Consider the following 121896-nt stretch of genomic DNA (forward strand, 5'->3'; position numbering starts at 1 on the left):
GTTGTAGGTCTTTGGAGGTGGTCTGTGGGCTGTTTTTGACCGTTCTCACCATCCTTCGCCTTTGCCTCTCCGATATTTTACTTGGCCTGCCACTTCTGGCCTTAACAAGAACTGTGCCGGTGGTCCTCCATTTCCTCACTATGTTCCTCACAGTGGACACTGACAGCTTAAATCTCCGATAGCTTTTTGTAGCCTTCCTCTAAACCATAATGTTGAACAATCTTTGTTTTCAGGGCATTTGAGAGTTGTTTTGATGCCCCCATGTTGCCACTCTTCAGAGGAGAGTCAAAGAGAACATCAACTTGCAATTGGCCATACCTTTTCTCATGATTGGATGCACTTGTCTATGAAGTTCAAGGCTTAATGAGCTCACCAAACCAATTGTGTGTTCTAATTAATCAGAGCTAAGTAGTTACAGGTATTCAAATCAACAGAATGACAAGGGTGCCCACATTTTTGCATAGCCTTTTTTTCACATCTGATTTAATTTCATACAACTTAATATTGCTACACTAAAAATCTTTGTCTGGACAATACCCCAGTACTCAGCTTTTATTAGAAAATGAATGGCATGCCACTGTGATCATTTTCTCTGACGACAGAGTAAATTATTATGCAGCCTCAGAGGGGTGCCCAAACTTTTTCATACGACTGTAATTCATAAGAATCAAAATAACTTCACGGATCTTCATTGTAAAGGGTTTAAACACTGTTTCCCGTGCTTGTTCAATGAACCATAAACAATTAATGAACATGCACCTGTGGAACGGCCGTTAAGACACTAACAGTTTACACACGGTAGGCAATTAAGGTCACAGTTATGAAAACTTAGGACACGAAAGAGGCCTTTCTACAGACTCTGAAACACACCAAAAGAAAGATGCACAGGGTCCCTGCTCATCTGCGTGAACGTGCCTTAGGCATGCTATAAGGAGGCATGAGGACTGCAGATGTGGCCAGGGCAATAACTTGCAATGTCCGTACTGTGAGACGCCTAAGACTGCGCTACAGGGAGACAGGACGGACAGCTGATTGTCCTCAGTGGCCACGGGTAACACCTGCACAGGATCGGTACATCCGAACATCACACCTGTAGGACAGGTACAGGATGGCAACAACAACTACCCGAGTTACACCAGGAATGCACAATCCCTCCATCAGTGCTCAGACTGTCTGCAATAGGCTGAGAGAGGCTGGACTGAGGGCTTGTAGGCCTGTTGTAAAGGCAGGTCTTCACCAGACATCACCGGCAACAATGTCGCTTATGGGCACAAACCTACTTTCGCTGGACCAGACAGGACTGGAAAAAAGTGCTCTTCACTGACGAGTCGAAGAGCCCAGAGCTGGTGACCACACCAGATACTGACTGTTACTTTTGACCCCCCCCCCCCTCTCCCCTTTGATCAGGGCCACGTTATTCCATTTCTGTTAGTCACATGTCTGTGGAACATGTTCAGTTTATGTCTCAGTTGTTGAATCTTGTTAAGTTCATACAAATATTTAAACAACCATTTACACATGTTAAGTTTGCTGAAAATAAACACAGTTGACAGTTTTAGTATCTGGGATCTACATCTGTTTATATTAGTTACTATGCTGTTACTAAGCAGTGATTATTACGACAGTGTTACGTTACTACACCTAATAGGAAATGCACATGCGCACGAGTGTGCCCCGGGAAACTGTAGAGCAGGAGAGGTTTTGACTAAACGAAAACTAACTGTACTCCGTCTCCTGCCTTGTTATTTCTCCACAACACAAATATTACAGTGGCGACGAGGTGGTTCAACTTCTTTAACGGACATTGCTTGAAGGGAAGAATGTTGCGTGAGTAATGAAACTCAAAATAATTATGTAATTCGTCAGTTATTTTTTATTTTCTTTCGCCAGTAAAAAATGGCTAAGCACTGCTAGCAGATACAGTGTTCAGGAGCTGCCAAGTAGCAAGACTATTGGAGTCCAGAATAGCGACACTGCCCTCTGGTGGTTAAATAAAATAAAATAAACTGTCATTGAACCCATTGAAAGTAGGCGATCTCGGTGGAGAAATATTGTCAAGAAAGAAAAAAAAAGGAAGAAGGAACGTAACACGGTGTGTACATTATTACAAATGAGTGCAGTGAACGGAGTAATTGCAGAAACTTCTGAAGTGAAGAATTAGATGAAAATTAAGGAATACAAGGAATAAGGAAACTGAACAATTAACTGTGAAAATGGCAACCATTGGTCGAGTACCAGAGTTTGAGGCTACAAAAGAGGATTTTGATTCCTATTTGGAGCGTTTTGAGCGTTGGCTGGCTGCAAATGAAATCAAAGAGGAAAAGAAAGCAGACGTATTTCTCAGTGTTTTGGGTCCAACTGAGTATGGATTGCTGAAAGGTCTCATTGAACCAATAATAGCAGTGGAGTTGACCTATGCAGAACTGACTGATACTCTTTCAAGGCATTTCAAGCCTAAGCCAATTCTCATTGCAGAACGTTTCAGATTTTACCAATGTCACCAGAGTCAAGGGGAAACCGTGGCAGACTACATCCTTGCTTTGAAAAGGCTGGCAAGTACATGTGAGTTTGCACAATTTCTTGATGATGCTCTTAGAGACAAGTTTGTATGTGGTCTCACAGGTGAAGCATATCACAGAAGGCTTCTGTCAGAGAAGGACCTGACCTTTCGGAAAGCCTGTGATATTGCACTTGGACTCGAGCTTGCCCACAGGGATACTATTGAGCTATCGGGATATGCAGAACGTCAGAAAGGTGTTCACAAGGTCAGTGATGCACGTGGTGAAAAAGGCTCACAAAAGTCACACTTTTCTCAGTCCCGTCCTCAAGGTTACACAAGAACAAAGCAGCCCACATCTCAAAGGTCTAAGCCAAGTTGCTACAGATGTGGGGGAGATAATCATCAGCACAGTGAATGTCGATTCCAAAATGTAAAGTGCCACAATTGTGGAAAGGTTGGACATTTACAGAAAGTGTGTAAAGCCTCAAAACGCACAGCAAGAGCGCACAAAGTGTCAGATGCAGCACAAGAAGAGGAAGGTACAACTGAATCAGTATTGGAACTGTCCACAGTGTACACAGCTCAAAACAAAAAGATGGAATCTATCTCAACATGGAGTTAGCGGGAAAACCGGTAAAAATGCAGCTGGACACCGGAGCGTCTGTATCTCTGGTTCCAGAGAGACTCTACAAAGAAAAACTGAAAGAGTGCCCTCTTCAGCCAGCGTCCATCCGCCTTTCTTCATACACTGGTGACACTATTCCTGTGTTAGGGCAGATCCAGGTACCAGTCCGGTATGAGGGGAAGGAGTGGACGCTACCGCTTGTCATTGTTAAAGGAGAAAAATCAGCCTTGCTAGGCAGAAACTGGCTACAAAAGATCAAGTTGAACTGGGGAGAAATCTTCCGTCTGAGAAAGGACAAACCAGTGAGTCAGGCTACACTCACTAACATGCTGGAGAAGCACAAAGAACTTTTCAAAGATGACTACGGCGAAATACAAGACTTCACAGCAAAAGTCAGAGTGCAAGAAGGAACCAAGCCTATCTTTCACAAACCACGTCCAGTTCCCTATGCTCTTAAGGAAGCAGTAGAGAAGGAACTGGACCGCCTACAGAAGAATAACATAATCACGAAAGTAGCGAGGAGCGACTGGGCCGCTCCGATTGTTGTAGTCCCAAACAAAGACAAGACCGTCAGAATGTGCGGTGACTACAAGGTCACAGTAAATCGCTGCATACTACCAGAGGAATATCCACTACCAAACGCTGAAGATCTGTTTGCCACTCTAGCTGGTGGGAAGGTTTTCAGTAAGCTGGACCTGGCATTCGCTTATCAGCAACTGAAGCTGGATCTGGAGTCAGAACAGTATCTGACCATCAATACACAAGGGGCTATTGAGATTCAATCTATTGGCCTATGGAATCTCGACAGCTCCAGCGATATTCCAACACACAATGGATCAGATCTTGGACGGTATAGACAACATTGTGTGCTTCATGGACGACATCCTCGTGTCAGCACCAACCATTGGAGAGCACCTTTATCTTAGAGCTGAGGTCATTTTTGGGGCTCCTGAACTATTACGGAAAGTGTGGCAAACTTGTCCACATTGTTGCATCCGCTTCACCAACTGCTGCAGGCCGATACAAAGTGGAATTGGTCCCCGCAATGCGAAGAAGCATTCAAGACTTGCAAACAGCGTCTGCTAAAGAGCAAGTGGCTTGCCCACTACAACACAGAGAAGAAGCTGAGACTCGCGTGTGATGCATCTCCATACGGAGTAGGAGCCGTCATCTCACATGTTCTATCGTCAGGTGAAGAACACCCTATTGCATTTGCATCACGGACTCTGTCACCAAGTGAGAAAAATTATGCTCAAATTGAGAAGGAAGCCCTGAGCATAATATTCGGAGTGAAGAAGTTTCACAAATACCTGTACGGAAGGAAGTTCCAACTGCTGACAGATCACAAGCCTCTGATGGCCATCCTTGGACCAAAATCAGCTATACCAACCCTTGCTGCACTTCGAATGCAACGTTGGGCTCTGATATTGTTAGCCTACGACTACGAGATTGAGTACAGACGATCCAGTGATCACGCAAATGCAGATGCACTATCAAGACTACCATGCAATAGTGACTCCGACAGTGAAGATGATAGAGCAGTCTTCCAGATCTCTCTCATTGACGAACTGCCCATATCTACTTCAGACATAGCAGAGGAAACAAGGAAAGATCCAGTGCTTTCCAAAGTCTTGGACTTAACATTAGGAGGTTGGCCAAACTTCGTAAATGACAATAACCTTCGTCCATTCATCGACAAGAAAGACCAGTTGTCCACTGATCAAGGATGTGTTCTGTGGGGATCAAGGGTGGTGGTACCTCACAAATTCCAGAGGAGACTGCTATCTGACCTGCATGAGGGACATCCAGGGATCACTCGAATGAAAGCACTCGCTCGCAGTTATCTGTGGTGGCCTGGACTGGATCAGGACATTCAACAGCATGTAGGCCACTGCTCACCTTGTGAAGCTGTTCGCAACAAGCCTGCTGCTGCACCTCTTCATCCATGGTCCTTGGCTGCTACACCTTGGGAACGCATCCATGTGGATTACGCCGAGATTGACAAGCAACATTTCCTTGTTGTCGTCGATGTCCATTCCAAGTGGATGGAAGTGTTCCCTACTCAACTGACCACAGCTGAGAAGACCATCAATCTTCTCAGACACCTGTTCGCATCCTTTGGACTAGTCAAGGAGCTCTTATCGGACAATGGCCCTCCTTTCACGTCAAACGATTTTGAAATGTTTCTCAAGAACAATGGAGTAAGGCACATCCGGTCACCACCTTACCATCCGGCATCAAACGGAGCAGCGGAGAGAGCCGTGCAAACCTTTAAGAAGGCCTGGACTAGACTCGAGGTTCAGTCTGTGCCCACCCACCAAAGGCTTCCCCGGTTCCTGTTTACTTACTGTAACACACCACACACAGTAATGGAATGTACACCAGCTGAACTGTTTCTGAGACGCCAACCACGTACCCGCCTGACATTGTTGAAACCAGACTTGTCAAGCACTGTGGCAAAGCACCAGCTACAGCAGAAGAAAGCTCATGACAGACACTCAAAGACTGTCAGAGAATTCAAAGAGGGAGAGATGGTGATGGTACGTGATTTCAGACACCCCAAGAGCCTGTGGAACTCAGGTGTGATCTTGCAACGCAAAGGACCTTTGACTTACCAAGTCCAAATTGGTCATCGCCAGGTCAACGTTCATGTGGATCATCTGCTACGGTCCAACGCCCCAGCAGAGACACGCCGAGAGAACAATAACGACCCCCAGGACTATTCTCCTGACTGTGGACGTACGGGAGAGACAGAGCCTGACCTTCCACCCGAACCTGGCCCACTACTGGAAGCCCAGGAGGAGCCGAGATATCCTTTTCGACAGCGAAGGGCACCTCAAAAGCTTTACCTGTGAGTTGAACTGTTTAAGGTAACAGACAATAAAACAAACACTTTATATATGTCCTAGATAAAAGGAAAGAAAAAGGACATTACCTGGGTTAGTTATTAGGACACAAACTCCATCTTCGGGGCAGAATAATCCCCTGGATTTGTGCTGGGCTCTGAAAAGTCTGCTTCAACCCAGTAGTTGAAAAATGTTAAGAATGCATTGTTCAAATATTGCATTAGTAGTTCCCTAACATATTTACCTTGTTCTCTGGGAGTTAAAAACTATGGGGGGAGGAGTTTGGTATCTGGGATCTACATCTGTTTATATTAGTTACTATGCTGTTACTAAGCAGTGATTATTACGACAGTGTTACGTTACTACACCTAATAGGAAATGCACATGCGCACGAGTGTGCCCCGGGAAACTGTAGAGCACGAGAGGTTTTGACTAAACGAAAACTAACTGTACTCCGTCTCCTGCCTTTTTATTTCTCCACAACACAAATATTACAACAGTGTGAGGACGTTTATTTTTTGCTGAGTTTACTATTGTGATGGTAGCATCTTGTTATGGCTAGCAAGGACTGGAGTTCAGGACTATCCACACACCTTCGGTCAATATTCTCAGTGTTATGTGCAGAACAATAACAATGGAAGACTATTTTGCGAGCAATACATGTGCAATTATTATATAATTTCAACCAGATATTGTATCCAGTCTGAATGACAATGGTTTGACGTGTATCTAAAATATTATCTACATCTATAAATAAACATAAGGAAAAATGTGTGCCATGAATGTTTAGTTATCAATAAACTGTCTGGGTACCAGATTGCTCACTTATCTTCAATTATGCATCTTCTTCAGTTCCCATGGTGGACTTCCCTGTAAAGATTCAGGAGTGTAAGGCCACGAAGAGAGAGGATGCTGTATTTGATTGGGTCCTGTCACAACCCTTCAGCAAGATCATGTGGGTGGGCAGAACTTATCACTGGAGGCAGCGAAAAAAATATGATATTTAAAGTAGGTTGAGGACAAGCTCATCCACAGACTAATCATTAAAGGCGTCACTATGGTGGACAAAGCCATCTATGTCTGTGGCAGGAATCAAATCTTGCAATGCCTTTCTTGTTGTTGAAGGTAACACAACAGTACTGCACCAGTACCATTTCAGTGTCATCCCACTCCATATTTGAACACCATGTTAACTCACTCAATCTCTCGGGCATGTCTTTGGTCCAGCCTACAAGGAAAAAGAAACATAAAACCATAAGGACAGGAGAAGATGGAGTTGACCTTGCGGAGAATGCCTAAGAGCATGCAGTTAAAAATGTCAGACAGAGAGGTGCTGATGGAGAAGGTGTAAGCAATCAAGGAAGAGTGACTGGCTAATCCCCCTGCAGCGCCAGAGCCTGCAGCTAATGCTATGGTGGTAGAGGCACCAAAGTACGAAGTATACAAGCAGTGGACACTATTTCTGTGCTTTTAGGACCCATAATGCAATTCTTCAGAAAATGGGCGTGGCTTCACAATGTTTACAGATTTGAAGTAAACGGGTGGCAGGTATCCTAGTGATTAGAGCGTTGGACTTGTAACCAAAAGGTTGCAAGATCGAATCCCTGAGCTGACAGCGTAAACTGCCCCTGAACAAGGCAGTTAACCCACTGTTCCTAAACCATCATTGAAAATAAGTGTTAACTGACTTGCCTGATTAAATAGTTTAGTTTTTTTTGAAAATATGCAGCCGAAGCAAATTTATTGCTTTAACTAATTTTGACAAATGCTAAGAAAATGTTGATCAATGTAATAAATGACTTTTCAAATTAGTTATGCTAAACGTTATGTTGGCTGACAATTTATCTACGCAATCCTTACGAACCACATCATTACAGCAGTATATTTGGCCAGAGCGTCCAGTGATGAATGCGCCGAGAGTGAAACACTGAATTTACAACTGGATAATCTGACAATTCTCTGAATTACAAATGCCCAGAGCGCACTCTGGCACTCCAGATAAAATGTACAAACACACTCGAAATCGTATGATCTCTAGCTAGTCATTGTTATGCTAGCAAGCCAGCAAGAGGTTGTGTAACGATGTGCACTGAGAGTCGTGTTGCAAATTCAGGGAGTGAATACATTTAATAAATAAGAGAACAAAACAAGAAGCACAAACAGCGCACCGACATGAAACAGGAACAATGATGACTGGGGAAGACACCAAAAGGGAGTGACATTTATAGGGTAGATAATCAAGGATGGGATGGAGTCCAGGTGAGTGTCATTATGCGCGTAACGCTGGTGACAGGTGTGCGCCATAATGAGCAGTCTGGTGACCTAGACACCGGAGAAGGAGCACACGTGACAGTACCCCCGCTGACCAAGATGATCCCGGGGATCAGGAGCGGACCTGTCACCTCTACTAAGGCGCCAGAACCTGTCGATACGGCAGAGGCCCGGGAGCATGACGACCTAGAGCGCGGGAGAGAGCATACGTAACAGTACCCCCTCCCCGGTGCGTTCGGTTCCAGACGCAAGATGCCAACCAAAGGGACGATGGAGCGGACCGCCTCCGCTGAGGTGCAGAAACCTAACGACCCAGCTGAGGCGTGAGAGCCTGATGAACCTGCTGGCTGAGACCTCCCCGGTTTCCTCGGTCGAGGCACGGGAGCCCGTCGAGCCAGATGAGGCATGGGAGCCAGACAAACCGGCTGAGGCCTCCCAGGTAGCTCCGGTTCGGACACCCGGACCCCACATCACACAAAAAAAACACTCCCTGAAGCTTCCCTTTGTTGAGTCGTCATTCTATAACGATGTTCGCTGAGAGCTGGGAAGCAAGTTAAAGGAGTGAATACATTGAATTAATAAATGAACGAAACAAGAACAGCGCACCAACATGAAACAATGACGACTGGGGAAGAAACCAAAGGGAGTGACATATATAGGGCAGGTAATCAAGGAGGTGATGGAGTCCAGGTGAGTGTCATTATGCGCGTACCGCTGGTGACAGGTGTGCGCCATAACGAGCAGCCTGGTGACCTAGAGAACGGAGAGGGAGCACACGTGACAAGTTGCATAGCAACAGCATCAACTTCCAGGAGACAGGCGAAGCGCTAGTGCTCTCAACTGAAAGGATACCATTCATTTAAAATGTATTTAAATGAACTAATAGTATATACTAATTAATTATAAAGTATACATTATATTAGTATAGGTAATCGAAACACAGCTCAAGTGTTTTGTACACTCAGTGTATATCCTTGTTTATTTTTTCAGTCAAACTGCATTACAACATTAATTTTCTCACCATGAATGAGGACCATAATTGTCACAGAGTATGTCTTTTTTTTCTCTCATTCATTGTCTTTGCATGTTTAAAAAGTTACCTACCTATCTTTCCGAGTTGGTCCTGCCGTACATACCTACACGTACGCTACGGTCACAAGACGCAGGCCTCCTAATTGTCCCTAAAATTTCTAAGCAAACAGCTGGAGGCAGGGCTTTCTCCTATAGATCTCCATTTTTATGGAACAGTCTGCCTACCCATGTGAGAGACGCAGACTCGGTCTCAACCTTTAAGTCTTTACTGAAGACTTATCTCTTCAGTAGGTCATATGATTGAGTGTAGTCTGGCCCAGGAGTGTGAAGGTGAACGGAAAGGCTCTGGAGCAACGAACCGCCCTTGCTGTCTCTCCAGGGCCGGTTCCCCTCTCTCCACTGGGATTCTCTGCCTCTAACCCTGTTACTGGGGCTGAGTCACTGGCTTGCTGGTGCTCTTTCATGCCGTCCCTAGGAGGGGTGCGTCACTTGAGTGGGTTGAGTTACTGACGTGAACTTCCTGTCTGGGTTGGCGCCCCCCCTTGGTTGTGCTGTGGTGGAGACCTTTGTGGGCTATACTCGGCCTTGTCTCAGGATTGTAAGTTGGTGGTTGAGGATATCCCTCTAGTGGTGTGGGGGCTGTGCTTTGGCAGAGTGGGTGGGGTTATATCCTTCCTGTTTGGCCCTGTCCGGGGGTTTCTTCGGATGGGGCCACAGTGTCTCCTGACCGCTCCTGTCTCAGCCTCCAGTATTTATGCTGCAGTAGTTTATGTGTCGGGGGGCTAGGGTCAGTTGGTTATACCTGGAGTACTTCTCCTGTCTTATCCAGTGTCCTGTGTGAATTTAAGTATGCTCTCTCTAATTCTCTCGTTCTCTCTTTCTCTCTGAGAACCTGAGCCCTAGGACCATACGTCAGGACTACCGGGCATGCTGACACCTTGCTGTCCCCAGTCCGCCCGGCCTTGCTGCTATTCCAGTTTCAACTGTTTCTGCCTGCGGTTACGAAACCCCTACCTGTCTCAGACCTGCTGTTTTCAACTCTTAATGATCGGCTATGAAAAGCCAACTGAGATTTATTTCTGATTATTATTTGACCATGCTTGTCATTTATGAACATTTTGAAAATCTTGGCTCTCTCTAATTTTCTCCTTCTCTCTTTCTCTCGGAGGACCTGAGCCCTAGGACCATACGTCGGGACTACCGGCCGTGGTGACTCCTTGCTGCCCCCAGTCCGCCTGGCCTTGCTGCTATTCCAGTTTCAACTCTTCTGCCTGCGGTTATGGAACCCCTACCTGTCCCAGACCTGCTGTTTTCAACTCTTAATGATCGGCTATGAAAAGCCAACTGAGATTTATTCCTGATTATTATTTGACCATGCTTGTCATTTATGAACATTTTGAAAATCTTGGCTCTCTCTAATTTTCTCCTTCTCTCTTTCTTTCTCTCGGAGGACCTGGGCCCTAGGACCATGCGTCGGGACTGCCGCCCGTGGTGACTCCTTGCTGTCCCCAGTCCGCCTGGCCTTGCTGCTATTCCAGTTTCAGCTGTTCTGCCTGCGGTTATGGAACCGCCACCTGTCCCAGACCTGTTGTTTTTCAACTCTTAATGATCAGCTATGAAAAGCCAACTGAAAATTATTCATGATTATTATTTGACCATGCTTGTCACTTATGAACATTTTTGAACATCTTGGCATAGTTCTGTTATAATCTCCACCCGGCACAGCCAGAAGAGGACTGGCCACCCCTCATAGCCTGGTTCCTCTCTAGGTTTCTTCCTAGGTTTTGGCCTTTCTAGGGAGTTTTTCCTAGCCACCGTGCTTCTACACCTGCATTCTAGCTGTTTGGGGTTTTAGGCTGGGTTTCTGTACAGCACTTCGAGATATTATCTGATGTACGAAGGGCTATATAAAATAAAATTGATTGATTGATTGATTGATTGACCTTGTCTCTAGAACAACATCTTACATAATGTTTTCAAGCAATAAGGCACAAGAGACAGTGCTGAATCATGAATACAGTCACAGATAAATGGCATTGTTCGGCTAGTCAACCCATTTACCAGTGACTGTATTCATCATACAGCACTGCCTCACGCGCCTTATTGCTTTTATACAACTGTTACCAACATTTTAAAATAACAATGAATTACTTATTTTCATTAAAACATTATTTTGGTAAGTCAATTCATACAATTTCATTGTTCCACCAAAAGATATATTCTTTTGCTATAAACGTGACCAAGTCATTCATTTTTTTGTTGCTACGCAAAAGGACTGGTCGTCCGTTCTGAACAAAATGCTTGCTATGCAGGCTGGATAACATTTGTGTTGCTAGTTAGCCAACTTCAGCTAACTCAGTCACGTCAAACGTTAAACCTGGACTGACAGTACACTGGCCGCATTTTCATTTTGAACTTTTTTTAAATATTGGCATTAACTTGGATATGACAATGACGTTGATGCATAAATTCGACTGGCACACATGCTGACCAAACTGCCCGCGTTGCGTGCATGAACGTAATAAAATAAATGTACACATACATGTTATTCAATCATTTCATCCAAGCTGCTTTCGCCCGTCAACAGGCATCTGCTTAGCCAGGAACTAAAATAGAGCTTGGTTCTATTTGAGACACTTTATGCGGTTCAAGTCCTGCCTCTACCGCCTCTCCCATCTACTCTATGGGTTCTAGGAGCATACTAACCCACGGGAGTAATTGAAAGATGAATGAGGTCCACGCTCCAGTTCAGTTGCTGGCGGTAATGCATCTTAAAGTTGGTTGCCAATCCCCATATAAAATCCACAGAAGAATAGAAGGAGTAGAGATTAATCAAAGAAAACGAACTAGGTTTTCTTTTATCTGTTGGAGTACAGAACACACGTGTGACTCATAATAGGTCAAAATTCTACAAAGATCCAGAAAAAAAAAAGGACCATATGCATTTCAGTTCAAATAACAACCCAATGTTTCTCTCCCAGGACAAATGAACTAGCAACAGCAAATGTGTGTTTCGACCTGTCCCCAAATCAATAAGGTTCGAACAGTTGTTTTTGGTATTTTAACCTGCATGACATGAACGCGTCTGGTTGGGATAGACACACAAAACATGTGCACGATGGCGCACTCGGACACATGTGCAGAGACGGTTTGGTCAGCATGTCAGAGAAAGTTGTCTCATCTGGGCACCGTTCACTCTTATGCATGGTACTACATAGATCGAAATTCAAAAGTGAAACATTGTTTCTGAGGTTGGACAGACAGACGTCGAGGCTTACATTTAACCCCACTGCACCAAACTAAATGCTAGGCTGGAAGCGAATGGAAATAATGTGAGAGTTGAGATAAATACAAGAGCGGTTTTGGACAGCAACATGACATTTTTATGGAGGCGGCATTGATCATTTTCAGATGCAACTGTTAGCATTCGTAGGTGTGCCTGTGTAACAGTTTAACTTTAGTCCGTCCCCTCGCCCCGACCTCGGGCGCGAACCAGGGACCCTCTGCACACATCGACAACAGCCACTCACAAAGCATCGTTACCCATCGCTCCACAAAAGCCGCGGCCCTTGCAGAGCAAGGGGAACCACTACTTCAAGGTCTCAGAGCGAGTGACGTCACCGACTGAAAGGCTGCTAGCGCGCACCACCGCCAACTAGCGAGCCATTTCACATCGGTTACACCTGTGACTACCAATACAAGAGGTTGCTGAAGAAATTCAGCCTGTCACCCCCAGCCACTAGAGCCATGGCCTGTTCTCCACTTTTCCATCACTCAGACGCGGGACGTATAGGTGCATCATGGCAAAAACTATAAGACTGGCCAATACCTTCTACCCCCAGAACATCAGGCTGCTGAATAGCCACCACTAGTCAACTACCTGCTTTCCCTGTCCCCTCCCCTTCTGGAGTGCAGGTAATTGTTTTACAAGCGATTGGAGATGACACCATCTCCAGTGACGAGAACCATGTAGCTATGATAAGTTCCTAACAAAAGCTAAAACAGGTTTTTAGAAATGTTTGCAAATTTATATTAAAAAATACATATTTCTAGCGGTGTCTAGCTCTCTACTCTTACAATTCTGTTTTATTTATTCGGAGGAAACGTTCACATCACAGGAGGTTGGGGAGGACGGGCTCGTGGTAATGGTTGGAATAGAATAAGTTGAATGGTATCAAAAACATCAACTACGTGGTTTGATGCCATTCCATTTGCTGTTATTGTACCGCCAAACTTTTTCTAAGCCTTTTGGAAATGTTTTATGCCACCAGGTGGTGCCAGTATCCACAGATCCACATCTCATTGTCAATGTGTGTCAAAATGTGAAAGAGAATTGTCCATACAGTACTGATGTGTGATCTTGTGAGTGTTCTGAGGATAATGTGATCTTGTGAGTGTTCTGAGGATAATGTGATCTTGTGAGCATTGGGTTAGCAGGTCTGGTAGTATAAAAGCCACACAAAGTAGTGAACATACTGTAGTGATCTCTGCCCTGAAAGATACATACAGTACAATTCCCATGTAGTTTGTTTTGTCTTACCAGGAAATGGTTCCAACATGGTCATTGATTTTCATATACTATTTAGAAAATATAAGTCAACCAATCAAACTAGAACCATCACACTCTCCCAGAAGCTTGGCTGGTGCGTAAAACCTGCAAATTCAATACAAACAAAAAGCTGTTGCATAAAGCTTTCTACATTAGTCTCTTATTTAAATGATTTTCACTGCAACAGGGATCGCGTACACAGACGATTCGGCTTGGCACCCTTCTTCGGCGTGTAGGTACAATTTGTAAAGCATTAAAGCATTTGTAAAGAACAACCGATGAGCAGCAGGTGCTACTAATCAGGGTTGCCACTCATCTACCAATCAGGGATGTGGCTTTTCTGGTATGCCTGTATACAAATGAGTCACAAAGAAATAGAGAATTATATGGTATGGGAGCTGGCACGAAGGGCAACTCACAAATCAACCGCACCCAGGTGTCCGCTCACCTCATATCAATTCATGAGACTCCCCAACACAAAGGACAGCAGGCTCAGCCGTTCATAAATATGTGGGGACAACTCATAAACAATGTGCAAAATCTAATATGGACAGTGTTCTTGTATAACAGTGCAAATTTGGCTTATAGGAAGGAGGTGAAATCCAATTCTTTGTATAAACTGTGTGGAAATACAGAATTTAATGTATATATCCACATGGTGCATATAAATAAACCAACCTGATTGGTGTGATTAGGCTGCGATGAACACAGTTTTTCTGATTAACCATGTGGAGTGGCATTGCTGCTACCGATATATCACTTTTCAATTGGTCTGAGCAAAGAAATTAGGTAGAGAGATATGACTTGCTATATATTTTCAGGGCAGGAATATAATTGATGCTATTGTCACATTTAATGTTATGCTCATATCCCATCTCTGTAAAGTGAAGATAGTGATTATTTGTCCATAAGGTATGTGTATAGTATGTGTACTGTATTTGTATATGCTGAAGGCAGAAGTTGTTCTTAGTCAGGCACTGGCCACTGACCCATTAGGGGAGCAGTAATCAAAGGAAGTAGGGATCATGAGCCCCAGCCAAAATACTTCCTGTTGTTGTCATCATTCCCTCCTGCCCCCTTCTCTCCAGCAGCCAAATAATCCCTGTGAGGCTAAAGGATCCTCCTCATTTGCAGTTTGTAGTCTACTGTACGGTACTGAGAGGACCTCTGCTGGCCACTGTGTGATATCATGTTTTATAAATATACACATTAAATATGTGGTTGTACTTTTACACTAAGGGAAAACTAGTATCAAATTTGTGAGGCTGTCATAAAAAAAAATGTTTTTATAATTTTCATAACAAATTCTAAAGTCAAACAAATCCATATTAGTCCACAGCTCAGACAAAATGGTGATTAGAGAAGGAAAGAGGGAGAGACAGAAAGAGAAAATGTGTGGCAGAAAGAAAGAGAGAGAGAGAGAGAGAGTGTCGGGCAGAATGAGAGCAGAGTTCTTTGCTTTGATGTTTTCATTTCTGTTGAATGACCACAGTCCAGTGAGAGAGTGCTCTCATGAGCTGCACTGCTGTCAAGTTCCAGGCAGTGTCCCTCCACATATATTCTACAGCAGGGTTTCCCAACCCTCTCCTCGGGCCCCGCCAGACGTTTCACATTTTTGTTTTAACCCTAAACTGGCAGACCTGAATCAATTAGTCAACTAATCATCAAGCAGGTGTGCCAGTTTAGGGTTAAAACAAAAATGTGAAATGTCTGGGGGAGCCCAAGGAAACCCACTCTAGAGCACCGCCCACCTTCTACTTCCTCCACAGCGCCCTCATCTGTGGATCACACTTCTGCTACTCACTCACCCTCAACTCATCGCACCATAACACAACATCACTTGAAGATAGATCACACTGCTGTTTTTCTATCATTAGAACTCTTCAATTTGGATCACAACTCTGGTTCTGTCCCTTCACCACCATTCACATCACAGGGATTTTAACTGTGTCTCACTGGATTGTTTATGCAGTAGTCCTTTGGAATCACATTGGTTGGACTGCTGGACTGGACCGCTGGACCGGACTGCTGGACCAGACTTGAACCCCATGCAGTGTATAGTAGCCTGCAGCGATGTCATCTGTTCTCTCCCCCCGCAACGCAAAGGATCAGCCACGCACGACAAAGTCCCTCTCTGACTCGTCTCCCACTACACCCTCGCTGACTTCCAGAGGCCTCAAAGTAAGAGCAGATCACTTTATCTTGTCTATGGGCAATAACAAGGAAATGCCTAGGATGCTTTTTGTAAACATTGCTATGTGCAGAAGCTCAGATAAAATGCAGTGCTTGACTTTTGACTATCATCATTGGTTTGGAGCACAGTGCACTGTGTGTAGGTCTAATACTATAGGTTAGTGGTTCCCAACCAGAGGTACTACAACCTTGGCCTATCCACAGGGTGTACTTGTGAAGACTCACGAGACCATAGGCCTACTGGTAAAATGCAGGAGGGGATACTTCATGGGTACTCCAGGAACAGCAAACTCAGTTGGTACAGTAACCAAAAAAGGCTGGAAACCACTGCTATAGGTGTTATGCTTTAAGGATATCCAGGAAAAACGGGTTATTTTGAATATCTTTCTTTGTTTAACCATAAACTTTTCACTCCACATTGAAACCAATCTAAATGTTCCATGAGCAGACATCATCAGATTGTAATGGCAGATGGTGATGAGCCCTCTTGAGCCAGGTGGCTTATGTGGGAGTACATTTGACTAAAGGAAAATACATTTTCAGCATTGGCTGCATGCATGTAACTATTCAAAGAACATCTCTCCCACAAAGAGGCTCGCTCTCTCTTTGTGAGAGAGATGTCCAATACAGCCTCAACATTTACTTCCCACGATGGGTCATATAATTCCTGGATAAGTTTGGAGTTTCCATGACATCATCAGCTCCATGCTATTTTTTTCATCAGGCAGAAAGTTGCCTTGGAATTTTACGGAGAGGGGTCCTGTGTAACTTGAAATAACAAGAGGCAAATGACATATAAAACTCAGATTGGCATTGAAGATAGATCGCTGACAGGATCAACAATATCAAACCCTGCTTTCAAGTGGGTCTTCCTGTTATCACTCTGGACAAGACTCTGGCAGCACCTTTTTGCACAATGAGCCAGGCAGCGAAAAATAAACGGGAAAATACAAAATAAATTGTAATAAGAAGTTAATCTCAAATGGTTACTCAAGCAGTGACACTGGTACTTTGAGGGAGTGAGAGAGTGAGCAAGAGAGCAAAATAGACCAAGACAGCGAGAGCAAAAGAGCGAGAGAGCAAGCAAAAGAAAGAGCGAGCAAAAGAGGGAGCGAGAGAGAGAGAGAGGGAAGGAAAGATGGTGAGAGTACTTAGAGCTGGCTTGTATTGGAACGCAGACACAGTGTCTATCCCTCCGCTGGTCCAGTGGGAGAAGCTCACATTTTCCACTCGGGAAGAGCTGGTCAACAGACAGTCCCCCATGGCATCTAACAGAGCAGGAAGGGGAGCACAGAAGAAGACTGGCCTGGTCCACAAACAAGCAGTAGCCCTTACACTCTGGGCGCAGGTGTGCAGAGGGAAGGATTTGATTGGTGTAATCAATATGGCAGTACTTTCACCTAGCCTACTAGAGAACCAGGTGGAGCTACAAGCATATTGTTTATACCCATATCTGAAGTGCCTATGAGTTAGATATTATAGGGGTTATTCTTGACTGGGTTGGTCAGTGTTGGAAGGCTTGATAGACTCCGAGCAGGCCCTCTCCATCACACCAGCATCTCCCAGTGCTGGATCTATGATCCAAAGCAGAGCGTCAGGGGGTCAACAGCAAGCCTTCTTTTAATGAGAGCTTACCATGGCTCCAAACACACAGACAGACTCTTTAATAAAAGAGAGCTGACAGTGTTGACACAGACTGAGAGCTTGTTGATGTCTGACGGGAACCATTCCTATGTGTTTTTACATGAGGCCCGAGACTAAAGCAATGGACTCCTAGACCACCTTGAACAATTCAGTTTAATCTATATTTGTGAAGAAACTGGCCAACACTATATAGAGCCTAAAGTCGCCCGTATACTAGGTTTGGTTTGCTCCTAGCAGAACTCGGCTAGGTGAAGTGAACGTCTGTGACTCGCATTGACCCTTAAAAGACTTTTAGCTGAAAAATGAGTAAAGTGGCAATATTACTGTTTTGGCCTCTAGCTAAAACATAGCCAGAATACAGTTCCTCAAAATAGTCAGAATGAAATCAAAAAATCTGTAAATTCCTTTTGATGTTTTTGCCAACGAGGTCTTAGTCACAGAATTTTGAATCTAACTAAGATGTTAGTTGCAGTATTTTTCAAGTGGGGGGAAAAAATGCATGAAAACTAGTCGTCTCTCGTTGAATGGCAACAAACACTTCAATGAAGAATCCCGTCCATAGTTCTCACTCCTACTAGGATTAGTAGGCTGTTTGACCGATCACCTAAGAAGGCGTCACCTACGAAGGGCCGTAAGATTTTGGCTACCGAACTTTAACGTGCATCAAGATTTTTTTTTTACTCAAACAGCAGAAAAACTAACCTGCCGAAGTACAAAACGAACAAAAATGTAATCATAATATATGTGCAAACTGTTTTGACTGGGAGTGCACAAGAGAAAATGCATACGATCTTACATTGTTAACTTTATCCATTGACGTGATTTCTAGATAGCGCAACCGTAATCAATGTTAAAGGCCTTCACTCTTGCATGCCGTGGCGTAAAAGCCTAAATATTTGGCTTTGTCGGTTGAACTCTTGTAATTGCCTGACAAAGTGCTGGTCCGTCATGGTTCCCTAGTCACATGGAAAAGCAGCATGGGCAGAAAATGGAAGTAGGCTGTCCACTGCAGCCTGAGAACACAGAGGTCAGGGCCTGCCCCAGATACTGTAGGAGAGTGACTGAGGATACATCACAGCATGAATGATTCGGTCTGCAGTGGAACACATCTCCTATTCTATCAGTAGTACACTTCTCAGCTCTACTGAAATAAATCCGCAAGGCAAGTGACAAGTGACCTGAAAATCATCGGACACTATTAAAAAGCTCAAACAATGCCATTTTTGCAGGAGTGTCTCTTTAAAAAAGCACACTCATACACCCTGCCTCCAACCCTTCAGCAGGCAATATCCGTCAAGATTCCCAAGCTAAGCCACTGCCAAAGTTATGACCTTTTTTGGATATGTTTAGTTTTTATCTCTGCCTCTCAGTTAATGCATGTGGCTGTTTCGTAAGTCCATTCTCTAACTTGGTGTGCGCTTCAAGTTTCATCCCAAGATGCTCTCTGCTGATAAGCGCATGCTTGGCTGCGGGACAGTGCGAAGGTCTAAGTCTTCCGTGAGAGGTCATAGCTAGGGCCAGGGGTTTTTCCTGACCACTTGAACTGAAAATTAGAAACACAGAATCTTTATGCAAACAGGACACAAAGTCCTTTACAAAGTGTTCATCTTGACCGCTCTGCTCTGTCATTTTAGAGGCTGGTAATGCAGTGGTCTTATTGAGGTCACTCAAGTAAAGTCCGGAGCAGGGCTGAGGGAGATTCCATTGGCAACATTCAAACAAATAGGGGACCAGACATATGGTGGAGTTAAATGCAAACAGTAATAGAGAAATGCCTGTTATGGGTCTCATTCCCAGGTCTCCAAGCCCATAGGCAGGACTGCTAACCAAAGCTCCAATATGGGTTCACTTTTTTAAGAGGAATTGTAACAGGCATACCTTGGCAAGGTTCGTTACAATAATTATGACCCAGGCAGTTCTGTGAGTGTTCAGAATGTTATCTTTGGTCATGACTTGGACTGCAATAAATGGAAACTCAAACACATTCACTTTGAAGTAAAAAAAAAAAAAAAATGCAATCACTTTGGTACCATATGCACAAGTATGTGGTACATCACAACTCTAAACCCCCAAAAAACTAAATACATCATCAAAAGGCCTCCTGTTTTAAAACCTTAAGCAATTAAAAAAAAAAAAAAAAAAAATAATTCACTTGTTCACTGCACCAAATTATTCAATTTGCATACATATTCATTAAATATAAAATTCTATTTTTTACATCATAAATGTATCAATTGACATCATTTCAAGTTGGATGGTGAAACTAAATCATAATTATGTCATGGCTTCAGAAGCTTCTGATAGGTGAATTGACATCATTTCCGTCAATTGGAGGTGTACCTGTGGATGTATTCCAAGGCCTACCTTCAAACTCAGTGCCTCTGCTAGTTGAGAACAAGTTCTCATTTACAACTGCAACCTGGCCAAGATAAAGCAAAGCAGTGCAACACAAACAACACAGTTACACATGGAATAAATGAATATACGGTCAATAATACATTAGAAAAAGTCTATATTCAGTGTGTGCAAATGAGGTAGGATAACGGAGGTAAGGCAATAAATAGGCCATAGTGGTGAAATGATTACAATATAGCAATTAAACACTGGAGGGATAGATGTGCAGAAGATGAGTGTACAAGTAGAGATACTGGGGTGCAAAGGAGCAAAATAGATAACAGTATGGGGATGAGGTAGTTGGATGGGCCAAGATGGCACGTGATATGTCGTCCTCCCGTGTATTTTTCGTCTTTTTTTGTATATATTTCAATTTATTTTCAATCTGTTTTCCATTTTAAAATTAAATATACCTTCCGGTAACCCGCCTCACCCAATGTGACACGGATCTGCTATTTTTTTTAGACCTTATAGCCAGAACCTCCATCAGAAGCTAAACAGCTAATTAGCTACTAGATATTTAGCCATTGTTAGCCACTGCTAGTGGCCTTTCCTTCTGCACAGACACCAGACCTTTTTTTGTTTGTTGCCTGGATAATACTTGCCAGCATCGGACTGTTTTCTCCACTACAACCCTGGACCACTACTCCTGATCATCACAGCTAGCTAGCTGCCACCGAGTGACCTGAAGCTAGCTCTGAGCCAGGCCCACCTCCTGGGCTACTCTGTGATCACCCGGCTACTCAGCCGATACCTCCCGGACTCCACCCCAACGCGGCTAGAATCCACCACTCCACCGGATCCTTGCCGTAAGCTCTGGACCTTTGCATCAGATCATCGCTGCTACCTAGTGGCTACAGGGGCTAATGCCCCTGCCCCTAAGCTAGCACCAGTTAGCCGCAAGCCAGGCGCATCTCCCGGCTAGCAAACAAAATTAAAACAATTACCTCTTTCGCCATCTGGTCTGGACACTTTGTCGACACGGCGCCCCACCGTACCACCACGACTGGTCTGCCGACTTAACTCCATCCGCTGTGCCCTCAACCGGCCTTTGCCGGACGTCGGAGCAGACGCTTCTACTTACCCCGGCCTGCTAACTTTAAACGCCATGTGTCCCGCGTGCTAGCGTAGTAACGACTACCCCTCGGCTTCCCTGTTCCATCTATTGCTGTTCGCTGGACCTTATGATCACTTGGCTACATAGCTGATGCCTACTGGACTGTTCATTAATCACGGTACTCCATTTTGTTTATTTCTGTTTATCTGTCGGGCCCCAACTCAGGTCCTGTGTGTACTTAACCGACCCTCTCTGCCCATTCATCGCCATTTTACCTGTTGTTGTCTTACATGTTGTTGCCTTAGCTAGCTCTCCCAATCAACACCTGTGATTGCTTTATGCCTCGCTTTGTCTCTCTCAAATGTCAATATGCCTTGGACACTGTTGTTTAGGATAGTTGTCTTAGTTTACTGCGGAGCCTCTAGTCCCACTCAACGTGCCTCAGATACCTCCTTTGTCCCACTTCTCACATGTGGTGACCTCACCCAGCATAACTAGCCCGTCCAGAGATCCAACCTCTCATCATCACTCAATGCTTGGGTTTACCTCCACTGTACCCGCACCCCACCATACCCCTGTCTGTACATTAAACTCTGAATCTATTCTACCACGCCCAGAAATCTGCTGCTTTTATTCTCTGTCCTCAACGCACAAGACAACCAGTTTTGATAGCCTTTAGCCATACCCTCATCCTACTCCTCCTCTGTTCCTCTGGTGATGTAGAGGTGAATCCAGGCCCTGCAGTACCTAGCTCCACTCCTATTCCCCAGGCGCTCTCTTTTGATGACTTCTGTAACCGTAATAGCCTTGGTTTCATGCATGTTAACATTAGAAGCCTCCTCCCTAAGTTTGTTTTGTTCACTGCTTTAGCTCACTCTGCCAACTCGGATGTTTTAGCCGTGTCTGAATCCTGGCTTAGAAAGACCACCAAAAATTCAGACATTTTCATCCCCAACTACAAGATTTTCAGACAAGATAGAACGGCCGAAGGGGGCGGTGTTGCAATCTACTGCAAAGATTGCCTGCAGAGTTCTGTTTTACTATCCAGGTCTGTTCCCAAACAATTTGAACTTCTACTTTTAAAAATCCACCTCTCTAAAAACAAGTCTCTCACCGTTGCCGCCTGCTATAGACCACCCTCTGCCCCCAGCTGTGCTCTGGACACCATATGTGAACTGATTGCCCCCCATCTATCTTCAGAGCTCGTGCTGCTAGGCGACCTAAATTGGAACATGCTTAACACCCCAGCCATCCTACAATCTAAGCTTGATGCCCTCAATCTCACACAAATTATCAATGAACCTACCAGGTACCACCCCAATTCCGTAAACACGGGCACCCTCATAGATATCATCCTAACCAACTTGCCCTCCAAATACACCTCTGCTGTTTTCAACCAAGATCTCAGCGATCACTGCCTCATTGCCTGCATCCGTAATGGGTCAGCGGTCAAACGACCTCCACTCATCACTATGAAACGCTCCCTGAAACACTTCAGCGAGCAGGCCTTTCTGATCGACCTGGCCGATGTATCCTGGAAGGATATTGATCTCATCCCGTCAGTAGAGGATGCCTGGATATTTTTTTTAAATGCCTTCCTCACCATCTTGAATAAGCATGCCCCATTCAAGAAATTTAGAACCAGGAACAGATATAGCCCTTGGTTCTCTCCTGACCTGACTGCCCTTAACCAACAGAAAAACATCCTATGGCGTTCTGCATTAGCATCGAACAGCCCCCGTGATATGCAACTTTTCAGGGAAGCTAGAAACCAATATACACAGGCAGTTAGAAAAGCCAAGGCTAGCTTTTTCAAGCAGAAATTTGCTTCCTGCAACACAAATTAAAAAAGTTCTGGGACACTGTAAAGTCCATGGAGAATAAGAACACCTCCTCCCAGCTTCCAACTGCACTGAAGATAGGAAACACTGTCACCACCGACAAATCCACTATAATTGAGAATTTCAATAAGCATTTTTCTACGGCTGGCCATGCTTTCCACCTGGCTGCCCCTACCCCGGTCAACAGCACTGCCCTCCCCTCTGCTACTCGCCCAAGCCTTCCCCATTTATCTTTCTCCCAAATACAGTCAGCTGATGTTCTGAAAGAGCTGCAAAATCTGGACCCTTACAAATCAGCGTGTCAAATCGGAGGGTCTGTTGTCCGGGCCTCTGGCAGTCTCTATGGGGGTGCCACAGGGTTCAATTCTTGGACCGACTCTCTTCTCTGTATACATCAATGATGTCGCTCTTGCAGCTGGTGATTCTCTGATCCATCTCTACGCAGACGACACTATTCGGTATACTTCTGGCCCTTCTTTTGACACTGTGTTAACAACCCTCCAGACGAGCTTCAATGCCATACAACTCTCCTTCCGTGGCCTCCATTTGCTCTTAAATACAAGTAAAACTAAATGCATGCTTTTCAACCGATCGCTGCCTGCACCTGCCCGCCTGTCCAACATCACTACTCTGGACGGCTCTGACTTAGAATATGTGGACAACTACAAATACCTAGGTGTCTGGTTAGACTGTAAACTCTCCTTCCAGACTCACATCAAACATCTCCAATCCAAAGTTAAATCTAGAATTGGCTTCCTATTCCGCAACAAAGCATCCTTCACTCATGCTGCCAAACATACCCTTGTAAAACTGACCATCCTACCATTCCTCGACTTTGGTGATGTCATTTACAAAATAGCCTCCAAAACCCTACTCAATAAATTGGATGCAGTCTATCACAGTGCCATCCGTTTTGTCACCAAAGCCCCATATACTACCCACCACTGCGACCTGTACACTCTCGTTGGCTGGCCCTCGCTTCATACTCGTCTTCGAACCCACTGGCTCCAGGTCATCTACAAGACCCTGCTAGGTAAAGTCCCCCCTTATCTCAGCTCGCTGGTCACCATAGCAGCACCTACCTGTAGCACGCGCTCCAGCCGGTATATCTCTCTGGTCACCCCCAAAACCAATTCTTCCTTGGGCCGCCTCTCCTTCCAGTTCTCTGCTGCCAATGACTGGAACGAACTACAAAAATCTCTGAAACTGGAAACACTTATCTCCCTCACTAGCTTTAAGCACCAGCTGTCAGAGCAGCTCATAGATTACTGCACCTGTACATAGCCCATCTATACTTTAGCCCAAACAACTACCTCTTTACCTACTGTATTTATTTATTTATTTATTTTGCTCCTTTGCACCCCATTATTTCTATCTCTACTTTTTTCTATCTCTACTATCTCTACTTTTTTTACTTGCTATATTGTATTTACTTCGCCACCATGGCCTTTTTATATTTTTATTTATTTATATATATATTTTGTTTGCCTTCACCTCCCTTATCTCACCTCACTTGCTCATATTGTATATAGACTTATTTTTCACTGTATTATTGACTGTATGTTTGTTTTACTCCATGTGTAACTATGTGTTGTTGTATGTGTCGAACTGCTTTGCTTTATCTTGGCCAGGTCGCAATTGTAAATGAGAACGTGTTCTCAATTTGTCTACCTGGTTAAATAAAGGTGAAAAAAAATAAAAAATAAACAGATCACTGACCATTTTGAATCGCGCCGAACCTGCTACGCTGTGCAATCCGGTTTCCGAGCTGGTCACGGGTGCACCTCAGCCACACTCGAGGCACAAAACGATATCATAACCCCATCGATTAAAGACAGTAATGTGCAGCTGTCTTCATTGACCTGGCCAAGGCTAACAACTCTGTCAATCACCGTATTCTTATTTGCAGACTCAACAGCTTTGGTTCCTCAAATGACTGCCTCGCCTGGTTCACCAACTACTTCTCCGACAGAGTTCAGTGTGTCAAATTGGAGGGCCTGTTGTCCGGACCTCTGGCAGTCTCTTGCCTAACATCATTTTTTGGAAACGGTATATTGATGATATTTTTGTTCTATGGAGGGGTGATGCAAAACATCTCCAGGCATTCCATGCTTTTCTTAACTCCTGTTCTGAATATTTGAGATTTACTATGCAATCTGATACACGTCAAATCAGTTTTCTTGATCTTGTGTGAAAATAATGTTCTATACACTGATCTTTACAGGAAACCTACTGATCGTAACAGTTTTAGGGCTGACAGTATTCACCCACTTCCCTTGAAAAATAGTTTGCCCTACAGCCAATTCTGTCGTATCAAAAGAATTTGCAAAAACAATCAGATTTCGACAGAAATATGACTGAGAGGCAAAGAAAGTTCAAGGAGAGGGGGTACAAAAATGATCAGATTAATATTGCCATTGAGAAAATTCAAAACAAAACGAGACATGACATTTTTGAAGGGCAGTCTCGCAAAAAGACGCATTCTTGCATTCTAACTACCTGCTATTCAAAACGCTCTGAACAAATTAAGGGAATCGTTCACAAACATTGGCACATCCTAAAATCCGATGGTAGTCTCGGTAATGTGTTTTCGGACCTTCCCTTGGTTGTATTTTCGCGGGGCAGAAATCTCAGAGACCATTTGGTACACTCTGATTTACCACCCCAAGATATTCCTGAACAACGTCTATTTGCGCCCCTACTGGATGGAAATTACAAGTGTAATGGCTGTGCTCAATGCAATGGCACTTATACATGTAGATCCTTCAAACACACACACACAGGGAAATCGATCCCAATCAAAGGTGTTATTACGTGCTCCACTAAGGCAGTAATTTATAACCCCTCTTATAACTTGTCCTTGTGGTAAAAATGATGTGGGTAAAACAAAGCGCAAATTAAAAGTACGTATCTCTGAGCATCGTAGCACCATTGGGTGCAAAAACTCGACTCCACTTTTTGGAGGCAGGCCACTCGATTTCGTCTCTGAGTTATATTGGCATCGAACATGTCACCCTCCCCAGGAGAGGGGGTGACCTTAATAATTTATTGTTAAAACGAGAGGCTGCCTGGATCTTTAACTTAAAGACCCTTGCTCCCTTCAGTCTCAACGTAGACTTGATCTGAAGCCATTCTTGTGATTATTGTGACTTTTTCATTGTAATTGTTTGTAAGCTTGTGTAGTCTAAAAGGAATCTATGATCGTATGCTATCCATTTGTTTTTTGTATGCTGTTTGTATGCCATTTTAATATTTGAGAATTAACCAATGATATTAGGCCACTCTTGGTCATGATTACAGACACCTGTGTGTCTTTTGACACTATATAAACGAGTCATCCCTCAGTGTTTGTGTTCATACCCTGATGAAGACCGCTTGGCTGTCGAAACGTTGGATATTACATTTTTGCATCTGAGCTCCTAGAGTGTGCGGCTCTTCTTTATTTTCAAGTTTTCTACTCCGCTAGCCAGCACCTCACCTAAATAGGTGTGCTTTTCTTTTTCTTCTAGATCAGTCTCTATGAGGGTGCCACAGGGTTCAATTCTCTGGCCGACTCTTTTCTCTGTATATATCAACGAGGTCGCTCTTGCTGCGGGTGATTCCCTGATCCACCTCTACGCAGATGACACCATTCTGTATACATCTGGCCCCTCTTTGGACACTGTGATAACTAAAGTCCAAACGAGCTTCAATGCCATACAACACTCCTTCTGTGGCCTCCAACCGCTCTTAAACGCTAGTAAAACCAAATGCATGCTTTTCAACCGTTCGCTGCCTGCATCCGCACGCCCGACTAGCATCACCACCCTGGATGGTTCCGACCTAGAATATGTGGACATCTATAAGTACCTAGCTGTCTGGCTAGACTGTAAACTCTCCTTCCAGACTCATATCAAACATCTCCAATCCAAAATCAAATCTAGAGTCGGCTTTCTATTTCGCAAACAAAGCCTCCTTCACTCACGCCGCCAAACTTACCCTAGTAAAACTGACTATCCTACCGATCCTCGACTTCGGCGATGTCATCTACAAAATAGCTTCCAATACTCTACTCAGCAAACTGGATGCAGTTTATCACAGTGCCATCCGTTTTGTTACTAAAGCACCTTATACCACCCACCACTGCGACCTGTATGCTCTAGTCGGCTGGCCCTCGCTACATGTTCGTCGTCAGACCCACTGGCTCCAGGTCATCTACAAGGCTATGCTAGGTAAAGCGCCACCTTATCTCAGTTCACTGGTCACGATGGCAACACCCACCCGTAGCACGCGCTCCAGCAGGTGTATCTCACTGATCATCCCTAAAGCCAAAACCTCATTTGGCCGCCTTTCCTTCCAGTTCTCTGCTGCCTGCGACTGGAACGAATTGCAAAAATCTCTGAAGTTGGAGACTTATCTCCCTCAACAACTTTAAACATCTGCTATCTGAGCAGCTAACCGATCGCTGCAGCTGTACATAGTCCATCGGTATATAGCCCACCCAATTTACCTACCTCATCCAAAAACTGTTCATTTATTTACTTTTCTGCTCTTTTGCACACCAGTATCTCTACTTGCACATGATCATCTGATGATTTATCACTCCAGTGTTAATCTGCTAAATTGTAATTATTCGCTCCTATGGCCTATTTATTGCCTACCTCCTCATGCCTTTTGCACACATTGTGTATAGATTCTTTTGTTTTTTTCTTTTCTACTATGTTATTGACTTGTTTATTGATTACTCCATGTGTAACTCTGTGTTGTCTGTTCACACTGCTATGCTTTATCTTGGCCAGGTCGCAGTTGCAAATGAGAACTTGTTCTCAACTAGCCTACCTGGTTAAATAAAGGTGAAATAAAAATTTAAAAAAATAAAATACTCTGTCTTAGTCGTCCTAATGTTAGGGACTGATCTGGCTATGCCAAATGGCATTGGGCTACACTAGTTAATTTAGCAGACAAGATTTACAAGTGAAGACAGACACATCGGGGACGCAACTGCGTGTATCCTTATCCAATTCCGAGAGGCATATTGAAGATATTAGAAGAAATGTCCACATTTACTTTTCGTCAGCCAACAAGATGAGTAGGCCTAATGAACAGCGAAAGCACTAGTCTGTCAATCTACTATCCCCCACAGTACAAAAGTTGACCTATTCTGTGTGAGAAATAAATATTCCAAACATAGTCTGGGACAGTTGTGGGATGCAATAGATCCCAAATGAATACAACCACCAGCATAAAAGAAAAATATTAATTACGCAACAAAGCACACATGGCAGTAGGCTATAAGCGCAAATGTTCCATTAGCGGGTAAACACCATTATCAAAAGTGACTGCAAATGAGATTCTTCATGTAATGTTTTTATGACAAAGGTGCATTTTTATGGTGAAATATCTTCCCCAAACTTGAAACTCATGCGCTGCTTATGTATGACAGTTAGGCTCTCCACCCCTTGTAAAGCGGGTTAATGTGCTTAATTTTAAGAAGTTATTTGGCCACTTTAGTTGTGATATAAACCTAACCCATAGGCCTATGCCTATGCTACATGAGGTGTGCGACCTATGATTTGAAAAAGTAGCAAAAAAGGCATTGCTTCTTATGCTGGGCATCATTCACAAGTAATAATATATATAATTCACAAGTGATACAGTAGGCAAAAATTGTCACCCATCAGACTTTTCTTGATTTAATCTTGTCTTATACTAAATATGTTTGAAATTTGATTTAAAATCAACCATTATCATGCACCTGCTCGAAACGGGGGCAGCTGGGGAAAAAAAATGTCATCCATACACGTAAATAGTGAATGGAGGACGCTTTTCCCCGTGGTTCATTTTCATGCCAGCTAGATAGGCTATACTCCTGTTGTAAATATAAGCATTGTGCTTAATATTAGGAAAGTTGAGAAATAAATATAGTAGGCATAACCTATAGAATGCTGATCGGATTCTCCTCTTTTTAGTAGAGGCCATCACTCTGTTTTCTCGCGCACTTGCGTAGCCTTTAGAAATGTTGTGCAACATGAGCTCATGGGCTCTCATGACGTGTTTGTTTCGATTTTCGATTACATTTGCATTGATGTCAGAGTGATTAGAGGGACAATAGAGTGCTGAGTACCAGGCAGTTAGCACGTTTGGTAGGCTACTAATGACCATCAGCAGCATCAGATCTTGGAGAAGCTTAATTACAGTGACTAAACTGTCACATGGAATTTGACTGCCTTCATGACTCGTGACCACCGGTGTGGAGGTAATACTGTCACCGCAACGGCCCTAGTTGTGACAGCCTGAATTTAAATCGATTAAATTTAGATTTTTTTTTGTCACTGGCCTACACACAATACCCCATAATATCAAAGTGGAATTATGTTTTCCAAAGTGTTTACAATGTAATTATTAAAACTGTCTTGAGTCAATAAGTATTGCCCTTTGTTATGGCAAGCCTAAACATGTTCAGGAGTAAAAATTGGCTTAAGTCACATAAGTTGCATGGACACTGTGTGCTGAAATAGTGTTTAACAGGATTGTTGAATGACTACCTAATCTTTGTACCCAAACACATGCAATTATCTGTAAGGTACTGAAGTTGAGCAGTATATTTAAAACAGATTCAACCACATGGACCAGGCAGGTTTTCCAAAGGATTACATTGAAAACCTATTGGTAAAAAAACTAAAAAAGAAGACATTGATTATCCCTTTCAGCATGGTGAAGTTAAGTACACTTTGGAGGGTGTATCAATACACACAGTCACTACAAAGATGCAGGCATCCTTCCTAACTCAGTTGCTGGAGAGGAAGGAAAATGCGCCGGGATTTCACCATGTGGCCAATTGTGACTTTAAAACAGAGTTTAAAATTGAAATATGCAATTTTTTGGGCGACCTGACCAAATTCACATAGAAAGTTAGTTATAGATTTTTCATTGAAAGCATGTCTAAGAAGTGGTAGATCTGTTCTATGTGCGCTATTTCTATGTTTTCCATTCATAAGTTTTGTTTTTGCGTCTCACACTTTCGGTTTTGGACACCAGCTTCAAACAGCTGAAAATACAATATTTTTGATTATGGAAAATATATTTAGATAGTACAATGATACTCTATACTATACTTGCTTGTTTTGTCACATAATCTTAAATTAGGCGAACTATAACAATTTTAGCGACCAGGAAATGGCAGAGCGATTTCTGCGTAGTGCACCTTTAATGGCTGTGATATGAGAGAACTGAGAATGAATCAACAACATTGTAGTTACACAATACTAATCTAAAACGATAGAGGGAAAAGAAAGAATCATGTACAGAATTTAAATATGACAAAACATGCATCCTTTTTGCAACAATGAGCTAAAGTAATACTGCTAAAAATGTGGCTTACGAGCAGACTCTCTCCCAGACAATGGAAAATCTAACCCTTTTCGTACCTCCGCCATAAACTTCTCCAGATTGAGGCAAACGGTGGACTGTTGCTCCCACACCGCCGTAGCCCAGACGAGTGCCCTCCTTTGTCCTGTTGGAAAAAAACTAAGAGCAAACCAGATGGGATGGCGTATTGCTGCAGAATGCTGTGGTAGCCATGCTGGTTAAGTGTTCCTTGAATTCGGAATAAATCACCAGAAAAGCACCCCCACACCATAACACCTCCTCCTCCATGCTTCATGGTGGGAACCACACATGCAGAGATCATGCAGAGATCATCATCCGTTCACTACTCCAAAAGGACAGATTTCCACCGGTCTAATGTCCATTGGTCGTGTTTCTTGGCCCAAGCAAGTCATTTCTTCTTATTGGTGTCCTTTAGTAGTGGTTTCTTTGCAGCAATTCAACCATGAAGGCCTGATTCACGCAGTCTCCTCTGAATAGATCATGTTGAGATGTGTCTGTTACTTGAATTATGAGAAGCATTTATTTGGGATGCAATTTGAGGTGCAGTTAACTCTAAAGAAATTATCCTCTGCGGCAGAGACTCTGGATCTTCCTTTCCTGTGGCGGTCCTCATGAGAGCCAGTTTCATTATAGCTCTTGATGGTTTTTACGACAGCACTTGAAGAAACTTTCAAAGTATTTTAAATTTTCCAGATTGACTGACCATGTCTTAAAGTAACCATGGACTGTCATTTCTCTTTGCTTATTTGAGCATTTCTTGCCATAATATGGACTTGGTATTTTACCAAATAGGGCCGTCTTCTGTGTATCATCCCTACCTTGTCACAACACAACACAACACATTGGCAGATACACATTAAGAAGGAAAGAAATGCCACAAATGAACGTTTAACAAGGCACACCTGTTAATTGAAATAAATTCCAGGTAACTACCTCACGAAGCTGGTAGAGAGAATGCCAAGAGTGTGCAAAGGTGTCATCAAGGCAAAGGGTGGCTACTTTGAAGAATCTGAAATGTAAAATATATTTTGTTTTGTTTGACACTGTTTTTGGTACTACATGATTCCATATGTGTTATTTCATAGTTTTGATGTCTTCACAATTATTCTACAATGTAGAAAATAGGAAAAAGCCTGGAATGGGTAGGTGTGTCCAAAAAAAATAGGGGTATTGTAAAGTAGTTGGCTACTGTGAAAACGTACTGTGGTGTTATGGCATTTCTGCACCACGCAACATTGTGCAAGATAACCTTTTCTATGCGACTTGTCAACTGGTACAGTATAGCTTGTGTCTCTGCTTGAAATTCATCAGCTTACAGTGAGTGTATCAATGAAATTCAGATAATGAGTGGAATATATTGTTATATACAACCCAGGTATTTCATCAGTGCCTTGTACAATACATTGTAATTCCAATTGGTAGCACAGTGACTCTTTCCACTTTGTCCTATTACTGGCTGATGGAGAATGATTATGTAGTATTTACAGCCACATTCATATATAATTTGGTTTTACCTGCCAATAGAAATTGATGTAAAATTGATACATGTATGAGGAAAAATGTAGAAATTTATTTTTGAGCACTTTATAAAACTATATAGCCAAAAGTATGTGGACACCTGCTCATCAAACATCTCATTCCAAAGTCACGGCCATTAATATGGAGTTGGTCCCTTCTTTGCGGTTGTAACAGCCTCAACTCTTTTGGGAAGGCTTTCCGCTAGATTTTGGAACACTTGTGGGGAATTGCTTCCATTCAGTCACTGATGTTGTGCTATTAGTTCTGGCTCACAGTCGGCATTCTAATTCATCCCAAAGGTGTTCGATGGGGTTGAGGTCAGGTCTCTGTGCGGGCCAGTCAATTTCTTCCACACTGATCTCGACAAACCGTTTCTGTATGGACCTTGCTTGCCATGCTGAAACAGGAAAGGGCTTCCCCAAACTGTTGCCACAAAGTTGGAAGCTCAGAATCATTATATGCTGTTGAGTTAAGATGTCCCTTCAGGGGCCGAGCCCGAACCGTGAAAAACAGCCCCAGACCATTATTCCTCCTCCACCAAACTGGTGGCCAAAGATAGTGATGGCGTGCTGCATCAGATGACCTGGCCTCCACAATCACCCGACCTGAACCCTATTGAGATGGTTTGGGAAGAGTTGTACCACAGAGTGAAGGAAAAGAAGCCAACAAGTGGGAACTCCTTCAAGACTGTTTGAAAAGCATTCCAGGTGAAGCTGGTTGAGAGAATGCCAAGAGTGTGCAAAACTGTCATCAAGGCAAATGGTGGCTGCTATGAAGAATCTAAAATATATTTTGATTTGTTTAACACTTTTTTTTGGTTACTACATGATTTCATTAGTGTTTTTTCTTAGTTGTGATGTCTTCACTCTTATTCTACAATGTTGAAAATAGTACAAAATATATTTAAAAAATAAAGAACCCTTGAATGAGTAGGTGTGTCCAAACTTTTGACTGGTACTGTAGAAGGAAAATGAATCTCTAAGCCTGACATATTTCTCAACATGCTCACAACCTGCTTTTGGATACAAATATATATTTTTTTAATAAATTGCATGTCAAATACTGTATGGAATTTACTTAGACTGACCATTTTATCATTATTTGATATATTGCTGACAAAACTAAATGTTCTCATGGCATTTCACTGAAAACGTTGATTTTAAATGAAAGGCGCTGGGGGGTGAAATGTGTGAAACCCCAAAGAATGCACAATCAAAGGTTCTGAACATAGGGGTCATTACAAGTGTCATCTGTCATAACACGTGCCTATTTTATTCCTGTTCATTAAAGCCCAATAAGCATAGGTTGATTAAAATACAGTCCCAGGCAAAAGTGACGGTCTGAGTGTGCAATATTAACCAGGAAGAAGTCATTACACCTCAGTGTTAAAGACCATTCAAACTACTCATGTTTTATGCATTTTGTAAGTGACTTATCTTTTTTGTTTGTTTTCAGCATGAAAGACTGTCCAGGTAAGCTGCTTTCATCTCAGCTCACTTTATCAAAGATTTTCACTACCAGGCATTCATACATATCCTAACGGCCATTGGTCAACTTTATTACTCAGGCCTCCTTTGCAACTGACATTTTTATTGTAAATGAGAACTTGTTCTCAACTAGCCTACCTGGTTAAATGCAGGTGAAATAAAAAGTATATTGATGACCAAGCTCTGACACAGTGAAGTAGGTGCAGTCATTTTGTTACCTTTCCCTCAGACTGGACTCGTCTGGTGCTTACGACCGAGAAGCCTATGACGCTCGCAGGGAAAACAGAATGGCAGCGAGGAAAAAGGCTGAGGAAGAGGCAGGATGCACTGACTATAAGAAGGTAACCTGTAATGTAAAATTCTCTAACGGTTTCTTAACGCTAGCAAACTGGCGTAGGTAGCTAACGATCTGTTGTGACATCTGTTATGTCATGATAAGGAAAGTACTATGTAGCCTTTATGTCAGAGGGTTCAAGTAAAGTGTAGTAGTCAAATACTGTGGCATGTTATGATATTCTGTGTCTGTTTGCTGTTGCATCTTTTATGTTGCAGATGTACGAGGAGGCCATGTCTACAAATGAGAGACTCAAGTCCCGGCTGCAGGGCAGCAAACAGGAGCTGGTGTTGGTGCAGACTCAGCTGGAGAAAGTCACACAGGTGATTATCCTTAACTGGTATTCATCCGCCACACAAAATAGTTCAGACCCTCATCCGAAAATCAAATAAAACTGATGAAAATTACCAGATTGCAGAAGAGTCCAATGAATATGTACACTACATGGTATGTGGACACCTGCTCGTCGAACATCTCATTCCGAAATCATGGGCATTAATATGGCGTTGGTCCCCCTTTGCTGCTATAACAGCCTCCACTCTTCTGGGAAAGCTTTCCACTAGACGTTGGAACATTGCTACGGTGACTTGCTTCCATTCAGTAATGAGCATTAGTGACGTCTGGCACTAATTTTGGGTGATTAGGCCTGGCTCGCAGTCAGCGTTCCAATTCATCCCAAAGGTGTTCGATGGGGTTGAGGTCAGGGCTCTGTGCGGGCCAGTCAATTTCTTCCACACCGATCTCAACAAACCATTTCTGTATGGACCTCGCTTTGTGCACAGGGTTATTATCATGCTGAAACAGGAAAGGGCCTTCCCCAAACGGTTGCCACAAAGTTGGAAGCGCAGAATTGTCTAGAATGTCATTGTATGCTGTTGCGTTAAGATTCCCCTCTCTGGAACTGTAGCACGAACCATGAAAAACAGCCCCGGACCATTATTCTTCTTCCACCAAACTTTACATTTGGCACTATGCACTGGGCAGGTAGCGTTCTCCTGGCATCCGCCAAACCCAGATTCCTCCGTCATACTGCCAGATGGTGAAGCGTGATTCATCACTCCAGAGAACCCGTTTCCGCCAATGGCGGCGAGCTTTACACCACTTCAGCCAACGCTTTGCATTGCACATGGTGATCTTACGCTTATACGCGGCTGCTCTGCCATGGAAACTAATTTCACGAAGCTCCCGACAAACAGTTTTTGTGCTGACATTTGGTACTCTGTGGTGAGTGTCGCAAACGAGGACAGACGATTATTACGAGTTACACGCTTCAGCAGTCGGCGATCCCGTTCTGTGAGCTTGTGTGGCCTACCTCTTCAAGGCTGAGCCGTTGTTGCTCCTAGACGTTTCCACACTAACAGTACTTACAGTTGACCGGGGCAGCTCTAGCAGGGCAGGAATTTGACCAACTGACTTGTTGGAAAGGTGGTATCCTATGACGGTGCCACGTTGAAAGTCATAGAGTTCTTCAGTACGGGCCATTCTACTGTCAATGTTTGGCTTTCGAGACTGCATGCTCGATTTTATATCTGTCAGCAACAGGTGTGGCTGTAATTTACTAATTTGAAGGGGTGCCCACATACTTGTAGTGTATATGGATGGTTGTGCCATTTCATGACTTATCATTGTTAATCCAGCCAACGTGTCCGATTTTTAAAATGTTTTACAGCAAAAACACCACGTATATTTATGTTAGTTCACCACCAAATACAAAAGAGGACAGACATTTTTCACAGCACAGGTAGCATGCACAAAGCCAACCTAACTAACCAAGATCCAACCAAACAAACCTAGAAACAACTTCCTCAGATGACAGTCCTATAACATGTTACACAATAAATCTATATTTTGTTCGAAAAATGTGCATATTTGAGCTATAAATCAGTTTTACATTGATGCTACCATCATAGCTACAGTCAGAAATAGCACGGGAGTAGCCAGAGTAAATACAGACACCAACGTCAACTACCTAATTACTCATCATAAAACGTTTCAGAAAAATATATGGTGTATAGCAAAATGAAAGACAAAGATCTTGTGAATACAGACAATATTTCCGATTTTTTTAAGTGTTTTACAGCGAAAACACAATATATTGTTATATTAGCTTACTGCAATGGCTAACACACAACAGCATTGATTCCAAGTAATCGGTAGCGATAGCACAGCTCGACAGATATATGAAATAGCATCCCAAATTGGGTCCTTATCTTTGTTGATCTTCCATCAGAATGTTGTAAAGGGGTCCATTGTCCAGTACCGTCTTTTTTTGGATCCAGAACGAACTATTTCCCTCTTGAATTAGCAAGCACACTGGCCGTGCGGCGCTAACCTCTCCTTCTTGAAAAAATTCTTCCAACGCATCACGTCTAAAGTCCCGAATAAATTTCAATAATATAATTAAACTATATTGAAAAAACATACTTTAGGATGATATTGTGACATGTATCAAGTAAAATCGAAGCCGGAGACCATATTCACCTATAACGACGGTTTTCCAGGAGGCAATTCCAGGTTCAACTTCGCGCCTGCGAAACAAAAAATAATGGCGTACCTCTCACTCCAAGATGATGTATTCAATCCCTGAACGAGATATTCAAGTCATTTCTGCTCTCACTTCTGCATGACGCCCAAGGGAAGGCGTATGACGTGTTTCTATGGTCCCAAGTGACATGCCCTTTTATAGACAAGCTCTTGAAAAAAGACCTCGCATTTGGAAATCTCACTTCCGGATAGGAAGAATTGAGTAGGAGGCCGTTTGAAATGGCCACCTCTTTCCAGGTTACTCAGTGCTGCCCCTTGCAGCCATAAGAAGTTTTAAAATGGCTTTTTTTGCAAAATGCTAATTATCCATTGTTTAGCTGGAATGGAATGTTCGTATCCTGTATATTCGACTGTGATATGTGGTTGTCTCACCTAGCAATCTGAAGATGAATGAATCACTCTGGATAAGAGCGTCTGCTAAAAATGTCAAATGTAAATATTTTATATACATACCTCATATTACTTTATTGACACATTTAAAAATATAAACGTTTTATATTAATATTAGAAATGTATCATTTGTACATTTCTTCTTAAAAATGTAATTACTTGTCACATTTGACTGTGTAAAACCTACAAGTAATACTTATTTGTCTGAGTGAGGCTCAGGCGGATATTTTGCGTTTTGCAACAAAACATGATTATTTGTCTCCCTGAAATTAAACTTTCAAGTGATACTGTAGATTTCAAGCAAATACATTTCAGTTATTGAACAACCCCATGCCTTGATTAGGTGGTGAAAAAACACAAATCACTTTCATAAGTTCTTTAACCCTTTTCTCAAGCGGTTGGTTGATCATGTTTTTGACAATGGATTTAGAAGTAGATATGAAAAAAATCTTCACTTGAATGTTCATCTCCCCAGCCCTCCTGCACCAATTTACATCATTTATAACCTTTTGAGTTGCAGCAGTTCAGTGTTGTGGCACTCTAACTTTGCCCAATAAGAGGACTGTAAGAACTCAGTCAGTCACCAAAGACATGGGATAAAAGGTAGGAATTCAGTTGTTGATGGATGAATATTGCACCATTCCTGTTAGGAATAAGAATATGGTAAATAGTAATGCAAAAAATGCTATAATAGAAAACTAATCTTTGTCATGTATGTGGGAAACATGATGGAAAAATGTACAGTAGCTAATTGGAAATTCAAGAAACACTTTGGGTGATATTGCACTACACACCACCTGAAAACGCATTAATTTAAAAGTAATTAAATGTATATTTTTGGTCACCCAATTACCATAATGTGTCCAAATTTGACATCATTAGTTTTCTAGGCCAAGCCATTCGGACACTACAGACATTTCATTTTTTTGTGAGAAGACTGATTTTCAGGTTCTCATGATCTGACAAACACCACTGTAGCTCGGCCACCTTCCACTTCAGATTCGGAAGGCCGCCACAGGCGGATGCGGTGGAAGGTGGCCAAGCTACAGCGGTGTTTGATATCTCTAGCTTAACTTCTTATGGCTGCTGGTGATATGACAACAGCCAGTGAAAGTGCATCGCGCCAAATTCAAACAGAAAACTCATAATTAAAATTCCTCAAACATACAAGTATCTTATACCATTTTAAAGGTAATCTTGTTGTTAATCCCACCACAGTGTCCGATTTCAAAAAGGCTTTACAGCGAAAGCACCACAAACGATTATGTTTGGTCACCGCCAAATCACAGAAAAACACAGCCATTTTTCCAGCCAAAGACAGGAGTCACAAAAAGCAGAAATAGAGATTAAATTAATCACTAACCTTTGATGATCTTCATCAGATGACACTCATAGGACTTCATGTTACACAATACATGTATGTTTTGTTCGGTAAAGTTCATATTTATATAAAAAAATCTCAGTATACATTGGCGCATTATGTTCAGTGGCTCCAAAAACATCCGGTGATTTTGCAGAGAGCCACATCAATTTCCAGAAATACTCATAATAAACGTTGATCAAAGATCAAGTGTTATACATGGAATTTTAGATCCACTTCTCCTTAATGCAACCGCTGTGTCAGATTTCATTCCCCCCTCTGATAACCAGGTGGTGAATCACATCTCTGCATGTCTGGCAGACATATCAGTGTGGATGACGGATCACCACCTCAAGCTGAACCTCGGCAAGACGGAGCTGCTCTTCCTCCCGGGGAAGGACTGCCCGTTCCATGATCTCGCCATCACGGTTGACAACTCCATTGTGTCCTCCTCCCAGAGTGCTAAGAACCTTTGCGTGATCCTGGACAACACCCTGTCGTTCTCAACTAACATCAAGGCGGTGACCCGTTCCTGTAGGTTCATGCTCTACAACATTTGCAGAGTACGACCCTGCCTCACGCAGGAAGCGGCGCAGGTCCTAATCCAGGCACTTGTCATCTCCCGTCTGGATTACTGCAACTCGCTGTTGGCTGGGCTCCCTGCCTGTGCCATTAAACCCCTACAACTCATCCAGAACGCCGCAGCCCGTCTGGTGTTCAACTTTCCCAAGTTCTCTCACGTCACCCCGCTCCTCCGCTCTCTCCACTGGCTTCCAGTTGAAGCTCGCATCCGCTACAAGACCATGGTGCTTGCCTACGGAGCTGTGAGGGGAACGGCACCTCCGTACCTTCAGGCTCTGATCAGGCCCTACACCCAAACAAGGGCACTGCGTTCATCCACCTCTGGCCTGCTCGCCTCCCTACCTCTGAGGAAGTACAGTTCCCGCTCAGCCCAGTCAAAACTGTTCGCTGCTCTGGCACCCCAATGGTGGAACAAACTCCCTCACGACGCCAGGTCAGCAGAGTCAATCACCACCTTCCGGAGACACCTGAAACCCCACCTCTTTAAGGAATACCTAGGATAGGATAAAGTAATCCTTCTAATCCCCCCCCCTTAAAAGAGTTAGATGCACTATTGTAAAGTGGTTGTTCCACTGGATATCATAAGGTGAATGCACCAATTTGTAAGTCGTTCTGGATAAGAGCGTCTGCTAAATGACTTAACCTGTTGGGGATGGGGGCGCTGTTTAGACTATTTATGCTAATTTGGCTAATTTTTTAAACGGCTTCCCACAAAATCCTTGATCGTACAATATGCATATTATTATTATTATTGGATAGAAAACAGTCTATAGTTTCTATAGGAGTTGAAATTTTGTCTCTAAGTGGAACAGAGCCCATTCTACAGCAATTTCCCTGACATGGAGTCAGATTTGAGAAATGTTGGCCACTCTTCTGAAGTCAGTTAAAAGGGCACTGTCGTTGCTATGACTATACGGACACTTCTTACGTCTTCCCCTGGATGCCTTTACGTGATGACGATTCCAACGGGGTCGATTGCGCGTTCACAGGCCCTACAAATGAAAAAACCCTGAAGCTAGTCATTCTTTGGGAGCTGCGTCATGAGCCTAGAGGACACCGGCGCGCACCTGTTCCAAGCGTTGGTTTAGCCTGTTATATTTCTCCGGTCATCTTTTCACTCGTTATAGGAGTTAAAAACATCATAAGGTAGTTAATTTAAAGCGTTTTATAGCAATTTATATCCGTTTAGTGCGATTTTGGGACATTTATTTTTGCAACGATGTGAAAAGTTGGGCACGCTTTTCAGTTCATCCCGAACGCAGTTGACATTTCCACATGGCAAGAGGACAGCTTTCCACCAAAAGACGATTTCTCCCAAGAAAGGATCCTTTGCCCAAGATACTGATGGAAGAACAGCTCAAGGTAGGACATTTTTATTATGATAAATCGTGTTTCTGTCGAAACATTTTAGTGGCTTAGGACGCCATGTTTTTTGACGTAGCTTCGCTTGGCGCAAACTGTATTGAAAAGTAAGGATAAATTAAAAAATGTAATAACGCAATTGTATTAAGAATTAAATTGTCTATCAATCCCTGTCCACCCTATATTTTTTAGTCACGTTTATGAGTATTTATGTATAAGAGTAGATCACTGTCTAAGTGGCGCAAGGACTTTTTCTTTACCAGCTTGTCTACATTTCACATTGTCTAACCATGATTTTGGTGGCTAAATATAAACATTTTCGATCAAACTGTATATGCATGTTGTAATGTGATGTTACAGGAGTGTCATCGGAAGAATTCTGAGAAGGTTAGTGAAAAAATTTATATCTTTTGGCGATGTTGACTTTTATCGCTCACTTTGGCTAGAATCAATGCTGGGCTGCTAATTGCTATGTGCTAAGCTAATATAACGATTTATTGTGTTTTCGCTGTAAGACACTTAGAAAATCTGAAATATTGTCTGTATTCACAGGATCTGTGTCTTTCGATTCGTGTATGCTGTGTATTTTTACGAAATGTTTGATGATTAGTAGTTAGGTAAACACGTTGCTCATTGTAATTATTCTAGTCCATTTGTGATGGTGGGTGCAATTGTAAACTATGCCATCTACCTGAAATATGCACTTTTTTCTAACAAAACCTATCCCATACCATAAATATGTTATCAGACTGTCATCTAATGAGTTTTTTTGTTGGTTAGGGGCTATAAATATCTTAGTTTAGCCGAATTGGTGATGGCTACTGGTGTTGGTGGACAAATAAAAGATGGTGGATTATGCTAATGTGTTTTTAGGTAATAGATGTACATCTTTACATATTGTGTCTTCCCTGTAAAACATTTTAAAAATCGGAAATGTTGACTGGATTCACAAGATCTGTGTCTTTCATTAGCTGTATTGGACTTTAATGTGTGAAAGTTAAATATTTTAAAAAAATATTTTTTTTGAATTTCGCGGCACTGGTTTTTCAGTGGGGGGGGGGGGGTGTGCCGCTAGCGCCACGCTGATCCTAGACAGGTTAAATGTAAATGTAAAATTTCAAAAAAGCTTTACGGAAAAAGCAAACCATGCAATAATCTGAGGTCGGCGTCAGAGCCCAATCAAGACAAAAATATATCCGCCATATTGTGCAGTCAACAGAAGTCAGAAATAACATTATAAATATTCACTTACCTTTGATGATCTTCATTAGAATGCACTCCCAGGAATCCCAGTTCCACAATAAATGTTTGATTTGTTCGATAATGTCAATTTATGTCCAAATAGCTACTTTTGTTAGCGCGTTTGGTAAATAAATCAAAACTCACGAAGCGCGTTCACTAGTTGCAGACAATCTCAAAAAGTTCAGTTACGTCCGTCGAAACATGTCAAACGATGTATAGAATCAATCTTTAGGATGTTTTTAACATAAATCTTCAATAATGTTCCAACCGGAGAATTCCTTTGTCTTCAGAAAAAGCCAATGGAACGGGAGCTACCTCTCATGTGAAAGCGCGTGACCTGCTCCTGGCACTCTGCCAGACCTCTGACTCAATCCCCTCTCATTCAGCCCCCCTTTACAGTAGAAGCCTCAAACAAGTTTCTAAAGACGGTTGACATCTAGTGGAAGCCTTAGGAAGTGCCCAATATCCCACTGTATCTTCAATAGGGGCTGAGTTGAAAATCAACCAACCTCAGATTTCCCACTTCCTGGTTGGATTTTTTTCTCAGGTTTGTGCCTGCCATATGAGTTATGTTATACTCACAGACATCATTCAAACAGTTTTAGAAACTTCAGAGTGTTTTCTATCCAAATGTACTAATAATATGCATATATCAGCAACTGGGACTGAGGAGCAGGCAGTTTATTCTGGGCACCTCTGGGCACCATATTCATCCAAGCTACTCAATACTGCCCCCAGCCATAAGAAGTTAAACTGACAGATTTTGATGGGGGGTTTCTTATTATGTTACTTAGGTTGACTCACAGGTGAGTCAATAGACTGCATCTGAAAATGGATACATAGCGTTTTGGAATTAAACTCTTCATATGAGAAATGTTTGCAGTTTCAGGGATTGTTCTATTTTTCACTATTTTAACCATGGACTTTTGAATTGCAGAGAAAGATCACAATGACTGAAAGGTCCAATGAGAGGTCCATGCTTGAGAAAGAAAAACGGGTGAGATCCTCATTTCACAAGATGTTTGCCTATGCACTTTCTGTTTACTTCTCTTGTTCTGGTACAACATGTCTATTTGATTATATTTTGTTTTATTAGTTCAAGTCATGGTCAGGCTGATAGCCCTGTCATGTTTAGTCTCATTGTGGCTTGTGTCATCTCTTCGCTGTAGGAAACACGTGTCCTTCAGAAGAAGATATCAGACATGGAAGATGAAGTGAAGGTATCTGTCCAGAATTGATCAATTTCCTCTAGATGGACCAGCTGCAAAATCAAAATGTGCTATATATTGTACAAATTCATGAAAACAAAAATTTGCTTTTTGGTCTTAATTGAAGGTAAGGGTTAGGCATACGGTTGAGGGGGTTAGGTTTAAAATCAGATCGCATGACTTTGTGGCTGTGCCAGCTAGTGACTACCCTACAGAGCTGCCTCCAGTACAAGATGGCGCAAGATGGCGCCGACAGAGATGGTCGCCTCGCTTCTAGTCCTTAGGAAACTATGCAGTATTTTTTTTTATGTATTATTTCTTACGTTGTTAGACCAGAAAATCTTAAGTGTTATTACATACAGCCGGGAAGAACTATTGGATATCAGAGCGACGTCAACATTAAGACCAGGAATATAACTTTCCCGAAGTGTATCCTTTGTTTGCACCACCACACAGGACATTGGATCTGATTCCAGAGTCCGACCCAAAACAACAATGCCGCAGAAGATGTAGACGGAGTGGCCTCCTGGTCAGACTTTGAAGGCGTGCACAGCACTCACCGCCTACAAGTATATTTCTCGCCAATGTCCAGTCTCTAGATAACAAGATAGACGAGATTAGGGCAAGGGTTGCTTTCCAGAGAGACATCTGGGATTGTAACATTCTCTGTTTCACGGGAAAATGGCTCTCTCGGAATATGTTGTCGGAGTCGGTACAGCCACCGGGATTCTTTATGCATCGCGTCGACAGAAATTAACATCTTTCTGTGAAGAAGGGCGGGGGTGTATGCTTCATGATTTGGTGTAACCGACTCATGGTGTAATCGTAACAACATACATTAACTCAAGTCCTTTTGTTCACCTGACCTAGAATTCCTTAATCAAATGCCGACCATAGTATCTCCCAAGAGAATTCTTGTTGGTTATTGTCACAGCCGTGTATATCCCCCCTCATGCCGATACCATAACGGCCCTCAAGGAACTTCACTGGACTTTATCCAAACTGGAAACCATATGTCCTGAGGTTGCATTTATTGTAGCTGGGGATTTTAACAAAGCAAATTTGAGAACAAGGCTACCTAAATTCAATCAGCATATTAATTGTAGCACTCGTGTGGGCAATACACTGGATCACTGCTATTCTAACTTCCGCGATGCATACAAGGCCCTCCGCCACCCTTCTGCAAATATGACTCTGACTCCATTTTTCTCCTACCATCCTATAGGCAGAAACTCAAATAGGATGTACCCGTGACTATTCAATGGTGGTCTGACCAATCGAAATCCACGCTTCAAGATTGTTTTGATCACACAGACTGGGAATTGTTCCGGGCAGCCTCAGAGAATGACATTGATTTATACGCTGATTCAGTGAGTGAGTTTATAAGGAAGTGCATTGGAGATGTTGTACCCACTGTGACTATTAAAACCTACCCTAACCAGAAACCGTGCATAAATGGCGGCATTCGCGCAAAACTGAAAACGCGAACCACCGCATTTTAACCATGGAAAGATGACTGGGAATATGGCAGAATATAAACCGTGTAGTTATGCCCTCCAAGGCAATCAAACAGGCGAAATATCGGTATAGGGACAAAGTGGAGTCGCAATTCAAAGGCTCACACACGAGACATATGTGGCAGGGTCTACAGGCAATTACGGACTACAAAAAGAGAACCAGCCACGTCACAGACACCGACGTCTTGCTTCCAGACAAAGTAAACACCTTCTTTGCTCGATTTGAGGATAATACAGTGTCACCGACGCGGCCCGCTATCAAGGACTGTGGGCCCCCCCTCTCCTTCTCCGTGGCCGATGTGAGTAAGACATTTAAACGTGTTGACCCTCACAAGGCTGCCGGCCCAGACAGCATCCCTAGCCGCGTCCTCAGAGCATGCACAGACCAGCTGGCTGGTGTGTTTAAAGACATATTCAATCTCTCCCTATCCCAGTCTGCTGTCCCCACATGCTTCAAGATGGCTACCATTGTTCCTGTACCCAAGAAGGCAAACATAACTGAGCTAAATGACTATCACACAGTAGCACTCACTTCTGTCATCATGAAGTGCTTTGAGAGACTAGTGAAGGATCGTATCACTTCCACCTTACCTGCCACCCTAGACCCACTTCAATTTGCACACCGCCCCAATAGGTCCACAGACGATGCAATCGACTTCACACTGCCCTATCCCATCTGGACAAGAGGAATACCTATGTAATGCTGTTCATTGACGGCAGCTTAGCATTCAACACCATAGTACCCTCCAAGCTCGTCATTAAGCTTGAGTCCCTGGGTCAACCCCGCCCTGTGCAATTGGATCCTGGACATTGATGGGCCGCCCCCAGGTGGTGAAGGTAGGAAACAACATCTCCACTTCGGTGATCCTCAACACGTGCTCAGCCCCCTCCTGTACTCCCTGTTCACCCATGACTCCGTGGCCATGCACGTCTCCAACTCAGTCATTAAGTTTGCAGATGACACAACATTAGTGACCTTGATTACCAACAATGACGAAACAGCCTACAGGGAGGAGGTGAGGGCACTCGGAGTGTGGTGTAAGGAAAACAACCTCACTCAACGTCAACAAAACAAAGGAGATGATTGTGGTCTTCAGGAAACAGCAGAGGGAGCACATACCCCTATCCACATTAACGGGACAGCAGTGGCGAAAGTGGACATTTTAAGTTCCTTATCGTACAACTCACGGACAAACTGAAATGGTCCACCCACACAAACATTTGGGTGAAGGAGGCTGAAGAAATGTAGCTTGTCACCTAAAACCCTCACAAACTTCTACAGATGCACAATTGAGAGCATCTTGTGGCTGTATCACCTCCTGGTATGGCAACTGCACCACCCTCAACCGCAAGGCTCTTCAGAGGTTGGTGTGGTCTGCACAACGTATCACCAGGGGCAAACTACCTGCTCTCCAGGACACCTACAGCACCTGATGTCACAGGAAGGCCTAAAAGATCATCAAGGACAGCCATCACCCGAGCCACTGCCTATTTACCCTGCTACCATCCAGAAGGCGAGGTCAGTACAGGTGCATCAAAGCTGTGACAGAGAGACAGAATCTGTTTTTCAATCTCAAGGCCATCAAACTGTTCAACAGCTGACACGGAGACACTGCTGTCTACATACAGCCTCAAAATAATTTTAGGTACTTTAATAACTGGATCACTAGTCACTTTAATAATGCCACTTTAATAATGTTTACATATCTTACATTACTCATATCTATATAATGTATTTTATACCATCTATTGTATCTTGTCAATGCTGCTCTGTCATCGCTCATCCATATATTTATATGTACATATTCATATTCCACCCCTTTACTTAGATTTGTGTGTATTAGGTAGTTGTGGAATTGTTAGATTACTTGTTTGATATTACTGCACTGTCGGATCTTGAAGCACAAGCATTTCGCTACACTCGCATTAACGTCTGCTAACCACGTGTATGTGACCAATAAAATTTGATTTAAGTTGGTCAATACCAACCTGCTTGAATTTACTGAATTGATACCGAGAGTTGTTCATTGTTTGACCAATTCAGGACCCTTTTCCTGTGGCTTATTGCCTGTTCTTGTCTCTCTTGAGAATATTTCCAATAGACTAAACTGAGCCACAGCAGAGACAGAACATATTCCCAAAACACACTCTCCACAAGAGGCCCAGCTATCACAAAGCTGCCCTGCAGACAAATGGAGAACAAGAACTATCAGGAGAGGCTCTGGGATGTGACTTGGTACTATAGTGTTACTGTCTATCAAATGGCACCCGATTCCCTATAATGCACTGCTTTGTGATATTCTAAGATGGCATCGTTTGTCACCATTATGCCCTGTTGGCTGTGGCTTGTAAGAGTGCTTTGATTGATATTCATCGTGTGAGCAAGCCATTAGTATTTGTCTGCATTCACTACTGCCACAAGCATCTGCAGTGTTCCATACACAAGGGTACAGACAACAACCTCTTATTATCTCTGCATGAGAGCTCTCAATAAAAATGGAACACTGAACTGAATATACAATATCTCTGTGGGCAAACACTGTGGGGCCATACTTGCGAACATAAGCAACCATTTACATTTAAATGGGTTCTCCAGCTCAAAATGCGTATCAGCCAATGAAAGGCATCGATTTACTTGCATGTGATAGAACGCCTAATTGTAGCTGGTCCCATCAGATAACATGGCACACGTTAGCTCTATGCTAACTTTTTCATTAGCCTATGAAAGATCTCAAACTTTATATCCACCAACCAATGGCATTTCTTAAAATAGGTCAACCCTGGCCACTAGAGAGACTTTAAACCTACAAATTCAAGGTTTACTTGTTACATTGGTCTGTAACAAAATGTCAGGGGCCAATATTGAACTGATGCATCCTTGACTAGGCTACAAGTGGTAGACAACATTTTTACGGTTTCACACCTGACAAATTCCCACGATTTGATCAATTTCACACACAAATGAGGTCCTTACAATGTGTAAGTGTATTGTACATCATTAAATCCATAAGGCTCTTCAAGTTTTTTTTTATCAAATAGTAGCCATATCATTGTAATCATCGCTTCTCTGTGGTACACACTGCTAAAGCGGTTGACTTGCAACCGATAGTGCACTTTAACCGTGGGTTTGAACCCCCCTCGCTTTTTGGTTGAGGAAAACGCTGTTCACTGCCAGTCCTTATGCTCGATTCAAAACGCATGTGACGAAGTGGATGATTATAACAATGCATAGCGTTTAGCCTGCATGTAAGTGTGCCCTACAAAATCATATAATGACAGCCAAATGTCTTCCAACATTAAGACTGTTGATTTTGAGTCCTGCAGACTTCTTTAAAATAGCTACAATACTGCCATCTGTAGGGTGATAACGAGAGTGCACATTACCTGATGTACACATTGTAATGTTCATGTTTTTTGTGTCAAATAACGCATATGTAGATGATTAAAAATGCCTTAATTTAGGTGTACACATCCATGTAATATAGCCTATTCAATGTGATTATTAGGCAACAACAGTGTGTTTGTGTGCAAGGCTGAAGAAATAGGTAGCTCCTTTATTAAGTTCATTCATAATCTTAATTTTCAAGCTGTTGGCATCCCTTTTCAACACACTAACAGTGCTTGGCTTGGGCAGGAGCTTACCGGAACTGAGTACCGGCACCACAAATGTGCAGTTCCTGCACCTAAATATAAAGCGTCCCGGCACACGAAATAAATACTGGCACTTATTTTAGTCCGAGTCAAGAACTGCACACTAACATAATACATGGAAATAAACATTTCAGAGGGGCGGGTGGACTCATCTGAGATTCGAACCCTTCCATCATCTGCGACAATTACATGGACTAGGCACTTTACACAGAGTAATTTGACCAGTCAGTCAAATTGTCACGATCGTTAGAATGATTGGACCAAGGCACAGCATGCGTAGAGTTCCACATGTTTTAATCAAAGAAACTCACCAAAATACAGAAAACAAACAAACCGTGACAAAATTGCAGTGTTAACAGGCACTACACAAAACCAAGATCCCACAAATCAAAAAGGGGAAATGGCTGCTTAAATATGATCCCTAATCAGAGACAACGATAAACAGCTGCCTCTGATTGGGAACCATACCAGGCCAACATAGAAATACAATCACCTAGATGACCCACCCTAGTCACACCCCGACCTAACCAACATGGAGAATAAAAAGCTCTCTATGGTCAGGGCGTGACACAAATACATGTGATAGTTGCTTTGATTATCAGAACATTATTATGGACTTAGGTATGTTAAGGAACATGTCCAACTACTTCAATTATTTTAATTGGCTGATGCACTTGTGCCAGGATATAATCAGTGGCACCTGTTGAAGTTAGCATAGGGCTAATGTGTTCCACGTTATTTGATGGGACAAGCTACAATTGAGAATTTGTCACAATAAATCAAATCAAACTTTATTTGTCACATGCGCCGAATACAAGTGTAGACGTTACTGTGAAATGCTTACTCACAAGCCCTTAAACAACAGTGCAGTTCAAAAAGAGTTAAGAAATGATTTACCAAATAAACTAAAGTAAAAAAGAATTAAAAGGAACATAATAACGAGGCTATATACAGGGAGTAGCAGTACCGAGTCAGTGTGTAGGGGTAGAGGTTAGTTGAGGAAATGTGTACATGTAGGTAGTGGTCAAAATCAACGATTTTAATTGGCTAATACACATTTTGAGTTGGAGAACCCAATGAACTAAATGGTTGCTTATGTTTTCAAGTATGGCCCCAGTTGACTCGGAAGAGAGAGGGGTGATGAATGTGTCAGTCATTGTCATTTGTTCTGTATATCACACTTGGACTAGAGTTTTTTTTTGTAAATCAGCATGAATTGGTGCACTTTCAACTTTTAGCTTTCCCTTTAACAAACAGTACAGCATGTAGATGTTATGTTTCACTAACCCCAACCCTAACCCTAACCCTTCTCGGTTTGCTCTGTTTGCTTGTCTGCTGTCCTCCACAGATCCAGACAGAGCTGAAGAATGAGAACCAGAGACTGAAGGACGAGAACGGAGCCTTAATCCGGGTCATCAGTAAACTGTCTAAGTGAGAGGAGGAAGAGAATGATCCAACTTATTTCCAATTTTTACCCCAACTTCACCACCACCGCTACATTCAAATCACGACAGGAATGACAGATAGGCGCCAACGTTAAATCCTTCTTTGATGCTCCTTTCACTTTTCTCATCTGTCCTCAGTTGATGGTTATATTGCACACAGATAGTGTTCACACACAGTTAGCATATTAGCATTTTTTTAATGTATTTATGGATTGTTATAATGCATACTTATATCGTCACAGCACATTGTACTGTACGAATGTCTACGAAGGTTTTAATCTGTGAACTGGTGTAAGAGTTGGTATATTATGATGTTCTAGCTAACGAAGTTGCATTTAATGTTTCTTTTAAAACTGCATCACCTGAAAAGTCTCCTGAGCCTTGTATAAATAATTTATAATGATTTTCTACGCTGCAATCCAATGCAATCTCTTGTATGCACTGTCATCAAATGGTCATGTGTGGTAATGCATCTTACTGCAGAGGCCTACAGTATGTATGACATGATCGACAACCAGGGTTGGTACACATTTGTAAGCAATAATAAAGCAGGTAAAGATTATATGAAGAGTTGAATTTGAAAATATAATACAACAATTATATCGTTTTACAAACCACGCAAGACAAGCATACGTAAAAGACCTTTATTTCCTATGATTACTATGATAACATATAGATACGTCTGTGGAGACATTCCATGTTTTGGTTCCCTTGAGGTTCTTAATAATATCACATTGACTGATCTATTGATACAAGAGCTGGAGGATTTGGAGTCTTTTTGCTGGACAACAACATGTTTGTTGGTAGGGAAATAAATCATGCAATCCACAAAAGGCACAACTACTGACACACGCGCGCACACATACGCACACCTCTACAACGAGACAAAAAACAATCAAGTTCAAGCATTTCCCTTGTCCATGTTGTTGAATAGTATAGAAGGAGAGGAGGGAGTGAGGAGGAGAGGCAGAGGGGAACAGTTCTTTGGAAGTCTTGGAAGTATGGTGGCCATGGAGGATCAAAACGCTATGCATAAAGAGGAACCCTATTTTTTTTTTTTTTTTAAAGCAGCGAGGTTGGCAGTATTGCATTGCGAATGTAGCTCTGCACTGTTTGGGTCCGCCCCATACTCAAAAGAGTTCCATAGACCCAGGAAGACAGGGATTTTGTTGCCTGCATTGCAGTAATTTGAAGAAAAAAAACTCATTTTCTGTTGTTCACTGAGAAACCGCTAGAAGAACACAGGCGCTATTGGTCCTATTGCAAAATACAACTTTTAAAATAGACAGAATAATGGTCTATAAAACAATCATTATCAACCCAAGCATACTCAATAGGAGGGATATGGGAAACATGTGAGGAAGTAACAGTATTCATTCATCACCACAATTAAACTCGTATTTTGAGTAATAACTGCATAACTGGAATGGAGGTTGTACTATATGTGTTATATAAATCAGATGTATACTTGCAATCGGTGTATTAAGAGCATGGAAAAATGAACGTAATTTTGCAATCGAGTAACATTTCACTCTTTTTCTGCTATTGGCTCTTTATGCTAGCATAAAACATTGTTTTGCATTCCATGTGCAAATTATACGAACGACTGAAGGTTCATTTAAACTTTTTCCAAACATAGGTATGTATATGATCATCCCAAAAAGCCAAGCAGTCATTTGATTTAATAAATGCAGAGGCATGTATATCTCACAATATTAACTCAAAGTCATGCCAAATAATGTTGGCAAACATAACCGCTATTATCATGTTAAGTACCTATATATAAGCAAAACACATATTATATAATGTGAGGTGAAAATCCAACAGAGCTGGCACAGGTGATTATATAGAGGAACAAATATAATATAATTCACATATAAATATACATATTCAGTAGATCATTTTTAAGCTATTCTGTCATAGGAAAGTGATAAAGTCTGAACCAGCCACTCTGTTAATATCTCTATAAGGTTTTTATATGAGTAGTAATATACCTTTGCTCAGAGTATGGATACCTAAGAGGTGTTTTAGGCTTGGTTACTAACCTCACAGATGAGCTCTAATGTTTCAGTGCTCAAGTTGTATGGCTTTTCTTCTTATTTCGATCAACATACTAAAAAAGACACATTGAACTGTTATATGAAGCATCGAATGACAGCAAGCAGAGGTCTACTCAGGGTAAATATATAAGAGGTATTGAAAGAGGGCTACAAGTCCATGCTTTGACTTCTATACAGTGAGTTATGAACCTGTCACTAAACAGTCTAAGGAAGGTCTAGTACTTGGACTTACATTTGTGTAGTACCATCATCTGACTTAGTAATGGGCCAATACTGGTCAACCCAACACAACAGATACAAATTATTTTTTGATAAGGCAGTTACTACAACCTCTGGCAGGATAAACGAAGGAAACACTTATGGCACATATAATTACAAAGCAAGAGAGCTCGTGAATGTTGTCCTTTTGCAATAAATACACAATAAATCATGGCCATTAAAGACCATGCACACATACAAGTGAATGCAGGACATGTTGGTAATATTGCATTTTTACTTGTAGTATATAGTAAAATATTTAGGGTTGACCACAGTAGACGGATTGAAAGGATTATACAATTAACACATACTAAAAACAAGCATGCAACGTTTTGGTCTGCTAAATGAATACCCACACAGTAAAAATCAACACTTGAATTCCAGGCAAGAAAATAGCCTTTAAAATCCATATACTATGCAGACATACATTGAGTCCCATAGCCTTTAGGGAAAATACATAAAATGTGCAGTCAATGCATATTTTCTCTCCATTTTATTATCAAAAAGACATTGGACACAAACACACACACACACACTATATAATTATGATTTCTCTTTAAAACATGCCGATATTTACAACATTGTATAGTTACATGCTGCGTTAACAAATTTGCTCGATGCATAATGTTTACAGAAGGAAGAGAGCGAGGGAGGCAAAACTACAATGGACTTATTTGCATTCTAACGTTCACCCCCCTTTCAGTTTGATTAGCTTCTATACAATGGCCTCTTGGACATCAAAATCATAGGATGTCTGAATGAACAACGCCCTTGGGAAAAACAGGTTTGAATAAACAGCGGACAATGCACAATGTTTCAGTACTTTGGCATCTTACAGTAAGGGTTACATACTAAGCAGGTTGCTGATGAGCGTGTGGTGCAAAAGCCAAAGCCATTGACATGAAGGTTTGCACAAAGCATAAATCATGCCTACTTTACTCTCGTTTGTTTCATGCAAAAGCTGCATTTGTATGTACCAGTTGCTTGATGATTACCTTTTCATCATTAAAATGTGAGCATCCAAAAATGGAATGAATAACCACACTACAGTCATCCTCAGCTGAGAGAAATAGACTTTGGGCCTCATGCAAGCACACATTTTAACTGAGGAAACATCCCCTCCAGTATGTTTGTATCAGTCATTTCAGAGATGCACAGTGATTTACAATTCACAGGCAGTGGCTGTAACAAGCAGATGGTCCCATTTTATAACATATGCCCCTTTCATCTTGATAGCACTAATGCCAAAAATGAATTCACAATCGTGTACAGGGTGTAATGTTGTTTAGTAGAATGTGATTACTCGTTTTTCTTTATTTTCTTGAACATAAATCCTCAACATTTTGTATCTTTGACTTAAAATAGTAAAGGGTCAAATGTGTTTTCAACGACAGAGATAAATTATTTCTTCATTTTTACTTTGGCCATGGATAAGTAAACACACTTACATCCAAGGGGTCAAAAAAGGTCTGCAACACATTGGCAGTTTCCTTGGACTGTGTCATTATGACTTTTGCCAGGTATACAGTTTACCTCAGTGCATAATTAAGTTGGGAGCCTAATGTACTTCACCAAACTGTTTCATCAAAAAGGCACCCATGAACTCCTCCCAGACTGTGTATCACTCGGAAAGCCGTAACTGCATAGAAATTATGTTTGATTAATAATCATTAACTGCAAAGTCAAATGACATTTTTGCCACAATATGGCTCTCTCACATATGTATGGGAATACATATAATAATAATAATATAATTGGAATAACAAAAAAACATTGCATTGTGAAGTTCTGTTAGAAAGACATTCTGGAATGGATTGCTGCATTGTATTAACTTTATACCTAATACCATCTCACCTAAACCCTTTACATAAGGAGATTTCAAACGGTTCGGTATGAGACATCTCTCAATATTCAGTCTACTGCAAGATATGGCACACTTATGGTTTGAGAACAAGATATATGCTATTAGGAATCGGTTTGGCATGGCTTATGTAGAGCAGTGAGAGCATAAGTAAAGCATGCATAATGTTCTATAAACTAAATGAAGACGCTATAACCATCATCACTCTCATTGAGCCTTTCCCTAAGCATTCATTATCAGCATCTAAGCATCTGGTGCTAAAACGCATGCTGACATGAAACACAGATCCATTTATCAATCAATCAATCGTTCAATCTCCCTCTTCTCACAATACACTAAATATGTGAAATGCTATGATGTTGAAAAAGGGTTGTTCGTGTTCTTCAATTTAACTATGAATACGCTGATATTTTAGATGTTTCTTGTTTTGTTCAGTGTTTCAAGTAGACATGACAGAATCATGTGCAAGTCATGAGTTTCATGCAGTGTAGGAGGGTTGGGGAGGGAGGGTTTCTGAGTTGGTTAGTTGGTAATCAAATCGGCCAAGTTAAGTTACTTTTTTGCATTTAAACCTGCCAGCGCCGCATCTATATCCTCCTCCTGTTGTAGTGGATGCCACTGGGCAATGGGACGCCTGGGGTTAGAGAGCATGTCAGACCAATGCTTCAGACCAGGGCCCGTCGCCTTGCTTCCCACAAATATCTTCCCAATGGCGTCATTCTTGCCAATCTTGTCATAATCAAACACTGTCACCACCACCAAGATTTTCTAATGAGGAAAGAGAGAGAAAAAAATGTTTAAAGTAGATTGTGCATGTGTGCACTCACATAATCACGTAACCATTCATATGCAAGCCTCATACAGTAGGTATTAAACCACTAGGGCTTAAAATAGGGCTTAAGATTTTCTTTCCAAATGTAATTGCTGTAAGCATCAAAGCATAACACAAATCTAAATGTGGTTGTAGGCCTACAGAAAAAAAATAACACCACTTCAACAAACTGTATGAAAAAAATATCAATCCTTTGCTCGTCAAATTTGTAAAGTGTTCTATACCTGCATCATGTCCATTGGGATCTCAAAGCTGAAGGACTCGTTGTAGTACGGATTCAGAGTGTTCTTCTTCACCGTGGTCTTCTTCTTCTTCAGTTTCTTGCCGCCCTGCAGCAACGCGATCTTCACATAGGGATCTGCAAAGAAAGACCAGCAGATATGTAATCACTCATTTCATGTTTCATTGCATTGCTTCGGTAGAGCAAAATTGTGATGTGACATGAGTTGCTTGCTAATTAGACAAAGAATTCAGAGAGCTCATTAATGTAACGTACAGTAATGCAATGTCTGCAAATAAATCAGAGGCCCTGCATCACTGAGATGTTTCATTAATGGCAGATTGGCATGCCTGCTTGGTTGGAAATAATCTATTGTTATGTCCAGTGGTTTGCCCTACCAGACAGTCCACCACAAGCTTATTTTTAACAGCAGACACACTAGACATTTTTTCCCCCCAAATTGTACCAAAATAGGGTTATTTGACTTGTGACCCTTTTAGGGGCTCAGTAGAGTACTTTCTTGAAGGTGCTATGTAGAACCGCCTATTAAAGGTTCTATAAAGAATCAGTTCTATCATGAGATGTTTCAAATAGCATAATAAACATTTCACCTCTGAAACAGTTATCTACAGGCAATTGGTATATGATATGTATGATGATGAAGGTAATCCGTTTTTAACATTGTTATGCTACTGTGTTGTAGTATGGCGTTGATCATGCTGATTTACTCTCACCTGGGAGTTGTATCAACCTGACTCAACCATGTCAAATGATGAAGTTAGTCCAAAAATATAAACTCGAATATACTTGCAGACCCTTCTCATTGATGGTATCGGACTAGCCACCTCAACAGAACCCATGAATATAAACACACAGACACAAGACAGGTAGAATAAAACAACAAAATAATAGGCACCACACAGTAAGTGAAATAATGCAACATTAAGAACAGGAATTCATAATTACCCAGAAGCATCTAGCGAAGGACTGCTTCAATATTGTAAAGATCAATTTGGAAGGGAAGGGTTCTACATCGAGAAAGGTTCTTTGAGAAGACATGGTTCTACATAGAACCATCACTCACTGCAAAGAACCTCTCAAGAACCCTTTAAGAATCTCAAGAGTAAACTGTACGTCCAGTGGAAGTCTTAACGTACCAGACAGTCCACCCACGTCCATCTTCTTGAGGTTCTTTGCCTCCAGGATACAGACAGTGAGTTTGCCAGCGGTGGGCACGTAACGAAGAGAGATACAGATGTCTCCCAGCTTCTCAGGCTGCATGGAGATTAAGGACAGAGAGAGGGCAAGCACAGAGAGAACAACGACACAGAGAGGGGAAAAATATAAAACAATTGTCAGAGTTTGGCTGTTGTTACTTCTGATGGGGCAACACTCCCGTCCAACGACTAGCTTAGTTGAATAAATCAACTTGTTTCTTTTCAGCTCATACCTCCTCTTTGTCTGCACTCGCCAAATCCTTCCATTCTTCAATAGGCTGTCCCAGGTCAATGGTGTTCATCGGGATCTTCACCTCTCCAATGATGTCATGCTTGGAGAATCGGTCGTAGTCAAAGACCGACATCACCAGGGTTTTCCCGCCGAGCTCATCATACGGTAACTGATGAAGGAACACATCAACAACAACAACAACAACAACAACAACACAACACAACAACAACACAACTTAATTATTAAGTCTGAATGTAAAACCACATGTCCCTCTTTGTAAATGTCCATACTTTATGTCTCACTATGTCCACACTCACAATAAGTGCATTTCAATAAAACATTATTATTATTATTTATTTTTTAAGTAAACATAAACATATATTATTTGGTGCCATGGGCGGCTGGCAAGACATTGATTGCCGATACATTAGTAATGCAGCACAATGGCAGCCAACATACACAGAATAGGACAAGCAGAAAATGGGTTAGGTTGGATTATAATGTATAGCTTTGTTTTTACTTGGAAAACATCTAAGGAGATATCATTTATTCAGCTCTAAAGCATTAAAGCATAATTATGGTATACAATATGGGTTCTGTTGATTCTATCCGGCCCTTGCAGACCTGGAGTATAATACATTATAGCATGTTTAGACATTCCCTTTCCTGTGGTAAATTGTCTCACTGACAAATATAAATAAAAATACATTCTAAAGAGGTTTGGGGTCAGTTCCTATTTGAGTTGCGAATTGCTCTTTAATTCCAATTAAATTATTCAATTTGAATTCAATTACAATTGGCCACACCACACAGAGAGGAGCAATTTAATTGAAATCGAATTAAAGGAAGTAGAACTTTATTCAATGAAACTCATGTGGCATACTTATTCTACACATATTCATAAAAATGCTTATTTTGACATCATGTATGGTTACCAATACCATATAGTGTAAGGTTCAAAACTCAATCTCCTAAAACAATATAAAATAAACAGTGGTCTGGAAATATTCTAAGATCATGTTGTGGGTTGTCTATAATGATTCATAATTCCCTTAATGTCTTTATATAGCACATAAAATAAATGCGTTTCCCAGAATACTAATGCATCAAACACTGCAGTATAGAAGGGAACAATCTAACATCTGGGTCATTCCGCCAATTTGGTGCCTTTTGAGAAGTGTAATTTGGTCCCCAAAAACGTTTTATTTCACCTCAATTTAACATTCTGTTATAAAGAGCATAAAGAGCACAGATTCAACATAATACAAAAACACTACAGTAAGAGAATATTAAGTGACAAATGAAGTAACAGGGTTGACTGTAACAGTGTTGACGATTTCATATGAAATAGGCCATAAATCCCCTTGTGACGGGGAATGGAAGCTTGTTGTGTGCAACGAGGAGAGGCAATTGGATGCAAGCTTACATGTGTATTTTTTAAATATTTTTTTTATTCTATTAATTTTATCCCATTTTCTCCCCAATTTTCGTGGTATCCAATCGCTAGTGATTACTATCTTGTCTCATTGCTACAACTCCCGTACGGGCTCGGGAGAGACGAAGGTCGAAAGCCATACGTCCTCCGAAGCACAACCCAACCAAGCCGCACTGCTTCTTAACACAGCGCGCCTCCAACCCGGAAGCCAGCTGCACCAATGTGTCGGAGGAAACACCGTGTACCTGGCCCCCTTGGTTAGCACGCACTGCGCCCGGCCGCCACAGGAGTCGCTGGAGCGCGATGAGACAAGGATATCCCTACCGGCCAAACCCTCCCTAACCCGGACGACGCTATGCCAATTGTGCGTCGCCCCACGGACCTCCCGGTTCGCGTCGCAGAGCCTGGGCGCGATCCCAGAGACTCTGGTGGCGCAGCTAGCACTGCGATGCAGTGCCCTAGACCACTGCGCCACCCGGGAGGCCCTACATGTGTATTTATTTATTGTTAAAACATTTCTAGCCTGTCTATCTACGGGTAACAGGTTTGACGTGTTATGCTCGACCCGCTCATTTTTCCAGCACAAAACACTAGGAAAGGACTAAAAAGAGTAGAACCAGCTCACCTGCTTTTACACTCTGATTTGACTATTAGATGTTCAATGTTTCTGTAGAAAAAAACTACCACCGTGTTAAACGACAATTCAGTTCACGTAACAGCGTTGACCGTAAAGCGCAACTGAAGGCAATAAACAACTTCTCTGATAGAAAACGGCCTATGTGTCATCAATATAAGTCAGAAACATTTATTCTAGTGTCCAAATTTACTACAAAATGTAAATAGGATCGTTTTGTTCATAAAGTCAGTCTCGTCCAAAACTGTGTTTAATGAACAACAGACAAAACACATGCGGAATCAGTCGCTCTTTGAAGCTGGAATCCGTAGCGGTGAAACTGCCACGTCCGTTTGCGATATTACAACAACAAAGACGTTACTTCCAACAACATCATTGCACATGCGGAGTATCTACTACGATTTTTTTCTACCACGATGCTGGATGCTCATTTCCTCAAAACAAAAGAATAACAGTTGCGCCTGGGACGGTCAGTGGCACTTTTTCACCTATCGTGGATCTAAAATGAGAGACAGACATAAATGAAATACTGTCAGTAAAATCCTGAGAATGAGACTTTCATGTTTCACGTCTCAGTTGAATTGGTTTGAACTGCTTTGAATTAAATTATACACTGGGCGTACCAAAACATTACGAACACCTTCCTAATATTGAGTTGCACCCCATTTTGCCCTTAAAACAGCCTCAATTCCTCTGGGCATGGACTACAAGGTGTCGAAAGCATTCCACAGGGATGCTGGCCTGTGTTGACGCCAATGCTTCCCACAGCTGTATCAAGTTGGCTGGCTGGCCTCTGGGTGTTGGACTATTCTTAATACGCTATGGAAACTGATGAGCGTGAAAAACCCAGCAGCATTGCAGTTCTTGACACACTGAAACTGGTGTGCCTTGCACCTACTACCATACCCTGTTCAAAGACACTTCAATATTTTGCTTTGCCCATTCACCCTTTGAATGGCACACACAATCTGTCTCCATTGTCTCAAGGCTTAAAAATATTGTTTAAACTGACTGCTCATCTTCATCTACACTGATTGAAGTGGATTTAACAGGTGAAATGAATAAGGGATCATAGCTTTCACCGGGATTCACCTGGTCAGTCTGTCATGTCTATCATTAATGGAGCCAGAGGAGATGGCTGCCGTGTAATGGGCTCCTAACCAATTGTGCTATTGTGCGTGTTTTTTCGCATTATTTGTAACTTATTTTGTACATAATGTTTCTGCCACCGTCTCTTATGACCTAAAAGAGCTTCTGGATATCAGAACAGTGATTACTCACCCTGTAGTGGACAAATATTTTTTTCCGGACACAAAGGATTTACTTCAGACACCGGATAAGGCCCAAATCCCCGTCATTCGCAGGAAAAAGAGACGGAGATATCGGGGACGTAGGTTGGGGTGCCTTGTAAGGATCCGACAGCTAATGGGTAATCCGCCTCTACCATCAGTCCTATTAGCCAATGTAAAATCATTGGATAATAAAATTGATGAGCTCCGATCAAGACTAACATTCCAACGAGACCGTAGTATCTTATATTTCAACGGGTTGTGGCTATAAGATGACATAGATAACATACAGCTGGCTGGGTTTTCCATGCATCGGCATGATAGAACAGCTGCCTCCGGTAAGACAAGGGGTGGCGGTCCGTGTCTATTTGTAAATAACAACTGGTGCATGAAATCTAATATTAAGGAAGTCTCGAGGTTTTGCTCGTCTGAGGTAGAATATCTCACGATAAGCTGTAGACCACACTATTTACCAAGAGATCTTTCATCAATTTTTTCGTAGCTGTCTATTTACCACCACAAACCGATGCTGACACTAAGACCGCACTCAAACAGCAGTATAAGGCCATAAGCAAACAAGAGAATTCTCATCCAGATGCGGCGCTCCAAGTGGCCCAGGGACTTTAATGCAGGGAAACTTAAATCCGTGCAACTAGAGAAAAAAAAAACTCTAGACCACCTTTACTCCACACACATAGACGTGAACAAAGCTCTCCCACGCCCACCATTTGGATAATCTAACTATAACTCTATCCTCCTGATTCCTCTTTACGAGCAAAAACAAAAGCAGGAAGTACCAGTTACTCGCTCAATACAGAAGTGGTCAGATGACGCAGATGCTAAGCTACAGGATTGTTTTGCTAGCACAGACTGGAATATGTTCTGGGATACTTCCGATGGCATTCATGGGTATACCACTTCAGTCACTGGCTTCATCAATAAGTGCATCGACGTCGTCGTCCCCTCAGTGATCGTACGTACATACCCCAACCAGAAGCCATGGATTACAGGCAACATCCGCAATGAGCTAAAAGGTAGAGCTGCCGCTTTCAAGGAGCGGGATTCTAACCCGGACGCTTATAAGAAATCCCGCTATGCCCTCCGACAAACCATCAAACAGGCAAAGGGTCAAAACAGAACTAAGATTGAATCATACTACACCGGCTCCGACGCTCGTCGGATGTGGCAGGCCTTGCAAACTATTACGGACTATAAAGGGAAGAACAGCCACGAGCTGCCCAGTGACACAAGCCTACCAGACGACTTAAATGACATTTAAGCTCGCTTCGAGGCAAGCAACCGTAGCCGATGTGAGTAAGACCTTTAAACAGGTCAACATTCACAAGGCCGCAGGGCCAGACGGATGACCAGGACGTGTACTCCGAGCATGCACTGACCAACTGGCAAGTGTCTTCACTGAAATTTTCAACCTGTCCCTGACCGAGTCTGTATCACCAACATTTTTCATGCAGACCACCATAGTGGCACCCTGTGCCCAAGAACACCAGGGTAATTTGCCTACATGACTACCGACCCGTAGCACTCACGTCTGCAGCCATGAAGTGCTTTGAAAGGTTGGTCATGGCTCACATAAACACCATTATCCCAGAAACCTTAGACCCACTTCAATTTGCATACAACCCCAACAGATCCATAGATGATGCAATATCTATTGCACTCCACTCTGCCCTTTCCCACCTGGACAAGAGGAACACCTACGTGAGAATGCTATTCATTGACTACAACTCAGCGTTCAACACCATAGGACCCTCAATGATCATCACTAAGCTAAGGACTCTGGGACTAAACACCTCCTTCTGCAACTGGATCCTGGACTTCCTGATGGGTCACCCCCAGGTGGTAAGGGTAGGTATCAACACATCTGCAACGATGATCCTCAACACGGGGGCACCTCAGGGTTTCATACTCAGTCCCCTCCTGTACTCCCTTTTCACCCATGACTGCATGGCCAAGCACGACTCCAACAACATCATTAGGTTTGCCGACAACACAACAGTGGTAGACCTGATCACCGATAACCATGGGACAGTCTATAGGGAGGAGGTCAGAGACCTGACAGTGTGGTCCCATGATAACAACCTCTCCCTCAACGTCATCAAGACAAAGGAGATGTACATGGACTACAGGGAAAGGAGGGCCGAGCACACCCCCATCTCAGGAGACTGAAAAGATTTGGCATGGGTCCCTAGGCCCTCAAAAATTTCTACAGCTGCACCATCGAGAGCATCCTGACTGGTTGCATTACCGCCTGGTATGGCAACTGCTCGGCCTCTGACCCCAATCCATTACAGAGGGTAGTGCATACAGCCCAGTACATCACTGCCATCCAGGACCTCTGTACCAGACGGTGTCAAAGGAAGGCCCTAAAAATTGCCAAAGACTCCAGCAGGCCAAGTCATAGACTGTTCTCTCTGCTAACTCACGGAAAGTAGTACTGGAGCGCCAAGTCCAGGTCCAAAAGGCTTCTTAACAGCTTCCACCCCCAATCCATAAGACTCCTGAACAGCTAATCAAATGGCTACCCGGACTATTTGCATTGACACTCCCCCCATTTTTACACCACTGCTACTCTCTGTTTATTATCTACACATAGTCACTTTACCTCTACCTACATGTACATATTACCTCAATTATCTTGACTAACCAGTGCCCCCGCACATTGACTCTGTACCGGTACCCCCTCTATATAGCCATGTTACTGTTATTTTATTGTTGCTCTTTAATAATTTGTTATTTTTCTATTTTCTTCTTTATTTATTACTTCAATTAATTTTAGTATTTCTTGACACTTAGTTTTCTTAAAACTGCATTGTTGATTAAGGGTGTAACAGTCCTGACCTATTTATGTTAGTTTTTATGTGTTTTTGGTCAGGGCATGTGTTATGGGTGGGCAGTCTATGTTATCTGTTTCTATGTTGGTTTCGGTTTGCCTGGTATGGCTCTTGATTAGAGGCAGGTGGTTTGCATTTTCCTCTAATCAAGAGTCATATTTAGGTAGGGCATTATCACTGTGTGTTTGTGGGTGATTGTCTCGTGTGATGTCTATCGTGTCGTCGATGTTTTTTCACATATGGGACTGTTTGGCTGTTCGTTCGTTTTCGATGTCCGTTCCTGTTCGTGAGTTTACGTTTGTCCATGTAAGTTTATGTTCAGGTTGCGTGTACGTCGTTTTCTTATTTTGTAGTTTGTTAAAGTGTTTGTTTTCCTGTCATCAGTTTTCGTATTAAATAAAAAGATGGCATATTTCCCTGACTCCGCATATTGGTCTGAAGATCCTTCTCTCCTCACCTCTTCCGAGGATGAGGAAAGCGACAGCTCTTACAGAATCACCCACCAAGCTAAGACCAAGCGGCAAAGGGAAACTAAACGGAGTAAGGGACAGGAGAGAAAGGATTTCTGGACATGGGAGCAAATAATGAATGGAGAAGGTCCCTGGGCTAAGGCAGGAGAAAATCGCCGTCCCAAAGCTGAGCTGGAGGCACGGAGGAGAGCAGAGGCTACCGGGGAGAGGAACCGGAGCTATGAGGGAACGCGTCTGGCACGGAAGCCAAAAAAGCCCGTGAGTAATTCCCAAACATTTCTTGGGGGGGGGCTAGGAGATAGTGGGCCAAGGGCAGGTAGGAGACCTGCGCCCACTTCCCAGGCTTACCGTGGAGAGCGGGAGTACGGGCAGGCGCCGTGTTACGCAGTAGAGCGCACGGTGTCTCCTGTACGAGTGCATAGCCCAGTGCGGGTTATTCCACCTCCCCGCACTGGTAGGGCTAGATTGGGTATTGAGCCAGGTGTCATGAGGCCGGCTCAACGCGTCTGGTCTCCAGTGCGTCTCCTCGGGCCGGCATACATGGCACCGGCCTTACGCATGGTTTCCCCGGTTCGCCTACATAGCCCGGTGCGGGTTATTCCACCTCCCCGCACTGGTCGGGCAACCGGGAGTATTCAACTAGGTAAGGTTGGGCAAGCTCAATGCTCAAGAGTGCCAGTACGCCTCCACGGTCCGGTATTTCCGGCACCACCTCCCCGCCCCAGCCTAGTACCTACAGTGTATACACTACGCACTAGGCTACCAGTGCGTATCCTGAGCCCTGTTCCTCCTCCACGCACTCTCCCTGTAGTGCGTGTATCTAGCCCGGTGCCTCCAGTTCCGGGCCCACGCACTAAGCTACCTGTGCGTCTCCAGAGCCCTGAACCCACTGTATCTTCTCCCCCTACTAATCCTGATGTGCTTGTCCTCAGCCCGGCGTCACCAGTGCCGGTACCACGCATCAGGGATAGAGTAGGCTTTGAGAATACAGTGTGCCCTGTCCCTGCTCCCCGCACTAGTAGGAAGGTGCTTGTCATTAGCACGGTGCCTCCAGTTCCGGCACCACGCACCAGGTCTACAGTGCGCCATATCCGGCCAGAGCCATCCGTCTCCCCAGCGCCATCTGAGCCATCCGTCTCCCCAGCGCCATCTGAGCCATCCGTCTCCCCAGCGCCATCTGAGCCATCCGTCTCCCCAGCGCCATCTGAGCCATCCGTCTGCCATGAGCCTGCAAAGCCGCCCGTCTGCCATGAGCCTACAGAGCCGTCAGCCAGACAGGAGCCGCTAGAGCCGTCAGCCAGACAGGAGCCGCTAGAGCCGTCAGCCAGACAGGATCTGCCAGAGCCGCCAACCAGACAGGATCTGCCAGAGCCGCCAACCAGACAGGATCTGCCAGAGCCGGCAACCAGACAGGATCTGCCAGAGCCGCCAACCAGACAGGATCTGCCAGAGCCGCCAACCAGACAGGATCTGCCAGAGCCGCCAACCAGACATGAGCAGCCAGAGCCGTCAGAGCGCCATGAGCAGCCAGAGCCGTCAGAGCGCCATGAGCAGCCAGAGCCGTCAGAGCGCCATGAGCGTCGAGAGCCGTCAGCCTGCCATGAGCGTCGAGAGCCGTCAGCCTGCCATGAGCGTCGAGAGCCGTCAGCCTGCCATGAGCGTCGAGAGCCGTCAGCCTGCCATGAGCGTCGAGAGCCGTCAGCCTGCCATGAGCGTCGAGAGCCGTCAGCCTGCCATGAGCGTCGAGAGCCGTCAGCCTGCCATGAGCGTCGAGAGCCGTCAGCCTGCCATGAGCGTCGAGAGCCGTCAGCCAGCCATGAGCATCGAGAGTCGTCAGTCAGCCATGAGCTGCCCTTCAGCCTGAAAAGGCTGGATACCCAGAACTGCCCATCAGTCCAGAGCTGTCTCTCTGTCCGGAGCTGCCTTTCAGTCCGGAGTTGCCCCTCTATCCTAATCTCCCTCTCTATCTTCATCTATCTCTATAGTCTTATCTATCCCTCTATCTTGATTTATCTCTCTGTCCCGGTGTTATCCTTATTAAATATATTATTAAGAGAATTGTGTGGGGGAAAAAAGAGGGTGGACATTCTTTGTGGGAGGAAGTTAGGATGGATTATGGTGGGGTGGGAACCGCGCCCGGAGCCTGAGCCACCACCGTGGTCAACTGCCCACCTGGACCCTCCCCTGGACTTTGTGCTGGTGCGCCCGGCGTTCGCACCTTGGGGGGGGGGTACTGTAACAGTCCTGACCTATTTATGTTAGTTTTTATGTGTTTTTGGTCAGGGCATGTGTTATGGGTGGGCAGTCTATGTTATCTGTTTCTATGTTGGTTTCGGTTTGCCTGGTATGGCTCTTGATTAGAGGCAGGTGGTTTGCATTTTCCTCTAATCAAGAGTCATATTTAGGTAGGGCATTATCACTGTGTGTTTGTGGGTGATTGTCTCGTGTGATGTCTATCGTGTCGTCGATGTTTTTTCACATATGGGACTGTTTGGCTGTTCGTTCGTTTTCGATGTCCGTTCCTGTTCGTGAGTTTACGTTTGTCCATGTAAGTTTATGTTCAGGTTGCGTGTACGTCGTTTTCTTATTTTGTAGTTTGTTAAAGTGTTTGTTTTCCTGTCATCAGTTTTCGTATTAAATAAAAAGATGGCATATTTCCCTGACTCCGCATATTGGTCTGAAGATCCTTCTCTCCTCACCTCTTCCGAGGATGAGGAAAGCGACAGCTCTTACAAAGGGCTTGTAAGCATTTCACTGTAAGGTCTACACCTGTTGTATTCGGTACATGTGGCAAATCCGATTTGATTTGATTTCATGGAAAGAATTCCTAGTGTTTTGTACACTCAGTGTACTTCCTTCAATTCAAATTTAACTCAAATTCTGCTTCCTGTGGGGTGTGGTCAATACAAATTGAATTTATATTGAATTTATATTAATTTATATTCAATTTATATTCATATTCATAAATTGAATTATATTCCCGAAATTCCAAATAAACCCCAACCCTGATTCTAAAGGCATGCATAGGATGTCATATATTGTAAATTCTCTTAAATCTTCATGGTCTCTAGACAACCTAGGTCCAATATTACCAATTTGTATCTTTTGTATCTAGGGCTCTACATGACGGTTATGCTAAGAGAATAGACAGTGGTTTTAGCTGTGGTGGTAAGAGTGCACACAGTGCTTTCGCACTGACCCTGAGAGTCATGTGGAGTCTCCGTGGACCTCATTAAGTAGTACAGAAAGCTGAAGTTAGTACACAGGCTAGAGGGTACATAGCAGGCAGGCAGACATGGCAGGCCAGCACTGCTCTGCGATATAATGTGAACACAGCAAGGCTTCACAATGAAAAATAAATGTCGGCTTCAACCACAGTCTTCATTTTGGAAAATGGATATCATGTATTTTTACAACCCTAAAACTGTTACATTACATTCAGTTTGAGACTCGGCTGTCCTAGCCTGACAATATTATTTTTCAGCATTATAGTTTGCAGGATGATTGAAGCCTTTTCCATTCCGACTAACTACTGTACAGTTCTGGTACAGAAACAGTGCTATGACTTACCTTGAAAACAAAGGATTCATTGAAGACAGGATTCAGGTTTTTCTTTTGAACCTTGGTGTCAAACTTCTTCTTCTTGTCTGGGAGGACATAGACCTTAACGTACGGGTCAGAGGTGCCTCCGCTGTCCATGGATATAAGATCTGCCGCTTGGAGTATTCCCACTGTGAGCTTTGAGGGGAGGGGCACAGTGGTCAGGTGTCAGAGACAGCACTGAGACAAACCAACAGTATCAGGTGGCAATCTCAACATGTATTCATGTATTTATTTGTGCCGATGAGCTGAGACAAGCCAACAATGTCAAGTCAGGTGAAAAACCTAAATGTATTAATTTGTGCCAATGCACGCTTCCTGTCACTGCTGCAGAGAAATGCTGCAGTCTTGTTACATAAGCTTGTGGTCTGTAAGCTGACAACCTAAAACTCCAGCAATAATCACCACAGCTCTCTAAGATGGCCAAGGTTAGATACAAGCTATCCACACTAGAGCTGCCAAATGTATTTGCTGCAATGTCATAAGAAAGTCACAGAATATAATGTTACAGTAGTTTTGCATGTTTGAAAAAGGGGTACCTGTGCTAAGTGTCATTGATTATGTTTCAGTTAATTGATTCAGTTAGAATGAAAGGACTTGCTTTAATGTACATTTTCATCTCAAGCCCTGATCCTGTGTCAGTGACTCATAAGGGACTTCCTTGTTTCAGAATGACTCAGCATTTTCTATCCTCTTGGACGTATGTCACAGTGCCAACATCCTGCATAGCAGACATACTCACTGTAATACTGACTCTAGCCATTAATTCACAAAAATGCGGAATATACTAGATACCCTCTCATTGCCAGAAGCCTGATCTCGATTCACTACTCTCTTGAATATTTAGTTTAATCAACCATAATTCCAACAATTGCCAGCTGTCACTCCCCAAAAGTGTCGCTGTGCAAATGTGCTGATGTTTTTACATTGCAGCAGTTTTTTTGCTAAGCTTATATAAGAATCAGCCCTGAATTAATTGGCAACTCTATAGACACTTTAATTCTCAGAATGGACACTGTATCAAAGTCACTCTCCAAGATCAACAGAGAATATAAAAAGTTGAACATCTAGTGTGACTTGCTTTAACTCATTTTGTCTGCAGAAGAGGAACACGTTGAAACAGCATTGTGCTTCTCTATCGAAAAGGAACCATTTCAGCAACTGAGAAAAATACTTTTAAATCAACTACCACATCATCCTCATATGTATGAATGTAAAAGTTCTCAAGGGTTTATGTTGATGAACATTGCTTGTTTCAAGCTACTTTGAGGTGATGCAGGCATGCCCATTAGGCTCCCACCACGCCCACTGATTTGAACTCAACAATGCCAAAGCTGTGGTGTAGATTAGTAAACACACTCATTTCTAGGTGGATGACTCACCACCAAGACCACCAGTCTATTCTATGGATATCCATAAATCTGTCATTTAAACTAACTATGCCTTCAACCTCTAGAATTGATGGAGTCTTACTGATAGACTGACACTGCTACACATATTGTAATATGATAAAATAGTCTAATGCAGGTCTTTCTGAGCAGTGCCAGCAATGATTAAAAGGGGAACATGTCGGCCACCGACTGACCTTATTGTCTTGGAAATCATAGTCAAGTGAGTACTGCAGTTTGCCAAGCTTTTCCTCCTCTTTCTCCTCTTCCTCTTTCTCTTCCTCCGTCAGCCCTGTCTCACCTTCGTCATCGTCGTCATCCTGTTTCTGCGGTGGTAGAACACAGGACACAGGGATCAGAGATGAGGGGCCAGGGGGTTAGTTTTAGCAGCCAGAAGGAGGGTGCCCCAGCCCAACCACAGACAGCATGCCACAGACAGAGAGTGGACCTCCAGGAGGCCTGTGTTGCGTTGCTTTGCGCTGCATAGCACCAGGGTTTGTTGCGTTGACTTGCATTGCATAGCACCGGGACCTGCTTGTTTTTGCTCCCGCTTACCTGCTCCTCACCTGGTGGCAAAGTGGAATACCATCCTGTCTCTAATGCAATCAGGGACTCAGGAATGACATTTGCTAGCTTGAATTCAAAATTTCCTTTGGTGACACAATTGTTTTTACCCTATATTTTACATCTCAAAAAGACGCTTACCCTGACTTTTACATCTTTCCCAAAATTCCCAAGGAAATAGCTAACAGAGAATCCGAAAGCAGAGCCTGCATAATCTTATTTGCTTCCTTATTATTCCGTTTATGTGTCACCAAGGAATGTTCCTCTCAAGTCAGGTCACCATTATTGCAGCCAAATGGTAGCTACAGGATTAAAGGGCATAGCCGGCTATGTGGATAATGTAGAAACAGTATTTCAGTTAGATTTCAGCCCGTTATGGTAACCCTGTTTCTGGCATGTTCAAGTTTGTATGACTATTTCATCTGCCAAACGGTGTTTTATTTTTTTATTCTTGTTCTCACTCTTCATCGAGTGACAAAGTAATTGGGGTGCAGATGAAAAATATTATTCTAAGATTGATGGGTCATTCAGTTATCATTGTCGTCCTCATGTCCACAATCAACCTACCATGCCCTTTATCACATGCATACAGTGTATTATTAGTGTTAATCGTGGGTTGCGTTTAAACTATGTTCAAAACTTTCCATATTGGGGTTGAGTTTGTCATCGTAAGCAATGTGTTATTTCAATCCTTTCAGTTCTCTCTCCGGGGTCTATGGAGCAGACCATAGCTTTCTCAGTTGCATTCTCAAGCCATGATTACAAAACATGTAAGAAAAGCAAAGAAGCTACGACTTTCATTCCATGAAACCCCCCCCCCATCATCATCATTATCATCATCATCAGCCCATGGGCCAGAGAGCATCGCCGCGATCCTTCCACCTACCGTAGATCAGGGGTCCATCACAGTCAAGAAACACGGTGCACACATAAGACACCGAGCGAGAAGGAGGAGAGCAGAGAGAGGAAGAGGTTTGAAGTTACGACACACCAGAAAACAAACACTGTAGGCAGTCAACAACACAGACAACACTAGGATGATGAAAAATGACACACTGATTGTCTGTTTGTAAAAAAAGAAAGAAAAAAGTCCTACTTCCAGGACCATCTTTCACCATGTGGAGACAATTAATTGATTGTTTTAATTAACTGGTGCATGGGGCCCTCTTAATGATATCAGACACATTCAGCCTGGAATTAAGCAGGAGCCCTTTTCCTCCCCTTGTTTATTCTGCTCTGTCTGAGATATGGCTCCTCGGGTCCATAGGCACCATATCCATTATCCTTAAGCATTGAGGCCAGCTTACCCTACAGATGTAGGGTCTTAATTTGATTCTGTAGCAGTCATCCGCTATTTGCAATGGCACATATGGCACGGCTCCATTACTTTCTCCACCCATTACCCACTGATTACCTAGTCCCTTCCCCATAACAAAAGTGTGTCATTTTTCAATATATGTCACAATGAAGTGGGGAAGTGTGGGGTAAGTTGAGCCAAAGGATTAGTTGAGCCACCCCTTGTTTCTAGGAAACCATACACAAAATGAATCACATGACCACATATTTAGGAAGAGATCATAATGTCATGGAGTCTGTGAAGGAAGAAACCACATGGAAAAAAATGGTTATCAATTTAGGTCTAAAAAAAAGTCTAATTACTTTGTTGTTTTCTTGATTCTTGTATCTAAACCAAAGTAGATGGTTTTAGGGTTGGTTTGTACATCGGTTGGGGTCTCTATAAGCTACAATATGAGGTCCTAATCCTAGCATGAAATTGCATCCTTCTAGCTGTGTGGGCTATAGTCAAAATGTTTGCCTTGTGGTAAGTTGAGCCAATGGCCATGGGGTAGGCCTGAGTTGAGCCAATGGCCACCATACCCCATACAAATTAGGATTGCATTTTGTCAGTTGTATGCATTATATGCATAGTATTTTTGCAATGTATCATGCATATGAACTCAAGGTAGTGAATTTGTGCGGTTACAGTCAGAGCAGACATCGTCATGTCCCGTGTATGCATTCGAGCAGCAGCAAGAGAATACACATTTGAAAGAATGACATCGAAGAGGTACATTAACAAAAAAGAAAACTAACATGTACAGTACCTGTGCAAAAGAGAGGCAATGATATAGAATCAGAGGCACACAAGGTCTTAGCTGATGACATGGAGTCTGAGCTTGCTAAACATATCAAGAACCTCGCGGACCAGTTTTCATGGGCTTAGTAGCTTCAAATGCAGAGAACTTGCCGACGAATTGGCACATTGAAAAACCTCCATGTCCTAGACAACTGGTCAAGAAATGGAAGGATAAGTGACATTGAACAGAGAGATTATATGTACATTTAAGATTTACAATATACCACACCCTCATTCCATTAATTAAACTTTGACATACCAGCACCATCACCCATTGACACGGAACACCATCACCCCACTCGCCCTAAGGTGGCTCAACTTACCAAGAGACCACTTTTTTTTCGGGACAAGGTATGTTTTCAAAGCTGTTATGTTTACATGAGTTCTGATTATTTCCAGGGATACACAACATCCTGAAATATATCTCTATATTTGATAGAAATAATACTACATTTCCCTAGTAATGCTGAGTGTAAAACATGGCTCAACATACCCCACTCTCCCCTACAGCGCACATTTTAAAATGATGACAACAATATCAAGGGAACAGATAGGATAGGGGGTTATCGACATGTCTCCCTAAAACTGTTGTAAAGTGCTGTTGATGAAAGGTCAAAGGTTTTTACTGATACGCCAAGGAATGCTTAATGACCATTTGTTGTTGGTCCAATCAACATAGATATTGACATAAACGTTCCTGAGTTCCTCCAACAAAAGAAACAGTTACATTGTAAATAAAACAGGTAGCTTTATTGGTATGTAGTGTGTAGTTTAGTAGGCTAATAACTCTTGGGAGATACACTACCTGATCAAGAGTATGCTCGTCAAACATCTTATTAATATGCAGTTGGTCCCCCCCTTTGCTGCTATAACATTCTCCCCTCTTCTGGGAAGGCTTTCCACTAGATGTTGGAACATTGCTGCAGGGACGTGCTTCCATGCAGACACAAGAGCGTTAGTGAGGTCGGGCACTAATGTTGGGCAATTAGGCCTGGCTCGCAGTCGGCGTTCCAATTCATCCCAAAGGTGTTTAATGGGGTTGAGGTCAGGGCTCTGTGCAGGCCAGACAGTCAAGTTCTTCCACACCAATCAAGACAAAACATTTCTGTATGGACCTCGCTTTGTGCATGGGGGCATTGTCATTCTGACACAGGAAAGGGCCTTCCCCAAACGGTTGCCACAAAGTTAAAAGCACAGAATCGTCTAGAACGTCATTGTATGCTATAGAGTTAAGATTTCCCTTCACTGGAACTAAGGAGTCCGAACCTAGCCCCAACCATGAACAACAGCCCCAGACCATTATTCCTCATCCACCAAACTTTACAGCCAGCACTATGCCTTGGGGCAGGTAGTGTCCTCCTGGCATCCGCCAAACCCAGATTCTTCCGTCGGACTGCCAGATGGTGAAGCATGCTTCATCACTCCAGAGAATGCGTTTCCAACTGCTCCAGTCCAATGGCGGTGAGCTTTACACCACTCCAACCGACACTTGGCATTGCTCATGATGATCATGATGATCTTAGGCTAGTGTGCAGCTGCTATGGAAACCCATTTCATGAAGATCTCAACAAACAGTTATTGTACTGACGTTGCTTCCAGAGGCAGTTTGGAACTTGGCAGAGAGTGTTGCAACCGAGGACAGAGGCGCTACGTGCTTCAGCACTCGGCGGACTTGTTCTGTGAGCTTGTGTGGCCTACCACTTCGCGGCTGAGCAGTTGTTTCTTCTAGACGTTCCCACTTTACAATAACAGCAGCTACAGTTGACCGGGTCAGCTCTAGCAGGGCAGAAATTTGACGAACTGACTTGTTGTAAAGGTGGCATCCTATGTTTGTCTATGGAGATTGCATGGTTGAGGGCTCGATTTTATACACCTGTCAGCAATGGGTGTGGCTGCAATAGCCGAATCCACAAATTTGAAGTGGTGTCCACATACTTTTATGTATATATAGCGTTTGTCTGTCAGCTATACCAAAGTCATTTCTGGTCATGTTTGTCTACTCTCATCATCAAAAAATAAGTAACTTGTTTGCTTTTTACAAGACTATTGTATTCAGATGAAATAAGAATCCTGAGTGTGATATAAGTTATGTATTTGGGAGTTCTTAGTTCTTAGTTCTTAGCCTGTTCTTAGTGAACTCAGCTGAGTATATAATGCGGAGCCTGAAGCACCATACCTCATCCCCTTTCATGTTCTTCATGTTGAAGCCATCCTTTCCCTTCTTGCCCTTCTTGTTCTTCTTCTTCTTGCAGCAGCACTTCTTTATAATGCAAAAGCAGCAGGTGAGGATGAGGAGGGCAGCCACCACAGCTATGGCTATGATAGCCCAGGAAGGGACTGCAACACAAACACACAGTGTGGGTTAGATTAAGCTCCTTTGAGATTTTTCACCTTGGGTTTTTATGTTCCAACATTATACCATGCATAGTACATGAATATGAGTCAGAGGTGGGAAGAAAACAGGGAGGACTTACGTGGGATCTTATCGATCTCGTTCAAGAATTTGCTCTTGATCTCTTCGAACATGTCATTCTTGGACTCTGTACCGTTGCCTGGGGGTTCAGCCACTGTGGTGGCGATTGCTACGGCTGGGGCCGCGGTCATGGTGGCACCGGTGCCCGTGGGCTCTGGACCCACCATGGCCTCCGGCTTATTCTTGAACAAGTTCCACTTCATCGTCAATGACTAGGCCACGCACACAGTCCCTGGGGCAAGGCACAGACATACAGAGAGGGACAGTCAGTTGTTATCACCAGCAGCAATGAGGTGCGTAACCTTTAATATAACACACACACACACATGCACAAAAGTAACAAAACGGATGATTTCCCAGGTGACTCATTGTGACCAAACTCAAAGCCTTATCGCTGTGTCAGACATTGGAACAGCACATACAGTGACAAGGCTGAAGAGGTCCGTAGGGAAAAGGACTTAGTCCACGTCTCAGACTCTGAGGATAAAAATAATTGTGTATAATATGCCAGCCAGTAGGCCTGCATCCATAATGTACTATGAACTCCTGAATAAAATTAACTCAGGGACGAAAAAGCTAATCTCATTTGTTTGAGAAATGACACACAGTATCTTAAAGATCCAATGCAGCCATTTTTATCTAAATATCAAATCATTTCTGGGTAACAATAATGTACCTTCCTGTGATTGTTTTCAATCAAAATGGTCAAAAAGAAACAAAAATCTTTTTTTTTTGCAAAGAGATTTTTTTGCAATAATTTTTATGGGACTGTCTGTTTGAGTGGTTTGAGGGGGGAGGGAAAAACTGAAGGAAAAAAATAGCTTTTATTGGCAGAGAGGTTTGGAACTCTCTTTCTTATTGGTCTATTAACTAATTGACTGCATGGTGATGTCACCAGGTAGGCCAAAACTCCATCACACCCAAACAGCTGACATTTCAGATGATCTTTTCAAAAAGCTCTTACACTATAATGGCATTATAAGAATTGTTTGAATTCACAGTATTATTTCAATCTCAGAAATATATAAAAACAGAAAATCACATTTTTGATGGCAATGGGCCTTTATTAACGTCTCTTTCATATCGTCTGAGATCCCCAAAGATTGGAAAGCTGCTGCGGTCATCCCACAATTCAAAGGGGGAAACACACGAGACCCAAACTGTTATAGACCTATATCCATCCTGCCCTGCCTTTCTAAAATCTTCGAAAGCCAAATTAACAAACAGATCACCAAACATTTCAAAACCCACCGTACCTTCTCCACTGTGAATCTGGTTTCCGAACTGGTCATGGGTGCACCTCAGTCACGCTCAAGGTCCTAAACGATATCATAACCGCCATCAATAAAAGACAGTACTGTGCAGCCGTCTTCAACGACCTGGCCAAGGCTTTCGACTCTGTCAATCACCGCATTCTTATCGGCAGACTCAAAAGCTTTGGTTTCTCAAATGACTGCTTTGCCTGGTTCACCAACTACTTCTCAGATAGAGTTCATTGTGTCAAATTGGAGGGCCTGTGTCCAGACATCTGGTAGTCTCTATGGGAATGCCACAGGGTTCAATTCTCGGGACGGCTCTTTTCTCTGTACATATATATCTATGATGTCGCTCTTGCTGCTGGTGATTCTCTGATCCCTACCTCTATGCAGACGACACCATTCTGTATACATCTGGCCCTTCTTTGGACAATGTGTTAACAAACCTCCAAACGAGCTTCAATGCCATACAACACTCCTTCCGTGGCCTCCAAATGCTTTTAAATGCTAGTAAAACTCAATGCATGCTCTTCAACCAAATGCTGCCCGCACCCGCCCGCCCGACTAGCATCACTACTCTGGATGGTTTTGACTTAGAATATGTGCACAACTACAAATACCTGGGTTTCTGGTTAGACTGTAAACTCTCCTTCCAGACTCACATAAAGCATCTCCAATCCAAATCCATTAAATCTAGAATCAGCTTCCTATTTCACAACAAAGCCTCCTTCACTCATGCTGCCAAACATACCCTCGTAAAACTGACTATCCTACCTATCCTTGACTTCGGCGATATCATTTACAAAATAGCCTCCAACACTCTACTCAGCAAATTGGATGTAGTCTATCACAGTGCCATCCATTTTGTTACCAAAGCCCCATATACTACCCACCACTGCGATCTGTATGCTCTCGTTGGCTGGTCCTCGCTACATATTCGTCGCCAAACCCACTGGCTCCAGGTCATGTATACGTCTTTGCTAGGTAAAGCCCCACCTTATCTCAGCTCACTGATCATCATAGCAACACAACACCCACCTGCATGCACTCCAGCAGGTATATTTCACTGGTCATGCCCAAAGCCAACACTTCCTTTGGCCGCCTTTCCTTTCAGTTCTCTGCTGCCAATGACAAATTGCAAAAATCACTGAAGCTGGAGACATATCTCCCTCTCTAACTTTAAGCATCAGCTGTCAGAGCAGCTTACCGATCACTGTAACCTGTACACAGTCCATCTGGAAATAGCACACCCGACTACCTCATCCCCATATTGTTATTTTTTTGGTTTTGTTGCTCTTTTGCACCCCAGTATCTCTACTTACACATCTTCATCTGCACATCTATCACTCTAGTGTTGTTGATGCCAAATTGTAATTATTTTGCCTCTATGGCCTATTTATTGCCTTACCTCCCTAATCTTACCACATTTGCACACACAGTACATAGATTTTTCTATTGTGTTATTGACTGTACATTTGTTTATCCCATGTGTAACTTTGTGTTGTTGTTTTGTCGCACTTCTTTGCTTTATTTTGGCCAGGTAGCAGTTGTAAATGAGAACTTGTTCTCAACTGGCCTACCTGGCTAAATAAAGGTGAAATAAAAAATATATAAATAAATAAAAAATATATTACATGAAGGTCAATGGAATCAAATTCCATCAAGAAGACCCTCAGTCCCTTGTGAAAGTCAATATCAAACATTACAGCATTACATCACAGTCAGTTAGGGATTAAACAAAAATTAATGGTGGGAGTTAATACATATTCTACTTGAAGTGGAAAATGTGCTAGATAAATATGGCTCCCTATCCAAAACTAGTTCCAAAGAGGGCTATCTTCCAGTTGTAATGAGTGATCTGTTACCTCTGAAGGAATGGCGAAGACTTGGGTGATTAAATGTGTCTTCTGAAACCATGATCTCCACAAAATTGAAATGAGGCACTTGTGACTGAAACATTCTTCTCTCTAGCAAATCCTAATAGGATTAGCATGGATGCTGTACTGAAACAATTTACACTGTGAGTAGGTGAGATGCAGAGGCTGATTGGGAATTATCACCTTTGAATGCGTATTAGACCAACGGTTATAGCCCCCGTTTATTGTCAAATGCTCTCCTAAAAGTTCTTAGTAGTTGCCATTATCGTGTAATGATTCATATTTACAAAATGTATTACAGTGAATGACTTCTCAAGTCTAATAAGGGACATTCTCATTACAAGAAACAAAAATGTGACATATGAGATCACTGTGCAAATACAAAGATATACAGCGGTGTAAAGTAACTAAGTAAAAATACTTTTAAGTATTACTTAAGTCGTTTTTTGAGGTATCTGTATTTTAATTGACTATTTATGACTTTTACTTTTACTCCACTACATTTCTAAAGAAAATATGTTCTTTTTCCTCCCATTCATTATCCCTGACACCCAAAAATACTGTCAAATTCACGAGAACACGTGGTCACCCCAGACTCGCGAAACACAAACGTTTCATTTGTAAACGATGTCTGAATGTTGGAGTGTGCCCCTGGCTTTAAAAAAAAAGTGTTTACAATTGTGCCATCTGGTTTGCATACTATAAGGAATTTGAAATGATTTATAGCGTTTACTTTAACTTTTGATACTTAAGTGTATTTTAAAACCAAATACTTTTAGACTTTTAATCAAGTAGTATTTAACTGGGTGACTTTCACTTTTACTTGAGTCATTTTCTATTAAGGTATCTTTACTTTTACTCAAGTATGAGAATTGGGTTATTTCTCCACCACTGATAACATGAAGCAAACACGCACTGTAGATTCCCTTTCTACTCATCTAACCTGATGGAGGCTATTTTAGCAATAGTGCTCATCAATCTGACCGCAATCCTCATTCACGAACCACAATCATAAAGAATACGAATGCATGAAATGCTATAACCACGTACAGCATCTGTCTTCTTTAGGGATTTCTATACACTACAAATATACTGACAAAATCAATTCTCCTCTCAGGCCTTAGCAAGCTGCATATAATTCTGTGCCAGTTCTGTGTTGCTCTCATGGGCAGCGACAGGAGAGGAGAATAGGGAATGTACATTAGAGTCTGACTAATTGTGTCCCAGAATTCAGAGCTACACCCTGGTCACTCTCAGGGGTGATACCAGCATATGATTAACATTTACAGATCACGGTGATACTCTTTGTGAGTCATGCTCATCTTTGATTGGGTAGGGCTGAGCAAGGCTGAGCAATGGCACAATAGTATGAAAAGGGTGCTTCTAACCTAGAGCCAGCCACTCAACAATGCGTAGGATAAAGAGCTATTTGTTCCCACATGGGCATTGTTCGGCTCTGCCTCCCTATTGTCCCTATTCTGTTGTTCTCCCAGGAAAGGATATCTAAGGTGAAAAATGACAGGCATAATCCTCTATTCTGCACAAATGGAATTGGTTGTAGATCCATTACGCACAAAATCAATAATGGCAGATGACGAGAAGAGAGTAGATGTGCAACTCACAAGACAGAGGCATCTCTTAAATCCTATTAGTCTGGTAATAGATTAACCCGATCCATCTCTCCTGACATCTACAAACGCTCTCTGGAGAATTACCTGATGCAAAATACCATCACTGGAGAATGATGGTTTACAATATTTTCATACACAGTGAAGGAGTGTTGGTTTGTAAACTATTGAAAATGGATAGAAACTGGATATAAATTAAGATTATCTGCTGATAGTATATATATATATACAATGGGGTTGTAATGGTAGTCGTGTGTGTGTGGATGTTTGTGAGTGCGTATGTGCGTCCATGTGTATGTGTGTGCGTGCATGTGTCAAATAAAATGTTATTTGTCACATGCTTCTGCAATGGGAATTGTAATGTTTGTGCTTTTCCTATAACCAATTTCTGCGTTCTATTCATGTGCTGTTCCAATAACCAATTTCTGTGTTCGTGCAAGTGGCTGACTGTACAAATCACACCTATCAGTAGCTGCAATTTGGCAGTACGCCCAGACCGTGTTTTGAGAACGAATGCCCAAGAACGAACGAAAGACATCTCAGTTTCAAGGTCTCAGCTTAGAGAGGAGAAGCCTCGTGAGGTGTTGGTCTGTCACATGTTTTGAAACAATGTTGGTCGGTCACATGAATGAAACAACACGGTAATGATGAATTAATTATGCTAAATCACGCAAATGTAACTTGTCTGTGTAGCTGTGTGTAAGACAACTGCCGGGACTGCCCAGGAAGAGCTCCTGATTGACATGTGTACTATGGTGCTTTGAGTTGTTTGGAAACTCTCCAGTGCGCTGACAATAAACAATGATTCATTTAAGATTGACTGCGAGTGTCGCTGTGTAAAAAAAAAAAATCCCACAACACTTCATAAACAACAGGTGTAGAGTGACAGTGAAATGAGTACATAGGGGTCCTGCTCCACAATGGAGATATCTTTCTATTTTAATAATACAAGGAATAAAAATAATAATAATAACACAAGGAATAAATACACAATGAATAACTTGGTTATATACACAGGGTACCAGTACCGAATCGATGTGCAGGAATACGAGGTAATTGAGGTAGATACACACATATAGGTAGGGATAAAGTGACTAAGCAAAGGGATAGATAATAAACAGTAACAGCAGTGTATGTAAATAAAAAAAAGTTAGCGCAAAAAGGGTCAATGCAGATATTTCGTGTAGCTATTAGTTAACTATTTAGCTAACTAGTTAGCAGTCGTATAGCTTGGGGGTAGAAGCTGTTCAGGGTCCTGTTGGTTCCAGAGTTGTTACATCGTTATCGCTTGCCATGCGGTAGCAGGGAGAACCGTCTGACTTGGGTGGCTGGTATTTGATCATTTTTAGGGCCTATCTCTGACAGGTCCTGGATGGCAGGGAGCTCAGCCCCAGCAATGTACTGGGCTATACGCACTACCCTCTGTCGCCCCTTGAGGTCTGATGCCAAGCAGTTGTCATACCAAGTGGTGATGCCAGTCAAGATGCTCTCAATGGTGCAGCTGTAAAAAAATTTGAAGATCCGAGGGCCCATACCAAATCTGTTCAGCCGCTTGAGGGGGAAGAGGCGTTGTTGTGCCTTTTTCATGACTGTGTTGATTTGTGTGGACCATGACAGTGCCTTAGTGATGTGGACACGAGGAACTTGAAGCTCACTACCTGCTCAACAACAGCGCCGTCGATGTGGATGGGGGCATGCTCGCCCCCCCATTTCCTGTAGTCCACGATCAACTCCTTTGTCTTGCTGACATTGAGGGAGAGATTCTTTTCCGGGCACCACATGGCCAGGTCTCTGACCTCCTTCCTGTAGGCTGTCTCATCATCTTCGGTGATCGGGCCTACCACCGTTGTGTCATCTGCAAACTTAATGACGTTGTTGGAGTCATGTGCAGCCACGCAGCCGTGGGTGAACAGAGAGTACAGGAGGGGACTAAGCATGCACCCCTGAGGGGCCCCCGTTTTGATGGTCAGCATGACGGATGTGTTTTTGCATACACTTACCACCTGGGGATGGCCTGTCAGGAAGTCCAGAATCCAGTTGCAGAAGGAGGTGTTTAATCCCAGGTCCTTAGCTTAGTGATGAGCTTGGATGGAACAATGGTGTTGAACACTGAGCTGTAGTGAACAAACAGCATTCTCACATAGTTGTTCCTCTTGTCCAGGCGGGAAAGGCCAGTGTGGAGTGGAATCGAGATTGCTTAATCTGTGGATCTGTTGTGGCGATTTGGGAATTGGAGTGGGTCACTGATGCTAGATCCAGACAGCCTAAGATAACCATGTGCACCCCATTTTGTATACATTTTACCATCAAGAAGAATGCTACATTGTCAAACCAACAGCTTTTTGTTGTATTGTTTGGATGTAAAGAGATGCTTCAATGCAGCTGACATATTACAACATATATGATTCAGAAGGGTTGTGCTGTGTTGAACTGTACAGTTCTTTACCTAAGATACCAAGCATAAAGGCAATGGTATCTGTAGGAAATGCATTGTCTAGAGTGGCAACAGACAGTGAAATGATCGAAACATGGGTCAGCAACAACAGTAAAACAGTATTCTGTGGAGGCTGTGGCCGGGATTCAATGCAAGGTGCCTTATAACACACGGCTGTAGGTCATTTAAGTTTGAGTCGACGTATGCATTATTTACCATGAATGCAAACGGCACCAGAAAATGCCTATGAAAGCCGCATTGTCGGCTGTGTAGTGTGCTGCTCTATAATGCACCTTGGATTGAATTCAGGACCTATAGTCCACAAATCAATAGACTGTGCATCTTCAAAAGGTGCGGTGTAGTGTTCTTAAAACCTTAAAATAGCTCGAGGCTATACGATACCCCACTCCGCAAGACATGTTCCATTCAAGACTACTTGTGAAACATTACAGGAGACAAACTAGTTGTTGCTGAGGAAATCAAATCCAGCTGAATTGCCTCTGTCTGATATCCAGTCACTTACAGCCGGCCTGAGGTCATGGTAGCTAATGGAGTTTGGGATCTGACCAATCAAATTACTTATTGTTTTTACTTTACCGATAGAATGAAAATGGCTAATATAGACGTAGCTGCTTACACCATGCCCTCTCATTTATCGATATATGACAATCTGAACAGATAAGGAGAATTATAGGACAAATGAAAATGATTCCTGCCAAACAAATGGACATAGTACATCACAACTGACCTAACAGTAATTCCCACAGGCTATATTCCAAAACTGTATAATAGCTTACTGTCCTTGTCTCACTCTCATCTTGTTTAGTGGCTGTAAGACGAAAGAGACAAGAAGAGAAAGCTATCCATTCTATCTAGGTCAGTAGTATCTACCTCAAGCCTGCAGGTACTGCAGGTACACTTACATTCCAATTTCTGCATCTCTGCAGCTCAGCACTGGACAGCTCCACTTAGCTAGTCGCAAACCTGAAGCCCCAGATACACACCATACAAACACAACACAAACCAATGAAATCTTCCGGCGATTTTCAGATTCCTAGGACAAATCTTCAAATGACAGAAGAAGCATTGTCATTCTGATTCATTTATAATCAAGAATGTTCATTATGAAAGTTGTCCCAAAATGACCGGAATTTCTGTACATCTGCTGGTTATCCTTAACAGGGAGGAAATGAGAGCGATGTAGAAAGTCTTACCAGTCTAATGTGATATTCGCACTGGCTGGGTGACCCATCCAATAATCAGGCTCGTAGGGCTAACGTTTCAGTGTCGTGGTAACATCCCCTGAATTCTCCCAGAAGCAGAGACTGCAGTCTCTCCTCTCACTTCTCTCCACTGCAGCAGAGCAGGGCAGTATTCTCCCTCTCTTTCTAGCCCTCTCTCTCCTGTACACTCCGTCTCCCCCCTTTCCCACCCTCAATCAAATACCCCCCTCTGTCAATTCTCTCCTCCCTCACTGTCTCTCTCAACATACACAATCTCTACAATTGTCTCTCTACTTCTCTCTCCCTCTCTCGCTCTCTCTTTCTCTCTCCTCATTTGTGATGCTGCTCACACAGTATGCTACACATCAGTCTAGCATCTGATGGAATGGCCATCGTAAAGGATCAATATGCAAATCCACTTGTCTCTGTTCTTAGGGGTTGTGGAATGGCTCACTGATTTACTGATAGGAGAAAGGGATAGAAGGGGGAAGAAAAGAGGCATGGAAGGAGAGAGACAGAGACGAGAGGAGAGGAGGAAAAAGAAGAGAGAGGGGAGAGGGAGGGAGATAGGGGTGAGGATATAGGGAAAGAAAGAGAGAATGGGGAGATGAGGGATGTGGTTACTGCATTTTTTTGAAAAGGGTGCTGTTTCTAAACTATTTAAAGTTACACTGAAGTTAAAAGGGTAATACCATGCACTGTACTGTGTATACCAATATTTCATCTTTAGCATACGACCATGAATAAATATTCAGTCCTCCATCTGTAGTTTTTGATATGCCATATTAGGAGTATAAAATCACTCATTATTGGCCAAAAAAAACCTTTTACAGTACATTTAAAGTATCAGTCAAAAGTTTGGGCACACCTACTCATTCCAGGGTTTTTCTTTATTTTTACAATTTTCTACATTGTAGAATAATAGTAAAGACAACAAAACTATGAAATAACACATGTACTAACCAAAAAAGTGATTAAACAAATCAAAGTATATTTTTATTTCAGATTCTTCAAAGTAGCAACCCTTTTCTTGTTTCATGTTTCTGTGGCTGTAAAGGTACGGATATTGTAAACATGTCACCTTAACTTTGAACTCTCAAGACATTTAAATGCGCCTTGAGGTTACTGTCCCCGCAGTACATGACAAGAATAGGAGTAAGTTAGTCTGCCCCACAGTATGTGAGTCAACACTGTGCTTAAACTGATGTTGAATTACATGTTGTTTTGTTTCGTAACACAAGGCAGTTTTGCATATCCCATCGACTCATCCGTTTAACTCCAGCTGAAATAACTCTTCCAACATATTGTGTCCTTTCACTTGTACAACAAAGTGGCAAAATAACAGCAATACTCATGTTCTAACAGATGTGTTGCCATTTCCTTGCACTTTCATCCCCTCTAGTTTGAGTCAAATCCTCCATCAGCATTCCAGTGAGGACTTCTTGGTGGAAGAATCCTATTTCTGCTCGTTTCCAGAACTCTCACAAGGCGCCTCCTGAAACAACACCTTGGCTCCATCCGTGTTTGTGTGGAATTGAACAGCTGGTGAAAGCCAGGCCGCTTAGCGGGCACTCTGTCACTGCCATGTTTCAGTGTGTTATGACTGCTTTTCACCAGATGGGGGCAGTAGTTAACTCACAGCTCACACTGCATCACTTTATGTTCATCTGCACTGTGCATGGTCGGTTATGGCCTTGGCTGGAGGAAGTAATGAGTTGTTGTTGTGCTGCGTTCCAATTCACTAAACCTTCCTTACTCCTCTTCACCTCCCTACCCTCACTCCCTACCCACTTACTCACCCCCCCCCTCATGTATTTAGAAGCAATCGATTTGTGTTTTTGCCCTAGCACTGCACAGCTGATTCAAATAATCAAAGCTTGACGATGAGTTGGTTATTTGAATCAGCTGTGTAGTGGTAGAACAAAAAAAATGAACTATGCACCCAGGGAGGGCCCCAGGACCGAGTTTGGCAAACCCTATTTCGGAGGAGTTCCCTTAACACCAGTCTATTCCTTTTAAATCGATGAGATGGAGTGCACACTTTGGGGAGGAGGGGAGGATATCAGGCCTCAGCCAGGCTCTGGGTAGAAGTTGGCCATAGGCACAGTTCTAGGATCAGTTTACTCTTCAATCTTAATCGTGATCCGTTAGAGGGGATGGGTTTAGGGTCTAGGTCTAGGGACAGTTTATTCTCCTATCTTAAACCCAATCCATTAGAGGGTGAAACGTTTAACACAGATCTAGGATCAGTTCAGTCTCCTATCTTAATCCCAATGCATTAGAGGGGGAAACGTTTAACACAGATATAGGATCAATCTACTGTCCTATCTTAATCCCAATCCATTAGAGCAGGAAACATTTAACACAGATTGTGGCACATCATTGGAAATGTGAAGCAAGTTACAGGATTTCCTCCTTACTATGAACAGTTTCATTTAGACCCTTGTCAAAAATGTATTGCCTTCAAATGGCCTAATGTATAGACCAGGGATGAGCAACTCCAGTCCTCAGGGACCTGAATGCTGTCAAATCAAATCAAATCAAATCGAATTGTATTTTTCACATGCGCCGAATACAACAGCTGTAGACCTTACAGTGAAATGCTTACTTACAAGCCCTTAACCAACAATGCTTTATGAGTAAAAAAAATAGATAATAGATAAAAAATTGAAAATAGAAAATAAAAGTAACAAATTATTAAACAGCAGCAGTAAAGTAACAGGTGAGGCTATATACAGGGGGTACCGATACAGAGTCAATGTGCGGGGGCACCAGTTAGTCGAAGGTAAATTAGGTAATATGTACACTACCGTTCAAAAGTTTGGAGTCACTTAGACAAGTCATTGTTTTTGAAAGAAAAGCACTTTTTTTGTCCATTAAAATAACATCAAATTAATCAGAAATACAGTATAGACATTGTTAACGTTGTAAATGACTATTGTAGCTGGAAACGGCAGATTTTTATGGAATATCTACATAGGCGTCCAGAGGCCCTTTATCAGCAACCATCACTCCTGTGTTCCAATGGCGCGTTGTGTTAGCTAATCCAAGTTTATCATTTTCAAAGGCTAATTGATCATTAGAAAACCCTTTTGCAATTATATTAGCATAGCTGAAAACTGTTATGCTGATTAAAGAAGCAATAAAACTGTCCTTCTTTAAACTAGTTGAGTATCTAGAGCATCAGCATTTGTGGGTTCGATTACAGGCTCAAAATGGCCAGAAACAAAGATTTTTATTCTGAAACTCATCAGTCTATTCTTGTTCTGAGAAATTAAGGCTATTCCATGCGAGAAATTGCCAAGAAACGGAAGATCTCGTGCAACAATGTGTATTACTCCCTTTACAGAACAGTGCAAACTGGCCCTAACCAGAAAAGAAAGAGGATTGGGAGGCCCCGGTGCACAACTGAGCAAGATGACAAGTACATTAGAGTGTCTAGTTTGAGAAACAGACACCTCACAATTCCTCAACTGGCAGCTTCATTAAACAGTACCCACAAAACACCAGTCTTAACATCAACAGTGAAGAGGTGACTCCGGGATGCAGGCCTTCTGTTGGAGTCATGCCTGGCCACACAGTCATGAGTGAACAGGGAGTACAGGTGGGTACAGGAGGGGACTGAGTGGCAGATATATTGTTCCCTACACTTACCACCTGGGGGCGGCCCCTCATGAAGTTCAGGATCCAGAGGGAGGTGTTCAGTCCCAGGGTCCTTAGCTTGGTCATGAAGTCAATCACCTGTAGTCAATGAATACCATTCTCACATAGGTGTTCCTTTTTTCCAGGTGAGAAAGAGCAGTGTGTAATGCAATAGAGATTGCATCATCTGTGGATCTGTTTGGGCGGTATGCAAATTGGAGTTGGTCTAGGGTTTCTGGGATAATGGTGTACCATAAAGTAGTCCATTGGGAAAGCCAAAAAGTATAGTCTTTGTGATAACAGCAGGAAAATATCGTATTAAATGCAAGCAATTTTTTCAGAAGCTAATTAGAACATAGTGTCCACTCGGGATAGTTTTATCTAACAACTTGTTTTATCTCTATCACCTTGTTCCAGTACTGCAGGCATTGAATTGCCATGGGGGGAATTCAGACTTTATGACCTTTTTGTGCCCTTTTCCTGTACTCGTATTCTGAGCCAGTGCCAGCAAGGTAGGCATTTGGGGTGGAGATCAAATAAATGGAAGGGAGGCGGAGGTGTATCTAGAGCTACGTCGTATTCTGACCTTGATTTAATTTCCTCATAATTTCGTCACCTTTACGCTTGAGGAAATGATGAATAAGGTTGAGCAACCTGCCGGTTCCAGTGGAAAAACATCGAATCGATTTTTTCCCATTCTCCATTCACTGTCATTTACAAATTGATAAGGGCTATTGATAAGAGCTACGGTAGGTCAATTAGTAATCAGTTTGGATAAGGGGATTGTAAATATATATGAACATTCCTTTAGATCTATTTGACCTCATGGTCGCTGGAGACAAATGTGAAACCAGTCACATGGCAGCAAACTGAAGCATATCAACATGACAGGTTGGCTATGTGTGCCCCTTTCCCACAATGAAGTGCTGTTATGCAGAATTTAAATTGCATGGCCTTATATCTTGCAGGGATGAATCTTGGAGACACAAGCCAAATGAGATGACAAGCCAAATCTGTGCAGTGACAGTCGGGCCAAACGTATCCTTTGTGCGTTCAAGAATTTTTTTAATTTCAGCCTTTTTTTAAATAATTTGTATCATGTTAACTGTTTGGCACTATCGGTAGCTATCGTCTGTAATACTCACACACATTCTTAACTGTGACTTAAGTGTTAGTTCCCTTAAATGTTAGGCCTATATTTGGCATCATTCCATTACATCGTTAGTTTCCCTTTCTTTCCTCTGTCATGTCCGTGTGGTTGATCCTGAGGGTCACTAGCAACGGTGGATAGTATTTAACGTATAACAAGTTGTTCAGTAATTTTGGACATGTAGCCCGCTTCATGGACTCATCATGGAATCAGGCTCCAGGTTTCAGCCTGGCAGTTTAAACCTGGAGCCCGATGGGACCGTTGTCATATCAGTTCCATGAACAGTGAGGATTAGGGTACATTTATAGGACTATTGGTCAACACTTACTGTTAGAGTTTTCTCCACTTCCAATATTTTGAGATGTAGGATCGTAATTTGATCAAATGTTTAACTTGTAATGTATTTGAGGCTTAATTTCCAATTACAAATTTCAGTCTTGATTTTCCCTTACGAAAAATCTAACAACCCTAACACACATGTGACTTGTTTCAGGAAACTCGGTGTATGTTCACGTGTCACTTCTCCACATGAGAGGCAATTGAACGTAAATAACAACAAAAAATAATCTAAATCGTTTTTTGGACAGAAATGCCTTCTGGAACATTTGAACTTTCATGTGTCTTAATAACAAACGTGTATGCCATCTGTAAATACGAATAAAATTGTTCAATTTCGAGCCTAGTTGGTTTACCCACGGAAAAAGGGGGGACCCTCCGGCTAGGCAGGATTGGCTGAGATAATGGATGGGCTGTACATGCCGAGACATGAGTTTGGATTGGTATACCATGTAGCTCACTTCTGTCTATAACATGAGCTGGTCAGTATGTGTAGGTAATCCTTTCTAATGCATTTTTTTATTTAATTAACCTATATTTAACTAAGCAAGTCAGTAAAGAACAAATTCTTATTTACAATGACAGCCTACCCCGGCCAAACCCGGACAACACTGGGGCGCCCGATGAGACTCCCAATCACGGCCAGATGTGATGCAGCCTGGATTTGAACCAGGGACTACAGTGACACCTCTTGCATGTGCCTTAGACCGCTGCGCCACTCGGGAGCCCAAAATCCATGTAGTAGAACTGAAAAAGTGTTGCTCTCCACTTTCTGGAGGACCGAGTTTTGAAATTAGTGGAATGGCCGGTGGAATTAGACTATGATAGCTATGGAAATGGAGAAAATTCTGGCGTTATGCAGAGGGAGTAGAAATATGCAAATATGCAGAGGGAGTAGAAAAGAGAACACACAGAAGGCTGTTGAATAAAACACCTGTCTCCGGATTACATCTTCAAACTAAGGGCAAACATGGCATCTGTGACAGAGAGTGAGAAGCGTCCATCTAAGTCTAGCTAGCAAAATTGAAAGTTGTTTTCAGGTGAGGGCTCTCGAAGTCTGGTGTCAGGAAAATAACCTCTCACTCAACGTCAACAAAACAAATGTCACAATCACCGAGCCACTGCCTGTTCACCCTGCAATCATCCGGAAAGGCAAGGTCAGTACAGGTGCATCAAAGCTGGGACCCAGAGACTGAAAAACAGGTTCTATCTCAAGGCCATCAGATTGTTAAACAGCCATCACTAGCACAGATAATCTGCTGCCTATATGCAGACTTGAAATCATTGGCCACAAGAAGTTATTTTCACTTTAATAATGCCACTTTAACAATGTTTACATATCTTGTATTACTCATCTCATATGTATATACAGTATTCCATACTATCTATTGCATCTTAGCCTATGCTGCTCTGACATTGCTCATCCATATATTTATACATTCTTATTCCATTCCTTTACTTAGATGTGTGTGTATTAGGTAGTTGTTGTGGAAGTGTTAGATATTACTTGTTAGATATTGTTGCACTGTCAGAACTAGAAGCACAAGCATTTCGCTACACTTGCAATAACATCTGCTAACCATGTTATGATTTCAAGTTAACGCGTACTGTTTGCTAGCTAGCTAACGTTAGCTGGCTTGCTCGCTAGCTAACGTTATGTGTATGATCTGTGTGGTAATATTATTTGTATCTCAGAGCCTTTTGCATTTCTAGTTGTAGCCTAACGTTATCTAGCTAGCTAACATTGAACCTGGTTGGTTAGCTACCTGCAGATTCATGTAGGTTAATAACGTTATGAGTTGGGATTATGGTTCATTGTTTAGCTAGCTAGCTAGTTGCATGTCTAAACAACAGACTCCACTATGCAAGTAACCATTTCACTACACCTTATGTATCCTGTGCATGCGACAAATAAACTTTGATTTTATCTGATATAGTATGCGTTTACCAAAGACAGTAATGTGAAGAACATGACCTGCACCAAAGTCAAATTAGGATATAACTTTAGGCCAGCGAGACAGTGTCCAAGTTAAAAAATTATCTGGTAGAATGTCCTGATTTTATTTAGTCACACTCACAATCGTAATATATTTTCTGTAATTGGCTCGCCATTAACTTGTAAATAATGATCTTGTTGTGAGTTTATTTTCCTGTAATAATGAAGACAAATGAGCTGAAGTATGGTCATTATGATGTGATCATAATTTGAACTGGCTAGCCAGCTAACTTAACATTAGGTAGCTAGCTAACAATCTAGAAACAAACCAAAACATTGGTTAGAAAGATGCTTTTAGTTGCCTGATTTGCCCAATTTACATATACAATAAGTGCATCGATGACATCATTCCCACAGTGACCATGGATTACACCATGGATTACAGGCAACATCTGCACTGAACTAAAGCTGCCTCTTTCAAGGAGTGGGACTCTAACCCAGATGCTGATAAGAAATCCGCGCTACGCCCTCAGATGAATCATCAAACAGGCAAAGCGTCAATACAGGACTAATATTAAATCATACTACACCGGCTCCGATGCTCGTTGGATGTGGCAGGGCTTGCAAACTATTACAGACTACAAAGGGAAGCACAACCGCGAATTGCCCAGTGACACGAGTCTGCCAGATGAGCTAAATTACTTCTATGCTCGCTTCGAGGCTAGCAGCACTGAAACATGTTTGAGGGAATCAGCTGCCCTGACAACTGTGTGATCATTCTCTCCGTAGCCGATCTGAGTAAGACCTTTAAACAGGTCAACATTCACAAGGCCAGACAGATTTCCAGGACGTGTACTCCGAGCATGTGATGACCAACCGGCAAGTGTCTTCACTGATATTTCAACCTGCCCCTGACCGAGTCTGTAACACCAACATGTTTCAAGCAGACCATTATAGTGCCTAAGAACACTAAGGTAACCTGCCTAAATGACTACCGACACGTAGCACTCACGTCTGTAGCCATGAAGTGCTTTGAAAGGCTGGTCATGGCTCACATCAACACCATTATCCCAGAAACCCTAGACCCACACAATTTGCATACCGCCCCAACAGATCCACAAATGGGTCCTTCATGGGTGCGTGCTCTGTCCCCTCCTGTACTCCCTGTTCACCCATGACTGCATGGCTAGGCATGACTCCAACACCATCATTAAGTTTGCCAATGACACAACAGTAGGCCTGATCACCGACAACGATGAGACAGCATGTAGGGAGAAGGTCAGAGACCTGGCCATGTGGTGCAAGGATAACAACCTCTCCCCCAACGTGATCAAGAAAAAGTAGATGATTGTGGACTACAGGAAAAGTAGGACCGAGCACGCCCCTATTCTCATCGACGGGGCTGTAGTGGAGCAGGTTGAGAGGTTCTTGTTCACATCACCAACAAACTATCATGGTACAAACACACCAGGACAATCGTGAAGAGGGCACGACAAAACATATTCCCCCTCAGGAGACTGAAAAGATTTGGCATGGGTCCTCAGATCCTCAAAAAGTTCTACAGCTGCACCACTGAGAGCATCCTGACTGGTTGCATCACCACCTGATACGGAAATTGCTCGGCCTCCGATTGCAAGGCTCTATAGAGAGTAGTGCGTACGGCCCAGTACATCACTGGAGCCAAGCTTCCTGCCATCCAGGACCCCTATACCAGGCGGAGTCAGAGGAAGGCCCTAAAAATTGTCAAAGACTCCAGCCAACCCAGTCATAGACTGTTCTCTCTGCTACCGCACGGCCAATTCCAGGCCCGAAAGGCTTCTTTAACAGCTTCTACCCCCAAGCCATAAGACTCCTGAACAGATAATCAAACGGCTACCCAGACTATTTGCATTCCCCCCCCCCTTTTACACTGCTGCTATTCTCTGTTTATTATCTATGCATAGTCACTTTAACTCTACCTATGTACATATTACCTCAATTACCTCGACTAATCGGTGCCCCCGCACATTGACTCTGTATCAGTGCCCCCTGTATATAGCCTCGCTACTCTTATTTTACTGCTGCTCTTTAACACATTTTTTTAAATCTATTTTTTACTTTTTACTTTTTCTTAAAACTGCATTTTTGGCAAGTAAGCATGTCACAGTAAGGTCTACACCTGTTGTATTCGACACATGTTACAAATCACATTTGATTTGATTTGATTTAAATTCATAATTTTAACAGGTGGGTTTATTGGTGTTAAAATACACCAGTTATGTTATTTTGGACCACCAGGCTGCTGATGTCATGCAGCCTGTAGTTCTTGTGTTTATCCTTTTTCATAACAACAATGATACGTTTGATGTCGGACGGCAATAGAATGTTCATGATGTCACTGGGACAACTGTCGATAGACGTAGTCTAAACCAGCCTTAAGTATTGAAGTCTTTGGTTTAGTACCTGGCCTCACATGTGAATCCTTAAAGAGATAGGTGGGGCTAAGGCTTAAGAGGACTACATAAGACTGATTCCAGCCGGTCAGTCACAAATGTCCATTCATTATAATCCACATAATAATTCACATTTCCTGTTTCTGCAGGATTATTTTCCTGCTGTAATAAACTGGCTCAAATTAACATATATCTGCAATTGAACAACTTTCAAGATTAATCATACCACTGTATTTTTTGATTCACCCAAATATTTTGTGCGTAAAGACTCTCCAAACCTGTTTTTTACGAAGTAGGTTGATTCCTAAATGCGTTGCTAACCCTAAATAATCTACAAGATAAGATCCATTTTTTATCTACCAATTGATGCTGAAACTGAGATATGTATAGGCCTGATGGCTATCTTTAATTGATCCCGGCCCTTTAAATTCTGAGCCTGTGTTCTCTTGATATGTTATAGTCTGTCGAGAAAATTCAAACTAAAGGTACACAATATTTATAGGGATGGCTTTGGATAAATGTACTGAAAACCCCATTGAATGAAAAGTCCATGAGGAAACCTGTTGGCAGCAAGTTGGAGGGTTTTCAGATGGTTGAATTAAATTGACTCTGTAATTTTGCCTGTGTGTAGCTGGTGTAGAGGAGTCGGGCGCAGGACAGCAGATACGATTAATAAACGTACTTTACTCAAATATTCACAAATACAACGCAATAATTCGAGCCCACAATAACGGCCCGTATTACAAACAAACAATCACTCACAAACAAACATGGGACAGAGGGTTAAATAATGAACAAGTCATTGGGGGAATGAAACCAGGTGTGTAAGACAAGGACAAAACAAATGGAACATGAAAAGTGGATCGGCGATGGCCAGAAGGCTGGTGACTTCGACCACCGAACGCCGCCCGAACTGATCTGTTTAAAAGGTTTTTTATTTTGTGCCTATTGAACAGGGCCATGCTTAAAATCTGCAGCCAACAGACTACAGAACAACACCAACCCAAATGCAGTGAAATGGCTGACCAGAGGAGGCTTTTTAGATGTCACTTGTCTAAAGTTTGTGGTGGATGGATTATGATCCTCTGTTCAAACAGACCGATAGATCTAGAGAGAGAATGGGGGTATATAGCCTGTATGTTACATAAATCAAAACTGGATCAATATAAAGGACCTTGCTCATAAAGAAGAGGGCAGTCCAATCATGAGTCATGACTGAAGATTCTACAGCAGACATGCGTCAACCATGATCCAGTACATTCTTAGAAACAAGGGTTGCAAAAGGGTTCTTCGGCTGTCCCCTTGGGAAACCCTATTTGGTTTTAGGCTAGAACCCGTTTGGGTTCCATGTAGAACCCTCTGTAGAAAGGGTTCTACATGGAACCCAAAAGGGTTATTCCTGGAAGCAATAAGGGTTATTTAAAGGGTTCTCCTATTGGGACAGCCAAAGAACACTTTTAGGTTCTAGCTAGCACCTTCTTTTCGAAGAGTGTACGTGGTAGTGGGTGAGTTAGTATGTTCTTCAGATTGTTGCAAACAACACAGTTGCTAAAGAAGGCACGTAAGCTTTATTGAAGAATGCAATATTTTGGAGCAGATTCTTCATGGGCTGTTCGAAGAATACACTAAACCCATTATAGTAATTGACCTCATTTAGATGACCTGATGTTAAAAATCAACATCAAACAAAAATACAGTATGCCTGTAAGATGAAGTCAGAGTGATGTTGTGAATACGGTGTTAGATTGTACTACAGTGCATACAGATAACAGATTCAACCAGTCACCATTACCGACTCAGCAGCTCTAGTATGATGGTGCCATTTGACATGACATTCTGCAAGGTCAAAGTGCAGCTGCCGCGGCAACCCAGGGAGCGTAACAGTGGTCTGGAGCTCGTGAATGATTTATCCCCAAGGTTTCCCCTCCCCCCTCTGCAGTAAGGGATGCCGCCCGCCTCCCCTCCCTTGGCCCCTGCCGCCCTTCTCTCCTGCTCCTCCAAACCAAACCAAATGCCCTGCATCTATCTGTAAGAGAAACTCAGTCAACCTGGACCCGAATCCAATGTTTCATCTCCGCATGAGCGGTTCGGTTATGCCCTGGGGACTGCTGAGCTAAGACAAGATAACAACCAACCAAAATCAAAGGGACAAATAATAAACCATTACACTATGAAAATTACTATCACTATGAAAACCATTACACACAAATAATAAATAAATAATAAAATATAAAAAATAAAACATTTGGAAGGTCGTGGCATACCCAACCTAGCCATTACACTATGAAGTAGCAGAAGTGTTGCAAACCATGGCCATATCTGATTCCTTCTCTTCGTAGTGGCAATGTGTGGTTGTGCTGAGTTGCGTGCGTAGTACAGGATGCTTGTAGTTGTCAATGTTATTTGGGCTACGTTTCACTCCCCTCCGCTGTGACTGCAAAGAGGACAGGGAAAAGACTGCATCCTCTCCAGCACCTGCAGGCAGCACTGCAATGCAGGGGTTTAGCATAGAAATGTGAAGCTAGAGAGCACACAGGCAAAAGGAGGTCTGCCGATTGCTTCTCTCCACTCCACTCTGTCTCCTTCTGACTCTCTCTCTCTCTCTCTCTCTCTCTCTCACACATATTGCACAAACACACACACATGAAGGAATGAATGCACGCACGCACGCACGCACACACACACACACACACACACACACACACACACGCACACACGCACACACACACACACACTTACAAATGAGATTGTTAAGTTCAGCCCCTCTGATTATGTTCCTTGCTGATGTATTTGACAAGCGAGAGTGTTTCTATCTCTGTGATAAGAGCATGCAGGGCAAGCATTTTGTAGTGTGCACGAGTCCTAAAATGGCAACATTATGTCAGCAGGGGCTGCTAGTAAAACAGAGAGAGAAAAAAGAGCTGAAGCATAAATGATGCTGCTCATTTCCAGAACGGAATTCCCGGCTGGCAAGAACCACTCCGGTTAATTCTTTATTCAAAGTACACAATATACTGTATATTAGGCAAATAAAGCTCCACAATGAAGTTACAAAATCAACTAACGCTGAGATATAAAAAGATGGAGTTTGTGATACGCACACAAACACACGTCTCTCCAGCTGGGCCCCTCGTAAATGCTGAGAGTGAAACTGCAAGACAGCCAAGAGCAAAACTAGGGGGGTGTGGTCTACAAATGGCAGTAATGAGCAGATAGTATCACAGCGAACCCGCAGCAGTAGTCTCAGTAGTAATATACAGTAGCATTGTAGTTAGCTCTGGAATGACTGTGTTTGACTGATGATATCATTGTTACAGTTTGGCCTGAAGCTGATACACTAGACTATCCTGAACAGACAAACATGTAGCAGGGTCGTAGGTCTAATCAACAACAGTTACTCTCAGGGAGATTCTATGATATATTATAGGGACACAACAAGTTTCATAATTTATAAAGTAGGAATGGTCGCTTAAAGCTGTTGAAGCTATCTAAGTTGAGTCAGTCTGTACGTGTCAGAATTGGGGTGGTGTTTGCAGCTGAAACAGATCAAGAGCAGTGGTTTATCCCCATTTTCCCTTTGAAGTCTATGGAGCTTTTATGCAAATTGTACATGGTTATTGTTCAAAATGGTATCAAATACACTCTTGCAGACTAGTCTGCTCAATTTAAAGTTTGAATGGCGTTTCTAGCTTCAACAGCTGAACACTGCTAATGACCAGAATTTTTCCCATTCACGTCTATGGCACCTGAAAGACATTAAAATTTTGCAAATACAGATGTAGGCTCTTATTTTGATCACCCTGTAGCAGCAGAACTTTCCTCCATTTGCAGGAAATGTAAAACTTGTTGTGTATTTGAGGTTTGAAAAGGCTTCTGAAGTTTGTAAGTTCCATTTTGAAATGTCGGACCCCTACAAAAATAACCACCAATTATAATATAAATAATAATTCACATTTAATGTTGCAGCATTATTGTTTTCCCGCTGTAGCAAACTGGATCAAATTAACCCTTGGAGGGTCTTGTTTCACATTCATAGGCTTATTAAATATTGTTAGTAAAACATACTTTTTTTTAAACAATGGCAACGCTACCTATTCTCTCTTCGAATTTGAAAAGCCATAATAGTCCCGTCAAGCGTTCAGGCTGTCTTGATGAGAGCAAGAAACCATATTGATATAGCAGTGCTCCAAGAAACACACCTGTTCCAAAAGGACGCACATAGACTGGAGAACTATTTCTGTAAACTGGCTGCTTTTTTTTAATCAGCCGCCCAAAAAGTTGTAACCATAATGATACATAAGAAACTCAAAATGAAGACGCAGAAGGCAGAATCACTTTCCTTAAATGTATCCATAACGGAACAAATATTGCCTTTATTACAGATGCACTATGCAGAAATCGCTCCACCATTTCCTGGTTGCTAAAATTCGAATAGTTCGCCTAATTTTAGTTTAGGTGACGAAACAAGCAAGTAAAGTGTCGAGAATCATTGTATCATCTAAACCGCTGTGAAATATATTTTCCATAACCGAAGATATTGTACTTTCAGCTGTTTGAAGCGGGTGTACAAAATCGAAAGTAAAAGATGCAAAAAAAGAAGCACTGCAAGCGTAGAAATAGTGCACATAGAACAGATCTACTGCTTCATAGACTTGCTTTCAATGAGAATTACAGATCCATAACACAAATTCTGTGCGAATTTGGTTGGGTTGCCCAAAAAGTTACATATTGCAGCTTTAAAGCTCCAAATTCATAATGTTCTATTACATTGTTTGATTCTCTGAACAGCATATTCTTAGAATTAACTGAATTCCATCTGGTTATTGGGACAGAAATGAATGCCATTTTGAACATGTGGGCCAAATCTAATACGACCAACTACAATCCACATGCGACCAAGGCTCTCCACCATATCCTCACCGATTAATATATACTCCCAAAAATCTATATTTTTTGTGTTTTATCTCACGATGTAGAACAAGCTTTTGATAGACCAGAGATATGACCATTCTGTCTTGGAATATACGGGAATAGGCTCCAATTTCATTAACATGATTAAAATGCTATCTGCCAATCCCTCAGTCATAGTTATAACAGACAATATTGCTCCACTCCATTAAAAATCACTAGAAGCAGCAGACAAGGCAGTTCTGTTTTTATTATCTATGGAACCCCCTGGCCCAGGCAATTTGTCAATCGAAGGAAATAACACCAACTTCCCTAAACTCCACTGATCACTTAATCTCATTATACATAAAATATTTTACTGTATCTAGAAAATGTATCTCAATTGCTCCAAGAAGAAGATCACAAGAAGAAGAAGAAGAAGATCATAGTTAAATTCAGCAAAAAATTCAAAATTCAATATTCAGTTAATCTGAAGATATAAAATGTATCTAACTAAATCAGCCCTACTGTCTCTCAAGACCCGAAAGGAGTACTCCATCTCTACTTATGGAATCCCAATCGTTTCCCATTTCAAACATTTGGGATTAGAAAAAGAAACATTGTCAGAAAGATTAACAGAACGCTCAAATCAATTCAATCCGACCTTAGTAGATGGAATAACATCCCAGTTGTTTTAAAACCGGCAGAATGTCCATTGTTAAAAGTAATATATTGCCAAGGTTGAATTTCTGTAGTTCAATGCTTCTCATGGCTCCCGCTTCTGGCTATTGGGATAAAAATGTATACTGCAGTTTCACATTTATTTGGCAAGGTAAGCGATCCCGGATAAAATAAAGTAAACTTACAAAGAGGGAAAGACATAGGAGGACAAATAGTACCAAACTTTGAATTGTATTTCCAGGCACTAGCATTTCGCCCCATCCTAAATTTGTTTAGACACAACTCTTCTGCCCCCTGGCTGAATATGAAGAGAAATATGGTGTCTCATATTGCCCTGAAAGAGGTGGTCTTCACTGATATACACTACATGACCAAAGGTATGTGGACACCTGCTCGTGGAACATCTCATTCCAAAATCATGGGTATTAATATAGAGTTGGTCCCTCATTTGCCTCTATACCAGCCTCCATTCTTCTGGGAAAGCTTTCCACCAGACGTTGGAACATTGCTGCGGGAATTGCTTCCATTCAGCCAAAAGAGCATTAGTGAGGTCGGGCACTGATCTTGGGAGAATAGGGCTGGCTCAAAGTCGGTGTTCCAATTCATCCCAAAGTTGTTCGATGGGGATCAGGTCAGCGCACTATGCAGGCCAGTTATGTTCTTCCACACCGATCTCAACAAACCATTTCTGTTTGGACTTCACTTTGTGCACGAGTGTATTGTCATGTTGGAACAGGAAAGGCCAAACTGTTGCCACAAAGTTGGAAGCACAGAATCGTCTAGAATGGCATTGTATGCTGTAGCGTTAAGATTTCCCTTCACTGGAACTAAGGAGGTTAGCCCGAACCATGAAAAACAGCCCCAGACCATTATTCCTCATCCACCAAACTTTACAGTTGGCACTATGCATTGGGGCAGGTAGCATCCCCTGACATCCCCTGACATCCACCAACCCCAGATTCGTCCATCGGATTGCCAGATGGGGAAGCGTGATTCACTCACTCCAGAGAACGCGTTTCCACTGCTCCAGAGTCCAATGGTGGAGGGCTTCACAACACTCCAGCCGACGCTTGCCATTGTGCATGGTGATTTTAGGCTTGTGAAGGTTTCATGAAGATCCCGACAAACAGTTATTGTGCTGACGTTGCTTCCAGAGGCGGTTTGGAACTCGATCGTGAGTGTTGCAAACGAGGACAGACCATTTTTACGTGCTATGCACTTCAGCACTCAGCGGTCCCATTCTGTGAGCTTGTGTGGCCCACCACTTTGTGGCTGAGATGTTTTTGCTCCAAGATGTTTCCATTTCACAACAACAACAATTACAGTTAACCGGGGCAGCTGTAGGTAGCAGGGCAGAAATTTGACAAACTGAATTGTTGGAAAGGTGGCATCGTATGATGATGCCACGTTGAAATCACTGAGCTCTTTAGTAAGGTCATTCTACTGCCAATGTTTGTCTATGGAGATTGCATGGCTGTGTGTTCGATTTTATACAACTGTCAACAACAGGTGTGGCTGAAATAGCCAAATCCACTCATTTGAAAGGGTGTCCACATACTTTTGTATATATAGTGTATGTACTTTGGGTTAGACACAATCATTAAGAACCACATAATTCAATAAAGTATTTTGACTTTGTGAAAATACTTTATTTAGACCTAACTTGCTTATCACTTTTTTCACGTGGTTTCTACCTTCACAGACTCAATGAATGAATTATGATCTCTACCTAAATATTTGGTCACATGATTCATTTTGTGTATGGTTTCCTAGAAGCAATGGGTGGCTCAACTAACTCATTGTCTCAATTTACCCCATTCTCCCCCACTTCATTACGACATACATTGAAACATTACACACTTTGTTATGGGGAAGGGACTAGGCAGGCAATGGGTAATGGGTATAGAAAGTAATGGAGCCTCATCATTTGTGGCATTCCAATTAGAGGATGACTGCAACAGAAGCATGATCTTAATTTGAGCTAGTTTGCTACAGCAGGAAAATAATCCTGCAGCAAATCAAATCAAATAACATTTGATTTTTCACATGTGCCAAATACAGCAGGTATTTCACCTTACAGTGAAATGCTTACTTACAAGCCCTTAACCAAAAATTATGTTTTATGAAAAATACCTAAAAAAATAAAATAAGAAATAAAAGTAACAAATAATTAAAGAGCAGCAGTAAAATAACAACAGCGAGGCTATATACAGGGGGTATTGATACAGAGTCAATGTGCGGGGGCACCGATTAGTCGAGGTAATTGAGGTAATATATACATGTGGGTAGAGTTATTAAAATGTCTTCTGCATAGACAATAACAGAGAGAAGCAGCAGGGTAAAAGAGGGGGGGGGGACAATGCAAATAGTCTGGCTAGCCATTTGATTAGATGTTAAGGAATCTTATGGCTTGGGGGTAGAAGATGTTTAAAAGCCTCTTGGACCTAGAGTTGGCGTTCCGGTACCGCTTTCTGTGCGGTAGCAGAGAGAACAGTCTATGACTAGGGTGGCTGGAGTTTTGAAAATTTTATGGCCTTCCTCTAAGACCGACTGTTACAGAGGTCCTGGATGGCAGGAAGCTTGTCCCCAGTGATGTACTGTGCCGTACGCACTACCCTCTGTGTGCCTTGCGGTTGGAGGCCGAGCAGTTGCCATACCAGGCAGTGATGCATCCAGTCAGGATGCTCTCAATGGTGCAGCTGTATAACTTTCTGAGGAACTGAAGACCCACGACAAATCTTTTCAGTCTCCTGAGGAGGAATAGGTTTTGTCTTGCCATCTTCACGACTGTCTTGGTGTGCTTAGACCATGATAGTTTGTTGGTGATGTAGACACCAAGGAACTTGAAGCTCTCAACCTGCTCACTACAGCCCCGTCGATGAGAATGTGAGCGTGCTTGTTCCTACTTTTCCTGTAGTCCACAATCATCTCCTTAGTCTTGATCACGTTGAGGGAGAGGTTGTTGTCCTGGCACCACACGGCCAGGTCTCTGACCTCCACACCTATATGCTGTCTCGTCGTTGTCGGTGATCAGGCCTACCACTGTTGTGTCATTGACAAACTTAATGATGGTGTTGGAGTCGTGCCTGGCCATGCAGTCATAGGTGAACAGGGAGTACAGGAGGGGACTGAGCACGCACCCCCGAGGGGACCCCGTGTTGAGGATCAGCGTGGTGGATGTGTTGATACCTAATCTTACCACCTGGGGACGGCCCGTCAGGATGTCCAGGATCCCGTTGCAGAGGGAGGTGTTTAGTCCAAGGATCCTTAGCTTAGTGATGAGCTTTGAGGGCACTATGGTGTTGCATGCTGAGCTGTAGTCAATGAATAGCATTCTCACATAGGTGTTCCTTTTGTATAGTTGTGAAAGGGTGGTGTGGAGTTCAATAGAGATTGCATCATCTGTGGATCTGTTGGGGCGGTATGCAAAATGGAGTGGGTCTAGGGTTTCAAAGAACCTCATGGCTACAGACGTGAGTGCTACGGATAATTTAGGTAGGTTACCTTAGTGTTCTTGGGCACAGGGACTATGGTGGTCCCTGTGCCCAAGAAACATGTTGGTATTATAGACTCAGACCGGGAGAGGTTAAAAATGTCAGTGAAGACACTTGTCAGTTGGTGAGCGCATTGTCAGACTACTCGTCCTGGTCATCCGTCTGGCCCTGTGGCCTTGTGAATGTTGACCTGTTTAAAGGTTGACCTGTTTAAAACTTCTTCGGGATAGGGGGCGGTATTTTCACGTCCGGATGAAAAGCGTGCCCAAATTAAACTGCCTGTTACTCAGGCACAGAAGCTAGGATATGCATATGCATGGTAGTATTGGATAGAAAACACAGTTTCTAAAACTGTTCAAATAATGTATGTGAGTATAACAGAACTGATTTGGCAGGCGAAACCCCGGGCACAATCCATCCAGGGAATTTTTTGTTGTTGAGGTCATTGTGTTTTCCAATGCTCTTCTATGGGAAACTTGATTTATTAGGGCCCAGATTGCAGTTCGTATGGCTTCCACTATATGTCAACAGTCTTTAGAATTTGTTTGATGTTTTTATTTTGAGAAATTAAGTAGTCCTATTCATTCCATGTGTCACTCAGAAGGTCTCTAGTATTTTGGTGCGCATGAACAAGAGTGCGCTCCGTGTTGTTTTTCTTCGGTATTGGAAACTGTTTATCCCGTCTTAAATTTGATCGATTATTTACATTTTAGGGTACCTGAGGTTGGATTAAAAACGTTGTTTGAAATGTTTGGACCAAGTTTACAGGTAACTTATTAGATACTTTGTAGTCATGTTGGGCGAGTAGGAACTGGTGTATTTCTGAATCAAACGCGCAAAATAATGGACATTTCGGGGATATAAAGAAGGAATTTATCGAACAAAACGACCATTCATTGTGTCACTGAGACATTTGGGATTGCAAAAAGATGAAGATCTTCAAAGGTAAGGCATTTATTATATCGTTATTTCTGACTTTTGTGTCGCACCTGCCTGGTTGGAAAATGATTTTCATGTTTTTGTATGCGGGGCGCTGTCCTCAGATAATCGCATGGTGTGCTTTCACCGTAAAGTCTTTTTGAAATCTGACACAGTGGCTGGATTAACAAGAAGTTAAGCTTTATTTTGATGTATTACACTTATATTTTCGTGAATGTTGAATATTTATATTTCTGCAGTTGAATTTGGAGCTCGGCAATTTCACCGGATGTTGTCAAATCAATCCCACTAATGGGATTGGCGCTTTAAGGGATACCTAAGAGGTAGGTCATTGGCTGCGGAGAGCGTGATCACACAGTCATCTGGAACAGCTGATGCTCTCATGCATATTTCAGTGTTATTTGCCTCCATGCGAGCATAGAAGTCATTTAGCTCGTCTGGTAGGCTTGTATCACTGGGCAGCTCTCGGCTGTGCTTCCTTTTGTAGTCTGTCACACTCTCTGCCACATCCGATGAGCATCGGAGCCGGTGTAGTACGATTCGATCTTAGTTCTGTATTGATACCTCGCCTGTTTGATGGTTCGTCAGAGGGCATAACGGGATATCTTATAAGCTTCCGGGTTAGAGTCCCGCTCCTTGAAAGCGGCAGCTCTACCCTTTAGCTCGGTGCAGATGTTGCCTGTAATCCATGGCTTCTGGTTGGGGTATGTACGTACAGTGAGTAAGAAGTCATCGATGCACTTATTGATGAAGCCATTGACTGATGTGGTGTACTCCTCAATGCCCTCGGAAGAATCCCGGAACGTATTCCAGTCTGTGCTAGCAAAACAGTCCTGTAGCTTAGCATCTGCTTCATCTGACCACTTTCTTATTGACGAAGTCACTGGTGCTTCCTGTTTTAATTTTTGAATGTCAGCAAAATATATTGGATATTGTGCAAATTCTTACTGGTTGGTAGGTATTCAAATACTTATGTCATGCAATAAAATGCAAATGAATTACTTAAAAATCATACAATGGGATTTTCTAGATTTTGTTTTAGATTCCGTCTCTCACAGTTGAAGTGTACCTATGATAAAAATTACAGACCTCTACATGCTTTGTAAGTAGGAAAACCTGCAAAATCGGCAGTGTATCAAATACTTGTTCTCCCCACTGTACATATGAGAAGAGTAATGTAAAATACGTAAACATTGTAAACATGGTGATCAAGTTAAGACTCTACATCTGTAGGGTAAGCTGGCCTCAATGCTTAAGAATAATGGATATTGTGCCTATGGACCCGAGGAGCCATATCTCAGACTGTAAAGGCAGTCAATGTTGTTCTCCTCCTCAAACGAGGAGGAGCATGGATAGGACCAAGATGCGGATTGAGGGAAATAAGCCATCTTTTAATGAAAACAGCAAAACAATACACTACAAAACTACAAAACAACAAATGTGACTAACCTTCAACTGTCCTGTGAGGACACAGGAACAAAACACCCACAAAACACCAGTGAAACCCTGGCTGCCTTTGTATGACTCTCAATTAGAGACAAACAATACACACCTGTCTCTAATTGAGAATCATACCAGGCCGAACACAAAACCCCACATAGAAATACAAACATAGACAAACCCACCCAACTCACGCCCTGACCAACTAAAATGAATACAAAACAAAGGAAAACAGGTCAGGAACGTGACAGAACCCCCCCCTTAAGGTGCGAACTCCGGGCGCACCAGCACAAAGTCTAGGGGAGGGTCTGGGTGGGCGTCTGTCCACGGTGGCGGCTCTGGCGGTGGACGAGGTCCCCACCCCACCATAATCAATCCCCGCTTCTTTATCCCCCTCCCAATGACCACCCTCCCACTAACCCCACCTAAATGAAGGGGCAGCACCGGGATAAGGGGCAGCACCGGGATAAGGGGCAGCACCGGGATAAGGGGCAGCACCGGGACAAGGGGCAGCACCGGGACAAGGGGCAGCACCGGGACAAGGGGCAGCACCGGGACAAGGGGCAGCACCGGGACAAGGGGCAACACCGGGATAAGGGGCGGCAGGTCCTGGCTGAGGGACTCCGGCAGGTCCTGGCTGAGGGACTCCGGCAGGTCCGGGCTGAGTGGCAGCTCCGGACTGTAGGGCAGCTCCGGACTGTAGGGCAGCTCCGGACTGTAGGGCAGCTCCGGACTGTAGGGCAGCTCCGGACTGTAGGGCAGCTCCGGACTGTAGGGCAGCTCCGGACTGTAGGGCAGCTCCTGACTGGCGGGCAGCTCCTGACTGGCGGGCGTCTCTGGCAGCTCCTGACTGGCGGGCGTCTCTGGCAGCTCCTGACTGGCGGGCGTCTCTGGCAGCTCCTGACTGGCGGGCGTCTCTGGCAGCTCCTGACTGGCGGGCGTCTCTGGCAGCTCCTGACTGGCGGGCGTCTCTGGCAGCTCCTGACTGGCGGGCGTCTCTGGCAGCTCCTGACTGGCGGGCGTCTCTGGCAGCTCCTGACTGACGGACGGCTCTAGCGGCTCCTGACTGACGGACGGCTCTACTGGCTCGGGACAGACGGGCGGCTCTACTGGCTTGTGGCAGACGGCTGACTCAGATGGCGCTGGGCAGACAGATGGCTCAGACGGCGCTGGGCAGACAGATGGCTCAGACGGCGCTGGGCAGACAGATGGCTCAGACGGCGCTGGGCAGACAGATGGCTCAGACGGCGCTGGGCAGACAGATGGCTCAGACGGCGCTGGGCAGACAGATGGCTCAGACGGCGCTGGGCAGACAGATGGCTCAGACGGAGCTGGGCAGACGGGCCGTTCAGGCACCGCTGGGCAGACGGCAGACTCTGGCCGGCTGAGACGCACTATAGGCCTGGTGCGTGGTACCGGAACTGGAGGTACCGGGCTGAGGGCACGCACCTCAGGGCGAGTGCGGGGAACAGGAACAGGGCACACTGGACTCTCGTGGCGCACTCTAGGCCTGGTGCGTGGTACCGGAACTGGAGGTACCGGGCTGAGGGCACGCACCTCAGGGCGAGTGCGGGGAGAAGGAACAGTGCGTCCAGGGCTCTGGAGACGCACAGGAAGCCTGGTGCGTGGTGTAGGCACTGGTGGTACTGAGCTGGGGTGGGAAGGTGGCGCCGGATATACCGGACCGTGAAGGAGGACACGTGCTCTTGAGCACCGAGCCTCCCCAACCTTACCAGGTTGAATGGACCCCGTAGTCCTGCCAGTGCGGCGAGGTGGAATAGCCCGCACTGGGCTATGCAGGCGAACCGGGGACACCACCTGTAAGGCTGGTGCCATGTACACCGGCCCGAGGAGACGTACTGGAGACCAGATACGTTGGGCCGGCTTCATGGCACTCGGCTCGATGCCCAACCTAGCCCTCCCAGTGCGGCAAGGTGGAATAGCCCGCACTGGGCTAAGCACGCGTACTGGGGACACCGTGCGCTTTACCGCATAACACGGTGTCTGACCAGTACGACGCCCTCTTACTCCACGGCAAGCCCGGGGAGTTGGCTCAGGTATCCAACCCGGCTTCGCCACACTCCCCTTTAGCCCCCCCCCAAGAAATTTTTGGGTGAGCCTCTCGGGCTTCCGTGCTAGCCGCGTACCCTCATACCTTCGGCTCCTCTCTCCGGTTGCCTCTGCTCTCCTCGCTGCCTCCAGCTGTTCCCATGGGAGGCGATCCTTTCCAGCCAGGATCTCCTCCCATGTGTAGCAACCCTTGCCGTTCAAGACGTCTTCCCATGTCCATTCCTCTGTCTGTCTCTGCTGCTGTCGCTGCCCTTCTCCACTCCGCTTGGTCCTCTTGTGGTGGGTGTTTCTGTAAAGGCAGTCAATGTTGTTCTCCTCCTCAAACGAGGAGGAGCATGGATAGGACCAAGATGCGGATTGAGGGAAATAAGCCATCTTTTAATGAAAACAGCAAAACAATACACTACAAAACTACAAAACAACAAATGTGACTAACCTTCAACTGTCCTGTGAGGACACAGGAACAAAACACCCACAAAACACCAGTGAAACCCTGGCTGCCTTTGTATGACTCTCAATTAGAGACAAACAATACACACCTGTCTCTAATTGAGAATCATACCAGGCCGAACACAAAACCCCACATAGAAATACAAACATAGACAAACCCACCCAACTCACGCCCTGACCAACTAAAATGAATACAAAACAAAGGAAAACAGGTCAGGAACGTGACACAGACAGAGCAGAATAAACAGGGGGAGGATTGTGAAAAGTGTTCCTGCTTAATTCCAGGCTGAATGTGTCTGATATCATTAAGAGGGCCCCGTGCACCAGTGACAGTTAATTAAAACAATAAATGAATTGTCTCCACATGGTGAAAGATGGTCCTGAATGAAGGATGTTTTTTTTTTACAAACAGACAATCAGTGTTTTATTTTTCATCATCCTAGTGTTGTCTGTGTTGTTGACTGCCTACAGTGTTTGTTTTCTGGTGTGTCGTAACTTCAAACCTCTTCCTCTATCTGCTCTCTTCCTTCACCGTCTGTGTCTTATATGTGCACCATGTTTCTTCTTCTGGGGGTTGACTGACAAGCAACTCTACACTCTTAGAACAAAGGGTTCCAAAAGGGTTCTTCAGCAGTCCCCATGTCAGAACCATCTGTGGAAAGGGATCTTCAAAGGGTTATCCTATGGGGAAAGCCGAAGAACCTTTTTAGGTTCCAGCTAACACCTTTTTTTCTAAGCGTGTAGTTGCCAGGGGGGGGGGGGGGGGGGGGGTGGAAAAAATGATTTACGGGAGTGGGGGGTGGGGGGATTTGGATGGAGACATGTTGGCTGGATGAGGTTGGGTTGGGGGAATGGGATAGGAGGTTGGCCCACTTCTTTTTTAGTTTATTTTCCTGTTCAGACTGAATTTATTATTAGTAATCTTTCAAATAAGATCAAAATTTTTATTTTATTTTCTCTTCATCTTTTTCATCTTCTTTGGAGTGGCAGCCCAATGTATACATAATCAATAGAAAACATATGGAATGATATGAAATAATAGATGCTCGTGGGAATTGGTCTATATGGATAGTTCTAAATATACATTTTTCTTACAGAAGAAATATGAAATGCATATGCATAAGCATGGCAGCAATTGAAAGGATTTGGAGTTGAGGGCCAAACATTACACTGTTGATTTGATGTGCATTTTACATTTATTGTATTTTTCCCCGTATTTGTTGATAACAAAATCTGAAAATACATCCAGCAACATGATACGAGTATTCCTGAAAAATGTGGGATAGTTACAAGGTTTTGAGTGAGAGAAATAGCTGATGTTGGGAGCTGTCCCCGTGTTGGTGCTGCAGGTGGCAGCGGAAGGCGAATAATAATAATAATAATAAGTATGGACATTTTATAAAGTTAGGTGCTGCTCCAGAATCTCCCAGAAGTGTTCAATTGGGTTGAGATCTGGTGACTGAGACAGCCATGGCATATGGCTTATTCTGAGTGCCAAATTCTGAGTGCCATAGAGAATAAATTGAGCGCTTATTTGTGGCGGTTATGTTTTCACCATTACTACAGAGAAAATAGCTTTTTTTCTAGCAGTCATAACCAGCATAACGTATTTTTTTCTTGGATTGAAGGGCCGCAATTTTACACATAAAAAAAAAGGATGAACCAGACTTGGGGAGGTCTACAATGTATTTTATGAGGTCTTGGCTGATTTATTTTGATTTTCCCATGATGTCAAGCAAAGAGGCAGTGAGTTTGAAGGTAGGCCTTGAAATACATCCACAGTTACACCTCCAATTCACAAATGATGTCAATTATCAGAAGCTTCTTTTCCAAGCTGTTTGAAGGCACAGTCAACTTTGTGTATGTAAACTTCTGACCCACTGGAATTGTGATACACTGAATTATATGTGAAATAATCTGTCTGTAGGAAAATATTACTTGTGTCATGCACGAAGTAGATGTCCTAACCGACTTGCCAAAACTATAGTTTGTTAATTAACAAGATATTTGTGGAGTGGTTGAAAAACGAGTTTTAATGACTCCAACCTAAGTGTATGTAAACTTCCGGCTTCAACTGTATTTTATTGGTCATAGTGAATCAGCAGTATCATGAAAACAGGTTAATATGCCCCAACAACATTAGACAACTTTTCTAAAAATCCTTAATTTGCTGAAATAAGTCATTAGAATCAATGATGAGAGAACAGGCATATTAACTACCTGACATCGACATGGTGGTGTAGCAGGAAGCTTGCCGTGAACCAAGAGGTTGTGAGTTCTAATCCCAGCTGAGGACATTTTGTGTAATAGTTATTGTTTAAATAAACATGCACAATGTAATCATGTGTGTCAAATATGTAAGTTGTTAACAGTGTGCATGAGTATTCCTAACCTTGCTAACAGACAAAGAGCTCTGCATGGAGCAGTGGTTCATCAATCAGGGCGTTCATTCATTCAGTAACAAGATGTGACGTGTAATGAAACAAGACACAAATGTTCTTGCAACATTCCAATGAAATGGGTCGAGAACATGAATATGTTCTGTTCTGAGTATGTTTGGTGGGACGTTGATGGAATATTCTCCTAACCCACAGAAAACTGGACACAAGAATGTTCTCATTTAGCGTGTCTAGAACACTAATACTGTATTCTGAGAATATGGCAACTATATTCTGTTTATGTTTGGTGTGAAGTTGATGGAATATTCTCCTAACCCTAACTGGACACATGAGTGTTCTTGCAACGTTCCCATGATATCTTAAATTCTGAGAACATGGTAACCACATTCTGGGTAATTTCTATTAGACATTAAGGGAATAGTCTCTTGGAAACATTCCTTGTACACCACAGGAATATTCCTATGAAAACATGAGTTAATGACCTAATGAGACTCTTAAGGGAACATTATCTTAAGTTGTGGGAACGTTTGTTTGTCAGCTGAGACTGTAGTCTGTAGTCTGTAGTCTCCAACTACAATGCCTATACAGATTATGTCCAATCGCAAGTCTTTCTGTGGCATGTTGGCAACTATGCAAATTATATATTTTTTGTCACAAAAAATGCTAGCGCAAGCACAGAGGACAATCACAAAGTGTTAGATGTCAAAAATGTCATTTCAGCAGCCTGACACCCAGACGTACAAAGGCAAGGACAACAAAATGTGAGTGACACACTTTATTACATGACAAGGACCCTGGGCTGAAAATAAAACACGTCCCTGTGCTTGTCTGCAGTTGCGATCTTCAAGATACATTGAAAGGCAGGGAACAAAGCCAACAGTGATCTCGCTGATCTTAAAGTGGACATCCCTGTGGATTCAATCCAATATGTTGTGCCAGACCAGACATTTTAAATAATGCATGCCATGACAATTTACAAGAACGTATTTGAGCTTGCAAAACACACCGTAATCTTCTACATCTGTATGATATTAATCTAGATCATGTATAATGTGCCTTGCTACCCACTCCAATGTTATTTGGAAGGAGTAACATTATAGTTACTGTATTACAAACCTGATATAACAGCCTTACATTTACTATCCAGGTTGGATAAAGCTAGTCAAAATACTTGCTCAACTAACTGGATACTAATGATATAATAACACACTTGCCAGAGCCAATGCCTCCAGTAAATAAATCAGCTGGGTCAAGAATTAAAGATGGGAAATGATTATGAACCTGATTCATATTCAGAACTATTGTTATAGATTGGTAATGTTTCAGGAATCATCTGTCATTGTGAGAGGATGACTGTAACCTAAGTACATGGCTCCCCCCTGGACACAGTCTCACAGTCCTTCTGTCCCATCACCATCACAGAGCCTCTGTCTCCTCTACAGTGTCTTTCCTGCACCGCTGAAGGTTAGGCTCAAATTAGGCCAGTCAGACGTTTGAAGTCTTTATCATTTCTTACCCTCTTGGCTGCTCTTACCCCCCTTCCCTTTCTCTCTTACAGATACTCTGCCTCTCTCTCACATGCACAAACACACTCCACTTTCTTTATTTCTCTCTCTCTCTCTCTCTCTCTCTCTCTCTCTCTCTCTCTCTCTCTCTCTCTCTCTCTCTCTCTCTCTCTCTCTCTCTCTCTCTCTCTCTCTCTCTCTCTCTCTCTCTCTCTCTCTCTCTCTCTCCTCTCTCTCTCTCTCTCTCTCTCTCTCTCTCTCTCTCTCTCTCTCTCTCTCTCTCTCTCTCTCTCTCTCACACATGCCCTCTCTCATGCACACTCTCTTACACAGCCGCTCTCTCACTCCCTCTGTATCTCTCTTACTCTCTCTCTCTATTGAACACACACATACACACATGCACACACACGCACACACACACACACTCATTAGGGCTTCACAGCGAAGCTCATTAGGGGTTCAAAAAGAATGGTACCGATTGGCCTATAGTGGGCACTGTTTGGAGCGGTCTCACTTAAATCCTCATATCCTTCACCCCGTTTGACCTAAAGAGTTGAAACTCTGTATGTAGGTGTATTTCCTCATGCTGAAAAAAGTTGCCTCAAGGACCCATAAGGTCTCAGGATAGATTTTCCTCCATCAAGAACATTCTAGAAAACCTTTGAAAAGCGTATTCTCATGAACCATAAATCCAGTATGTAGGCCCATGGTACATCTCTTAACTTAGTTTGAGAAATGCTAAGGGTTTGGTTAAGAGAAGGCTGAGTTATTGATAAATCAGGAAATCTGATTGTACGTGACCATTTAAATACTCCTTTAATCACTCCACAATTGCCTATCAACTTGAATCTGTTTAGGGTCATCCAAAACATTACCATGATGAACCACGTAAGTTTGGCATTGATGTCTTAAAAAATAAGGACACTATTACCAATTCATTTTTGGACTATGCAATGCTAATGCTTAAAATAATCCTAAAATAATATTATTCTCAAAAGTCAGATTCACAAAAATGTGATATTTGGACTCTTCACAAAAGGCTTTAAAGAGTTTGAGAAAATAATGCTGATGCATTCAAAGATGGCCACATTATACGAGTAGATCAGTGTTTCCCAAACTCGGTTCTCGGGTGCACATTTTGTTTTTTGCCCTAGCACGACACAGCTGATTCAAATAATCAACTAATCATCAAGCTTTGATTAATTGAATCAGCTGTGTAGTGCTAGGCTAAAAAACTAAACGTGCACCTCTTGGGGTCCCGAGGACCGAGTTGGGGAAACACTACAGTAGATTCATATGAGCAAATACGCTAATATGCTCAAATATGCAAAAAATACTTCAAAAATCTTCTCATGAACCATAGGACAAAATGACAATTACAGCACTAGACTAAACTTCACTTGCATAATCTTTGTGGTATTGAAAGATGCTTTCACTGATTGCACATAAATAAAGATAATTCCTACATGATAGATTGCTTGGTTAGTTATCCAACTGATCTTGTGTCCTTTCTTTCATCCTGTGAACCCCGTTCATTGCTGCTCACAGCTATATTTATTTTTTTGCTTCCTGCTGGTACCTAAAATAGCTTGACCGAGTAGTGCTGGTTTGATGAAGCAGTTAGAGATAGAATATGGGAAAAGATAGAGGAGAGAGAGAGAGAGAGCTCGGTCTGAAATCATCAACCTATACAGAGAGCAGAGCGTGTTGCCCCATTCAACAGATCTGGGGCAACTTGACTGAGCACTGAGGGATAGGCCATCCATAAGGGACACAAGTTCACTGACAAATGAACCGATCTTGTTGCACCCCATTTTCTCTGCCCTCTCAACAATATCAGTGCAGATTTTAATATATTTGAAAATGTAAGTGTTTTACTGTGATTTGTTGCTATTTCTAAGGTTACTGGAGAACCATTAGACGGAATCCTCTAATATTGCAAAACAAGGCATCTGCATCAGCAGTTACATCATTAGCAGGGGGCCTGAATCATGTCTTAGGAACTTATATAAACCAAACAAAATTTTGAAGCAAAAAGGAAATGTGATGATCATGTTCTAGAACCTGAGATGTGTCAATAAAAAAAGGCATCTTTTATTTTCTACTTCAGCAGATCTCCAAGGCTCACCAGTAGGAAGAGAGCGGAAGAGACATTGGGATCATTAAGGAAGGCTGATTCTCACCATTCCCTCACAGAAGCAAAATGTTCTCACTGTCTCTTCAAGCTGTCCCTGTTCGGCACATTGTCAATTTTCTTAACAACATTCAATATAGAATGGATACATGCTCAGTCTCACTAAATCATTTGAAGAGATGATGTATGATGGTGCTATTCTGAGATCTGCCAAGGGTAGCCAGGTTTCCCAACAAAAAAATAACCAAGAAAAAATAAATAATAATAATAATATATCTTTCGTCTCTGTGTTTCATAATTTTCCTTAAATTTACAAGAGGTTGAATGTATCTCACCGAAGAAAGCATCCGAGCGAGCGAAACAACTCCACTCTGTCCTTGTATGTGTAGGCCATCTATCTGATGCTGTCTGGTCCAAAAGAGTATGACATTGTTGCCGCCCGTAGCATTGAATGCAAGAGAAGCCAGTGAGCAATTGGCCTCCTTTTGATAAAAAAGTATAAAATAATAGCCAATCAGCATTGAGCTAAACTGGTTGAGCTAAACTGTGAATGGTCCTGGCGCACCAAAAAAAGGAAAGACATTTTGGATTTGATGTCAAATCAAATCGCAATGAACACATATGTCATTGACAGAAACAACTTGAATTGTGGCATCTAGTTGTGTTGTTGTCCTATAGTGGCTAGCTGGCTAGCTAGCTAGCAAAAAGTGTCACTTTTCTAAATTAGACATGAATGGAGATAAGGATTTGGACTTGTGGTTTTACTTAATTCTCCGTACTGGCCAATGATTATAACGGCGATTCTGATCTAACCATTAATTCATACATTGTTGTGCTCCTGGCATGAGAGGATGGAAGTTCAATATGTAACTAGACGTAGAAGGCTAATGTTAACTAGCTAATGTTGCCCATGAAAGGGAGTTAGGCTAGCTAGCAAGCATTTTAGCCAGGTAGCCTAGGGCAACAAAAAATAAAATAGAGTAGGCCTACTGTGTGACAGAGTGATAGACCGTTTCATCAACACGAAAGAGAGGATGATTGCATTACAGGTTCTATGCAAGGAGGGGAATAATTTTAGTTTTTTCTACTTGCACGAACGTGCACACACTCACACACACACACACACACACAGAAATCAAAACCATGGACTGCCACATATTTTGCTAACGTTGATTGGACTAAATAGTTTTTGGTATCTTTTAGTTGTCACTATTAGACTAAGCAGAGGTGATTTGATGATGTTGAAATGTTGAAGTTGAAATGGTGCTGGAATGGTGGAGGAAGATCTTGTTTTCTTGTGACTTGCGGTAACTCTCTGTGGTTCCATATCAATAGTTGTTCAGTGGTTCGAAAATGTGGGAAACATTAACGTGCTTGGACATGCTGTAGGTCATGTAACTGTTTGTTATATGCAATATGTTTTGTGGACTTCACTGGATAGAGGCTACTCTTCGGTTTTGTGCTGAAACAAAGGTGTGGTTGAATTTATTCTGCTACTGTGTCTCCTTATTGTCTCAGTCTTTATGCCTATATATCACGGTCACAAGGCGTATGAACTAACAGTTTATAGAGCAAACAACGCAATTATCACGACACAGGTTGTGATATGGATTTTCTGTCTGGCTTTTCTGTCTGGCTTCCCAGTGGTTTTACGCACGCACCGCTACTGCTTTGTACGCACATTGTAGTAATGCACCAGTCTGGAAGAGAAGTTCTGGTTTCTGAGCCATAGGGAACGGTACAGTTGAACTGTCCTTTATTTATCAGAAGAGGGTCAATGTTATATGATACCGTTTTCGATTGCACTTTGTCCTTTTAAATTCCTGCATGCATTGCTCAATCATTTAATCATGGTTTCACACATCACTGATGAGATATTAATGAATGACATATTAATGAGATATTACCCCCCATTCACCAAATCCGATGTAGTAAAAGACAGGGAGGGGGAAGCCCTTTCTGCAATAGTAGCCCACCTAAATCAACAGAGTTTGTGCTGATGTGGACTTAACTCAGCTATGAGAATACTCAGGTATACATCCTCCTCTCTCATCTATTTAGTTTCTAACTCTGCTATCATACAACATACAACATAGGCAGTGTATGGCTCTAACAGTTAGGAAATCAAACGCAGAGAGAATAAGAGACGCAGGCCTGCACAGTCACTGTCCAGGCTCTCATCAAACATATTCATTTGCCCCAAATTACTCTATATGTATTGATCAGTGCTTACTGGGACTGCAGGGGTTGGTCTACTCCACTCTGATCTGGACCAATGAAATCTGTATGGTTGTCTCTCACTCTAACTATGAGATGATGGGGAGTTCTCTAACCAGCACTCAGTCACTAGTTATTCACACAATAAAGCCTGTTCTTATCATTCAAATGACCATGGATGCAAAGTTCGTTTAGGGTTAGTAGCACATGAAACAACAAGAAACACAGATATGCTTTAAGTGTCATATCTAGCCTGAAATCCAGTCTGTTTTGCTAACATTGCACTCCTTGCCTTGTCATGTAGACAAGGAGTGGCAAGGAGTGAAATGTTACCACAAACAGACTGGATTTCGGGCTAGATTTGACACTTAAAGCAAGGTGAACATAGTATTTGGGAATTGTTCAGACATTAGGTTTGATTCAATGTTGATGTTATGGATCCCAAAGTTATGTATTGCATACTGTAGGGCAGAGGAAATGTAAATCTCTGAAAACTGGAATCCTTAATTGAAACAATAAAAATCAAATCAAATCACATGTTAATGGTCACATACACCCGGTTAGCAGATGTTATTGCGAGTGTAGCGAAATGCTTGTGCTTCTAGTTCCGACAATGCAGCAATATCTAACAAGTAATCTAACAATTCCACAACTGCCTAATACATACAAATCTAAGTAAATGGATGGAATAAGAATACATACATATAAATATATGGATGAGCGATGACCGAGTGGCATTGGCAAGATGCAATAGATGGTATAAAATATAGTATATACATATGGGATGAGTAATGCAAGATATGTAAACATTATTAAAGTGTCATTATTAAAGTGACTAGTGATCCATTTATTGAAGTGGCCAATGATTTCAAGTCTGTATGTAGGCAGCATACAGACTTGACAAAGCTACCCCACATAAAAAATACTACAGTGTACTATACTATAAAATTTACTACACACTGTAGTATCCCTCAATCATGTGTAGAACTTAGTATAGAATTTTGTAGTATACTGCAGAAAATTTTATTTTACCAGGTAAGTTCACTGAGAACACGTTCTCATTTACAGCAATGACCTGGGGAATAGTTAAGGGGAGAGGAGGGGATGAAAGAGCCAATTGTGAACTGGGGATTATTAGGTGACCACGATAGTTTGAGAGCCAGATTGGGAATTTAGCCAGGACACCGGGGTTAACACCCCTACTCTTACGATAAGTGCCATGGGATCTTTAATGACCTCAGAGAGTCAGGACACCCGTTTAACGTCCCATCCAAAAGACAGCACCCAATCACTACCCTGGGGTATTGGGCCCAAAAACAATTTAGACCAGAGGAAAGAGTGCCTCCTACTGGCCCTCCAACACCACTTCCAGCAGCATCTAGTCTCCCATCCAGGGACTGACCAGAACCAACCCTGCTAAGCTTCAGAAGCACACCAGCAGTGGTATGCAGGGTGGTATGCTACTGCATAAATACAACTGCATTATTCCTTGTGTTTTAGGTTATTGGCCAGCTGAAAGGTGAATTTATCTCCCAGTGTCTGGTGGAAAGCAGAATGAACCCGATTTTCCACTAGGATTTTGCCTGTGCTTATCTCCATTACATTTATTTTTTATCCTGAAAAACTCCCCAATCCTTACTGATTACCAGTGAACCCATAACGTGATATAGCCACCCCTATGTTTGAAAATATGGAGAGCTGTCCACAGTAATGTGTTGTATTGAATTTGCCCCAAACATAACACTTTGTATTCAGGACAAAAGTGAATTGCTTTGCCACATTTTTTGCAGTACTACTTTAGTGTCTTGTTGCAAACAGGATGCATGTTTTGGAATATTTTTATTCTGTACAGGCTTCCTTTTTTTCACTCTGTCATTTAGGTTAGTATTGTGGCGTAACTACAATGATGTTGATCCCTCCTCAGTATTCTCCTATCACAGCCTTTAAACGCTGTATATGTTTTAAAGTCACAATTGGCCTGATGTTGAAATCCCTAAACGGTTTTCTTCCTCTCCGGCAACTGATTCACTGCTCGACTGAGGGACCATACAGATAATTGAGTACAGAGATGAGGTAGTCATAATAAATATGTTAAACACTATTATTGCACACAGAGTGAGTCCATGCGACTTATTATGTGACTTGTTAAGCCCATTTTTACTCCTGAACGTATTTGCTTGCCATAACAAAGCAGTTGAATACTTATTGACTCAAGACATTTCAGCTTTTCATTGTTAATTCTTTTTTAGAAGAAAAAAAGAACATGAGTCCATTTTGACATTATGGGGTATTGTGTGTAGATCAGTGCCAGAAAATCTAAATGTATTCCATTTTAAATTCAGGCTGTGACAAAACAAACTGTGTAAAAAGTCAAGGGGTGTGAATACTTTCTAAAGGCACTGTATATTGCTTTCAATACGGTTAAAGAAAAGAGCAGAAGCTCTGAACTCTCTGTTAAGAACCCAGTCCTACCAACAGTACCTACAGGTTATGGAAAATGTGTTCTTTTAGTATTTCTCCAGTAGGCTTCCTCAATGAGAAAGCCCCCCACTTTTATGTCAAAGATAAGAAAACAAAAACACAAAAAACACAATTAAATACTACAGTGATGTCCCCAAAAACACCATAGTAAATACAGCAGTATACTGCAGTTAGCAAAAACACTAAAGTAACTTCTACAGCATACTGCAGTCTGCAAAAACACTACACTAAATACTACAGTATACTACAGTCTGCAAAAACACTACAGTATTTACTATAGCATTTGAAAGTTGTCATCAAGGCAAAGCGTTTGAAAGTTGTCATCAATGCAAAGCGTTTGAAAGTTGTCATCAAGGCAAAGCGTTTGAAAGTTGTCATCAAGGCAAAATGTTTGAAAGTTGTCATCAAGGCAAAGCGTTTGAAAGTTGTCATCAAGGCAAAGCGTTTGAAAGTTGTCATCAAGGCAAAGCGTTTGAAAGTTGTCATCAAGGCAAAGCGTTTGAAAGTTGTCATCAAGGCAAAGCGTTTGACAGTTGTCATCAAGGCAAAGCGTTTGAAAGTTGTCATCAAGGCAAAGCGTTTGAAAGTTGTCATCAAGGCAAAGCGTTTGAAAGTTGCCATCAAGGCAAAGCGTTTGACAGTTGTCATCAAGGCAATGCGTTTGAAAGTTGTCATCAAGGCAAAGCGTTTGAAAGTTGTCATCAAGGCAAAGCGTTTGAAAGTTGTCATCAAGGCAAAGCGTTTGAAAGTTGTCATCAAGGCAAAGCGTTTGAAAGTTGTCATCAAGGCAAAGCGTTTGAAAGTTGTCATCAAGGCAAAGCGTTTGAAAGTTGTCATCAAGGCAAAGCGTTTGAAAGTTGTCATCAAGGCAAAGCGTTTGACAGTTGTCATCAAGGCAAAGCGTTTGAAAGTTGTCATCAAGGCAAAGCGTTTGAAACCTGTCATCAAGGCAAAGGGTAGCTACTTTGAAGAATCTAAAATATATTTGAATGTGTTGGTTACAACATGATTCCATATGTGTTATTTGATGTCTTCACTATTATCATATAATGTAGAAAATAGTAAAAATAAAGAAAAACCCTTGAATGAGTAGGTGTGTCCAAACGTTTGACTGGTACTGTATTTAAACCACTTCCATATACAGTAGACTTCCATTGTTTTTTTAAACTGGTACCGGGCTACCTTCAGACAAGTCTTGTGATGCTTATGGCCGTACAACAGATGTGTTCGTGAGAGTATCACATGATACAAAGACAGCGACACAGCAACTTTCAGAGGGAAGTCCATCCATTGGGCAAAAACGAGCTGAATCAACGTTGTTGTCACATGCTTCATAAAGAACAGGTGTATACTAACAATGAAATGCTTACTTATGGGCCCTTCTCAACAATGCAGAGAGATTTATTTTTATTTTTAGAAAGATAAAAACACAAGGAATAAATATACAATGAGTAACAATAACTTGGCTATATACTCGGGGTACGACGTAATATATACTTATTTGTAACGGTCGTCCTCCTCCTCTTCGGATGAAGAGGAGGAGTAGGGATTGGACCAAAGCGCAGCGTGATAGTTTGACATATACATGTTTATTACAGTAAAGACGAAAACCAAAAACACTTCAACAAACTACAAAATAACAAACGAACGTAGACAGACCTGAACTATGAGAACTTACATATAACACGAAGAACGCACGAACAGGTACAGACTACAGCAAACGAACGAACAAACAAACCGAAACAGTCCCGTATGGTGCAACATACACAGACACGGAAGACAACCACCCACAACAAACAATGTGAAACAACCTACCTATATATGGTTCTCAATCAGAGGAAAACGTAAACCACCTGCCTCTGATTGAGAGCCATACAAGGTCAATAAACACTGACACTTAACATAGATACACAAAACATAGAATGCCCACCCCAACTCACGTCCTGACCAACTAAACAAATACAAAAATAACAGAAAACAGGTCAGGAACGTGACATTATTAATGATTTGGTTGGCTCCTCAATGTTATGATGAATCGCGGAACATATTTCAGTCTGTGCTAGCGAAACAGTCATGTAGCTTAGAATTCGCTTCATCTGACCACTTTCATATTGAGCACATCACTGGTACTTCCTGTTTGAGTTTTTACTTGTAAAGCAGGAATCAGGAGGACAGCGTTCTGGTCAGATTTGCCAAAGGGAGGGTGAAGGAGAGCCTTTTATATGAATCTGTGTGTGAAATGATCAAGAGTTCTGTCACCGAAATGTCTACCATGGGCACATGAAGACTTCACAGGCTCAAATATAGTTTTCAGACTCACAATTGAAAACACAATCTCAGTCTCATCCCACTGTGCGCCAGATGCCTCATTAAGGATGTAGCGTCTTCTGGGAAATATAATTTTAGAATTTCGTTTTGTTCAATCTGATGAGACACCCCACTGAGACTGAACATCCTGCTGTATCACTGTCCTCCACAACCACAACACATAAACACCGATTTACCATTATATTGCCTATCCCAGCTGTGCTGAAGATTCATACAGACACACATGGATGCACCCGTCACTGTTTGAGAGGATCCCGATTTCACCCAAAAAGGATTTTAGGGCACTACACAATTCCATTTCATGAGCCATCAAGCAGACGCTTCTCTAAACATACAAAACATCTCTCCTGGAGAGAGAGAGGAGCCGAGAAACATGTGTCAAGGTTTTTCAGTGGCGATTTTAGCATGTAAATCTTTTAGCATGTAACTCAAAAACATTTTTTATGCATGCCATCAAATCCACTACACAACACAACACAGTACTTAATTAACAATATCTGAATTGCACTATGACAGTGACAATCGGTGCCCACAAACTGTTAAGGCCTACATAAAGCTGTCCCAACAGCAGAGCTTTCTTTTCAGCACCATGGAGTGAATCCTTTCCACCTCTACACCTGGCTATCAGCGGAGCCTTGTCTGGCAGCAAAACAGTTCAGCCTTATTTATTTATTTTTTGCCTTTGTAAAACACATAGCTGAAATGGCTGACTTGCTTAAACAAATGTGGTTTCTACTGACAATTGAGATGGACAAACTATGGCATAAGGGAACGATGAGCGGATGTGTCATTTTGATTAAGACATAGAGAGCTAGGACGGACGTAGTCAATACAAAATAACTATTTGTTCAGCACTTTTGAAACATACAGTGACGGAATTCGGAACATGGACCATTCTTACAGTATTCTCCCTGTACACCACCAACTAAGAACCGTAGGATAAATAAAAGGGGCATATAAGCAGACAACGAAAGCTCTTACAATGTTCGAAGGTGACATTTCACCACCAAGTCAGGACAGTAGGCTAAGTTATGAGGGGGAAAGGGACCAAATTATTAGGGTGAGGCACATGGGCTACTAACAGCTTACTACACAACATACACTTTCTTAGCTACAGTATACATGTCTCCTTAGCATATTACATCATTTATGCAGCAGCATACAATGCATTATTGGACTCGCAGTTGTGCTGTGCTCACTTGAACAGGAAGGTGGCGTGGCGGTCACTCTTGTGGGTAAATTTTGTCATCAAACTTTGTCATCCGTGTCTAGCATTCTCTGGATTTATATTGCTTTCAAGACAACTGGGAACTCTGAAAGGTCGAATCATGACGTCAGTGATCTTCAGGTTGGAGCTCTAGAAAGTGCCCCGAGTTCCCGACTTCCTAGCTGGATGACCGTTCAAAACGTATTTTCCTAGGGAGCTCACTGAAGTCTGAGATTTCCAAATTCCGAGTTTCCAGTTGTTTTGAATGCGGGAGAATGTATTCAACCTTTTCTGGCTCATGGTGTTGCATGTGAATGTTTATTATTTTAAGCTTGGAAAAAAGAACCTTAAACCCAGACTTGGACCACACACCCTCTCCACAGAATAGCAGGCAGGGAAGCAAAATACGGATTGCTTTGCAATGCTTGCAGTTAGCCACAGCTTTCTTCAAAACCACTCATTGTTGAATTTGCAATTTCCAACTTCTTGTGCAATGTTCATGTTAAATGGCCGATGAGCACCGATACGTTTGATCTATAATTTCTCTTCATATGACAAGGATTGAAAAGGATTTGCCTGTAGATTGTCGACATGATTCATGATGATGACCGCTTGTCTAGCGGTATGACGTCGACATGATCAGTCCAATCAAAGCTACGGTAGATAAACCGTGATTTGACGTCATTTTACCCTTTTTGTTTCCAGGTTTAACCCTTTTGGGTTCCATGTAGAACCCTCTGTGGAAGGGGTTCTACCTGGAACCAAAAAGTGTTCTTCAAAGGTTTCTCCTATGGGGACATCGGAATAACCCTTTTAGGTTCTAGATAGCACCCTTTTTTCTAAGTACTGTATAGAGGCCTGTTGAGATACAGGAATATTTATTAACGTATATTTTTACGTTGAGCAGGAAAGAAAACAACAATTGACCTCAACTTGCAAAAAATATAGTTGAATTACAGGCCTTACTATAATGTTGCATCTTCCTTTCGAAGCTCATCCATTTTAATCCAGTTAAAACCCCAGACTTTTCTCTCCCTCTTACCCCACCAACCCAAAAATAATCCTGACACCATCTCATTGATTTATAAACGAGTGGTCTTATCACCATCGGCGCTGGTATGTATCTCAGTATCCTCCCTCATGACGTGGCCAACTCAGCACTATTCCACTATGTGTGCGTGTGTGTGTGGCTGTGGCTCCTCTGAATCACCTCTGCTGTGCCAAGAGGAGGCGGACTCCTCTGCATCTAAACCAGGATAGTCTCTGTCCAGGCAGTCCTGTACACATAGTACCCCTGAGGACCGACAGGCCTGAACATCACCTGATAACACAATAGCCCCATAGCATCTTGGAAACATATTCACTTCTCACTGTGGATGTTGCTGTCTTTCAATACAATCATCGTACTCTTGATTTGTAATATAGATGTTCTATCCTTATGCTTAAGACTCAAAACCAAGGTATGCTTATAAGGAATATGGAATTGCTCAGCTCAGTTGGTAGACCATGGCGCTTTCAATACCAGGATAGTGGATTCAATTCCCGGGACCACCCGTACGTAAAATGTATGCACGCATGACATAGTCGCTTTTGGACAAAAGTGACTGCTCAATGACATATATTATACTGTATTTTCTTAGCAGGTATGAGATCTATAAACCGCTGCATTTTCACTGAGTTCCACTTCACCTGACAAACAACGCCCTTCAGAGTGATGCGGAAGACTTTGAAATCAGCCCAAGAAAATAAACGCTTTTGTGAAATACGCAGTCAACACAGGCAGTGGTGTCGCAACGCCTACAGGTACAAGCTGCACATGGTGGAATGGGCCGATGTGGTTGATTTGGTATGAGAAACGTAGCTTCGACAGTTGAGATAACTTTTAAACCATGATGGTACAGTGTAGCAGCTCTTCAGTGCATGGGACCTTCCAGAAGAGCTTGTTCAGCAGAATTGTTCTTGCATGCGCCTCTCCAAGCATGGCTGTTCCTCTCAGGATGTTACATCAAAGCTGCCATAATCTCATTTGATCAACTATCTCCAACTGTTAGGATAGCCATCTAACAGAATTGTATCAACATTATGTCAATCGTATATCGACTTGATATCAATGGATTAATAGAACCTGAATTGGTTGTGTGTTATTTTCTCTCGGGGAAAGCAGTTTTATTGCAACAATGTTGAAAAAGCATTTGAAAAACATTGAGTTGGGACTAAAACACACTCCACCGAACACTCTGGTTATAGTTTAATCGGCACACCCGAAGTGGATTGAATCCATAAGTTCTGAAATATGTTGTTTCAATGTTTTCTAATGTGAATATCCCCATCCCAAGTTGGACTCTTTCACACACATTTTCCACTATTATGTAACATGATACTGCAGCACTGTATGAAGCTACGCACGAGGACTTGACTCAATGCTGAGAGAGAAAGTTCCTCTCTGGCAGCTTCCCTTTCCCTGACGTGTCTCTATGCATTAAAACCATAGGAAAGATATTATTGTCTGCTATAATTACTCTGAGCCTTTCCTTCTCCCACTGCAGTCCTCTAGATAGATGGGCACTGTAATGAGGCATGGTACTGCCATGACTAAATGATACAAGACCACCGCAGTCATCACTGATTATCAAACATGTGCATACAGTAAGAAAGTGCACATTACCTGTATCGGAGAGAGCTGTAGTCTCCTGAAAACGAGAGAGAGAGGGACTTCTCTCTGTTGCACCTGCAGGACACTTGAGATATGGTTTTAGAAGAAGAAAAAAAGTATTATCTTGAAGATGAATCGTTTTCGGTTTATCCCCTATGAGAAAGATAAGCCTATTGTAACTGCTCAGTCCCTGCAGTCACCCCTGGGGGCCTCTTCCCAAAAGCCCTCTTCACACACACTCACTCACACACACACACACACACACACACAAAAGAGTTGTGGTAGGGCCTGTGCTGCTGAGTTAATCAGATGTGGGGGAAATGAAAAGGAACACACACGCACATTAACATTCTCTCACACTGCAAATCAGCACCAGCATCAGAGCTATGTGCAGTTTCACTGCTGGATTTCCCGGCACTGCAGCCTCATTGGCTGAAGAGCTACTGAATAAAAGCCCTACTTGTCATCAATTGGGTGGGGGGGCTTTTTTATGGCGCACTCTGTACTCTGCTCCTCCTCCTCCTCTCTGTCATTTTTTTCTCTCTCCAGTACACGCAGAGGGGAATGCTGAGCTTTGAAAATGATATGAAGGGTGAAATGGAGGTTGGAGGGAAG

General features: G+C 42.6%; 2 protein-coding genes and 1 non-coding gene across 6 annotated transcripts; 2 read left to right on the top strand and 1 right to left on the bottom strand.

Annotated features, from left to right (window-relative positions):
- The first annotated feature begins 15580 nt into the window (after positions 1 to 15580).
- On the top strand, positions 15581 to 49522 carry LOC129814885 (protein phosphatase 1 regulatory subunit 12B-like). Its single transcript, XM_055868012.1, has 7 exons — positions 15581 to 16004; positions 33294 to 33310; positions 33555 to 33666; positions 33878 to 33982; positions 42077 to 42136; positions 42309 to 42359; positions 48864 to 49522. Exons 1-7 carry the CDS (start codon positions 15897 to 15899, stop codon positions 48948 to 48950), a joined length of 540 nt encoding a protein of 179 aa, XP_055723987.1. The 5' UTR covers positions 15581 to 15896; the 3' UTR covers positions 48951 to 49522.
- Positions 49523 to 49590: 68 nt separating this feature from the next.
- Positions 49591 to 121670, bottom strand: LOC129814884 (synaptotagmin-2-like). 4 transcript variants are annotated; one of them, XM_055868010.1, is made up of 10 exons: positions 80892 to 81103; positions 80601 to 80661; positions 72484 to 72714; positions 72186 to 72346; positions 67506 to 67634; positions 65891 to 66058; positions 55642 to 55809; positions 55349 to 55466; positions 54196 to 54329; positions 49591 to 53907 (listed from the first exon to the last, which is right to left on the bottom strand). In XM_055868010.1, exons 3-10 carry the CDS (start codon positions 72683 to 72685, stop codon positions 53692 to 53694), a joined length of 1296 nt encoding a protein of 431 aa, XP_055723985.1. In that variant the 5' UTR covers positions 72686 to 72714; positions 80601 to 80661; positions 80892 to 81103; the 3' UTR covers positions 49591 to 53691. The 4 variants fall into 4 exon arrangements, with proteins under 4 accessions (XP_055723985.1, XP_055723984.1, XP_055723983.1 ...); XM_055868009.1 differs by lacking the exons at positions 80601 to 80661; positions 80892 to 81103 and adding an exon at positions 121294 to 121670; XM_055868008.1 differs by lacking the exon at positions 80601 to 80661.
- Positions 115108 to 115160, top strand: LOC129816065 (U7 small nuclear RNA). The gene has a single exon (XR_008753509.1). It is a non-coding gene; the product is annotated as a U7 small nuclear RNA (small nuclear RNA).
- Positions 121671 to 121896: the final 226 nt, after the last annotated feature.

Source organism: Salvelinus fontinalis, chromosome 18 (genome assembly GCF_029448725.1).
Source record: "Salvelinus fontinalis isolate EN_2023a chromosome 18, ASM2944872v1, whole genome shotgun sequence".
Lineage (NCBI taxonomy): Eukaryota > Metazoa > Chordata > Actinopteri > Salmoniformes > Salmonidae > Salvelinus > Salvelinus fontinalis.

Bases quoted from the DNA above. Each gene is read 5' to 3' on its own strand.
- LOC129814885 (XM_055868012.1), top strand. From the start codon at position 15,897: ATGTCATCTGTTCTCTCCCCCCGCAACGCAAAGGATCAGCCACGCACG. The intron at 33,983-42,076 runs GTGATTATCCTT...TTTGAATTGCAG, and splicing joins AGCTGGAGAAAGTCACACAG to AGAAAGATCACAATGACTGA. The intron at 42,137-42,308 runs GTGAGATCCTCA...TCTTCGCTGTAG, and splicing joins TGCTTGAGAAAGAAAAACGG to GAAACACGTGTCCTTCAGAA.
- LOC129814884 (XM_055868009.1), bottom strand. From the start codon at position 72,685: ATGAAGTGGAACTTGTTCAAGAATAAGCCGGAGGCCATGGTGGGTCCA. The intron at 67,635-72,185 runs GTATGGTGCTTC...CTACCACCGCAG, and splicing joins AGAACATGAAAGGGGATGAG to AAACAGGATGACGACGATGA. The intron at 53,908-54,195 runs GTATAGAACACT...TTTCCTCATTAG, and splicing joins TCCCAATGGACATGATGCAG to AAAATCTTGGTGGTGGTGAC.